Genomic DNA, 144,179 nt, shown 5'->3' on the forward strand with positions numbered 1-144,179 from the left:
ATTCTGCTCTCAGTGTAGCCTTAGCCAATAAAACCTTTCAACGCTTAGTGTAAACGTGCTCGAAGTACTATAAATTAAACTCTGTATTACCGTGCTATTACCAAAGAAAACCCACTGCTGCCGTACAGTATACTGTCAGGCCACATTTGATTGCAAAAATGACAATAAAGCTAACTGGTAAATACAGACGAGTGGAAGGAAGTGCAGTTGCCCAATGCACACAGCGTATCAAGAACTACGGGTGCGTCTTAACTGTAAGGCATGGCCACTTTGAGCTAGCACTGTCGCGTTTTCCAACCAATAGTGTGAATGTAAACGGGAAGAAAAAACTTGTTTTTGGATCTGCTGGAGACCAGCGTGCAATCACGGTGAACTAAAATCGCATCCAGGAGTGGGGCTGGGGTGGGGATTAGAGGACGTGGATAGCAATACGTCACACTTCAGTCACTCGACCATATTCAAGTTGGGTGCATTTTCTGTTTGTATGGATTAATTGCTTTGTGAGCTATAATTTTTTTTGCCCAATTATGATTTGCAGAAAGCTTGGGTTGGGCAAAAATTAGATCGAGAAATCCTTGCATATTTCAGGGGAAATTCTCAATAGGCTCCAGATAAAGCTTGATATATAAACAGGTTTCCGGCGAAAAATCGCGATTCTATCTTCGATCAGTTTGTTAAACAAATTATTTAACCATCCACGGTCATTGTCTGGCTAAATGTGAGTTGGTTTCTACACAATTCTATATACTTAGTTTCCGTAACTAATTAAACTAGCTTGAGTTCCGTATATAGTAAATGACAACTTCTGCAGACTGCAGACAATAAATGTCGTCAATCAAATTCCTGCACCATGCCAAGGGAATAAAATAACACCAATTTTCCGATGACAAACAAAATCCTACAGCTCTGTATAGAGGCTAGTCTTACGTAACTAATAAACTGTGTGAGGCTAGAGTATTAAAGTGGCTCACAATGGTCAGTTTAAGCAATTTTGAGCAATTCTTCTATAATGAATCAATGATACCAGTTTTTTTTTAGTTGATGACGTAATAACGGTAACAACAAGTACTTAATCATTGGAGAATACGTGTATGGTCTTTTTCATGACGCAAAGGGTTACTATAGCAACAGCAAAATTCATTCAAAACACCCTTAAACTTTCCGTTTCATTTGGTGGTCCGATAAATTGGGATTTAGTCCATCAGCTGAGGTGGTTGTATGGCTCACTTAAGGGTAACAAATGAAACTTGTATATTCTTAATCTTTGACTATTAAGTATCATTAAAATGCATGATAGCAAGGATAGAACAGTGGCTTTCACTTTGTAAATCGAATTTTTAATTTACCCCTAATACCCTCCTTTTGGTTGCCATCTTGAAATTCTAAAAAATAGCATTAACAAGTGTTATTTTCCTATGTTTCTTTTCTTAGAGGCACACAATATTTTGCCTGGACGTATATTTGGAGTAATTAGTATCTTAGATATTATTTCAGTATTGTCTGTGGTTGTTCAAGCTATGACGACGTCATAAATTACGTTACAGTGGCTGCCATTTTGTTTTCTAGTTTGTGTATACAACCTCTATTTCAACCACCTGAAGTTACTAAATTACCAATAAGGTGTTCCACATCATAGTACTAGGAACACACCTTTTTTACGTGAAGTTAATTAAGCACACTACGCCATGAACCAATATACCGTAACTCAACGTATACACATGTAACTAGGTTCACACTTCAATTTTGAGCTCGTTTGAGTGCAGAAACGCCCCGATCGTATCATGTCACTGCTGTCACTTGCATTTGGATCTATAGCTTCTCAAACTCACAAACAATTCATCAAGCCTAAACGCGGTAAATCATGACCGCTACATGACCGTGGATATCTGACTAGCAGATATTTTTACGAGTTTATTTTTCTGTTTCTCCTTAGTTGTAGTTCCGATCGAGAAGTTTTACAAAACACTCAAGACTCTGTTTGAGCACCTTTCCAAACATCTCAAAAATTGTCAAATATACTCCGCTACTAGCGTCGTATTTTAAATGTCTTCTCTGTGGTGACGGCTCCCCTCCAGATTACTGCTTGATAATTTGCTCTTATAACGCGACGTCATAGAGATGGCATAGCCGCATAGCCTCTGGTGAAGTGGATCCATACTCTGACACTCCTTCTCGTTCAGCTGTCACCCGAGTGCCTCCTCCAGTATCTCTTTGGATGCTGTTCACTCCTTCCCAACTCTCGCCTGACCTTTCATTGTATTGGAGAATTAAAAGCTGAACTGCTTACCAGAGAGCGTCAACCTGTGATTGTGTGTACGCCAATTAGGACTTTCATGAAGTAGTGCTTGTCAATGCAGCTGTTAATGACTAAAGAAATTTTATCATTCTGGTCTTTCCACCTCTTCGATTCTTCATGTAGCACATTCGAAGGTTTTTGCTTTGAGCAGGTAGTAAGACAAAGATATCAGTGTCAGAGTGGATGACGCACGTGCCTTCCACGTACCAAGCATGGAGAACCATACTCATATTAGCCTCTTTATGATTACACCCTATCTCAGGAACTGGTTCGCATGTGGCTGCGTCTTAGTCTCTAGCACTGATCTTCGGTTGTCACGTACATGATCCGGTCACTGAGCCTGCCTCAGAATGCTTCTTTCTTCCACTGTGGCACTAAGGAATTGGCAATGTCAGGCTTGTTTGTGGTGATACTGAAAAGCCTGTTCCCTGACTTCGCAGCTTTAGGCTACAAGTAGTCCCTCTTTTGCTTAGTCCGTCGAGCGAGGCCATAGATCGAGGACCGTAAATAAACTGCGAGGAAAAAATGACCGCGTGAAATCCTGGGACGTCCCCAGGAGTTCGCGCGGCCATTTTTGCTCACTGTTTTCTCTTGCGTCACGCGCCACGGACTAAGCGAAAGAGGGACTACTCGTAGTCTATCACAGTATAGGCAGGAAGTATGTTCTTGTACTGTTCACGGTCAGAGATAGACACTCTTTAAAATCTTTCAACATTCTTGATCGACACCTCGCGATACATGTCGAACACTACGTCCACGTGCCTGTTGCCGGTGCTCATTACCAACTCAAACACTCTCTTAGCGACCATACGAGACATACCTCCAAAGGGGGCGATATTCAACTTCTGCAAGACCACTATTCCAGGTATACTGAAAATACTGGTTGCGTTCTCGGGGTATTTCTCGGTAACTGTGATGTGTCATTCTAGCTGTCGGGAGAGTTTGGCTTTGCGCAGTTGTTTTTCGCAGGAGTCCACAAGGATGGGCAAGAGACCAAGGAAGTGGACGAAACTATCCGACAAGTGCCATCAGAGCAAATACATCACGATTCATAGGAGGAAGTACTACATCCTAGTTGCGAACATTACGCCCAGCCTACAGATCCAAGACTTCAGCTTGCCTTCAATGGATCTAAGTAATCTGAAGTGGGACTAGATGAGCAACGGTCGTTACAAAGTTATTCACTGTCTTCTTTACCTTGCTCGCTTGGCCTGCAATAAGTCATCACTTACTTCTGTTGTCGCTTTGATACCCCGCCGTGGACAAGCTCGTTAATGCTGAATCTTGTTTCCACGGCTAGTTGATAACATCCTTGAACTGATCCACCAGCTTTCCCTCAGCTTTGATTTCTTCTTTGATGTTACTGAAGCCAATGGATGTAGGTCTGTGATGAAGTAGTAGCCAAATACTCGTGAAGAAGCTTCCTGGGCTAACCTACAGCATGTAGGACCCTAACAACCGCGTACAATGCATTCATCCATCATCAGGTCATGGTGCAGAGGAAACACTTTCGCACTTTTGTTTGTGAGACAGCATGTTTGGGAACTGGGGCTGGATATAGGAAACAGGCAAATGAATTTGAGGGCTTTGATTCAACAAACTTGCAATTTAATATTTTATCTACTTGCCCTCTTTTCATGAAATAATTTTGAGAACTGTACCCCGCAATGTTTTTGCAATGACTACAAGTGCAAAATGATCATATTGTGACCAATAATCAGGCGTTGTGACGTCATTTATGACGTCATGTACTTATAATTCAAGCACTAGAACAAATGGACATCATGTTTGTAGTTCTGGTACGTTTAAAATTTGGTATTCGAAACACGATTCGTTCTCATTAAAGGAATACAAACCACTTTGGAGCCTTCCCCAAAAATCCAATATGGCGGCAAAAGAAAGGTATGTGGGGCAAAATTTAAAATTCGATTTGCAAAGTGAAAGCTACTGTTCTATCCTTGCTATCATACATTTTTATCATGCCTAATAGTCAAAGTTCAAGATAAGACATGTTTCGCTGTTCCCCTCAAGTGAGCCATAACTAACCCGAATTTTCGACTCTCAGCTGATGGACTAATTCCATTGCCTGCTATTAAGCAAACTTTTGAAAGTTTGTACGGTAATCTGACGTCAAAAAATCAATTTTATTTCTGCAAGCATTACGGTATCAAGAACTTTGGGCCCAGCTCAGACGCCGAACTTTTCATCAGCGGTACTCGAATTTGGACCGACCCGGATTATCAAAAGTATGCCTGTTGATTCAGACGTCGAACTTTTTATAATTCGCCGAACTTAATTTAGTTTGAACCAAAACACATCAGAATGAAGAAACCTGCTTGTAAAATACGTTATAATAATTTATCCATTAGGTTCGGCACATGAAAAGTTCGACGTCTGAATCAAAGCCGTTCCAAAGCCGAAATTCCCGGCTGAGCTAGGCGAGAAGAACGGCTGGGCCGCTCCAAATTCAAATGGCCGAATTCTTAACTGATTCAGACGCGAACTTTTCATGCATGTATGTACTTAATTCAACGTATTAAAGCTATTAAGTTCGGCTCTTGAAAAGTTCGGCGTCTGAACTGGACCTTACTGTTCAAAACCTGTTGGAAAGCGAAGTCCAGATTTAGCTAGTAAAATTTCTAAGTCTTTTCAGACAATTTTATAAACGGTATTTAAAATCGATTCTCCTCACAGATGAAATATTTATTTGTACCATGCATGCTGGTAACCTTTTTAATTACTAAATTTCAGAAAAAAATGTTCGCCGACAGCAGCTTCTTACATTAGTTTACCTTCAGTAAAACAAACTTTGAAGTGGAATTCCATTAAGCTACTGGTCATTCTACACGAAATGAATTGAATTGAATGAATCTATCAATTTTCGCATTTTCTTAGGAAAAGTCTTAGCTGCAGAAAGAGCACGTAAAACTGGTAGGACAAAAAACGCATCAGGATGCAGCCACTTTATATAAAGAGCTGAGACACTCAGTAGTTGATATAGTTCTCTCCGCCCATGTGAATAAATTGATACTGGCAAACCTTTAACGCTGGGAATAGGCCTTGACTAGCATCCCATTCTCAGTGGGGAAAGTAGAAATATTACTGGTCGCCTCATACAACAGACAGCAGAGATGAGCTCTGTTCTTATGGGTCTCTAAGTTCGAGCGCATACTTTTAAGGATAGCTAAAGCTGTTTTAACATTCTAACGATATTCAAGGCGGTGCTGTTACAGCTTAACCTGCAGGACTGACTTACAAGTTTAACGATTATTGTAAAGCATATTCCAGGCATCCGGATAGTTGACGAGCAACGCGGAAACGTCGACAGAAAGTGCCGAAACGTTGATTGCAGCTCGACAAAGGGAGGGGGTAGTATCGAGTTTTACCGCGTCGCACTCCTCCCTTCGAATTATTTTCTTCCCGTTTTCATAAGTTTTCGAGGGGTGTCTCTGCGAGGCTTTATATTGACTCAAAACGTTTTTTTGAAAGATGAGGGTTGCTACGAATGTCATGGCAAGACAATTGCAATTAAGCGTTACCACAGATGATGCTTTTGATAACTCAACATTAGTCACGTGCTAGTTATCATTTCTTATAGTAAACAGAGAAATCTGTTGATTCTAATAACACGGTTATTCCATACTGAATCAAATTAGGTATTAACTACTGCCGCGTCCTGTGTAGAGCTCAGGGTGAAAGCATTAATCAGTTGCCGAGAGTCAAAAGAGAGTTAATTTAATGTCCAAGACCTGACAATTTCATTCTCTGTTATTCATTGAGCCACGTTGAATAAAAGCCATATCACGACCTGTACGACCCCAAGCGACCTTTAAATTTCTCTCCACAGTTAATTACTAAAGAAACCAGACGATTACCTGCACGTGGGCGGTAAAAGGCCATATAGCCCTAGCAACACTTGTAGAATGTATCGCCATTGTTTCGTTTCTCGTTGAATGACTCTACCAACAGTTTAGCGATAACGATTGTATCCAATCCAGAGCAAGTGTCAATAACTTGTAGAGCTAAGGAGCCATCGAACACAACTACACACTTCTGGGCCGTGATTGGCTGTGACCACAGGCGAACGACCATGGAGGAACCAGTGCTTGCGGGTACCAGAAACGCTCGTTTGTTTTCTGAAAGAGGCTGGTATTTGCATTGTAAAAAGACAAATAAACTCCGCCCGGAAGATATTACGGTTGTCGATCCGAAATTGTTGATTTTTCCTGGTGGATCAACGGTCACAAATCATGATCGGGAAAGATGAGCGAGCAAGAAAATAACTGACGCAAAAATAAAAGATCCTCAAATATTGTGAGAGAAATCTTGAAAATTCGGAACGTTTGGAACGTTCGGGATTGAAATAAACGCTCTTAAACGTTTCGATCGAGGGTAAACTGCATTAAACCTTATTTTCATTTCTTTGCCAATTCCGAGAAGGTAAAATTTCTCCGTTTTGTCATTTGCCATGCTAGACCTTAAAATAGAGCAATGTGTTAACTACCTTGATCAATTAAATCAAAACAAAAACACGAACATTTTTCTTTTCTAGTTGAAAACACAATAAGCTTTCAGCAAAACAAAATCACAGAAAAATCCACTCAGATTTGTCCTTGCAAATAAAAAAAAAAAAAAAAATGAACGAGATCGGTGAATTTCCTGTTGCGAAGTGACGCTGACCAGGGCAGGAGCTTCACCTTTGTTTATCAATTTCCTCGGGTACATGTCATGAGTTTTAATTTATGATGATTTATTAATAACCTTGGCTCCAAGTCTTTGTTCCCTAGCTTCTTGTTTGGGATCACGAGGGATTTAGAAGAGATTGAGAACCAAGGAATTCTTCAAGCCGATTTATGTAACTTGTCAGTGATGTGGAGGAAGTGTGTGTTAATAGTGGTTCTTATTGCTTGTTTAGAACTTCAAGGTAAGCTGGGAAGTGACATTCACTACGAATATTGATCACTCATCGCAATACAACAATTTCTTAGAATTGCTTCCCCGAAGGAAGAAACGTCCCATGTTTCCTCGTCGATTGCTGCCTTTGGTAAAGAAAATATCGAGCTAAAAGTGCATCTAAACCACATAAAATTCTACAAAAAAGTCAAGTTTGACTCGCATCTCGAGGCAAAAAAAGAGAGAAAGTTCTTACAAAATCTGCCACACAAATGCAACCTGTTGTTATCTCTGGAATATAGTAAAATCTATTTGTAATTCACTCCAGGTTTTAATAGTCGTTTAACGTTTTTATGTCATGTAACTATCAAAGCTGAAAGAGGAAACTCAAATAAGTAAGTATCAACTGAGTAAGACTTAAGAAGAAGCAAATCCACGACAGTGATCTACGCCAGATTTCGTCGGTGATTGAAGCCATTAATATTATATAACCAATGGCGACTGCAAGGGTATTCATTTTTATTCCTTATCTGTAGTAAACGGAAAATTTCATATTAAGCCAAAGAGTCATAAACATAGAGGACAATGGCCAGTTGACAAGGAATGTAAGTATAAGTATATTAGTGTGATTAACACATCAACCTTCTGAACGTATCTAGTGTTATTGTTAAACTGTCAGTGTAGATGTGTTTTATAGAATGACATCAAGGCGGTGATAAAAGTGACAAGTTTAATTCTATACAAACGAAAGAGCTTCTGAAAACGCAAGGAAACTCATTACTTTGCATCCTAGTTCTCTTGTGTTTTAACCATCATTTTTGCCATCAGTTTTGTTTTATGAATGGGTACAATTCTTAAGTAAAGCGAATGGCAGACTTTTCGTATTTTTTGATATCGGTGTTCTGATTCTTTCTTCGCAAGAAATATGTTGGTAATCGAGTTCCATATTGGAAATAATTTAATGAGAGTGTACACTCTTCATCAACTTGAGAAACATGATTTGCTATCTCAAGAATTTGAGCATTTTCTGTCGTTTTACAATTTGAAATGCTGTTCGTACTCTAAGAACTAGAATTAGCAAATTAACTAAAATAAAACTTAGTTATCGCACTAATTTTAAAAACTTTTGTCACTACAAAATAAGTAATTTCCGTGATTTTGAACATATTTTGTCATTAATTTCCGTTCACAGCTAGACAAGTAAAGCGGGACACAGTTCCAGCGGCAAATGGTAAGGGAACCATGAGGTCATTTTACATCAGCTAGTGTTGATAAAACATGGCGGACGCCTGTGGTGTGAACAGTTAATTATGTCTAAACATTTTCAAAATTTATTGTTCCTTTACTTTACCTGCCATAAAATCATTGAGTCCACCCACAGAGCAAAAATAAAATAAAACATATTTACCGCAAGCTCAGTTTTTTTTTCGCTAGAGAAGAAGCCATATTCCCGTTAACCACCGAAACTTAGCAAGATTCTGTGTCGCTTTAAGGTCCGAGTGTGCCAAAGCTATATTGTCTGGGGCCAAACCTCTATTGTCTGGAGCCCTCGATTCTTTTGGTTAACAATTAATGCAGGGAACTTATCCATTTAGTGACCACTGGTCACGAGAAACGAAAATAACTGTATAGGAAATGCATAAAAAATATCACTCAAGGAAATGGGCATTCAAACTTACGTCTCGTACGACGTGTCATACTTAGAATTTAGAACTAAAGAGAATTGTCAGGTGAGCAAATGGACGTTTAAATGAAAGAAAAGCGCTTCACTGTCCGTGCTCGCTGCCCGCCTTTTTTGACGCTTTGCCTTGTGAGAATAACTGAAATGGTTCAGTAACCCAATGGGTCGTAAATTCATCTGAGGCGGATTTCACAGAGAAATCAAATTGTCATAGTTCTAATCGTCTGAAACATGATCTTTTCATGGATAATGTTCCATATGTTAACTACATTTTTTTTCACTAGGTTACCCTTCCTATGGCTCGCAATACGCCACACAGTCTGGCACCGCTTATAACAGTGCAGGTAATTAAGGACATTAAATTTTACCCAAAATCTTAAACTGAAGAAGGCTGGTTCACCATGATATGACAACACTCTGCCCCAAAGATTAAACGATGGTAATTGATGCTTGTTAGTATCAAAACAAGTATAAGGGCATTTCAAATTTAGAAATATATATATATTTCCATGCTGATCGCATTTTTGTTGTGCGAGTTCACTAGTGCGAGTTACTCTAGATGTGATGCACTCAAGAAGCAGATTTTCCGAAAGCTTGTTAGCCATTAAGACTTTAACAAGCTCATCGAAGAAAAGATGTTTAATTCGAGCTTCTCCTTACAGACATTTCAATGATGTGCATACCTGATTCTGCAACATTACACTTGTGAATGTTTCTATTAAGTTCTAAAGGAAATCTAACATAAAAGAGTAAGGGGATTTCATAATATGTCGTCATCTGTATCAGCGTACAACTCAGGAAGCTCTGGACAGAGCAGATCCGCGATGCCATACCCAGCTTCATCTCCATCATCAGCCCCTGCCACTGCCGCCGCTTCCTCATCCTCATCTTCTCCAGCGTCAGCAACAGCTGCAGCAGCAGCATCACCCCAAGGAGGTGTTGCAGCAACAGCCCAAGCGGCAACAGCTCCCGCTGCATCTCCTGCAGCTGCAGCCCCAGCACCAGCTCCAGCCGCTGCTTCCCCGGCACCAGCACCAGCCCCAGCTGCTCCAGCTTCGGCCCCTGCTGCAGCTTCACCCGCCTCAGCTCCAGCTTCTTCCACACCTGTGGAGGCATCCGCTCCAGCTAGGGCATCTGTACCTTATACTGCACAAGCATCCACAGCTTATCAACCATCATCCCAAAGCTACAGTTACAATTACAATCCAGCGCCGGCGCCATACTATGCGTCGTATCCAGCGCCGGCAGCTTACGCCTACCCGGCACCCGCCCCTGCTCGATCTGCAACCACATTGATCGCTGCTGCAGGTAAGGGATTTAAATGTTACCATGGCAACGGGGCACATTCAATTCAAATTTCAAATCTAAAATTCCTTAATAAAAATTGCCTCAGTTTTAAGACCTCACTCCTCACATAAACCATTGTAAGCTGAATAAAGATCTACTATGTATTGCAGCCAAAAAGGAGTCTTGCGGTTATGACTGAAAAAAAAAAAAAAAACGTGGTAACTGCAACTGAGATGTCAATGTCATAACATTGAGACTCAAAACCAGGTTGTGAACGTGGAAATGTCTTCATCCCTTTGTCAGTAGGACAATAACTTTGATGTTAAACTTTCTGTAGCCATTGTATGGTCATCGAGTTCATTTCCAACATCCGATCTTGTAGCATCACTGTTATAAATGCATACGCCACCACTTGACTGCAATGGTCAGTGTGTCTGCCACAATCAAGATTCACACCAAAATAATACATAAAACTGAGAGAAAAATGCGAAAATGTTTTCTTTTCAGTGGCTCAAGTGGCCAAGTCAACTTCCACTCAAGGTATGTCTCGGCAGAATGGACTAACGATGACCAAAACGAAAACAAAACGACGAAACACATTTCAGTCCCACCAACAAACAATACCGTGAACGACACTGGCTTTCGAAATAATCAAACCAACCAAAACATGGTAGCAAACAGTTTCGTTCTTTTTGAACCATGATATTCAACAAGAAAGTTCTGTCTTTTTACATACTTCGTGCGTCAGTGTGGTTCCCTCAGTACAGGCTAAGAGCATTCTTTCTGGAAAAGTGCTAATTTGCGTCAGCTAGAGAAAAAGAGGGAGCCTCAATTTCAGTCGAAGCCAGAATCTTATAGTGAGTGGGCTTCTGAAGCCTTATATTCACAGAAACGGCTGCTTTTGTTTACAGAGCTGAGAACTTGTTCAAGAGTGTTTTTTAAATGCTAAATAACGTTATTGAAAATATTTCATTTCAAGGGTTTTTATTGCCGAAAGCACTGACGATTGCACGTTGCGTAACTGCCTGTTCTATCAAGAAATGGCTTCCTTGTGGGTGCCCGTAGGGTGGCGCTCAAATCTCAGCGTTTGTACTCCTAAATCTTGGCGTATGCAGTAATAAAATTTCAATAACAAATAATTTGTAGTAATGACAAGGACAAGACAGGACAGGTGAACTTGTTGTGTACTGAGCCAAACAGCAGACCACACTGACACTGGAACAACCATGTTATTGTAGTAGAGCGATTTTCACTCGTCCCTGAAAAACGAATTCCGTCATACCATCAAGGGTGTAATCATCACTAAAACAAACGAGGATTCAAAGCAAAATCAAAGAAACAAAAACCGATACGATCTGGAGCCAGAGTAATCTGACAGTTTTGTTGAAATAGTAATAAAAAAAGATCAACAAACAACTGAGTTCTTCAAGACAGTTTTTCTTGTTATTCGACTGTCTATCACACGCAAAACATTTCAGGGACAATGTGAAAACGTACTTTATTACGTCTTTTTCTTTATTTTTAATTTTTTTTTTTGATATTACGTCTATTTAAGAATCATTGAAAATACAGTAAACATATGGTATGGGTATCTCTGTACACTCGATACTTTGACCCAAGCCCAAGATTGCTCCTTTCCTTGACAGGCTCTTCTGAGCATTCCTGGTGACAGCTACTGTATTGTAGAACACTAGAAACGAGACCTTGAACATTTGAAGTTCTCTTTGTTCGCATTTATTGGCAACTTTATACTATACCACAAACTTTAAACTGAGAGCATAGTCATCCTTGTTTTTGCGTTTTCTGATGGCTTCTTTTCCTTTCCAGGTTCAGCCAAGGCTCACGGTACGTAAAGTTTATGTTTTTCTTATCACTTGCGTGATTGCTGTTACCACTTGTATTGATAAAATTCTTATTCCATCTTTTTTCTTTTCTTTCAACAGCTCGAAGTAACACCGCAGGTATGTTTAAAATTGATTTCTTTCAGTTGGATTTAACATAGGCTTACAATATAACGAACAATGAAATGAAAAAAAATATTTCTATTAGAAGACCTGGTGGAGAGGATGTCTCAAGTAGATTCAAGTGTTCTTTGCCATGACTTAGAAGCACTTCCTCTGACTTGTATTCACTTTGTTCGGGAAGAACTCTGTGCGCAGGTTGGGGCAAGTTTTTCAGTTTTTCAGTCAAGTACAAGTTGTTGCACATCATTCGTAGCCTTAAAATAACTTTTTTGGCGACGTCTATGCACTTGCGAGTAAATTTGGGCGTTTGTGTTGCCACTCGATGCAAAGCTGCTTGTACACCAGTTCAATCTAGAAACATATTAATTTCTAATGAATGGTATTATTTTCATTTCCCGTACAGGCGTTTGTATTGACGATGAAAGGGCCAGCAATTTCTGCTTGAAGGCGAGGAATCCATGTTTCTGCGAAGAAAACCACCACTTCATGTACAACTACTGTAAAGATTCCTGCAATTGGTGTGATTCATCCGAGAACGTTGGTGAGTTCATGAACACTTGATCATTACGTGTTAAGATGAATAAATATCCTACGATGAAAATCATTCAATGCGGCGTACAGACACAAACTTGGGCCGGGTGGGATCCTTTGGGTTGATCTTGACAAGGATTTATCGTGCCTCAAAGGAACCGATTAATCTTTCTTCAGAGTGATTTCATCGGTTCCTTTGATGCACCATGATCAGAGTGATCTTGGATCATGGATGCTGATCTGGATCATATCCCAAAGGAACGCATCCTCAATGACTTTTAAAAACAAGTTTGTTGAATGAGTACCACGAAGCAGGTATTGTCATCAGATTTGGGCCGGGTGGGATCCTTTGGGTTGATCTTGACAAGGATTTATCGTGCCTCAAAGGAACCGATTAATCTTTCTTCAGAGTGATTTCATCGGTTCCTTTGATGCACCATGATCAGAGTGATCTTGGATCATGGATGCTGATCTGGATCATATCCCAAAGGAACGCATCCTCAATGACTTTTAAAAACAAGTTTGTTGAATGAGTACCACGAAGCAGGTATTGTCATCAGATTTTGCTTGTTAATCTTGCTGACATGGGTAAGATCAGCCCTTTCCAGTGCCAACAAAATACTATAATACAGGCCAATTATTTCAAAATAAGAATTGAATATCCACTATTTTATTTTTTCGCGAGCTCTACTATCACGATATCATTGACGCGTCACGTTCTCACCAGAAAATATCTTCGTTGCCTCTTTGGTACAAGTTCTAGTTTCATACTCAAGATATTATCGTAATATGACCTTAAGACTGCGTTTTCCTTACAACAGGACACAAATTCTGGAGAGTCGTAAACGAAGCACACCTCCCAAGATCATGGGTAATAGAAAATATCAAATTCTACAGTGACAAACACGCTAGGGTACCTCTTGAAACTAAACCCGCCAAAGCTTTCGCCAGCTCAAGTTACCTTGGTTACGAACCCGGGAGCGCATTTGACAACAAAAGCAGTACCTACTGGCTCCCTAACGGATGGTACGATCGCGGAGCAGGCGAAGATTTCATTGGCTATGAGTTTGATCAACCCGTGGCCATAAACTCTGTCCGTATCATCCATCAGAAAGGACAAGGAAATGTCGTTTCGACAAAAATGTACGTTGAAGCTTCTGATGCATATGGTGGACCTTATGCCACGAAGTGGATCATTGAAAATCCCAAAGGATTCAGCAATAAAAGATTCAATAACAAAAGTAAGAGACTGTTTTACAGTTAATACATTATACACGTTTACTTTCTATTAGCGGTCTTTGCAAGGGAATGCAAGGCGGTAGAGCATCTGGGTACCCCAACATCTCTGTTTCAGTCGGTAAAGTCACTTTAATGTACTAAGTTTATCATTGAGCAATATTTTTTCATGATACTTGGTAAATACATTTACCTAATAAAGATTGGCCGAGACAGAAATTAAATCCTTAGGGAATTAATCCCATATTTATACCATGCCTTAAAGAAAAAAAGCCAATCAGAATACAGGAAAGACGTCGTGTATCCGACGATGTTACACCGGCAACCATCCCTTCGAATGCTGCGCGTATGTCTCAATGATTGTGTTAAAGAAACAGTCAAAATACTTGAAATATAAACTTGGTATCCTTAATTCATTCCACAGTGTGTCCTCTGTTTTGGAGACGGTTTTCAACTGACCAAGGAGTGTACTGTTTCAAGTTGATGACGGACTTCAACACCTGGCATGCGGCCAGAGACAAGTGCGCTGAATATGGAGCCGATCTCGCCTCCATTAGGGGCGAAGAGGAGGCTGACTTTGTCAAGAACCAAGTTCAGCTATGCGGGTATAATTATGTTTCCCTTTACTTAGATCTTTCCGGTCGGGTTTGTAAGTAAAAAAGTATACTTCCGCTGCCATTATGATTGGAATATCTTTCCCAAAGAAAAAATTAAATAAGCCTGCAGTTTTGAGGGATACCTTGCTAGGTACCATGAGGCAGTTCATTGACATTAAGGCATGCAACCGCTTCTGTTGCCCAAAGAACCTGGAAATTCCTAGAAAGAGATTTGTAGTCTTAACGCTTTTTCCGATTTAATAAAAAAGTCGAAAACTCTTTGAGTATATTTTCGAGGATTTGTCTAAAAGGTACCGTACGCCAAATGAAGGATCATCATAGGATCATCATAGGCCATCTTAAGACCTACAAAACTTGATTACCGTTCTGCGCATAATATCTGCAATTTCTTCCAGTACCTCTCCTGTCTCTTATCATTAGAGGGTTTGGCCAGAACGATATGGGGTCATATCTTAATACTTGATACTGAATTAATAATCCGCTATACAAGCTTAGTTATCATAGCTTACTCTTAAAGATAAAAGACGGGGGGGAGATGGGTAGAGATGGTGATAGGGGGAATATCGGGAGCACTTTCTTGACCATCTCTTTCCTGAGTTCCGGTCTATAAGTCATTCTAAATGGAGTAACACAGGTTTACAACATCATACTTTCTGGGTATTATTCCAGTTTCACTTGGATTGGTCTAAACGACTTGAAGAATGAGAGCGACTTCCGGTGGAGTGACGGAGGCAACCTGACATACAAGTCCATGAGTCCACAGATGGATTATATCAAGGATGAGAGGGCTGACCAAGAAATGGATTGTATAGCTTCCGATCAGAATGGGCAATGGACAACATTCCACTGCGACGATAAGTTCTACTCCCTCTGCAAGAAGAAGCTAAGTACGTTAATGAACACGTTTAGGAAATCTGCTTTACCTAGGCTGTTATCGACAAATTTAAATTTTCCGAATGAAAGGGACTGAAAAGAGTTAATTAACCAAGATGTGTAAACTGGCCGAAAGATTTATTTAAAGCTTAGAGATGCCGTGTTCTCTTTGACTGAGAGCTGCACGAGAAATTAAAATCAAAATAGCTTTAAGATGAATAAAAGAATTGTGCCCAAGTACTTCATAAACAGGCGCCACTCGTAACTGCTTTAGGCACCGCCCAGGCGCAATATGGCTATCTGTTACAAAACGAGAACCATCTGCGTACTAAAAACCGGCGTCACTGGTGCCAGGAAACTTCCGTTGAAAACGGAGACTTCCAAAATCTAAGTCTTTCTGAGATTGTCGAAAATAACCCTCAGCCGAGGATTTTCGAGAACTATGCGCGGGTTAAAACAGAATTTTTTAGTCACGAATGACCGCTTTCAACCGAAATCTGCAATGATATATTTTTTTGCTTAAGATATGCTCTTACATGTAAATCGGGAAATACTTAATTTTCATAGTTAAACCTGGAACTTATAAGCATTAGTAAGAATACAACTTAAGCTGGAACTTGTAGAGATTGTAGAATAGCAAAACTGTTGGTAAACTAGTTAGGGTAACATTTGATCAGATTTTCTTATCAATGAATTAGCATGTTGGGATTGCCAAGATTTTCGCTAGCAAATCAGTAGTGACCATTGTTACCTTCAATGTTTTGTTCTTATTTTTAAAGCAACCGAAGACGAAGACGATGAAGAAGAAAGCGACGAAGATGAAGAAAGCGTAGTAAGCCACCACAAGAAACACCATAAGGCTCATCTGAAATATCACACGCTGAAGAAAAACAAAGTACGAAAACACAGCAAGAAAGTTAGCCTGGGTGAGTAAAATGATAAGACCTCTAACTCTGCCTCACTCCTCTTCCAACAGGAAATGAGAGAGGGGGACTGGGAGATAGTATTATATGTTACTGTGGGACGCTCAGCCGAGACTTTGGTGAACGGCTTATAAGGTTCTTAATGGGGAGGGTTCCTTTGACGGGTGGACGGTTAAAACTAAGCCGTTTTGACGGTTGACGGTTAAATTTTAGGTCATTTGACGGTTAATTTTTCGGAATGACGTTTATAACACGAAATCAAAGCGCAAATCTGGCTGTAATTTTTCATGAAAGGATACAGTTTTGCCCATATTTAAATAATCCAGTTAGTCCTATGCATAAAAACTGGGTTTTGGTATCCAAATATGTGTCTAATTAGCGTAATTACTCCCCCTTTGTTACTAATGGATGTATTAATTACCTGTTCCCTAGTTTAGAAGTTAAACGACATGTACATAATTTTATTCTTGTGATGTATTAAAATGATCATTTATAAACAGCATAACTTGACCCATGCTAAGTTAATGATTTAATTCCTAATTAAGGATATCTGAGACATTTGACGGCTAATATTGGCTTGCTCATTTGACAACTGACGGTAAAAATACTGCGTTTTTGATGGTTGACTGTTAATTTTCTGGCCATTTGACGATTGACGGTTAATCCCGTTGAGACCCCCTGACTATGATAACCTTCACGTATATATGAGAAAATTCTCATCAAAAACACACTATTCAAGGTTCTACCAATATATCCCTAGCAGTTCGAAACGCAAACTTCCTTTCAAGAAAGCGCTACCATATTTGAACCCAATTAACAATGCAAGTCTTTTGTTTTGGATTTTTGGATTTTTGGCTTTTTGGATCTTGTGATTTTGGAGTTTTGGGATTTTGCTGTTAAAATATCAGTAATTCAATGAATATTTTGGAACGTGTCCGTGATGTATATTTATGCTTATCTTTCCCATAGCTGAAGAACTTAAGGAAGCTAAATCTAACAGCACTGAAGACGAAGAAGAAGAGCAGGAAAATGACGAAGACGCCATCCGCGAGGCTGTCAAGGCTCAAAAGAACTCCAAAAAACAAGGCGATGAAGACGAAGATGAAGAAGAAGAGGAAGAAGAAGATTCTGGCTCCGGATCAGGCCGTTCTGCTAGCACCATTCCAGACAAGCCCGACCGAAAGTCGCCGCATAAAGTCTGGGAATTTTAGAGCTCTGTTTTAAATTTCATGGACCAGTTATAGCACAACAAGGACCAATGACAGTGGCAGTTTTGCTTGCTTCGAAGACAAAAACATTTCAAAAGAATGTTCGCGAAAACTAAATCTTTTCTTTGCGTTTTCGAGAATATCCTTTGAACCAAATAAATAAGCAAACAGAAAGCAACATGGATTGAATCTGGGAAGACTGGTAATGAAAATTGCATGCAAATGAGACCGGGTGTCCGAAAAAGAAGTCTCAGTGGTGCCTACTTGGTAGATAAGTATAAGTTAAAATAAGTATCATTGCCAGATAAAATCATATTTGTGAAATAACGTTATATTATCGCATGGTAAAGATCAATGACCCTTACCTTGACACCTTTTAGGAAAGCTGTCAGATTGACAACTTGCACTTTTCAATCAATTTCTCTTTACACGCTCCTTTATCTTGTCTTGCTAAATTTAGCATTTAGTTTCCTTTTTGCAACAACTTGTTTGAAACGAAAAATAAAATTGCACTTTGCAGTGGATGAAATCAAATTATATTGACCTCAATAATGAAAAAAAATACTCAGTAATACAATACTACACAATGTTGTGATTTTGTTCACCTCTTCTTGGGACGCCACATTTAATTCCTTAGCTTTGTTAAGTTTGTTCATCGAGGGCTCAAAGAGCGGAAAATAAAGCACCTGTGTTACTTTAACCAATGAGAGACACCGCGGTCAATGTGGCGCTCGGTGAAGAGAGTATATCCGCTGAGGTCGTGATATTTTTGGATATCTCCTACTGATTTGTTATTAAACCCGAGGCAAATGATATTTTTCTCCTTTTGGTAAAGCTTCCAACTTCTTGTCATTTGAGGTGGTGTATATTTTCTTTGAGTTTTGCTCCGCGGAGAGCTTTAAGAATATTTTGGAAAATTCGCAAAATAAGTCGATAGACTGACGATAGTAAATTAAATAACAAGAGCAGTTTAGTCTATCAAGGTACTTATAAATCAAGTTTTAGACGCTAGCAAAGGTTGATTGTAAATGAGATTATTATTACTCCTCTTCAAACGTCAAATAAAGAGTTTCATTACAAAATAATGTTTAGTGTGGCTGTGGATAAATTTAATAATAAGTGAACCTTACCATCTGATTTTGTTTTACAAAATTAACCTATTCCAAACTGTGTAACGTTCTGGGAACCAATTATTAAAGCGTAGGGCATGGAAACAATTGGTTGGTCAAATTGCATCCATCATCTAACAGCACCAAAGATCAGGCATTTCCGAGTTGCATTTTGCCTCTGTGTCAAAACGACTCAAGCATTTTAAAGCCAGGGTCACAAATGGAAATGGGAATTACGGTTGGGCAGCTATATCTCTGGTTAAATTTGTTTTACTGAGTATGACTTGTTTTGATAATTCCCGATGCAGGTTCCCACATTAAACGGAACGAATAATACAACTCTCGCTTGCAGTATTCACTGATTGAAACTGGTGGAACAGTTAGTAGACTAACTGTCGACCAGTTGGTCTTTCTGTAGTTATGAAATAAAGAACACGTGCCGTGTTTCTATCGAGTTTTGCGATGAAAAAAGGAAAGACAACAACTTGTTTACTTTGATCATCAAAATGTAAATTCTCTTAATTTCGCTCGCGCCATCATTACATTTAGAGAGATCTGTTTAATCAGTGTAAGTCTACTAGCGTTCTATTACGAATGTGGCTACGCTACTCACTGTCTATTCTGTTGTAGACTATGAGTAAGCCAAGTGATGTGCGCTGGAGAGCACTTGTTTGCGTTTTCGAAGTGTTTGTGAAGAGAATTTAGATAAAGTTTTGAACGACTAGTAGATTAATTCTGATAGTTGACTCGGGCTGTGCCCTAGTCAACTGTCACGTGATAGAAATCGAGAGCGAATTATCTAACTGTTAAATATAAACACAGTTTTTATCCAATCAGCTCGCGCATTTTCTTCGGGAGTTTTTGTAAATGCTGATACTAAGTGAGTTGTAGAAGAGGGTTATTAGTTTTAAGTGATTTGAAGATGTCGCGCTGGCTGCCTACAATAATACAATTATATTTACATCAATCATTCAGAAGTCTTTGATGTTAAACTTCACGGTTACACGGCATTGTTCTGAGAAAAAGGGAAAAACCCCGAAACTTCTGAAGCGAATCATCTTCCCCTCATGCCGCGCGGTTCGTGTTCATTCGCACTGTAAACTCTTTATTGAGGTCTGTTGTGTATAACTGTTCTGTTCACTCCAAAGCAAGTCGTTTTGTATTCAAGCAAAGCTATGATTCAAGTGTCATTCTCTTGGTCACCGTGGTAAATAGAAGACCAGGTAAGCTATGGTTTCATTGCGGTGTATGCCCCTGCGATTGCACAATATTTAGTTAGAAGGCTGCCTTGAAAGTCTTGACGGCCTCAATTACAAACTACTTTAAAAGAAAGAACGAAACTGGCTCGCTCTGATCTTTAGATCGATTTACAGCTTGTACGATAATGTTGTTAGTGGAAATCAACGACACTCCTCAAAGTTTGAACAAGAAAAAGGAAGCCATACATTGAATATCATCGACGTTTGAGCGACTTGGAGCGACGGCTGATTCATTCGACCTCATTCGGGGAAACCAGAAGTAAACAATTCGCGACGTGGAAGTCTACAACGAGAATACAAGTATACGTATTCTGACCAAATCAGATCGACAAGCTTTCTTTTCAGATAGCTTTTAGACAGCCGTGAAAAAGTGAAAGCAATCTTTTTGTCCTTTCATACCGGGTACTGCTCTTGGGACCTCATATGACGTCATGAAAAATAGAAAACAAATCCTACGTGCGGACTCGAGCCTCTCTTCAATCTATGTTATCACCAATTGATTTCAGCGACATTTACTCTACCCTTTGAAGTTGTCTTTTGTATAGCGAGCTGTAAAGTAATGTTAATAGGCCATATTAGTAGGAAAACACCTTTTTGGAGGGGGGAGGGTCAACCTCATCTCCCATCACTTTCTACCATGGAGGGGGTATAGGTTTACTTACGTGAGGAACCGTGGAACATACTTTTATTTAATGGATCTGTATAATTTTGGTGCAGTACTTGTTCTCCGGTAAGGATTTCAGAAGCATCCCTTTACAGTTTTGTTATAATTTTTGACCAGTTCATACCTAAAAGTTTCGTGTGATTTAAAGCAGCATTTTCACGAAGATTTGGCTGAATTTTTGTTCAAAAAGGTCTTGCAATCATCCCTAAGCATTTCCGCTCATAAACCACATGCGCCTTTCAGTTGAAGTTGATGATACTATGGGAGTTAAGGGAGTAATTTCTGGTGATTTTTTCACAATGTAAAGACACAATATCAAGTTACGTGGCTGGTTGGCTGCGTTAATATATTTATTTTTACCTTAATTACGTGCAAGAGAGCATGCGGCATTGTTCCGAGAAAAATGGCAAAACCCCAAATTCCTGACACGATTCCTAAACGCACCTGGTTGAATCTTTTCAAATTGTTTTGTTCACTCCAAAGCACGTTGATTTGTGTTGAACATAGTTATGATACAAGTGTCAATAATGAGTTTAATGATGACAAGAGATTACCATTATCTTTCTCTCTTGGTCACCGTGGTAAATAGAAGAGGCAAATTATTGTTCTGTTGCAGTGTTGTTGGTTGCGATTCGTTTTATGCCGTTGTTATTGTTATTTGTAAGTTCTTCACCTCTACGAAAGAAACTGGTCCGCACTGATCTTTACAGCTGGTACGATAAATTTGTTAGTCGACAAACTTTGAGCCGGAACGAGCGACTCCAAACGGAAGAAAGTGTGAATTGACCGGCAAGATTCAGTTAACTGCAGCAACAAGACTAATAACAATAAATAGATTAACGATAGAGAAATTGTCACTTGGATATACTTCATAGTTGCCTTCTCCAAACGTATATAACATAACACGCGCTGGTCCTACACTATTACTACTGAGCCATCAAGGTGGAAATCTCTATGTGCTCATGGCCGTGCCTAAATAACATGACGTCTGCAGTCCCATTTTAGCTGCTGCAAAGTTTCAGTCCGCTGAGAGTTCGTTTTGTTAAAGTTTTGGCAAAATACAATCCAAACCCTACATCGGACATTTGACCTTACCAAGCTAAGATGTCTACTAAAACTGGAGTATTTTGCCCACATTTTCATTGATTATTTTGATTTTGTTTACCTACATTTTTATTGAGTATTTTTGACTTTGCTTGCCTACATTAGTAATTGAGTATTTTGTCTACATCCTTTAGAAAATGCCAAAGTTGCACAACTGTACCAGCATGCATTGCATGTTTTGTCATACGTTTGTACGACGCGCCGTGTATGGCGCTGTCTTTACACAGGTATCCCAAGCCCCTTGGGTAGTTTGGAGCAGTGAACATTATTATATGACATGGCCTAACGGCGTAATATACAAGAATTTGTATGGGAATGTAACGATCGTATGGGAAATATGGGAAAGAAATTGAATAGAAACGACTTGCGTCGACTCTTCTGTGTGTTATTTTAATTTCTGTGCCGTTTTGGGGTCGTTTCAAAGCGATTCCAGCGAGTTTCAAGTTCATCGTTTTCCTCTCTATATACGGAATGTATGTAGAGAGGAAAACGATAAAACTGAAACTCGCTGAAATCGCTTTAACACGGCCCCAAAACGGCACGGAAACAAAAGTAACAAACAGAATAAGAGTCGAAGTTAGTCGCTGTTATTCGATTTCTTTTTCAGATTTCGAAATGCTGCATACGATCGTTACACATTCCCATACAAACTCTTACATTTACGCTGTTAGGCCATGTCATATAATAATGTTCACTGCTTCAAACTACCCAAGGAGCCTGCGATACCTGTGGTCTTAATGGGTTTTTTTTTTCTTTTTGTTGGGTCAAACTACCCACAGACACAGGCGTCGTTTGCGGTCGATCTAAAAATATACCTTATCTATCACTGAGCGATTTTGGAATTGGCCGGTCAGTCGAGGAACTTGAAAAGAAAACATTCAGGTGAACAAAACTACGCATGCACAGACGCTGTTTCCGAATTCTGAATTCTGAATTCAGAGTGAGCCCATTGTGAAATCTAGCTATAGTTTCATTGGTCGTATTTTCAACTGATTACCTTATTTTTTAGTATTCAATTCGGTTTTCAGTCATGTTAATAAACTTATCGTCAAGTCAAGCAGTGAATTCAGTGACCGTGACTGCACAGTTCAATGCTGAATTGCTTGCGGTCGTCTGTACTTGACTTCACCAGGACGCAAGCTTTAATTATGATTTGTTTTGATGGCAATGTTTGTTCGTAGATTTGTTTATATACGTTCGTCAGTAATGGACTTGCGGGCGACTGTACAGAGCTCGATGTTCAAACATTACTACAGCGAGGGTCGACTTGGCGCCCTTTCAATTTACAAGCGCAACCTTGGTTATTATTTTGTGTTGGTTTCCCTGAAGTGTATTTGAAGCATTCCACAAGCAAGTCAGATACTCGAGCTCGTCAAGCTTCTTGTTTGATCTTAACGGAAACCGCTCTGACAATACAAGCATTCTGTACAAATCACATCGACACACTGTTACACTGAGCGTTATGCCGTAAAGCACTTTTTAAGGAAAAGGAAATTGTAGTTAGGAATATTTTCTTGTAATAAATTCAAATTGCTGTGTTAATAACAATGAAGTCACGAAGCAAAAAGCGGGAATACTAATGAAAAAAGGTTAATATCTCAGTTCGTCGTTGAGAAAGGCGCAGGCGTTTGATGTATTATGCCTCTCTGAACAACGGACTGAAATCCAGCTTGTCTTTTCTCGTGAAATTTTCCAAAATTCGGTTATAGCATGTCAAATCAGGCATAGCAAATGTACGTAATGTATTCCCCTGCAGCCTTGTTTAGGCTCAGACCAGACAGCTTTTCTGACTAATCAGTTTCTCTCTACCGTGCTGAGGTTCCAGTTAGCCCTCTTTTCTCACTTTAGTTTATTGCATTTTGTTAGTGTTAAAGTTTTCGTTCTGCATTTGAATTTTGACGTCGAAAAAAGTGAAAACCACTGACTGGCTGCGTCAATGTTATATGTTATTGTCCGGCTTAGGGTCGGTCCGTATAGGGAAAAACTGTGACCGAGGTCTTGAAAATGCTGCCCGAGGTCACAGTTTTTCACTATACGGACCGACCCTCAGCCGGACAATAACATGTTTATCTTTTTTTCTTCCGGTAAATTGGCTTACAATTGGGTTTGTTTACTCAACTTTCTCATTGAATTGGCTTACGCGTCGCCTACAGACTCTACAAGCCATTGGTAAAAAATCTAACGAGCGAACGAGCGAGCAACTCAAATACTGGACAAAGAAAGATGTATTAAAGAACAGATTTATACCGAACTACTTTATGTTAGTTGCATTTAGTTCACCATTTAAGTTCTCTTAAAGTGTTTTTCCGCTGTGAAATTTCGTTCTATGGAGTACTCCAGTCAAGGATCTGCAACATTAAGGTTTTCCTGTTTTGATCCATATCAGAAAATCTCCACTGGAAGTTGTTGATGCACAAAGACCCATTCTGAATCATATCCCTTGCAGCCATGATCACACCAATCCCACAGCTTCCAACGCCGATCATTTTTGAGTTAACCGGTGCCTGAGATGCCATACCAAAGCGCCGAAACCTTGGATAGTTTTTCCAAAACCTTGTTTGAAAAAATTCAGAGAGTAACTGTAATGACAACTTGACTGATGGAAGGGACATCGTAGGTAAAGCTGACTGCAAGCCATCATCAAAGTACATCTCTTTCTCGGCTAAATCAACAAAGATTAAGCCCCAATGGTTAGGCATGTAAACTGGCACTAGAATTTGCTGCAAATCATCGATGTTTGAGAGGTGCTTTGTTGTTTCATTTAATTGCAGCTGCTGGAAATTCTGGTCGTTGCAGCTCATCCAATCATAAAACTCTGTAGGAAAGTACACAGTGTCATTCTTACCATTTTCTCTGGTGTCATCCAAAAACTTACTGCTGCATATATCAATGACAAAGCTATCGATATATCGTTCCTCAACAAGATCAGAAAATGACGTGGAATCCAATCCCTTCTTACCGTACTTTAGTATTGGGTAGTTTGTTGGATGATGCCAAAGCCCATCTTGTAATTGTACAAGATCTTCAGGTGAGCATTTCATTTTTGAAAGCCAGTTAGCTTCTGCAGACACTTTGCGAGTAGCGTCAGCTAGTGTGCAGAAGCGTTTTAGGATACAGAGGGCACTCTCAGAAAACGGACCCTTGCCTAGAATGTCAATACCAGTAGGATTCATGCCTGCTTTTTTAGCATCATGCAGAACTTTCTGAGCCCTTCTGGATGTCACTTTTACAGGGACGTTCTGTTAACGAGAAGGGATCTGCGTTCGAGGTTTTGCCATAAACTGGCCTGAGTGCCAAGGGAATCTTGATGCCAGTGGTGGAAGTAAACTGTGTAGAGCAGCTTCTCCACCTCCTGTGTTAGCTTTGGCCATAGCAACTTGCAAGGCAGTTTGCTGTGGCAGCATGGTCTCACCTTGATCCTCAATGACAACTGCAGCCTTTAGTTGAGGAGATGAATGAGAAGTGACAGACTCCAAGTTACATTTAGCTGGTTCAGACTCTGGAATGAGTATTGGGGGTGGCTCATTCAGCATGGCAGAATCTAAATCCAAGTTGGTAGCTATTGGGTGACACTTACCAGAAAGATCTTGTGGTGGGGTTGGCTCAGTCAGCATGTCAGTATCTGAAACCAAGGTGGTAGCTACTGGGTGACACTTACCAGAAAGATCTTGTGGTGGCTGTGGACTGGTGTGGACACCATACTGACTTTCCCAGTGATCATGGCAGTATTCTAAAATACTGGATGTAACCTTGTCCTCGACCCTAGTGCCATGGTCTTTATCATAGCAGTATGTAAGGAAGTCACTTCCAAACATTTGCTCAAATAAATTATTGATTACTTGAACCCAAGTTTTCATAGTTCCTGTCCAAGATCTCATTTCATGACCACTTTTGCTAATGTTATACAATTATGTCGTAAACTTTGCATTAAGACATACGTGTAATTAAATTCAGTGTTTATTTACTTGGTTTCCTTTTACCTCCATGTGTAAAATGCAGACAAGGAGTTAATCTATTTATTTAGTATTACAAAATATCCAGGACACATAATTCGGTTTTTAATACTTACGGGCCATAATGCAATTTTCAGCTTGTTGGAATGAATGCCTCAACGACAGCAACATGGTTGCATACCAATGCGTGAGAATTTGATTCACTATAGGAAGAGAAAATGTTTTCAAACCCAATTTATTTTATATTACAGCTTATTTTCCTTTCATTTAAACTTAATTCTATATCATTATGGCCTCAACAGACACACTCTAAGGAGTATTCAGAAACAAAAGTGACTGAAACTAGTGTGACTGGACTATAATAAGTAAAATAACTATAATTGATACTGATAACAGTAATGATAATGATGACAAGGATGATGATAATAATACAGTATCTTGTAACTCACATGACTGGCCAGGTCCAGATGAATCATGATTTGTTGCCTTAGAATACAATTGTCTGTGTAGCTTGTGTGAAGCCTCACATCCTTAGCCAGAATATTTATAGAAGGACCTAAAGTGCCGTAGGAGCATAGCACTGTGATTTATGACAAGGTGCCCATAATCACCAGTGCCAAAGTGTAGTCCAAATAGCTTTTTCAACAAAAAGCCCCACTCTTTGCACTAGAGAGTATAGCAAAAGAAAACAAGAATGTAATAAGAAATTACATTATCAATGATGGGTAACCCTCTGTACCTGTAACATTTTTAACTGTATACACAACAATTTTGACACTACAGACAAGCATGTAGTTTTTGACAGTAACATACAGCTTTAGCATTTCATTGTAGAAAAGCTACGGTTGAAATTATTTTCTATCAGCCTATTAACCTTGTCACGGTACGTCCAGCGTGACACATCATATACGGGCATGCGCGCCCCATGCATCATGTAATCTCTTGTCGGACCAAGCACATGGCGATTAAAATAAGACTTTAAGCAAATCTATATTCGTGTCCACGTTCCATTTTACTGCATGGTGTCAGAAGTGGTGGCCTGAGAAGATACTGGATCCTCCAGGTGAAGCATTTCAAGCATTCGAACACAAATTCATTCAAGCGCAAGCTGTAGAGCACATCAATTACTTCGAGCATTCAAAACAACATGGCCGATCGATTCAAACCACCAGCTATGGACTGGACCACTCCAGGAGACATTCACAAGCGTTTCAAACTCTTCCAACAGAAATGCGAACTTATCTTCGCGGGGCCGCTCGATAAAGTCGAAGAGGCGAAAAAGGTGAGACTACTGCTTTTATGGATTGGCGACAAAGGCATCGAAATCTACAACACGACCACATGGGCCAGCGAAGGCGACAACCTCAAGATCAGTCCAGTTATGGCGGCACTAGAGGCTTATACAAAGCCCCCAAAGTAATGAAATCCTCGCTAGATACCAACTTCGATGCCTAAAGCAGGGAGATAGACCACTTGAGGAATTCGTAACCGAAGCGCGACTATTAATAGAAGATGGTGGATACGATCCCGCCGCTAAAGAAAATACCCTCAGAGATACGCTGGTATTTGGCGTGGCGTCCGATAAAGTACGCATAGACGCGATAGCACTTGGTAACGGGCTAAGCTTCAAGCAAGTCTACGACCTGGCGAAAGTCGAGGAAAGCACTAAAGCACAAATGAAGATAATTTCCAAAGGTGACGAGAAATCTGATCTTCACACAGTTCAAAGAGAATCTGCACATTCGACTAAAAAACACCCACCGGGACAAAGCTTCACACACCAAACTTCCTACGGCGACCAAAACCAAAGAGATCATACCGAAAGAAAACCTCGCCGACTTCAATTCAAGTCGAAAGGCTGCTTCAGATGTGGAAACACCCATGATAAATCAGCGAATTGCCCCGCCAAGAATGCAAAATGCAAGCACTGTGGCAAGTCTGCCCATTACGCGAGAGTGTGCATGCAAAAACGCCTTCAAAAGGTTCACCAGATCGTGAGTAGCCCAGAGTACCAGGGCCAGGACATCCACCTAGAGGATGAGTACCCCTTTGAGGATGATTACGAGTACACTCTCGAAGAAGAATCAGAAGAAGAAACAAGCGGCACAGAACCCATTACTGTATTTGTTGGAACTCTCACTTCAACAAAGCACCAGCAAACCCAAGAAATTTCACTAAACGCCCTCGACAGCCACCCAGACAAAATCTTTGCCAAGGTCAAGGTTAATGAAGCCCATGACATGAGCCTGAAAGTAGATACGGGAGCAGACGCCTGCGTCATCACCTCTGCAGACCTACAGTACTTCCCATTCCCGATTACTATCCTTCCATGCAGCAATGTCCTTAGAGGATATGGAGGCTCTGAAATAAAAAACCTTGGTGTTGCCACCTTAAAGGTCTCCTTTAAGGACAAGTCAGCCAATATCAAATTCAACATCGTGGAAGCCACAGGAAGCCCATCTATGCTGGGGTGCCGACAATGCCAGGATCTGGGAATAATATCAACAAATTTAGATGAAGTTAACACCATTCCCCCAACCAAGACAGAAGCTGAGGCACAACGTGGTCAGCTATCCAAGCCCACTGTTATGGAAGAATACCAAGATTGCTTCGACAAGCTAGGCTGTTTTCCGGGAGAGAAGTATCGCATTCAGCTAATTGACCATCCTATCCCAGTCATCCACCCGCCACGCACCGTTCCAGTACACATACTTCCCTTGTACAAGGAGGAACTTGATAAAATGATCGCGGACGATGTCATCACAGCCGTGACCGAGCCAACCGACTGGGTAAACTCAATCGTATGTAACATCAGAGAAACTCCTGAAGGCAAAAAGAAAATCAGACTCTGCCTCGATCCTAAGGACCTTAACAAGAGCATACGTCGAGAGCACTATTACACCCGTACCATCGATGAGCTACTACCGCAACTGCATGGAAAGAAATTCTTCTCTGTTGTTGACACTAAGAAAGGTTATTGGCACGTAGCCTTGGACCACGAGTCAAGCCTGCTGTGCACCTTTAATACTCCCTTCGGACGGTACCGTTTTAAACGATTACCCTTCGGGGTCAAACTCTCCCAAGACATCTTTCAACGCAAACTCGATGAGGTTTACAGGGGCATCCCCAATGTAATGGGGATTGCTGATCAGAGCACGACCAAGCCTTCTGTGAAATGCTTAAGGCCACTCGCAAGTACAATGTCAGCCTAAACTCCGAAAAGCTGCAGTTCAAGCAGGCAGAAGTCGACTTCTACGGGCACCTTCTGACAGAGAATGGAATCCAACCAGCGAAGGAGAAACTTGAAGCAATTCACAACATGAAGAGCCCATCAAACATGGGGGAGCTTCAGACTATCCTGGGCATGGTAACTTACCTTAATCGCTTCTCGACAAAGCTAGCGGACCTAGCATCGCCACTAAGAGAGCTAACCAAGAAGAACGTCCATTTTAGCTGGGAGCCCCACCACCAGCAGGCACTCGACAGGATTAAGCAAGAACTCTGCACGTCCAAACTCATTTCCTATTACGACCCAGATCCGAGTACACTCACGATCCTTCAGTGTGACGCAAGCAAAACAGGCATTGGGGCCTCGCTAAGGCAGTCAGACTCTCAAGGAAATGAACACATTGTCGCCATGGCGTCCCGGTCACTCACCGACGCAGAGTCCAGATATTCTAATATTGAGCGCGAGTGTCTGGCAGTCACATATGGCCTGGAGAAGTTCGAGTACTACCTGCTCGGTCGAAACGTGACAGTTGAAACCGATCACTCTCCCTTGGAACAAATTTTCAAGAAGAACATCGATGAGGCTCCAGGCCGGCTGCAGAGACTACTTCTTAGATGCCTGCGATTTGATATCAATGTCCAGTACAAGCCGGGGAGATCCATCCCAGTTGCCGACGCCCTGTCACGAGTGTGTCACATGAGAGCAACACATGGCACTGAGACTACGACTAAGGACACCGCATCACAGCGTAACATCCACTTCATATCCACCCCCATTGACCTAACAGCAGTAAAGTCCTCTACAGTACAAGATCCTACCATGAATCTACTGAAGAATACCATCTACAATGGCTGGCCTCCCTACAGAAAACAATGCCCGCAAGAACTATGGGAGTTTTGGAACTTCCGATGCGACCTCACTTTAGAGGACGGTCTAGTACTAAAAGGTAGCAGGATCGTCGTACCAGCCTCCATGAGAAACCAAGTTCTCCAAGCGATCCACCTGGGACATCAAGGAGAGAACAAATGCATCCTCCGAGCTAGAGAATCAGTGTTCTGGCCCGGTATCTCCGCTGAGATCAGGCAGATGGTAAAGGACTGCAACCTGTGTAACAAACACAAGCCAGCTCAGCCCAGACTACCCATTTTGCAGCCAGACCTTCCAACCAGACCATGGGAGAAGCTCGGCACAGACATCTTTGAATTTAACAAGGAGAAGTACCTTATGGTCGTCGATTACTACTCAAGATTCCCTGTGATAAGACTCCTCAATGACATGACCAGCCACACCGTGTGCAACCACTTCACAAGCATCCTTGCAGAATATGGCCTACCAGCCACTATCATTGCCGACTTCGGATCTCAGTTCATCAGCGAAAGATTCAAAACCAAATGCGAACAAAGTGGCATCACACTACACTGTAGTTCCCCATACCACCACCAAGCCAACAGCCTGGCAGAGAGGGCAATTGGAACCTGCAAGTCACTGTTAAGAAAAGCACTAGAGGAGAAGGAATGCCCTTACACAGCCTTATGGATGTATCGCACGACTCCCCTTAGTGACCAGATGCCATCCCCCCACGAGTTGCTGTTTGGACGTAAACCCCAAACGACACTCCCAAGCAGCAGAAGCGCACTGAAGTCCAAACACCCGAATGACGACCTCCACCATGAAGCTAACCAGAAATGCCAAAAGAGGCAAGCAGTATTCTATGATAGAAAGGCTGGTAGCGACAAGAAGGCCCTTAACAACCGAGAACCAGTGTTCGTCTGGAACACCTTGAAGAATACCTGGCAGCCAGGAACTGTGCTAAATAGGCCACAGCCAATGGAGCGCCCCCGAACCTACACAGTGGACATTCAAGGGAAGATCTACCAGAGAACAAGGGAGCACCTGAGACCAAGGAGCCAGAGTGAAATACCCCCCTCAGCTGGCAGTAACACTCCACCTATCGGTACAGTGACCCCAGTAGACGACTCCAAAGACGCACACATACCCAATGACAAGGTGACCAGACCACCTCCGTTGTCAGAAGCCAGTCCTCAAGACAGTACACCGACACCAGATCAGTCACCGTCTCTCCAACTACCGTGCAGCAAGAGGCAAATTGATCTCGAGCCAGCAGGTGTTGTTGTAACCAGTGAAGGAACCTGTTATCACCCAAAGAGCCAAGTTACAAGGACTGGACGCATCACCCGCGTCCCAACCAAGTTCAAAGATTAAATAGGGACAAACAAAAACTCTTTTATTGACATTGGGTTCCTATTTACACCCATGAAACTGTTCTTAGTTCCTGTTGTCGTTTGATAGATGTTTGATTAATTTGATTAGCATTGATTATCATGTCCCCTTTTATCGATTTATCTGCATGTAACTAGGACCTCTTTTCAAAAAGAGGGGGATGTCACGGTACGTCCAGCGTGACACATCATATACGGGCATGCGCGCCCCATGCATCATGTAATCTCTTGTCGGACCAAGCACATGGCGATTAAAATAAGACTTTAAGCAAATCTATATTCGTGTCCACGTTCCATTTTACTGCAAACCTTGTTGGATTTAGTAAGAGTAACTGATCATTCCTGAATATTTCTGCACAAACCAGTTTCATACCTGTCAAGTCAATATGCAATGCTTAAAACAAAAATGGACTTAAACCCCTGTATGTATTGAATAACCTAGTTCATAAAGGTGATATCTTACCATTTTCAGTTAATTCAAACAAACTCAAGAAAAGTTTAAGCAAGTGTGTATATGGACCAAGGGCTATGGCCACAATAGCTTCGTAAGAGAATAATAAGAGTTTTCAACATAAAAAAATAATACCTTCACATCATGGACATCAATCAATTGCTCTTCATGGTCTTCGAACACTCTGTCACGCATTGTGTGGGCAATTTCCCTCCAATCACAGCAAACCTGACAACAGTTAAGTATTACATGGTAATAGATGTCCAACAGTGGCAATTAAATAATGAAAGAATGAAGGATGCGAATGCAGCCATAACATTACTTGAAAAATGACCTGAAAAAATTTCAGCCGAGTATTACGTCCACTGAACATATAGGGCCCAACCTACACGCGACCGCTCTGATGTGGCTTTGACAGCTCAGTTGGTAGAGCATTGCACCAGTAACGCAAAGGTCGTGGTTTCGAATCCCGTTTAGAGCCTGAAATTTTTTCAGCTAATTTTTCCAGTAGTGTTATGGCTGTATTCGTATCCTTCATTCTTTCATCAGTTAAGTATTAGTCAAATAAAGTTACAGCAGTTAAACTTTTCGTTTCTTCACAAATAAAACTGCTAATCTTTCAGTTGACAATGTTGGTTATTGAACAACACTGATTTTCCAGTCAGGCATTTTTATAAGTGAATGACTCAATCGAGTGCATGCAACCTACTTGCATGTTAAAGTTAGCTACCAGTTTACCTTGACAAAAAATTCAATTTGAAGTTGGGCTGCGTAATCTGGAAAGGGATCAGTGTGGTCTTCCAGTTTTTTCTTCTTCCCTCTTTTCCTTTTCTTGGGTAAGGGTTCCTGATTGCCACACTGTTCTTCCAGCTCCAGGAATCTTTCTTCAACTTCTTTTTGTCTTTTAATCCAGTTCTCCTTTAGTTCTCCAAGAACACTTTAAGTTCTTACAGCCAAAAACAGAAAGAATCCAACAGATTGTCAGTGAAAGCATTTAATGGGAATATAATGGACCAATTTGTTGTAGTCTGGAGCACGCCAAGGTTTCCCTGATTATGTTTGTTTCCAGCCATTCATAGCCTGGGGTTGAGAGACAGATGACTTTATGTGGGTAAAGTTTCTTGCGTAAAGGAGCTACATCAAGATTACAATGTATGAAATTTACTTTAAATAATTATAATAACAATAACTTTATTTAAGTGTCAAATGTATTTAGCACTATTAAATGTGCTAATTGGTGCCACTGTAAATAACTAAACAAATGTTTCAAATGTAACATAAACTATAGCCTGCGTAGCAAGCGTTTCCGTGGGGTTTGGAAGCAAAGAAAGACCGAGGAACGGGATTTACGGTGTTTTGTCTGCGCGGAAAATGGGGCGAGAACAAAAAAAAAAAAGAAGGAGGGGGGTGGGAGAGGGGAAGGAAGGACACGCTTGCAGACAAATCCCTGGATTTTGAAAACCTCCGTTCGCCAGCGAACGGAGCTCGTGATCGGCTGGGCTAGTCCAATATTATTGACATGTGTCGATCAAAGGTATTTTAATACTTCTGAGTGCCAGACAAAAGAGGAAGACGCGTTCGAAGCTTGGTTACAAAACGCTTTAACTTTTCTTGCTGAACGAGGATTTAGTCGTCAGCTTCGACAGTACGGTAGAAATCCTGTAATGCAATGCCGACGCTTTGGTTTTCCAAAGCCTGCACATTATTGCAGAAGCAAGCGCGACACAGTTTGCAGCTGTTCCTTTAATTTTAACATCACTTTCTTGAATGCCACATGCGCCAAGGACAAGATAATAAACCACGGGACAAAAAATTTGCACTACTCCGTAGGAAAACCTAGTGATTTCGTCTGGCTTGTTACATGGCAACATGCTGTCGTAGGTACTCTGACATTTCATTAGAAGCATTTTTGTTGACAGCATTTAGAACCTCTGGGTACAATTCTGAATGATTTGTTATAGTGTTAGCTGCGGCATGCCAGTTTTTGTCACATATTTGCCTTACCAAAAATTTAGTCGTCTCGTAGCGGGGAATTCTTACGAGGACATTTTATAAACAACTTTGACTTGGAGGCCGCCTAGGGGAAGATTATCTTTATTCAGATACTGGTCAAGATTATCGTTATTTCCCCTCTCAGATGTTTGAAGCCTCTCCGGCCCAAATTCCAAAGTTTGCCGAGAAGACTTCCCGTTGTTTGTTTTTGCTGCAGGCGATAACACTCGAACCGATTTGCGTATCTGGCGTTTCCGGCAAACGCTTCTTTACTGGAATTGCCTTTGTGGGAGTTGACTTGCTAATTTTACCTTGTATCGATTCCTAGACAAATGAACACAGTGATCCAAGATTTCGAATCATGTGAGCAGCAAGGATTACTAACGCGACTGAAATACTTCTCACATTTTAACTTTCTGGCAGATTTGTGCTAAAACTTCACCGTTGCATTCCTTCCATTTAGACGGATTGAGTAGAAATATAGCTTGATTATAAATTACCAAATTTAATTCATCGAGATTTCTCCGTTCCCACCGTGCGCTCGTTGTTTCAGACATATTTTCACAAGTAAAGTTCATTTTGGTTCAAAGTTTACTTCCGCTACGGAAGGCCGAAGAATTTATTGGTTAATTTTATGACAGCCGATGACAGCACGAAATCTCGGTGTGCGCACTCAGGCATGAAAGGCCAAGTGGGCGGTTTTCAAAATCCAGCGGTTTGTCTGCAAGCGTTTCCTTCCTTCCTTCCCCTCCCCTTCCCCCCTCTTTTACTCGCTCCATTTTTCGCGCTGTAATTCTTTGCTCCCGAACCCCACAGAAACGCTTGCTACGCAGACTACATAAACTACAGTCCAACCTCTGGTTGCGACCACCTCTCGTGAGCGATCACCTCTCCTCAGCGACCAGTTTTCCAAAATACCAAAAGTTTCCAATTCAAATCACTATATTTGGAACCTCTTGTAAGTGACCGCGACTACTTTTAGAGCTAAGAGTTTGAAATTTTCCTTTGTTTTTAACCTCCCGTAAGCAACCATTTGACAGATGGTAGAGCATAAATTGGATAAGGTGTTGTAGCATTATCATATTACTGGCTAGCATAGAAAACAAAAATTTCTCAATGGGAAGAACCAGATTTTTTCCTCGAAATTGACTTTCACATGAATAGAACATTGCATCGGCATTCATTCATGGGTTAAGTCTCGGCAGTTATCATATACTTATGAGGAAAAATTTTGACCCATTATAGTCTAAGCTCTCATAGGCGACCACCTCCCATAAGCGACCACCTAGGCTTCATATTTTGGGTGGTGGCTTACAGGAGGTTCGACTATATTAAGAATCCCAACTGGTAAGGAAACCTTAAAATAATAGTTTCCCAGGGTAAACAAACATCAAACAGGTAGGAGTAATCCAAGACATAGGTGGTTGAGCGAGAGGGAAATTCAATTTGATTACAAGTGAAATGAGAAACTTGAAAATTTAGGCAAAGAAGCCTTGACTGAACTGTAGCTCCATTAAGAGCAATTTCAGATCCTGAGAAAGTTATGAATATTGAATAGGCTGATGAGTAAATAAAAAATTATTAAGTGGACAATATATAAATATAGTGAGCTAATGAGCTTCTTTGAGATGCCCCTTCACCTTTTGTGTCATCGAGGTCAATTGTTTCTTGCCGTGCACCATAGTCGCTGACAAAGGTTCCCCAGTCGAGTATCTCATCTATAAACTACAAATAAGGACATTGTTAATTACATTGTAAGTTTCTCTTGTAAAGCATAATTATTTATTCCCTTACAAGTCATCTCAACCCAAACTGAATTTATGTGTATTAAAATGATATAAAGCATTAAATTCTGCTCAGTAACATAAGATATTTAAAATTTTGCTATGAGTTAACCCACCGAGATCCTCTGTTCAAAAAAGGTGACATAGCTCAGTAGAACGTCTCTTGCAGCTCCAGGACATTCCTCATAGTAATGGGCAACTTTCTCAAGGGGGAGTGACCTTGGTACAATTTCTTCAAAGTTTTTAAGAACTTCTCTCTCCATCGAACCTGATAAAGAATTTACCTTGACTTTAAATACCGACCACCAAACTTGTATCAGTGTCATAAAATGGCACAAGTATGTATACTACTCCATGACCTTCACATAGCAATCGGAGTGAAAATTAAAAAAGTTGTTTCCTAAGACTGTATGCAATTATGTTCACAAAGTTATAAATTATGTTCACTCTGTAAATGGGCTCATTCTTTTGGCATATTCCTGATAGCATTACATTGGTGATTAACAATAGATTAAAGGACTGATCACAGTATCTGAAAAAGATGTAACATGTATATTTTGTCTCTCTATTGCTGTTTGTTGTCCTTTCCGTTCTTTAACTGTTACTCTAAGAAAACCTCTGCAGTTTTCAGGCCCATAATCAGACAAGGCACCATTCAACTTGTCCAGGGTTCCAACTCGATAGGCAAACAAACCCAATGAACCTAGAAGCTGCTCACAATTTCGCATCTCAAAATGTAGAGAGCAAAGATTTATGCTGCTTAAGTCTTCCTCCAGAAGAAAATTGAGATCATCTTGAAGGCCTGAACCCCTGAAAAAGAACAAAAATACAGACTTAGTGGCTTATGTTGAACTTGGAAATTTCGATTATTTTATATTTACCAGTCAGTTGTGCTCACAACACCCTCATTTTCCGATGTTAGCGTTTGATCTTAAACAATCCGGGCATGTCTCATCCACAGCAACTCCATGGCAAGTGCAAGCTTAAAATAAAGTTATGGACAATAGAAATATTGACCTCATTTAGAACGCTGGAAAAAACAAATTTTTCCACAAAGAGCTAAAGAGTTACTAGATAATGATATCTATTTTCTTCGTCTTAACATTCAGTGTTTATTAGGATTAAAAAAATACAAGTATTTTACTGATGATAATAGTACTAATTTATAATTGACATGATTGGTAGGATAGTCACTGAACCCTATACTAAAATGCAGTTTTCAATTCAAGTAAGTGTTAATTAATGCAGTTACCATCAAACTAAATATATAAAACCTTACCCTTATTGCATCACAAAATGCACAACACTGCACTCCATAGCCCTTGCCACCAAGGAGGAAATCCTCATCTTCTTTTTTGTTTAGGAGAAGCAGCAAAGCCTTGTAGTCCAGAGTCACTTAAGGTCATATAAGGGGAAACAATTCATACCACATGCTAATGAGGCAAAACAATATCCAAGGACCATTTCACATACAGTACTGTATAAGTTTGTCCAATTTCCTAATGAACCAATGGTATTAATGTTGATTTAACCCTATTTAATGGCAGGATTATTATGATATTTAGAACAACAGCCAAATGTTACTGAAGGTACTGAACAGTGCCATAAATATTAAGGTAATTATCAAACAATATTTGCCATCACTTTTTTTGCACAGTTAATTGTTCCCTGTAAAAATTATAAGATAGCTTTAACTTAGTTTTTCTCCCAAATAAACACAAATAATATCCCATTAAATAAATAACAGCATTTCAAAATTCATTCCCTTTCTTATCAGTCTGGTTTAAATCACTATTTACATGTACCTGTGAAAGAGATGTTGTACTTTTTGCCATCCACAACAATGCCATGTTTTTTTTATGACATTCTTCTGGCAATTAAGATTTCTAATCAATTGCTTTAGATTTGCCCTGATATAAGAATAGGGACAAAAATAAAAAATGTTAAACCTTATCTTAATTGAAAGAATGAAATAAACAGAAAAAAATGTATTCATCACAAAATTCAACTAAAGCTGCTCATGAAAGAAAGGGAACTCTTTTTATCTAGAGTCTCTACTACATCTTAAATAACTGACTGAGAAATACATGTATAAATGTTTCTTTTCTTTACAGCAACATTTCAATGCCCACTTTCTTATCCAAAGACAAAAAATGCCTTGTGTGTTTTAAAAAAACTTTAAAATTGTTCATGATTGCATAATCAGTAGTCACTGACCTATTCTCTTTACAGTTCCCTATAGCAATAGGGTAGACTGACAAGGCGCTCTCGGAACTTTTATTGGCAAAGTCAATGGGGGCCGGACCTACAGCCACTTGATTTTTCCCTTGAAAACAAAATATCAAAAATAAATAGTTTTATTACAAACTATTCATAATATATTATTATTAACCCATAGAATGACACAATCTTATCAAAAATACTGCAGTAGATACTGTTAGGCAGACAAATGAAACACCCAGTTAAAATATGTTACTGATACACTCACCACCAAGAGGACGGCCATCAAGTTTAACATTGAATTCCAGGTCCTCAGTATCACAACAATGAAGGCGCTGTTCTTGTATGGCCCAGACAAGAACAGATTGTAGGTCCACATCACACGCTTCAAAGTCAGCATCATTGGCTCTACCAATCTTCGACGTTTTTTGCACAACAGAAAATACTAACTTCTTTACAGCCTTGATTTCATTTTTTGAAAGAAGTAAAGGTGTATCACTGGATCGCTAAGGATAAATAGAAGGAAACTATTAATGGAGGCACAAATTTAACTCCTATATACAGTCATCTCTTATCAAGTCAAGTTGGTGGTGATTCCCTCTCAGCCAATCAGGTGCAAAAATAAAACCAATTGCGATTTGGCATATGTGATTTGGTCACTTGTGTTTCCTTGCTTCTAGCTAGTTCCTTATGCTATTACGATATTTGATTTGTTGTGTTTGGCGATCACCCTGAGTAAAATTGAAATGCTCAATACATTGTGAAACTGATAAATTATACTAGACACACGTTTTTTATTTGGAAGTAGCCTTGATAAAAGTAATGATGGTAATTTTTTGGGGGGGGGGGAATACATAACCATTATATTGAGCAAATCACAATGAATGAAAAGCAGCAGCATGTAAACAAAACTAAGAACAATAAATAGAAAAAGGGAACGAAAGTTTTTCATGTCACTCATCATTACCCAGAAGTGCACTTACCCCCTTTCCAAGTTGGGTCAAATTGAGCAGCGTCTGCCACGCTGAATCAGGCAGCTTTGGATGCAGCTTGAAATACAACAGCACCCAATCCGGAACTCTCATGCTCTGGAAAACACGAACGTGTGTTTCTGAGGACAGAAGCTCAGAAAAGCCTTTCTTCGACCCCTTTGAGTCCATTACAATACTTATGACCTCCGAGATGTGGTTTCTCACGTTTTCTCTCTGAGCATCATCGCCATAAATAAAACTGTTTCCTAGAACGCAAGCAATTGATTCTTTAGATTTTCCAGAGACGTCACTGACTGAATCTAGCACTTCCTTGCACTTGGCTACAACTTGTCGTTTTCTGGTCGTCGATCCGAGGTCTGGGCTGCATTTTATCTCCTCGATCGAACTGCAGCACGATGATGGTGAACGAGAGTTGACAGGAGTCGAACAGCATGTTGGCCCTGAAGAAGAAAAATCACTTAAACTCGTTTCAAGATCAACAACCTGACCCTGAAGGTTTTTTAGTTTGAGTTCAAGGAATTCAATTGACCGTGGTTTTTCCGCCAGTTCTGCATGGAGTTCCTCAGAGGCTTGAATAACCGGGCACGCTTTCCCGCCAAAAGCGAAGTCCATGGCATCGCGGTGCTCCATGTCCAACGCGATGGAGTTTAGGAGATTTACAATCGGCGTGAATACAGCTGAATTCAGAAAGCCACTAGCTGAACGACCGCTTTGACGTAATAGTCCGGCAATTAAACCACAGGTCGAAGCGACATGAATAAAAGACTTTATTTAACCTGAATTTGGCGTTCTTTGGAAGCCGCTGGAATACGCCGATTTGGCGGGCTCAACTTCCCGCGGAGCCACACTTCGAAGCTCGTTTCGAAATGACTTAAAAATTTCATTCCTGGCGAAATCCTTCGGGTAACCTCAACAAACTTCTTTGGTAAGGACGTACCAATGCTTTCGAGGGCCAAGCGACGAACTCGTAACCCTCGAAAGACTGGAAACGTTAAACGCGGAGGAGGACGACGGTTCGTCTCCCACCATATCGATGCTTCAAGTGAGTTACAAATCAAAAACATGATGCTTTTGAAACTTGAAAGTCCCGCCAAAGTAGAATACTACCCAGTTAGTAAGAAATTACCTTTGACACACAATAGCGATCACAAGCGAGTACACAAATCCTCTGCAGTCTGCGAAAACTATAGCCAGGACACGAGCGAGGTACTGGAAACTAACTGTTTGCGTTACACGCAAGTTATGTGACCAACGTCACCGAGTTTACTTATGCTTCACGCACGCTTTAATAAATTTTAGCTGATTAAAGAAAACGAACAAAGAAATGAAGCCTATCTCCATGTCGTTCAAACTTAGTTTCATAACGTCACTTCTTCTTTTACTTTCAGTATTTTTAGTTTCCTCTGCCGTTGACTAAATTCGGCGAATCCAAAAACAGCAAGCGTTCAATAAAAAATGCTCAGCAATCAGAGAACCGCAAGTAAGAAGTCGGTTCGATTTCATGTCTTTACTTGTTGCATATTTGCGAAAGAAAATTGCCGTAGTCTTCTCGTGTTTCAATTAAGACTCGCGCGTGGATTGTGGCGTCTGGTTTATTTTGTTGCATGCCAGGATCAAAAAACGATAATTAATTTCGGCCGTGTGATAACTGAGATCTCTCGCCTCACTGTGACAAGTCGCGGTTTCATTTTACGCATCCTGCTGAGAATTTTTTTCTTGGGCGAAGCTGATTGTACGTAATCTATTGCCCTCCACAGCCTTGTTTACACTTATCAGACAGTATTTTCTGACCGAAGTCCGAGTTAGCACTATTTTCTTACTTCAGTTTGATGCATTTCTCTCAGTGTTTAAATTTTCGTTCTGCATTTGAATTTTAAGGTCGAAAAAGTAAAAAACTACTGACTTGCTGCGTCACAACATTTGTTTACACATTAATCACGTGAAAACCTTTTAAGGTCAGGGGGCAATGTTCCGAGAAAAGGGGAAAAACCCCCAAATTCCTAACGCGACAAAATTTCCGCCTGCGCGTGTGTTCATTCGCACTGCAAGCACTTTACCCGCACCAGTTGTGTAAAACTGCTCTGTTCACTCCAAGGCGAGTTACATTTTTTTGGTTCAAGCGTAGGTATGATGTAAGTGTCAATGTTCGATATTTTTTCCCCTTTGGTCACCTTGGTGAATTGATGAGCAGGTACATGAAAGTTAATGTTTTGTTGCAGTGTTATTGATTGAGATTGGTTTTATGTCGTCGCTCGGAAACAATATTTTGAAAGGCTGGTTTTCACCGGCGACGGAGTCGGAGTCGCAGTCGTAGTCGGAGACGTAAGAGCACTTATGACCTAGTGAAAATCGAAAATCGGAGTCATAAGCAGAGTCATATGCTCAACGAAATCGGAGTCGGAAGAATCAGAACGTTTCCATTTCTTCCGATTCCGTTTACGACTCCGTCGCTTATGATCCAGTGAAAACTAGATTGTCCCAATCACAAGGCCCAGAATGGAGCATTAATTGTAATTGGATTATTCTTCTGCTTCTGCTTCTGACTCCTGCAATCTAGTTTTTACTAGATCGTGAGCGACGGAGTCATAATCGAAATGGGTGTTCTGCTTCCGACTCAGTCGGTTTGAATTTCATCAGATCGTATCACTCTACGCTTCTGATTACGACTCCGACTACTACTCCGTCGCTAGTGAAAGCCAGCCTGACGACCTCTGAATTCTTTACGGCCCCGATTACAAGCCACATTTTTGTCTCTCTAAGAATATGAAAAGTAATTCATGTCATGTATTGTCAGCGGTTGGCCATGTTGAATTACAGTTGTTGTTGTGTGTGATTTTATCCAGCCAAATCGAACCCTTCTTGAAACGATCGGAGGGTTTCTTAGTATTTAACAATTCACAGTGCGGTTTTGTTTTAATTTATTCGGGGAGACGTTTGATTTCAGACATTCTTTCGACTGGAAGGCTGTGTCATGAACCCGAAGGACGAAATAATCGCCTTTAAGGTATTATTACCCTCCTTGTCATCGTTCGAGCATCTTAAACCAGCTTTTTGTGTTTCCGTAAAAAAAACCCGGAAATTTACAGTCTTAAAAAACCCTCGACTATACGACGCCATGTTTGTTTTGTGATGTTCGACTGGAAATTATTGCTTTGTACGTACTACCCCCTAGAATCTGCGGACACACGAGGACAATAGAGACAAAAAAAATCTTCTGGGTAGGATGAAGACGGCAAAAATAACATCGACTTACGAGCGACGGTTGATCGATTACTTGACCTTACTTGGTCGCTTGTTGGATGCGTTTCGAGCTTTGTCCTGTTTCTTCGGCTCCGTCAGAAAATGCAAAAGTTGTACAATCGTTCCAGCATGCAATATCAGGCTTTGTTGATGTAGACGTTGCCTTTATGATTTTTCGTTAGAGGGCGCAAAGTACTCGTGGCGCAGACGCTGTTGACGATAGACCTAGATTAAAATTTATTTTATTATTTAGTACTCAGTTTACAGTCATGTCATTAATCTTATCGTCAAGTCAAGCAGTGAAGTCAGTGACCGTGACTGCACAGTTCAATGCTGAATTGCCTACGGGCGTCTGTACTTGACTTCACCAGGACAAAAGCTTTAAATGTGATTTGTTTTGATGCCAATGTTTGTTATTCGTGGATCTGTTTAGACGTTTGCCAGTGGTAGACTCTCGAGCGACGGTCAAAACTCGACGTTCAGAAATTAATTCTTTGAGGGTCGACTTGACGCCTTTTTAATTTACACGGCGCAACCTTAATTATTTTTTACTAATTTCCCTGAAGTATTTTTATTTCGCGTTCCAAAAATACCCCAGCAATGCTTCGTAAAGATTCATGTTCAATCTAAATTCGCGATAACAAGCGGTAAACAATTGCCTAAGTCTGCTTGAAAATAGAAGGATTCTGTTCAAATCAGATCGACAAGCAGTCACAGAAAGTTCTACCGTATGAACAACGTTTGGGGAAACAAACTTCTTTTTACAAATAATTTCTCTTAGTAAATTCAAATTCTGTGTTAGCCATGGATAATGCCGTTCTATTCGCCTCTGGAAATTTCCAAAAAGTCAAACCGGAAGTTTTGGTCGTCGAAGGAAGGCCAAACCTTATAGTACGCTTCAGTCACCTGTGTTTTAACACTGTCGACAAATGTTTAGAGAACGACCCTCTTAGGATGTGCTTCTAAAAGAATTTGGGTCCAGAAAGTTCTATGGAAATTTCGGCTTGAAAAGCACAAAAGCGCAAAAACCAAAATTTAAATAATGAAAAAAATTTTTTTTTTTCTTTTATGTGGTTCCTTTTTTTCAGTAATGGCCGAAGGTGAAGTCACATCACCTTCTGGTGCTCAGCTGGATTTTGATGATGACACTTTAAAAGGTAAATCCCAACCTCAAAACATGTCAAGTTAATAATATAACATTATAAAATGGTCATTGAAAAAGGCTACATATATGGCCCATAAAAAATGTTGTAGAACTTGAGACGGAACACGTCGCCTACAAATAAATCAATTTGTTCAATAAACGATGAAGTAGAAGTGTTTACGTCTGTATGAGAAAAAAGAAGATGATTCCGTGTTCGAAAGACACGGGCAATAATTTTTGCAATATGTACAAAATGTACAAAGTTGCCTTTCAAAGTTATCAAATTTATTTACATTTTTCGATTGCTTGGTCAGCACCAAGTATCAGGAGCTCTAGTTGAAATCGGAAGCTGAGCCGCCATTAGCCACAGCAGTTTCACTTCCTAAGCATGTTCAGAAACTATTATGAACTTGGGCGGATACACACAATCAAACAGTAAGATTTCTTGATTCCGGGTAAAGCGTCACCGCTGACTTTAAAGACTCTTGGGATGAGAATGTTTTGACTGAACACGCAAAGGCTCTGGGAATGGGAACTTGAGTTTTAAGAAAATATATCTTAATGGTACTTGCTAGGAAATCGGAACATTTTAACCTTCCAGCCATGGCATACTTTCCAGTATAAAGGGAAACGAATCAGCTAATTTGTCGGTAAGCATCCGCGGGTATATTTTGCAGGTTGCAGGGTGCAGGTCGTAGGTTGAAATTTAATTATAACTGGAAAACCGCTGGCACTAAAAATAATTAATAACCTCCATACTCGTCAGGGTTTCTTACATAAAGTAGTTCGCCTCTTTCACATGGTGAAAACACGATCGATCCGCGATAAGTGTCGCGATAAGTACTTATCGATCGACACGCTAAGACTAGTGAAATCTCTTGAAAGCTATCTGGATGGCCGCTCCACAGATGTTTTCATCGATTCCAGACTTGGCTCGGGTCTTCCCTCAACAACAGAAGATTGCCATCACAAATGAAGCAAACAAATAAAGAAATGAAATAACAAGATTTTAACCGACGGAATATACTTGCGCAAGCTCAGTGTGCTTTCATTTTGGTACTCACAGGGAAGAAACCAAATTCAGCAGATATTTCAGGTGATATTTCAGATGTTTCTTCAAAAACAATAATTCATTGCAGGCTTAAAATTATAGGAATATACTCTCCTCCCATCTCTTCGGCCGGTTTGGCACTTAAGTGGAAGCCACCTTTCTGAGCGATTGTAGACAGAGTCATGTAACAGTCACGGTAGGTCTACCACCTGTACGTTTCTTCTAAGAGCCAGCGGTTTTCCAGTTATAATTAAATTTCGACCTGCACCCTGCACCCTGCACCCCGCAAAATATACCTGCCGTGTAAGCATAGGCGTCCTGGGAAAATTTCAGTTATGTACTAAATCACCGTCTCGTTTTTCAGCGATAGCCACAGTCTACTTAGAAGAAGGTAACAAAGAATACAGAAGAAAAGAAGCTAGTAACGCCATATACTTCTACACACGAGGAATCCAAGTGAACTGCAAAGATGACGTACTGAATGCCAAACTGTACAGTAACAGAGCTACTGCTTATTTCCGTTTCGGTAAGATCTGATTTTATATTTCACACTGTGTTTATTAGTTCTTTATTTAGCCTGTAAAATCCAGAGCTTCTGTTTACTGATTATAGGATATAAAACAGCGCCGCTATATTCGTGGCTCCTTCTCAGAAGAGGCTGGAAAAGAATATACCCAAATATGAAAAACAAAGGTTGTTGGATGTCCAGTCTGTCTTTCTATATCATACTTGATTTCAAAGATGATCAAGTTATAATATTGTCGTGTTATACGATTGAAAAGGGTAAAATAAGACATCGACTGGACAACGTACGAATAGAGAATAATGATGTTTGCAGAGCTGTTTCTGGAGATCCTTGATCCAAACAAAGCAAAGGATTAATAACCTAGGTAGCCATATTACGACCAGTCTCTCGTATTAAGTGGCTGAAGTACATCTCTTACAACTGAACTTGCGCAATGTAAGATACTGTAGTTCTCGTTTCATTGGGAAAATGTTTTAAAAGCACTATTGGGTGTTGGGCTCACATTTTCTCTTGTGTAACTATCTATAACATTAAAATGGTTCCCTTTTATCGGTTTCTTATCATTTTTGCCGCGCTTTGAGCGTGAGTAGTTACCAAGTCAGTCAAAACTAATTTACGGGTCGTGTACTTGATTACTTGAGATCTTTGGTCGTAAACTAAAATATGCCGTTGTTGTCTACTTAAGATAATTTATATCTTTCGAACAGCTTTTTCCTTTAATTGTGTCCTTCAAGTTTCAGACGTTGTTCAAGGTTAAAAGTTTATAGAAAAGATTACGTTTGGTTCTCGCCATGGGCTGGACAACTTTCGAAATTCAATTTATCAGTTTAATTTCATTTAAAACACTGGGAGGTAGTTGTAATATTGTTACTTCATTTTACTCTATCGTTGCCTTCATCATTTCTACAGCATGAAGAGTAATTTTATTTATATTTGCTAGGAAATTACCAGGAAACACTGAATGATGCAACAACCGCTGTTACTTTGGAACCAACTTTCATTAAACCCATTGAAAAAGGTAATTAAAAAGTTCTTGACTACCATTTATAGCTGACTTGTGTATGATAAGTCTATATGAATTAGCAGAAAACTGCTGAGTGTAAGTTCATAGGCCTTTCACTAAAGCAGTTAGCTGTAAGTAACAGGAAGACTTATTTTACTGTTAGTTAAGCCGCCTTTCCTCAAATTGTCTTCTTACAGTGATATCCTCGATTTATCTGTTCGATAGCCTGTTCCTGTACAATGTAGTCTTTTTTATTGTCACTATTCTGGTAACCTGTCAGAAGTAACAATAGTGCTTTAAGGCAAATACTACTGTTCATTTTTCAGGAGCTGGTGCTTGTGTAAAGCTAAAGCGTTATGAAGAAGCCACGTCCTGGTGTGATAAGGGATTGGCAGTATCCTTTGAATCTTAAACATGGTGTCATATTCATTTCCTTTGTTAAAAGATACAATTCCTATTACAAGGACAACTTACTCACTGAGTAAGTTATTAGACAGCATGAGTGAGTTTAAGTTTTAACCCGAGCAAGAAATCGGGCCTAACAGCTCTTAGTTAAACTTCAGAATACCCTTCCAATGAAATATTACTCATCACATCCTGCTACCGTGGTCCGCAGTCACTTACACTAAATACGGCGGCAATCGTGGTCTGCAGTCCGTGGTCGGCCACATAACCCTTTATATCAGTCGCGTAAACTGTCCGTTCCTCGTTCTCGGAATAGAGAACAGATACATAGACGCTCCTCTTTCTTAACACAAACTTGTATACTGGAAATTATTTATACTGAGTACAGCTACTGTGATACTCGTCCTTTAACGAGAAAGAACTGGCAAAATTTAATACCTATTCTTCGTTCTAAACGCGAAGACATATTTGCTTTCCTCGATCTAGTTGCTAACTTCTAAACTACGAGCAGCGAAACATGCATTCCTCGTTAAACAGGAAATACTCGGAAATCTTTTTCTGAAGGAAATTTGGTCAGAATGCTACTAAAGAAATATTATTTGCTTTCTAGACGATAGTTCCATGAGGTGATAGTTGATTTGGCCCTCGGCCTCATCATCTGCCACTCCGTAGAATTCTCGAGCTCCAAACCTAGTTGTTATTTAGCACCAGATCGGTTGGTTTATAACCTAGGGTTATGATAAGCTTTATTACACTGTATATATGACGAGGTTCATGAAAACACTGCTAAGAAAAAATGCCCTCTTTTGCACTATGTGAGCTACACACTTGGATTTGACGACCTCTTGGAACCTACAAATCACGCCAAACCGATCATAAAAGATAAATAAATAGAAAAGGACCAAGAAAATAGAGTAGAGCGTGCAGCAAAAAAGGCTGATATTGCTTGGAGTTATTATATTTTCTACTTTGCAGTTTACACTGGGGTGAAGTTTCTTTGATACCGTTTTAATTTTTGATGCTTCTGGTGTCAAAATTGAGTATTTACTGATCGTTAATTACGGTGCTAATGCTGTACCTGTAAAAAAGTGCTGAAAGAAAAGTGCCTTTTCCACTAAGCTATCCACGCGTGGATTTCATGATCCCTGAAGGCCAACAAATCACTCCAAGCAAGCAAAAACTAAAATAGGGAAGAACACCAGAAAAAAGACCAGAAACAAAAGTCCCAGTTGAGGTTTCAGTTCATATTTGCTACATAAGGTTATTCTTACCGCGGACTATAGATTACGCAGACGCATTTCCTTTCGCCATGGGAGGGTACGGTTTTCAAGGTGTTTACCTGGTGCCAACCTCGGAATTCAGGCTCAATAACTTCGAATCGTTTAGGAGTTCAGACGTTGCTCAGAGGATTAAGTTTTGTAATTAACGATGTGTTAATCTGAATAAATATGAGTTATTGGCTCGGCCCAGAGTAATTGGCACTACAGCAACATTACTTTCAATTTTTTTTACTGCGCGCGCCGTCGTCGAGTGACGTTCCCGTTCTCTTGCTAAATCAGCCTATTAGTTGTTTGTTTGCTTTTTTGTTTATTTTGTAATTTTAAGTTTTCCTTTCCTTTTATTGTTTTTCTTTCTCTCTTTTTTTTATATCTTGCTTTTTATCCTGTTTGATTTAATTGTAGCTAATGTGTGTTGTCAGAATTAATTAATTACTTTATGTTATTCGTTTTCCTAATGTAAGTAAGTAACACCTGATGTAAATAAGTAATGTACATTGTAGTATTGGAGTAGCCATACCAGAGTACTTTGTTATTGTAATTTGTAATTTGTGATACGTGTAATTTGTTAAGACGTGTTACTCAAAAAAAAATCATTACTTTCAATACTTGCACATGTTGCATGTACAATGTCTACTTTAGAGAGCTAAAAGACAACTACGCTCGAGTGTAATTTCTTTAACACCCTTTTCGTAAATCCAGACATTCTTATAAAACTGCATATTACAGGCACTTATTGAAACTCGATTAATTTAGGAAACTTCTATGAAATAAAAATGGGCTAACATTCCCTTTTAGTGTGATAATTGAATAAAGATGGTGAAATTTAAGCTCGGCAATGAAATATGAAAAATGAACTGATCAACATGACACGAGCATGGGAAAAAGTTTCATTACCGAGCTTGAAAAAATTCACCGTCTTCATTCAATTATCGCACTCACGATGACTTTGTCAGTGCCGATCCTAGCAGTATGCTGGACGCCTGTCACATATAAACTCAGTTAAACGACCTTACTTTCCATGTGTCCTCGTAGCTCAGTGGATAGAGCGCCCGCCCGATGTTCGGAAAGTTATGGGTTCGATTCCTGACGGGCACTCAGATTTTTTCCTTTGTTCCACGCACTGTCATGTTGATCAGTTCACTTTTCACATGCCCTTTTATTTAGCAAGAATTTAGGTAAATATCAAGAAATCTATTTTATTTGTCGTTTCGATCATTTTCATGACCACAAAAAGATTGACAAGAACAACAAGACATTAGTTGATTTACAGATCAAGTGTCTCAGTGAACCTGATACATCACAAGAAACAAAGCGACAGAACATGAAGAGCATGATTGTCACTCACACTGCAATAGGCCAGGTAAACATTGTTGTAATAAAAAGAGGATTGGTACAAGAAAATATTCTTGAGGCTTTAATGGAAAAGCAGAACGTTATCTTAATAATGTTGTTGCCTTAATTCTCGTATATCATCTCACAAAAAATTCTAGCCTTATATAAAAAAAACACTTACCAGCGCATGTTGACTGGGATATTTTAGCGGAAAGCTACATTATAGAAGTCGAGCGCTCTGGGTAAAAAGTTCTCTAGTAACTAACGTGATATTTATGAAACTGAGGAAGCATAACCATTTGATCACACTTTAAAGCCTGAAGACCAAATATTTTTTCAACATTTGATACCCAATTAGATCATGTTTTGTCATCACGTGTTGGTATTTTAATGTAACTGACTGTATTTTGTTAAACAGCATCTATCGATGTTTGCAGTTTTGTCACTAATCAAGATTTTTTTGCCAATAGAAAAAGGCAGATTCTTTACTAAAAATTTCGAAAAACGAAGTGGGGGACAAATGTGGAAAAGGAAACGCCAACGGAAATCTTAGAAACGCCCATCACAGACAGGGGGATTACAAAACAACTATTGATTACGACAAACGTGTTCTAAAAATTGCCCAAGAACAGGAAGACAAAGCTGCAGAAGGAATGGCCTGTGGTAATCTTGGCATTGCTTATCGAAGTCTGGAAGATTTCAAAACACTCATTGACCACTATGGACGCCACCTGAAAATTTCCCAGGAACTGGAAGATAAAGCCGGAGAAGGAAATTTCTATGGTAATCTTGGCAAAGCTTATCAACGTTTGGGTGATTTCAAAACAGCCATTAACTACCATGAACGTCAACTAAAAATTGCCCAAGAAGTGGGAGACAAAGCCGGGGAAGGTAATGCCTATTGTAATCTTGGCAACGCTTACCAAAGTCTGGGGGATTTCAAAACAGCCATTGACTACCATGAACGTCATCTAAAAATTGCCCAAGAAGTGCGAGACAGAGCCGGGGAAGGAATGGGCCATGGCAATCTTGGTAACGATTATATTTGTCTGGGGGATTTCAAAACAGCCACTGACTACCATGAACGCCATCTAAAAATTGCTCAAGAAGCGGGAGATAAAGCCGGGGAAGGAATGGCCTGTGGTAATCTTGGCAACACTTATCACAGTCTTGGGGATTTCAAAACAGCCATTGACTATCATGAACGCCATCTAAAAATTGCCCAAAAAGTGGAAGATAAAGCTGGAGTAGGACAGGCCTATGGTAATCTAGGCAACACTTATCAAAGGCTGGGGGACTTCAAAACAGCCATTGACTACTATGGACGTCATCTAAAAATTGCCCAAGAAGTGGGAGATAAAGCCGGAGTGGGAAAGACCTATGGTAATCTAGGCAACGTTTATGAAAGTCTGGGGCATTTCGAAACAGCCATTGACCACCATGAACGTCGTCTTAAAATTGCCCAAGAAGTGGGAGATAAAGCTGGGGAAGGAAATGCCTATGGTAATCTTGGCAACGCTTATCAAAGTCTGGGGGATTTCAAAACAGCCATTGACCACCATGAACGCCATCTGAAAATTGCCCAAGAAGTGGGAGATAAAGCCAGAGTAGGAAATGCCTATGGTAATCTTGGCATCGCTTATCAAAGTCTGGGGGATTTCAAAACAGGCATTGACCACCATGAACGTCGTCTTAAAATTGCCCAAGAAGTGGGAGATAAAGCTGGGGAAGGAAATGCCTATGGTAATCTTGGCAACGCTTATCAAAGTCTGGGGGATGTCAAAACAGCCATTGACCACCACGAACGTCATCTAAAAATAACCCTAGAAGTGGGAGATAAAGCTGGGGAAGGAAATGCCTATGGTAGTCTTGGCAACGCCTATCAAAGTCTGGGAGATTTCAAAACAGCCATTGACTACCATGAACGTCATCTAAGAATTGCCAACCAAATTGGAGACAAAGCTGGAGAAGGAATCGCCTTTAGTAATCTTGGCAACGCTTATGAAAGTCTGGGGCATTTCAAAACAGCCATTGACTACCATGAAGGTTCTTTAAAGATTGCCCAAGAAGTGGGAGACAAAGTTGGAGAAGGAGTCGCCCTTGGTAATCTTGGCATTGTTTCTCAAATTCTGGGGGATTTCAAAACAGCCATTGAATACCATGAAGGTTCTTTAAAGATTGTCCAAGAAGTGGGAGACAAAGCTGGAGCTGCAAAATTGTCTTATAATCTTGGCAGGAGCTTTGAATTATCAGAGTTTCATCCCAAAGCCCTTGACTGTTATTATTCAAGTGTGAGAATGTTTAATATTGTCAGACATGATCTTAAAGGTAAAGATGAGTGGAAAATTAGCTACCGCAATATGCATGAATTTGCATACACTTCTCTGTGGCGCCTATTATTAAAACAAGGCAAGGTGGTTGAGGCTCTAATCGCTGCTGAGGAAGGACGTGCACAAGCTCTGAATGATCTCATGGAATTAAACTATGGCTTCGAAACAACTTACGATCAGTTACACACTCGGGAAGAAACTACATACGATTCATTCCGTTTCCTTCCATCGTCTGTCGTTTTTATAGCAATTGATGAACGAGACATTGTTTTCTGGGTTGTCCACGACGGAAAAGATGTGGAATTGAGGAGAAAGGAACTTAGTGATCACAGTTCAGTAAATTTGAAAGACTTTCTGGAGACTTTAATTCTGACTGCTTCTCAAGAAATTGGTGTAAGAGCTAGTATAAAATGCGAGGATCGCTCGTTGGATAAGCAGGGAGATGGGCAGGTGGCAACCGGAAGGTCTCCACAGACACCAGCTAAGCCTGTTCCGTTCCAGATGAATGCTCTGAGAATGTTGTATGACGTCATCATTGAACCTGTTGCAGACTTGGTCCATGTTGATGAACTTATATTGGTTCCTGAAGGTCCTTTGTGTCTGGCTCCTTATGCTGCATTCGTGGACTCTAATTCTAAGTATTTATGTGATGTTTGTAGGATCCGAGTGATTCCGTCCCTTACAAGTTTGAAACTGATCACAGATTCTCCGGCTGGTTACCACTGCAAGACGGGGGTGCTTCTAGTGGGTGACCCGTGGGTACAAGAGGTTCTTATCCAAGGAAAAGTACTGGAGCAGCTGCCATGTGCCAGAAAAGAGGTACAGACGATCGGGAGAATATTTAACACCAAACCCCTCATTGGAGGAGAGGCAACAAAGGATGAAGTGTTAAGACGACTTCCCTCGGCTGCTCTAATACACATTGCGGCGCATGGTCGAATGGAAACAGGAGAAATTGCCTTAGCACCCAACACTACACGAGCATCCCAGATTCCTTCGAATGAAGACTTCCTTTTAACTATGAAAGACGTAACGAGCGCTCAAATTCGTGCAAGACTGGTGGTGTTAAGTTGCTGTCATAGTGGTCGTGGAGAGATTAAGGCTGAAGGAGTTGTTGGCATTGCACGAGCGTTTCTGGGTGCTGGTGCTCGTGCTGTCCTGGTGTCCCTGTGGGCGATTGACGATGAGGCCACTCTGGAGTTCATGAAAAGGTTTTACTCACACTTGGTAAAAGGGATCAGTGCCAGTGAATCATTGAACAAAGCCATGAAATGTATGAGAGAATCTGACGAGTTTAATGAAGTGAATCACTGGGCTCCGTTTGTGTTGATTGGAGATGACGTCACAATAAACCTTGGTGGAAACTAAAAATCGTTTTCAAATGTAAGTTGGACTACGTGTAGTAGTGACATGGAAATATCTGTGCTTTAGTAACTGCTCTCAGCGTTGAAATGAAAGAGCGTTGAGGTATTATAACATATGAGACGGATTTTACACTGGTCATTGAATCTCACTCGGGAACCTGGGAGAAAATCTCAGAAACATAATTTCAGTTTTTGATTTGACTTCTTATAAAAGGCAGAGTGTCAACATGTATAATACATTTTTAACAGCAATTTGAGGTCATCAAATATAGTTATGACAGTTTTATATACGACAAAATTGTTACAATGTTTAGTTAAGGCATAAGTAACTTTAAATCCTGAGTGGCGTAACGTGCGAGTCCTTTTTGTACGAAATGATTCCTCTATGTGAAAGATCTGCTAGCATTGAATGTTGCTTTACTGTGTTTTACCATTGTGATTTCAGTACGATTTACTTTATAAAGAAGTTTGATAAACGATTTATATATCTACCCCTTAGGTACGGAACGCAGAAATTGTATATGGCGAGGAAGTGACCGATGGGCAGAATCTTGACCAAGATGTGTATCCTTGACGTACATTTGTTGGCTTGATATGAAGCTCTCTTCCTCACAAGAGAGAGGACTCAATACGCTGATGAAAGACTTTTAACGTACAAAAGTGTGAAAAGGAGTGGAAGATTTCGTAGTTATTACGGGGAAAATGATTGATATAAACCTCCCCAAGAATATATATATATATAGCTTTCTTGAATGTTCACGGGTGTTAGCGGTACGATGAGGCCGATCTATTTGAATTATTATCAAGATAAATATTGATTTTAGCGTTAATAAGAACCCACTCAGGGATAGAAAGCAAATAACTCAGACAGACATCGCTGCAGTGTATGTTATTTTATCTATCATTACAACCCTGAGAACCATTTAAACGTCTAGCTGAAGCAAAGTGTTTTAATTTTATTATTACAGCGATGAAGTCTTTTTTGAGCGGTTTTCCAGTAGCTTTATCTAAGTAGCGAGTCTCACGGCGCAGGTATAATATAAATAGCAACATTTCAGTATTTTCAGAAATGTTCAAAATCAATTAGGTGTTGGGTTCCTTAGTCATTGTATAACCCGCTTGGAGGAGTCAGGTTTTTTTAAAATTTAAAATTTATTTTTTAAGTCATTTTTGTGTCACTTTTCTTTAAGAGAGTGATATCCAGTGATATCCGTTTTATTATTTTTTTTGTTTGGAATAACTGACGGACTTCGGTTGTAACCTGATAAGTCGTTAATGGGTCCATAATAAAAACTGTTTTGTTACCAAACAGTAGTAAATTGAGTAATAGTTCCAACTTCATAGTCCGCTTTGGGAATATATGAGCTTGGCGTAATAGAATTTGTCCGTTCATATTGTAATACTTCACAGAATTGAGACTCGGAGTTTCACGCTGCGCTTACTATTTTACTAATCCCCCACCGTCACTCGCTTGTTTTTCCCGTCTGAAGGTTTAAAACCTTCTCTGACAACAACCGTTCCAGGCGTAATAAGATATTTTAGCGGTGTTGTGCACCAAGCTTTGGTAAGGAGGGGAACAGGCAAGCAGGAAGGGAGTGGCGGGGGGGGGGGCTGTAAGGAAGAGGGGTGTTAAGGTAAGAGATTGTTAATAATCGTTAATTGTCGTTCCCTGAACAACGTAAATGTCGCACCCTGAATATTAAAAAAATAAGCCAATGTCCATATATTAAAATTCTAACTTGAGTCTGAGGCTGAGGGGAATAAAACAAACAAAATAACATCGAGGTTGAGGAATTAAAATGTAATTTATTTTCTTTTATTTCCCTGAGCCTCGGAGCCGAGTTGGAATTTTAGTAAAGTATTACCAAGTACCAACTTTGCATAATTATGGAAAAAAAATTAAAAACAAAAAAACAAAAAACAAAAAACATGGCGGCTTTCGAGAATGAGGGTCTATTGCGGGGTATTGTCAATTTTTCATTAGTTTCAAACATGGCTTTCAAACTGCACGAGATAACATTTTCATACGAGTTTGAAAGCCGATGGTACCAACATACTGTTATAATATTTTCAGGTAGATTAGAACTAGGTTTCGAAGCTCCTTTAGTTATTAAGAGGTGCTCAAAGTCATTTTTTGAGGAAATACACAGCATAATAGGAAGGTAAATTAGCTTGAAAGTTTCCCTTGTAAAAACAGGAGTAAATTCTTATTCAATGTGGCGTTAAAAGACTGACTTCTGGCTGAATTGGTGTTGACGTCCATTTCCAAAAGTCATTAATATCGAATCTTGCACATTGTCAAATCGACAGAACTTTGAGACTAAAAATTGTCCTAGACTCAGAGATATATGTACCTTCTTGATGTAACACGATGTTCTCAGAAGTAACATGAAAGGAAATGTATGACAATCGGTTTGGAGAATTGAAATTTTGAAACTGAAAAGGTCGCAACTAACCAGGTCCAGCTGGCGAAACTGAAAGGATGTTTCACTGTACTTATCCTTAGGGTTTCCTTAGGGTTTCCCTAGGGATAATCTGCCACTCAAACACGTCCTTGGTATCGAGATTACTGTTGTTTCTTTTAACTGCATGATCAATTGACTTTAAAAGCTTCCCTGTGATCGGTAGTCTTCTTTTTGCTTCAAAACCGCATTTCTTTTTTTTGGTCTCATCTCGTAACCGCAAAACATTTCGAAATGAGACGCGACTGGCATTAAAATGACAGCTTCTAGGCCTTCGCCTCCACTCATGACCGTTGCTTAACCTCTCGCCTAAGACTCTGGCGTCGAGGATACAGAGAGAGCGGAGCCTGGGAGCTGGTTTCTAACAAAAGCTGTCATGTGTAGAGGTCCTGTTATTTCAGCGATCGTCGCTCCAGTGATGTTGGCGCCTCGAAGATTTGCATCTTGCAGGTCACAACCTGTTAAGTTACAATTCTACAGGAAAATGCAGAGAAGGACATTGTTAAAAGTCGTATAACTGCGTTCAATCCTACATGGACATCAGTGGAAAGATCTTATTTTAAATTTTCCTCCGTTTGACTGGAATAGTTTGGTCTTATTACTGTACCGCCTCAGGTGACTTGTCAGTTGTAATCTAAAATTTGGTCTCCGTAGCATAAATTCAACAACACTGCCATTTTCATTCATCAAAGGTTAACAAATTTCTTATTAACCAAGATTGCCGGGGACCGTGTTTGGGAGATAGCACCTCGATCCTGAGGCCCCATTGAAAGGGGGAGAGGGGGGGGGGGGGGGGTGTCTGAGTATCCCAGATCCCGTTAATTTTTGGCCTACATATCCCATATCCCTTTGATTCCAAGTGCAAATATTACCAATTTTCCTACTCTATCAGTTCCGTCTTATCTGATCTAAATATCCCATATTCCATTGATTTTTTTCCACAAAACATTTTCCCCAAAACATTTTTCCCAGTATAGGTTCCAGGGGCCCGTTTCTCGAAAGCCCCGGAAACTTTTCGGGGTGCAAAGCCATTTTTAGTCAATCGGTATTTAAAGACAGAGAGGTGTATACGCCTGAAACTTCTTATATGAAGGGAACCTCTGCTCATATTAAGAATATGTGCTTAAAACAGCTCTGAAGTCATAAGGTTTGAGATTTTGCTACGGCTTTTCGGGTGCAAAAACTTTTCGGGACCTTCGCGAAACGGGCACCAGACCTCTAATATTTACGATATAAATCGTTTTCAAAAATTTGTAATGGTCACTCTTGAAAATATATGTTGACTAGCATACGAAACTTCAAGCTCTGTATTGCAATTGATGCGATGGAATACACTGTTTATTACCGCTGTTTGTGTTATATTTTTAATCACGCTACGATGATCTATGACACTCCTGCCTATGAACAAGAGTTTCTACGTTCCCGTATCCCGTTAATTTTTTACCTAAATATCCCGTGTCCCGAAAAACCCCTATAAGGTCTCAGATCTTAAACAGTATCCGTGTATCCAGTACCGATGCTTTTCCAGATCGGCCCTCCCACTTAGTCAATAAGATGTATATCTGACCTCTAAATCAGCGCCTGCTAGCACCGCTCCCCGTAAAATGCAGTTTTGAAGATTGGCGCCTTTTAGAGTAGCGACACGAAGGTTTACATTTCCCAGCTGACTTCCTTCTAGGTCAGAATTCTTCAAGTTCACACCTGGAAGAAAAGACATCTTTTACTAAGCAAGTTTGATACTGATAATAAGTTATAAGCTCTATTTTCCCGCAGTCAGTATTTATCGATTAAGTCTACTCACGAGGCCGGCTGGTACCAAATAAAAGGAAATGCTATCTACAGGTCTTTTTTTATGGAAGCCTTTCGGATTTAAAGACGGGAGACTGCTCATGCGAGGCGCACCAACACCGAGCGAATTCCTACCCTCCCGGGACAACCGATCTCCAGCCGACAGTAATATAGTGACCCAAGGGTTTCCGAAGACTTTTCGGTTCCAGACCTCACTCAAGCTGTGATGACCCATACAAAACCAAAGACGCGTCAGTAGAAGGTAAAATTATTCGATCTCTAATTTGACGTGATGGCTCGTTGTGAGTCTATAGCATTTTTGTAAGCATTAGACCGGAGTAGACGCCGAAGAATGTCTACAAACTCATCAAAAGAACGCATTCTGTAAAGCTTTTACGCCAAGCTTTCCTTCATGAAGCGGCATTTAGGTCACCCCGACAGTGAAATTTTGTTGTCTAGTCGCAGAGCGTGTTAACGTACATTTTGATCTATTATAGGGATGCGCGTTTTGTAAGCGTTGGTTGTTGTCTCACAATTTCCTTTGGGCATTCCGAACTGGAATGTCAAGAGGTCTTTCAAAGGCCGAGTTCAAACTGTACTTAGAAGGGCTTCCCGTCTGTGAAGAATTTTCCGTCCTAGTACTGGCATGCCACGGGTTCATGACGGGGAGCCTGCTCAAATTTACCGGTCTACTTATCAGTCTGATTCGACGAGTTTGGTTTTGTGCTACACTGAATCCATCACACTAACTTTTACAACGATTTTGCGCTTTAGTTTCGGAAGAAAATTGACCTGAAAAGTCTGGAACTAGGACGAAAGCAAAGCACGCTGGGATTACAAAATGGCGCCTAAATGGCCTCTAAATGTCTTCAATGAGCATTTTCGAATCAAAAGGTACGGTTAGACGAGTTTTGAGTCACGAATACAAGCTAGGTTGGAAAACTTGTCAAACAGGTTACCATCTTACCCTCTAAATTAGCCCTGGTTCCAGCAGGGTCTTCAAAATTACAACCTCGAAGGGAGGCTCCTTCCATTTGGGCCCTCTGAAGACGCGTACAGCTGAGAATGGCTCCCTTGAAAGGGTACAACGAAAAGGAAACAGGAAGATTTCATTAATATTCAGGAAAGGAAAATGATTCAATAATTATTTTAATCCTTTAGGTTTTCTAGTTTTGACTCTAAGAAGCGGTGCGTACAATGGATTCACGAAAACCAGTTGACTTAGTTTCCGAAAACAATGCAGAATAAATACAATAAATACAGTGAGAGGAAAATTATTGTATAAAGGCATTCGCGAAAATTTCGAGTACTAAGTTAACTAATGAAACTACAGTGGAACCTCGTTAAAACGGTCATCAACGGGCCATGAAAATTTGGCCGTATCCACGGGGTGGCCGTATTACCAGCTAGAATCAAATTTCATGACTGGGTCAAATTGAGTGACGTCTTAACAGATATACCACTTCTATACAACTATTCTTTAATAAGCATCCGAAATACAGATATAATTAAAAAAAAAAAAAAAAAACACCAGTCACTTGACTTATCAGTGACTGATAAAACTATCAGTTTGTAAAAAAAAAATTCTTCAATCAGTTCATACAATATTAACAATGAAAAAAATGAACATAACTGGTTTAAATGGCCGTACAAACGGGGTAAAATTGTATTAAAAGGATTGTACAGATGGGGATTTCAGAATGTGGTGTTACACTGTATCGATTCTCCATGCAGTTCTTCTTGCTGTATAAGTCGCATTGCAATAAAAAAGCTAGATCATAATCACTTTTCAAGCTACTTACATCCATATGAGCTCCAGAGAGATTGGCTCGTTCCAGACAGCAGTTCGAGAGATTGGCGTGTGCAAGGTCCGTTTTTCTAAGATTCGCCATTTTGAAATTAATGAAACGCAGATCTAGCTTGGAAAGATCCGCCGAGTCTAAATTGATTCCCTGCAACATTTAAATTAAAAGAAAAAAAGAGATGATTCGAAGTAACTTTTAAATAGTTTTAACTAGATTTGCACAATACAAGAGAGACGTGTAAAACTATCTACACCACGCCATATGAAGCAACACTGAATCATGTTTTACAGTCGTCGAATGGAAAATACAAGTCTCTGAGCAAATTCTAGCGACTTGAAAAAGTGCAAAAAGGCTCTACAGTAGCAGGTTTATGATAGATGTACACGTAACTGAAAGAAAACATGGTACTCTTTCTTTCTGAGCGGGCCCTTAAAGGAGCTCAGTCGCGGTTTTTTGAGTGATTTCAGCCACGTACAAAATTACCCTTAAATTGAAGGACCCGTTTACTAAAAGAGGAAAACACCAAAGAGATAATAACAAAACATGCAGGAACAAGGATGTTTAAGGATGGAGAAGATTAACACGGATTACATTTACAAACAACGAACTTGAAAAATTCAAGCTAAACTTTTCAAGATGCGAAAACTGTGACGTAGCTCCACTGGCTATATCTGGAAGCTAGAGGCTTATAAACCTCGTTCCCAGTGTTTCTTATCTTCCGCCCTCCAAGAGCGGGGAGATGAGAGAGGTTGGAGGCTTATCGGAAAGATTTGTGCCCGAGAGTTAGGGACCAGAGAGGGGGCGGGGGGGAAGGAAGCCATTTTCGGAGAAGGGAGGCTACCAACATCATTTTACGGCACTGGGTTTTGCATTGCACGAGATATAAATGAAATACTGAGAGCTTACATGTGTTTTTTGGAGTTACATGTACCTGACATCGGAGTTCACAGTTTGACGGCGTTGATAATAAAATTTTCACAAATTCACTCCTTGAAAGAGGAGCATCATCCGACCTCTCCATACTCTGCAATAAACAAAAGCAATACACACTAGTAAGGTTACAGGAGAATCTTTGCTTCCAATATCTACCTCATCAGCATAAGCGATTCAATTACTGATGAAGCTACAAACATTTTACATGGAAGTTCTCAATATTGAAAGGGTAAAGAAGGATAAACTCTCTCAAAGAAGTTGTGCAGCGACATGAGTTATAAAAAATCAAAATTTTACAAAAATGTATCAGCTCATTAGCCATTTAACCACCCACAAATATGGAATTTTGGGAAAATTTCTTCTTGAGTATTATACCCGAAGAGCCAAAAGTTTGAGGTCAGTAAAGATCACTCTCTTTTCACGAATGATAAGCACAGCAGGATGGCGATGGAAATGGGGTAAAAGTGTCACTCATTGTAAAACACAGGTCCATGTACAGCAAAGAGGTCTGAAAACGGAGAGAAATCACAATATTGCGACCGAAGGCAGCAGCCTCGTCGATAAGAACTCGAATTTTGTGAGCTTTTAATCACAGCACGTTTTAAATAGAATTTCAACCTGGATTTTATCTCAATGAGTTTTAGCAATCAAATGCTGTCGGGAGAAGAGCGATTAAGGAGCATTTACTTCTCTTATCATCCCTTTTTCGATTTTTTTCTCGGCACAACCTCAATCTATGGCCGCTTTTCATTCAACCAAAAATCGTAGACATTCGAAACGAACCATTCAGCCGAAAATTCCAGAAGGGACAGACATTCCTGGTAAAAAGTTTTCGCAAGGTTGTCATTTTTAACGAAAATTCCGGAAAATATTGTTGCATTCGAGTGATTCGACACAGGAAATTACCAGAAATAACCAGAGTTTTAGGTTGAATGGAAAGCGCCCACTGTATTTCTTTCCTTGGGCACTTTTGCAAGGAAGGGCTCATTTTCCTGCCAAGGAAACAAGCCACAATGACAAACGTAAAACTTCCCAACGAGTACCTTCACCATTTCTTCTAACTGCTCCAAGACACTTGAGATCCCAAAAAACTTGGCTTCTTCCAGAACTCCTGTTATAAATGACCAAAACAGAACCCAACGTGACTTTAAAACACTTTTTTTTATTTTTAGTAAAAGCCTATTTTAGACTTAACAGAAAATTTTATGTCGTAGACAGCATACACTGTAGTTCTCTATTGTACAAGAAAATGAGAATACGGCCCCGTCCACACTACGGGAGAAATTTGAAGACGCAACAATCACCGGTCATTTTGGAGTTTGTTTGAGGAAAACTCGGTCAGGGAGATCACATGGTTGTCGTGACGTCATCGTATTAGAAAAGTTCCGTTTTCAAAATGTTTTCCGCCTACACTAGAAGGCAAAGCCGCCGTTTTCACCCGGTTTGAAGAGCATTTTTGAAAGGCTCCGTTTTCGTGACGGATTGGTGTGGACGGTAGGTCTGACCGTAGAAAAAGGATTAGTAATACGTTTTCAAATTTCTCCGGTATAGTTTGGACAGGGCCTTGGGAAAACAATAATTGTGAAAAAACAACAACAACAACAACAACAACAACAACAACAACAACAATAGCAACAACAAAAACAAAAGCAAAACAAACCTAAGATTACCTCAAGAAAAAAAAAAAAAGGAAACATGTTTCGAATGTTTCGTTGAACAATGCCTTCTTGTGACAGCCATGTATTAGAGCGCTCTCATACGCTGAAAATTTAAACTTTACTTTCGTGTGTCAAAAAATGAACCTTTGTACCTCTGAAAGGAATAGTGAGACACCGAGACACGCAAAGGGAGCCAAGAACCCTGTTTAAGAACACGGGAGTTAGGCTTGAACGATTTTAGACTCTAATATAAAATGAAACTTGGGAAGATGAGCCGTTTGCATTTGCACACCTTTACCTTGTGGGTTGACGCCCTTGTCCAATATAAGCTGTCCATGGCGTAAGTAATTGAGGATTGGTTCAAAATAGACTGGGCTTCTGTCGATGAGAACAGCTCCTTGAGGATCTGTTATATTGCTCCATGAGTCTACCCAGTGAATAAAAAACATCCTCATATTATCACAATTGTCTTCCAACTACCAAAAACACAGGGGCCCCCTGCATCAAATTAGAATTGAGACAAATCAATAATAACATTACCTTTTTTGCCGTGCCGGCCATTTTGAGTTGTCAGACATAGGCGGCCATCTAGAGTGAAGTCTCACGAACTGAGAAATGTCTAGAAACTACTCGGAACTCTCGGTGCATGGTTGAATATCCTGAAAATTTCCCAATTCCCTTGGCTGTCCCTAGCCTCAAATGCAGATGTGCTTTGGGTGAGGAAGATTGCATGATGAGCCCAAAGAGCTTCTGTGTAGGAGGCTAGGCTGTCCAAGACCTCACATCAGATGGCTGCCACATATTGAAAATGCAAAATGGCTGCCACAAAACAAAACATGCATTGTATCCCTTATTTGTCTCCTAATTTGCTGTGAGGAGCCCATGTGCCAAAACTAGGCAAAACTGAGGCAAGCACTATTTTTGTACATTTACATAATTGATTGGTTAAGAAAAATTGCCATCGGACTGACCTGCTGGAGAAAACATTCTAGATAACATACTGTTTGGCTCATTCATCAGTGTTGATCTAAAACAAACAGAACACTCAGATTATAAAAGACAAGTAAAGTAAAAAATAACATTACACAGAGAAAACTAGACTTAAATTGCTGAGCACTGAGCACATGCTGGTAGAAAGCACACATTCAATTTGTGCTTGGATGACAGAGAATTAGTATTGGCTGTGAACAAACATTGTCAAATCACTGACAGAGTCAAGCTCAAGTGGCTCAGTATACCATAATATTATGTATCACAACTCATCCATGTTTCTGAGACATTAAGGAACTACTAACAGTAACTAGGAGTATTTCTACTTCCCCCTGGATGGGATGCTAATCCATCCCAGAGTTACCCCCCAGAATTTGCCACTACCCATTCACACACCTGGGTGAAGGGGGCCACTTTAAGAATAAAGCTTTTTGTCCAATTCCAAGAACACAAGGCATTGGCCTTGGCCAGGGCTCAAATCCGGACAGCTCAATCCAGAATCTAGCACAGTTACCCTGTCCCAAACCAAGTCCATAACCCAGACTGTTCATGATGTTGCAGTCAAACCAAGTGAAGTTTACCCAACATTACACTTTGCTGAATGGATTATTTGAATATTTGAACCTGATAGTCATAATTTTCAAGATTGCAATAATGAATTGATTATTCGAATATTCAAGTCAGAACCCGTTAGCCATATTCTTGGAATGACCAGCAGGTTCAAATCATATTCAAAGAATCAATTTGTAATATTGCATTCTTGAAATGACTAGCAGGTTCAATATTCAAACATTAATCAATATTATAAATAAATGTATTCTTGAGGGCTATGCTTCACTTGGTTTGACTGTAATAGTCAAGAGAATCCATACCTTGTTGTTGTGAACATTGTGCCACCTACGTTTAGTGTCACCCAGTCAGTAAATGCTAAAAAGAGTGAGGATAATAAAAATGAAATGAAACTATTACATGTAATATTAACAACTATACATGTAATTATAAAACAGCACTTTAATGAAAGAAGGCTACAGAGAATTCTTTAAGAATAAGTTCCCCTAGGCTAATGATTGTACAGTTTAGAAAATTCCATAGTACAGTGGAAATCCACATCATCACCACATTGGCTGAAGACAAGTCTAAATTTCAGGTTTCATGAAAATGTAAATTTATACATGTCAGTGGTAATTTACATTCAGAATTAATAAAATATTGTCATCATGTGCATGTATCAATTTGTGACAGCTTAATAAGATTTTGCTAAATGTATCGTCTGATGTTTTCTAAGTTACTTGTCTGAGCTGTTTTTAACACCATGCTGTAAATTCATTCAATCATTCACTCGTATTACATTTCTGCATAAATTGTTGACACTTCCAACATACTACTTACATTTCATTTCGCTAATATTGTCGCTCACACCATTGGCTGGACTGTTTTCAAAAGGAAATGGCACTGGTGAATTGAAATAACAATTATACAAAGGATTAAGTATTTTTTTGTAAAGTCCACCTGTAGATCTAATATTAAAGCACAGTTAGGAAACAGTAGCTCAATAGCTCGGTGATCCATTAGAATCTGTCAAAACACATTATTGTATGCACTTTGAAAATGGTGTGGCTTAGGAAAAGATGACAACTCACATTTGAGGGGAACTATTAATATCCCTAGAGACAACACTACCACTGACAGTAGTCAGTGGCGGATCCAGAGCTTGAGCTAAGGGGGGGGGGGGGAGGGGAGGGGGGAGGAAGTTGTTTTGCTTGCCCTGCTGGCTTTCCTTCCCTCTGTCATTTCTTTTTTTTTTTTTTTTTTCTACCCAAAATAGGGGGGGGGGGGGGGCCTCCCCGAGATCTGCCACTGGAAATATAGATTTACTATCTACAAGGTGTTACTACATGTTCACATACTGTCTACATGCATGTTGCCCTGTCCAAATGTTTTGTAGTAGCAGGCACTCTGGATGACAAAAATAGTGGGCACAAAAGGCCAGAGATGGATTTGTTATTGGTCAGGCAGCATACAGGAACTCCATTGTGAGATAGACAGAAAAGTATTTACAGTAGTTGGCAAAACTGATGGCTACCAGCACATTGAAATGTTCATTTCCATGCACAGGTCTCAATTGAAAGTACATGTAAGGAGGACTTCATTTTGTACAATATCATGCCGGGGGATAACAAGTACATTATTTTATTTAATAAATCTTGTCATACATATATTTACTGTAAAAGGATATTGCATTACTAACTTTTTATCTAATGCTAGAATGTGGCAGGATTTTAAGCACTGTTACCATGTACAGCTCAGTCAAGCAGTTTTAAAATCTTAAGTTGTGTTGACTTAAAGCTGCCAGTTTCTTCTAAAGACACAACAACATCAAGTCAAAATAGAAATCAGGAAAATTTTTCCTACCCACTGCAGGATTTTCTGAAGAAACAAAAAGGACTTCATCATCTCTGAAAAATAAATAAACTGATTACTACTTACATGTATAAGAAAACGTGACTTCTGTCAACTACTCTCAGTGATACAATGAGGAAAAACTGTGGTAACCTAATGGTTAAAGATCACCTTCAGTATAGACTTGGATCACTTACATTGTTCTGACTTAGGATAACATACAGTGTAAACTATTAGGACCTCATAGAGGGTGGACTAAAACAAATCTACACGAAAAATATTATTTGTGAAATACTTCTGTCCAAAAATTTTGGATTTGGTTATTAATAAATCCATGATTTTCTGAACCTTGACAAAATCTCGAAAATAGCCGCCATTTCGATTCACAGTCAAATGTTCGGCCAAACTATCAAGGGTTACCTGTGGTAATTTAACATCTTATCTGGGGGGGAAGCAATACTCCAAGTCACTTTATGTCGCAAAAACTAGTCAGGAGTTGAGTGCTTTGAACTATCAGGCCTTTTTGACCCTAGCAGTAGTGCCCAGCAAACTCCCCTTTTGGCCACAGTAACCTACTAACACCATTATTATTTTTATACTTTTTTAATGTTTCATGGATATTACTTTAATGTTTTAGGGGGCAGGATGTATGGCCTGGTCAGTTTAGGGTGCTGGTTTGACTTGTAATTTTAGAGATCACAGGTTCAATACACAATACACGATTTACGTATAGAATGAGCTATACCTGATCAAATCAACATCATCAATTAAGCCTCCATTTTTAGTGTAAACTGCAACTGCTCTATGAAGACCAAGCTTGCACTGAGCTGCAAGAAGCAGGTCCTTAAGTGTACCAGGGACAGCAATCACCTTCAGTGGGAAAATTAATGAGAATTTTATGAATTGAGGGTAACAAATGCTTACTGTTTTTGCTGAAAACAAAAAAAAATCAACAAAAACAGTTATGCAACGATGCTTTTCATGTCAAAACAAGTCAGTCTGCCAAAAATTAGCTCAATCCTGCAAAAACTAAAAATCAGCCCAAAATGCTACATACGCCCTTTTTGTATGAAAGCCTTCAATTCATGTGCATTCACAGTACATTCACATACACCTAAAATTATAAGGCACAGGTCAGGAAAATGAATCGTGCTGAATTTATGAGATATACATCGGAAAAGAAGACCTATAACAAAACTATGAGTAGTCGGTTTTTGTTTCGTGAAATCCTCCGAACGCGGGATAGATTTAAGATTATGCAAATAAGGGAAAGAAATTAATGAGGAGGGAAAAAGAAAGAGACTGTTCGGCTATAATTAAAACAACGAAGCCCTCAGAACTCAAAAGCGACGCTTCATTTTCGAGTTTTGGGAATGCTTTGCTTTGGAGTTCTGGACACTTTGTCTCTAAGTCTAGGCTCATCGTTTTCGAGATTTAGAACTTCGTGCCGAGGTCCACGTTTTCAACGCGCTTTCGAACTCTCGTTCGCCGCCAACTGTGTATTAAATAACTAAAAAAAAAAAAATCAAAATCGTACCTTCCCTGCCACAGGTGCACGTCCCTTGGCAAACACCATCACCCTCTTTTGAACATACTGGGGCATATTTCATTGGTTGTACGAAGTCGTTAAGAGATTCCATCACGAACTAAGAACATAATGTCGGTAGAATGTTTGCGAAGCAAGAAAATAGACAGGCGCATGTTTGTAGCTGACGAGTATTCCTGGGGTCCAGTCTCCAGTCCCTCTCAGATTGCTACACATTTTTGGCCTGCGCTTTTTTAGCGAAAGATGCGGAAAACCTTTGAAATGAAACCAAAATAGCCTTAAACCAGGACCACCTCGTAAATCTTTGCTGGTAAGTCCTAATATCCCAAAATTTTATTGTAAGCTGACGTGTATAGAGCAGGCAGGTGATATGCTAACGATCGCCCGCAAATTTATCTCTGTGATCAAATTTGCGTCGAATGTCTTAGAGGCTAACTTTATTTTAAACATTAACGATTCGTCTTGGTGAAAGAGTTAAATTTGCTTTTGTTCAAAAACACTGGTCTATAAAATGTACTCGCGTTGATTACTTCCAAACACACGTTAGCTGCTCTAGCTCCGCCTTGGCTTCAGACAGAGTCTTTCTGGAAGAATTGAATTAACAAAATATGAATGTGAATTCAAGCCTATAAAGTTTATTTGTCTTTAAGAAAACAGGTCATACATGTACAACCCCATGTGGTAGGCGAGTATAGCTCTAGCCACTACATTCTGGCATTGACGGTGCATATGTAGGAAAAAAATCATTCATATCAGATTAATTTATTTAATACTTCAACCTCATGTATTACATTGTGTACTTCCTGTTTTGTTACACTTAATTTTTGTGTAGATCATTTTGCTGGAATTATGGCAAAACCTACAGGACATCTGTTGCGTCAACTCAGGTCATTAATGAGAAGTAAACATCAACTGGCTGAAGCAATTCAAGCTTACATTATCCCTTCTGGAGATGCACATCAGGTTAACTAATCACACTTGATTAATTATGCAATGTGTTTTTGCAATAAATTAACCTTGAAAAAATTTGGTTTGAAAATCTCAAATGAAACTAGCGCTGATTTCTTCACCATTGTGCGGTTCCAGAAAACATCTATACCTCCCCCATGGAAAGGATTTTTTCCAAGACCCCCCCGCCACCCCTCTGGAAATTCCAATTAAACTTGATACATTTCTTTAAATTTTTTGGTCTTAGAGACCCCCCCCCCCCCCCCTCCACTCCCCAGGAAATTCCAATCCCTTCTGTTGGGTGGGGGAAGGGGTATGGATATTTTCTGGTACTGCTCATTTTGGAAAATGTGCAGTTCAAGAAAATATCCATACCCCCCCTCCCCCTCCCCAGAAGGGATTTGGAAGGAGGAAGCTGGCAGGGCAAGCAAGACAAACTGCCCCCCGTCCCGTAGCTCAAGGTCTGGATCCGCCACTGTATTCATTCCCACAAAACTAAATATTATGTAGTATCATAGGTAGACAATGCATTGGGTGTTACTGTAGAGGATTATTTAGCTGTAATTAATATTTCCTTGCATTAGCTCCTTGTGTTTGATGTCTAGGTTGCTAACAATCATATTGAAATATTTTTCTCAGTCATATACTATTAGGTAATAACCTTCCGGTGTGATGCTATTGTTGAAGTTTGAATTCACAAAATATGGAGTGTACCACAGCTATCTTATAGTTTATTATTATAATCACTAATAATACATGTAAGTATTGTTTTGCAGAATGAATATCTTGCCTCATGTGACCTAAGAAGAGAATTTATTTCTGGCTTCAATGGCTCAGCAGGTATATGATTTGCAAAAAAAATGAAACTAAAAACAACTATTTAAACAAAAATAAGAGCAACCTTACAAAAATAACTTACAACAACCACAGGAAACAACTGCAACTAGATATCAACAGATTTCCATGTCCCGTTCTCTTTCACTCTACACTCCCAACCCTTTGGATCTGCCGTTAGAGAGGCTCTACAAGAACTGAGTTTCTTTCTGAACACCACAGCAGAAGGCTCACCTGTCTTGAAGTCTGGGATCCAAGATCACTCAATGGGTAGTCCATTTCATCAATCATTATGTCCCATTCTGATTGTCATAGCAGTGTGCTCTTCACACACTAATTTTGGAATTACTTAATATACACATAGGTACTGCAATTGTCACAGAAACCAAGGCAGCGCTATGGACAGATGGACGGTATCATCTGCAGGCTGAGAAACAACTGGATTCGAATTGGACTTTGATGAGGGATGGTAAGTTTTGTCCCAATTTGACAAACAGTATGGACCATTTTAACATATACACTGACATAGTGTATACTATTAATATCAGTTTGTGGCTGGCTGTACATGACTGTATGTCATGACTATGTCTTTTTTAATGTGATAGTCATACATGTGCCATTGCAGGGTTACCTGACACACTCTCTCAGGAAGACTGGCTTATTCAGGTACTAATAAATTCACTACAGTAACTACTTAATCTCAAATATACTCTTAATTATCTGGAGTTATATTTTTTTATGGTCAACTTAAGCAGAAAATACAAGGAAAAGAACAAAAATATAATTTATAACTTTTGTGGAGGTGCAGTGGCCTCATGATTAGACTTAATTAGTGCACTTGACAAGCCAAAAGACATTCAGAGAGAAGAGAATTCCACTACAGTAGATTTATAAGTTTTATTATAATTAAATTATTGAAAATGCAATTTTTAGTCTTGCTTTTCATTCATGATGTTTACAAGTACTTCTTTCACCTTTAGTTAATTTTATTATTGATTAACTTTTGAAAGAGTTACATGTATGAATGAATAATGATTGAAAAGGAATGAATAAATGAATAATGAAAGGATAAAATAATATTGTTGTTCTACAGATTAGGCTAATATATTTTTTGTTTTCTAACTCGTCATTAAGATTTAAATGATTTTGTTTTTGTAAATGTGCTTTTGCTCAATTTTTTTTAAATGGAATTAGCAGTTATTAGCAGTTTGTCTTGTGTGATTGTCTACATGTAGGTGAGGGTAGTTCTGAAAAGAACTGTGGTTGGCTAGTGACGTTTCGACAACCTGAGCGGAAGTCATCTTCAGAGTCAAATGAATAATTTGTAGTCAATCGATGATCAATCAATCAATCAATAAACTTTATTTAAGTGTCTAAAACTTCCAGTCAGCCGGGAGGCCAACTAATTGTGGACACTCCCAATGAATTACTAAAGAAATAAATTAAGTTAAGTTATGATGTTATGAGTCTGGTCTGTTGAAAGTGATTCTTCAGTTTAGCTGTGATGGTATTGGCTGAGAGACTCGTGCAAAGTACATGTAGCAGTTATAATTATATAATTGTAAGTTATTATTTCAGTGCTTAAGGGCTAAGCGCTATATTTTTGAGCATGGTGTTGGTGTACAGTAAAACATAGTATATTGAATATCAAGTCTTTTTAAATTGTCACAGGAGTTACCGACTGGATCAAAGGTTGGGATTGACCCGTGGCTCATTACTCGCGGTAAGATCTTGGCTACATGTACACCTGTCATACAATAACTCGGTAAAGTTACCACACTCAATGCCTATGTGGTTTATGCTTAAAATCTCTGTTGGAGTTGGTGACAGTCAACCTTTCGTGTACCTTTAGTTAGCTGTATGTGCAATATTTTACTATAATTTCAAGAATTTGAAAGCTTAATTCGTCCAGTCTTGAATGTCTGATCTTTTTACTTCACTAACTGTCTAGGAGAGTAGTAACTGGTTTTCCAAATTTAAATTTCAGAGCATGAAAGCTCCAAGATAACCTGCTAACTATGCAACTAACTTACATGACTATGTAAACAGCAACATTGCATGACACTGTATGACTCTTTTGCCCACGTCAGTGGCATTTTATAAGCTAGATACTAGAATCATGCATTGCCCTTAAGTTACATGTAGTCTACTGGTGATTTATTTATTCTTTTTTTTTTTTTTTTTCTTTTTTTTTTTTCCAGGGAAGTGGTCCAAAATGTCTCAGGTAAGCTTTAATTATTTTCACTGTTTCGTCCAAAATTCAGTAATAATCATTGCTGAGCAATAATTGCTCAACAATGATTATTACTCTTGCCAATGATTATTGTTGGCAAGAGAGTTACTGTGACATATGGAGAATGAAGGTACCTAGCTACATTCATGGACAAAAGTGTTGACACATTTGAGCAAAACAAACACTTTCTATTGGCGTCCTTCCGTAATTTCCAAAAAGCATCTTTTTTGTAGATAGTTAACCCCCCCTCCCCCTTTTCAATGTTGAAATACAACCCGTGGACACTGTCACGTGGTTACAACATTGAACAACATACAACATTTTGGGGAGTGTCTCAACTGCTTTTGTCCATCTGGACCTGGAGTACATTAACGGTAAAATCTATGCTAATCTTGCATTGATTTCCACATTACATGTTAGTAGTATACATGTAAGTAAATGTTAGGAAAATATATTTTAATTAATTATTAATAATTATTTTTGATTAGCACTATTCTGTTTGAATAATTTATTTCAGGATTGTTGTATCATCAAATGATACTACAACAATCCTGAAATAAATTATTCTGACCAACAGAATAAATTTTATGAATAATGATAATAATTTGCATTCTATATGACATATAGGTGCTGTTATCAGCAGGGTTATCTCTAGTGTTCACAGAGAAGAATTTGGTTGATCTTGTTTGGGAAGATCACAGTCGACCTGACCCACCCACGGCAGGGCTCATGGTGATGGACATTTCTTTTACTGGTTAGTGCTGCTGTCAAAAACAAAGTACAGTAAGGTGTACTTCTACTAACGACCACTTCTCTATAACAGTCACCTCTGTGCAACGGTCACCTCTCTATTGTGGCCTCCTCTTAACAACAGCCATCTTTCTACAATGGTCACCTCTCTACAAGGGCAAATATGTCCAGGATTGAACGTTAATGAGATTCAAATTCCTTATGATAAGCATCGCAAAGTGTCCTCATTGGTAAAAAGTCACCAAAACACACACACATAATTCTGTCAAATATGAAGTAATTTGATAATGTCAAATAACCCTGCCAAATATGAAGTAATAATTAAACAATACTTGCCTTCAATCCTGGACATAAGTGAACAAGGGCCACTTCTGTACAACGGCCACCTCTCTACAAAAGCCACATTAGTTTGTCCCAGCACACAGTCTATACAATCCTGTATATTTACTCTTGTTTTAACTTCTCTACAACGACCACCTCTCCACAATGGCAACGGCCAATAAAGCACATCCCAACTGCCAAAATAACTTCTTGACAATGGCCAGTTAAAAAGACAGGTATCATATTATATCCCTACGTGTACCTTCCCATAGCGGCCACCTCTCTGCAATGGCTACTTTCCTCTATCCCCAAGGTGGCTGTTGTAGAGAGGTCCGACACTACCTTGGTACACAAATTCCTCCTTACTGTAGATTACATGTACCTCTATCCTTGGGCTTATGATCAGTACATAGTGAAGGCACTTTAGATTAAGAAGTCCAGATTTGAGCCAGTGTGTCCAAGACAAGGCACTTGCCTCTTACATGTTACCCTTGTTCCAACTCGGCAGTGTGTAAATCAAATGGGTGTAGAAATTGCTTGGGACAACGTGCAAAGAAAATACTGTGATGTGGAACCTGGGACTGTTAGGATGATATTGAAAAGGCTGAGTATGACTATGTGTAAACCAGAGTTTGCATTGGCCAGTTTGCATTAAACTACCAGCAACATGCAAAGAAAGTTGAGTCTGATAGCCTTAATCTAGTGTATGAAGTCTTTTGGGCAATGTGTTGATTGTAGTAGAGGCAACGAGAATGTCACTAAACAAAAGGTTTAATGAGCAAAACAATAGCTGCATGTGCACGTGCGTTATAGATCTTTGTACATTTCTTTGCCGTCCTCTGCAAAACAACAACGTGAAATGACCAAGTTCTGCGTCGTCTACGAAATGTAAATGGCGACGGCTAATTTTTCGTCTTTCCATTTGGAATTGAACGCCATTGTTGCATATTCAGCTTAAGCACGTTTTTAGAGCCATTGGCGTACCGAACAGACCTAGAAAATCTCGAATTTCGCTTGTAAAATATAAATTCATTTTTTACAAGGCGTCATCCTCATTGCTTAGGCTCCCCAGTGAAAACATATTATCCTGTAATTCCAGCTGTTGACCAGTGTTCTCTCTGCCATTTGCATTGCACTCTGTTAGGAGGTTCTCAGTACTGATCACTATCATTAATGCTTCCTTATTAGTTGCTGAATTTTTTTATGCTCATCATTTCTTTTTAAAATAGGTAAAAGCTGGCATGAAAAAGTTAAAGAAGTACGTGGAACACTGACCAAAAAGAAAGCTGATGCCTTGGTGGTTACAGCTCTTGATGAAGTTGCATGTAAGGAATCTAATAATATATATGTCTTAAGTGTCTATATCTCCTACAAGGGTTTTGTCTTTGCACGAGTCCTGACGAAAAATATTGAATCCATGGGGTTTTCCTGCCCCCCCCCCCCCACCACCTCCAGTGAAAGCAAACAATTTAATACATTTCCTTCTTCAGCACACCCAGTAAGGTTGATCCACTGTTTAAGCGGAGAAGAGCCTAGGTTCAAGTGTGGTCCTGAACTCCATTCAAGATTCAAGATTCTGTTTATTTGCCTTTTTACACAATATAAAATTATTAATTATTTATAATTATAAATATTTCAATGTATGGCGAGGTGACCTCTAGAAACCACCAGGCTTATAGTTGAGGTCAAGTCGTACATAACAATGAGGTCATTTTGAGGTCATTTTGCCACGGATCTTATTGTGAAAATTTTATCTCATGAAGCCATTTTCATTCTGAAAAGAAACTTGGGATCTTAGTAGGCAGACCATCACGAGAGAGACAGCAAGAGCGTTGAGCAGAACATTGACTTTGCATTTCATCATTGATAATTTTTCAGCTGTCCTTTTCGAACTAAGAACAACATAAAATGACCAGTTTTCTTAGAATTTTGGAGAAACTGATCTACAACAGCTAATGTTTTGTATTTCTGTTATTGTCAATTAGAATTGAACTCTTTCCAAGAGACTCTTTGTTCATATACTTTTGCCAATTGGACATCATTAGACACCAATCTCCACGTGCTTGATCAACTCTACTGGGCATGGTTCAAGCGACCAATTTAAATCTTGTTTTCAAGGTCAAAAAAGGTCGCAATCCAAGATTTTGCTTTGGTACTAACATCTATGCTTTATTGAGACCCCAAAACCGTAAAAACTCTGTTTGGCCTGTAAGTTAGTATTAAATATTACGTATAATCGACCTATCCCTAAGCGAAATATTTTCTTCAAGAATGAGTGTCTGGGAGGAGCTGAATAGTGAACATCTTAAACCTGAAGCTTTCCTTCTCTTATTTTTGTTGTTAGGGCTTTTTAACTTGAGAGGGTCTGATGTGGTTTACAATCCTGTGTTTTTTGCTTATGCTTTGATCACACTAGATGAAGTAACGTAAGTTCTGTGCTATGTTTTGTTGTTAAGCATTTTTGGATCACTACTGGAACTGACGATAAACGCCAGTAGGTCTGAATAACACCGGAACCAAAGTGATTGCCCAATTACTTTCGCCACTCTATTAAAAACTGGTCAAAAACGTCATGATAAAACATGATCTTTTTGCAGTGGTTTCAAAGATTACATTGGACGATTCATGATTCATTCATGATTTGTCGTCAGTCCCTTGAAGTTTGGCAGACCATAAGGTGAACTTTCACACTCAATATATCGTATAGCTGGTATCTTTTTATAGAGCCAGGAAAATGTTTTCAGTAAGTGTGAACGAAAATCCACGAAGGGCTTTCCTAGAGAAAGTAACTTCTAGTTTGAAAGTTCTCCTATACATATTTATTGTAGCATTCTGACATCTCCATGAGACGATGTCAAATGTGTTCTACTTTAGGCTCAAAAAATTAGGTAACTCTTCTGCGCAACGACGAATCGCGCAACGTTTGACACCCCAGCGTTAGATCATGGTTTTCCATGAAGTGCCCCTGATTAAATGCAATATCTTCAGGTACCAAAACCTTTCGGACGATGTTAATTTCGGAAAAACTGTCCGAAATTTTTAAGCTTCCAAAATATTTACAGTACAGTTTAAAACTTTCAAGGACGTAATTTCTTGGGCAGCACCATTACACGGTATTCAAGGCCAATATACATGATAGAGCCAGAACTCTGATTAGGCTTTGCTCGATCTTTTTAATCCCTTTGTGGTTCGAGCTCTAGTTGAGACGCTGCTTTAGATACGGAGCGGCTTGATAGAATTTTGTGTTATTTTCTCGTTGGTGTATCTGTAAAACCTTGAAGGTGCAGTAAAACTATTATTTCACAGACTTTTCAGTCCAGTTCATACTCTGTAGGCGTAAACTTACTCTAGCTATGTTTCAGCAAGTTGTCCGAAATGTTTGTTTGAAATTTGCCCAAAACGAGATGAAAAGTGTCCAAAAATTAAATGTCCAAAGTAAAAGGTCCAAAACTTTTTTGTAAGTAAGGTATGCCCGATTCCACTCTAACTTTGCAATACCATCTTTACCCCCCCTTCCTGCTTTCAGCTTGTTTATTGATGTAGCTAAACTTGACAAAGCAGTGTCCAGTCACCTTGGCTTGGACAGTACTAATGACAACAGTGAGACTAAAGTGACTGTGTGTCCGTATGAGGGAATATGGGACGCTGTCAAGGAAGCTGCTAACAATGGAACAAGGATTTGGGTATGACTGTTCATCTGCATTGTGATAGGGTGATGGAAAAGTCTTTGCCCCGTCCACGCTACGCCGAAGGAATTTGAAAAAGGAAGTTTCACTGTCCACACTGCGCCGGAGGAATTTAAAAACGGAAGTTTCACTCTGAAAACGCATCAAATGTTTTCCGTCCAATATACATCGGAGGAATTTGAAAACGAAAGTTTCTCTCTGAAAATGCATCAAATGTTTTCTGTCCACATTACGCCGGGGGAATTTAATTTAGTCACCGGTCATTTTTTTGTTTCCCAAATGTTTTCCGTCCACACGAAAACGAAAAGCCGTCGTTTTCAAATTCTTCCGGTTTGAAGTTAACAAATTGACATCAGTTTCTTATGCGTCTGTCCTCTTATTGATGATAAATTGTTTCATAACATTGTCAAAGTGGCTGTGGAACCACGAGCCGCAGGCGAGTGGTTCTGCAGAAAACTTTGACAACGTTATGACGAAGTTTATCATCAATAAGAAGACAGACGCATAAAAAACTGATGTCAATTTGTTTTTTACAATAACGACCCCAAAATGGTCAAATGCCGGGAATAAATGAGGGGAAAAGACGCTGTAAACTTGCTGTAAACAAAGATAAGTGAATTTTATTCAAAATGACGCGAACAATGCCAATAGCTTTTCTCGCTTTTTGATTGGCTTCTTAAAAAAGTCCATAAAATCTCATTGTTAAAAAGTTGACAGTTTGACAGCTGAAAGTTGAACTTGAAAGCTTGCATAAATTATAATTTTATCCGTCTGTACTCTTATTGGTGATAAAAATGAGCCAATCAGCGCGCGAGAAATTAGACAGTTATTGTAAAAAGCGTTTTCGAAAAGCTCCGTTTTCGTGACGGATTAGTGAGGACGGTAGACCTAACCATAAAAAATAAAGCTGTGTTTTCAAATACATCTGACGTAGTGTGGAGGGGGCCTTTAGGAAATCTTGCACTTGGTTGGTTATTCTGCTGGAAGGCTGAAGAAAAACTCCTGATTACCAGTGTCATTTTAATGCTTCCCACCGAAAACATTTTAAAAGTATAATGTATGTTGTTGTAATCGTTCGCTGCGGCTATTAATTTCAAGTATCCTTCCACTGTGCCATTAAGTAGTCGCTCTTTTACTCATTGTTGTTGTTGTTGTTTTTTCTTTAGATTAGTTCATCTTCCAGTGTAGCACTAGTAAGACTTGTTCCTAAGGTAAGGTTGTGGATTTGTTATCTAATGAAATCTGGAATGGTCTGTTATCTAACCTTCCTTTTTCTGACTATGTTTCCGAGTTGTCCTTGTAACATAGTCTTTGTACCTTGAATTGACTTCATTAAGTGTTGCTATGTATTTGCAATGTGTTCAAAGATTTTCCGGTACTGATTTGTTCTTGGGTGGATAGAGATCATGCTATGGCTGATAGCCTATGTTGTAATGACCAGTATGGCTGGGAACTTGCTATAAACAGAAAGAAGGAAGATTCCAAAAGTGCTGAAAATAAAGAAATGTCAGCGAAGGAGTAAAATATAATCAGTGCCGAAAGATTCAGATTTGCACAAGAATGGCAATCTTTATTTCTTAACCTCTTGTTTCGAAATCAAATTTAACTGTTCCAGTACTAGTCCAAAATACATGTTCTGTGTTGGTCTGAAGAATCTTCCTTTCCAGGCAGTTTATTTCTATACATGGTGGCATTCGTAGTTTGGTACTCAAATTTACGAAAGAGAACTTTGGATAATCAGCCAGGACACTGTGTCCCTTTTAAAACGTGTCCTTGCCCAAGAAACTGAGACTTGGCTTAACCGTAGATCTCGAGTTTAGAGTGACCTCTTGCAATTTCTTGAGATGTGAATCTTTTACAGTGTTCATGTGTGTGCCTTAAAAATCAACACCAACCATTATTGTTGGTTTTTCTTACTCTTGGTAAACGTTTATTGCGCCTAGGTGTTCAACGAATTCATTTGACCCTCACAGTCCTGGTACGATTTATTTCCCTAAAATGATATTTATATATCTTGCTTTTTATTTTTTTTCTGCTTTTTTTGCTACAGACTCATCTCATCTCTGATCCATCACCACTGGCTCGCAGCAAAGCAGTCAAGAACTCAGTGGAAATTGAGGGCATGAAACAAGCTCATGTGAGTACATAAATGCTGATACTAAGTTAGTAAGGTGCACATTAGTACAATATGATGTTTAATATAATTTTTCTTGCACACTGATTCAAATGCTGCAATCTGATTAGCCGAGTTATCGTACACGATATAACCATTAAAGTGCAGTGGCTGGAGGTTTTCTATAAAATAGCGATGTTTTCTCGCTATCCCGAAGTATCTTTGGAAGATTTAGAAATATAACTGAGAAGACCAATAGAATGACTTACTGTTGCTCGACTTTAAGGACGTTCGCCGTAATTCATGCCAGTCGCAGTGTCTCGCCACGTCATGCATCGAGTGCGCGCGTTGAGGAAGAAATACAAACAAGTAAACTGCTCAGTTCTGGTTACGTGAAATTTACCCGCAGTTTACTCTCTCAAATGATCGGTGGCCCCGTGTTCAGTCCGCGCAATTTGGAAATCGTTGTTAATAAAAGTAGTTACAATTGTTGAGACTTATTTAGAATTCTACTCAAACAATTGCCTTCGGCCTCATCAACTATAACCCCGCAGAAATGTTGAGCTCATAGCTAATTTCTAAATGTAAAATAGTGAGCTGCTTAAGAAGGCACTACAAGAACTTGTAGCAACCAAGTCGCTAGATACTGTGATAAATTCCAAAACCGTCATTAGATTATATTTATTTATTTATTTGTTTGTTTGTTTAATTATTTATTTATTTATTTATTTAATTTATGTATTTATTTATGTATTTATTTATTTATTCAGGCATTTATTTATGTATTTATTTATTTATGTATTTATTTATTTGTTTGTTTGATTGTTTGTTTGTTTTGTTTGTTTGTTACACGGGTAAAACATCAGGACTTAAATTAAATACTAAAATATCAAGGAGTCAGGGCCTAGTGATGCCATTGCAATAACTGTTAGACTGGGAAATTTTTTCCTTTAGGCTAGTTTAGCTGTAACATTATAGTATAAGGGCGTGTTGGCTTGGAGTACTTCATACTCTGGTTTCATCCATTTTCTCTCTCTGTAGATAAGAGACGCAGTTGCCTTGTGTGAATATTTCTCCTGGCTGGAGCAAGAGGTAAGCAAACAACACTGAACAACAACAACAACAACAACACTGAACAACAACTTTGAACAACAACACCGAACAACAATAACAACAACAACACTGAACAACAACAACAACACCGAACAACAATAACAACAACAAGGAAATTTCCCAAATTATCGAACGCTGTTTAGTAAACAGATCCTTGATTCTGATTTTGCTATTGCGTAGGTTCCAAAGGATGAGCTTACTGAAGTTACGGGTGCAGCAAAGCTTGAAGAATTAAGAAGGTAAGACAGGTAAAGGACTTGCTATGTTACACAGTGTAATAAAAGAGTTATAATTTTTTACGACTATTTTCTGAACACCGATAAAAACGAGATACATACGGCCTCTTTGATTGGTTCGGAGACACCCGCCAAAACAAAACAGGACACTCAAAGTGAGTCAGTCCGTATAAAGATCTAGAGTGGTTACCAGTGGGACTGTATCTCCACTACCATCTGGCAATAATGACTTTTAAATGTACGACTGGGTGTGCGCTGGACGCCTCATTTTCTAGATATGCCCATTACCAAACGCACAATAAACTCGCAGAGTTTACAGATTCTTCTTTACAACCGGACGAAGAACATTATTCTGCGCTCAAATTGAAACCTTCACTAAAGGACTTCTAACGTTGTTTGAGAAAACACTAAATCTCCAAATTTCTAAGGTTTTCATCACACTGATGTATTTCTTTTATAGACCTTTTTAGTCATTTTTATTTGTTTATATATATTTTTTGTACCTTTATCCTGAAAAGCCTAACTGGGGCGGATATAGTATGTATGTATACGTCGCCTAGACTTGTTTGCAAAGCCGTCAAAATGTAGATGATAGTTGAAAACCTCATCTCTGTAGCTTAAACAGATTTCAAATCGTAAGCGACTCAGTCATCTACGAGTTCAGGAGCAATACATGTTCAAACAGTTGAATGGAGATATTACTTCAGTCCATAGGTACGCACGTAGCGGAGAAGTTATCTTCTAGGGTTTGTCTCAGCTTGGGGTTCAAATCAAGGCTCGATTTATTATCTGGTTCGTAGAACTAACGTAACTAAAACAAATGAATGGCGGTCAATCAGAAGAATGTTGATGCTTTGACTTACATTCGTGTTATTGTATAGGCCTTTTGTCCAAACTATTTGACAACATGTTTCAATATACTAGTAACATTCATTGTTACAACTCAAGTGATATAGCGCTAAACAAAATCTTTGTAAGTCTAGAGTTTGAACTAATGTAGGTAACCAATCGATTCTTTGCTTGGCAATCGATATTTGGAAAGCTATAAGATCCTCCAGCTGTGTTTGCATTTTCGAAACAAATAAAACGTTATCTACAGTCAGAACAAGAAACGAAGTAATTTTCCTTTACGCTAAACATGATTTTATATTACATGCTGTAATTTATTTCTCCTTCCTTGTTGTCCTTTTATTCTTCTGCTGCCAATATAGAGCTTTCTTTTTTTGTAAGAGGAGTTAACAAGAAAAGCAACAGGTCAATTTAGCCCTCCAGCTCGAGCTTACTTTTAATATAAATGAAATAAAATCTTTTTTTTTTTTTTTTGTGCCATTTCTAGATGTAAAATTACTTAATAATTATATGCATGAGCTGAATAAAAAATCACTAATTTGATGTTCAGGTGAAACTTTGAAAACGGTCCAAGCACCAGCAATTGTACTGTCTTATACTACAAGTGGACGTTTTATGATGTCATTGTAAGTTGTGCTTCTCCTCAAGTTTTACCAAGCGTGTTCTTATAATTATAAAGATCATTTTTTTTTAATTGCCTGTCTTTATTTTAGGGAACAAGAGAACTTCATAAGCCTGAGTTTTGAGACTATCTCGGGTGTGGGCCCTAATGGGGCAGTCATTCATTACAGGTACGTAACTCGACCTGAACTGCTAAAGAGCAGCAGCTATGTTTCAAAGCAGATCTGCATTTTAACTTCAAGGGTCACTGTGCGAAGAAATAAAACTCAGTTTAAGCATGCATACTGCCAAGAAAGTGTATCCCGTTCAAGAGCAGGAGTTCTAATGTGATCAACTCGCGATTGCATTTACTGACTGATGGACTAACCGGCTGACCGACATGTAAATGATATATTTAAGAAATAGATTCCATGTTGCCGTACGTCTGTTCAGTTATAGATCACAGATGACGTCAATACGTGGTAAGTATAAAACAGTGGCACGCGAGGCGATAGCCGAGTGTGTCCTTGATGTTCTTACCACATTTTGACGTCCTCTGTGATCTATTACTGAACAGAAGTACGACAACATGGAATCTACTTGTTATATATAATGAATTAGAATAAAGGACTTCTATGCGTTGTTCCACAGACCAGCCGAGGAAACCGATCGTGTGATTTCCAATGAAGAGCTGTACTTGTGCGACTCTGGAGCACAGTTTAAGTAAATATGCTTTTGTTTGTGCCGTTCTTACGTGAAAATACACTAATATGTAAACGAGGGTTTAAATTAATTACAAAAATAAGCGAAAAGCTACTTCGTCGTTCGTTCGATCTCGGCCCCATTGTCAGAAAAGGTTTTATCCATTTTATTGCGTGGAATAAAGTTTTCATGCCTGGCAAGATCTGATACTGATTCCGGAGAAAGACTCCGGCAATCACAATAGTGACTTGTTTTTCGAGAAAATTGAGCTTGATATTGGCTTCATATTGACGGCGACTTTTGATGTCTACAGAAAGAGCGTATTATTATTCAATTTGTAATGCTAAGGGTAAGCACGTGCCTCGCTTCCATACTGGAGCCTCAATTCCATGCTAAGAACTTTCCACCCTTAGCCAGTTAGAGTTCAATTATCGGGATTCTCCGGACTTTGTGATTTACATGGCATTTTTACACAGTATACCTTTTGTTATCTAGGGATGGTACAACTGATGTGACTCGCACGTGGCATTTTGGTGCTCCTTCAAAATGGGAACGGGTGAGTTTTTAGTAAATGGACTGGTGACTAATTTGGAACTGAATTACTCCTTAACATGTATTGCTTAATTACATGTATGGACGTGCGAAAAAACGCCTGTGGTTAACTGCGTTTTGTCGCTCTCGTATAGTGACAAAATTGATTGTAGAGCATACTACAATGATACCGTAGACTGGAATATTTTTCTACCTTTTCGGCTCCAGTGGCACTGAAAACGTAATAGGAAGGTCGAATCGAAAGCATCGTCCATTTTGGCAACAGTTTCTTTAAATAACATCTGATACATTTTCACAAAGGAACCGACATTGATGCCTATGACATAATAATCTCTGGGAAACGTCTTCTCTTTCTGTTATAGGAATGCTTTACTCGCGTGTTAAAGGGGCATATTGCGCTTGCGAGAGCCGTCTTCCCCAACAAGACTACAGGTAACAACGCAAATATGATGTCATGAATGTTTACCTTTCGATCAGAGAAACACCTACAGGGCGGAGGGGGTAGGTGGAAGGGGGAAGGGGAAGGGGGAGGGGAAAGGGGAGGACTGAGTTTAGGTAACAGAGTAGGGGCTTAATTGAGCTTGGAAGCGTGGGAGGGGAATTATTTGATCTTGCGAAACACCAGGTTCATTGTTACCTGATACTGATTCACAGATTCTGAAAACTGTACTCCTTTTTAGTCTGTGACAATTTACTATTTAGTATTTCTTTCAACCAGTTGCAGCTTTACTACCTCAATACTTCACGTTACTAACTTGTTCATTTCATCGCTAAGGATATTGATGAAACTCTGATTTCCTACAAGAAATCGCTTAACTTCTTTGACTAGTTAGGGTTTTATTCCAGATACTGGGGGAAGACCTTCATGCCAGCAGACGTGAAGTTGATATGTCTACAAGACAATCTTGTTTGCCCTGTTTTAAACCTCTTCGGACTCGTTGGATAAATAGTGTCGTGCTTTACTTATTGCAGGTCACAGATTGGACACTCTAGCTCGCATGGCGTTATGGGATGTTGGACTGGACTACTTGCATGGGACAGGACATGGGATTGGTTCGTTTTTACATGTACATGAAGGTACGTTGCGTGCGGGCGTGCGTGCGGGCGTGCGTGCGTGGGTGGTGTGAAAGCGTGAGAGCGTACAAGAAAGCATAACGGAATGTTGATTTTTGAATTGGCTTTTTAAATTGCGATTTCTAACTTTCTTCTGCTCCCATGAGAGCCCATCAAAGGACAACTAACCTGCCAAAAGACACGTGACGACGAGTGACGAAGAAGTTTCTTTCTCGGAACGGTTTCGACTTTTGGAGTGCAAAAGTTGTATGCATTCGCTTTGGAACGTTTTGCATTTACAAGCTTAGTGATTGGTTTAAAAACTCGCGCCACTTTTCAGCCAATCAGAAGTAAAGCTAAAACCTGCCGTGACTCGCTCAGAGACGTTTTCCCGCGCTTTGCGCCCTCGTATGTTTGCAAGTGGTGATTGGTTCACTGGATTGTTGGTGTCCTTTGTGACTGGTTAGGGCGACAGCCTTGGTTTTGGTTATTGCATTTTTTTTTTTAAGGTCCTCAGAGGATTGGCCCCCGGGGAGTAGAGAACGAGGCTCCTTTAGAAGCTGGCATGATGGTTACTGACGGTGAGTGTTATATTTCCGAGGTCAAACTGTCAAATCTCCAAACTTATTGGCACATAATTATTTTAACCTTTGTTTTGAGAGTTTGCTTGGTGGTACATGATGACGATGTCTCTTAGTCGATGGATTTCTTGATTCTCATCACATGTTTGCTTGATTAAGTATTGATACGGTAGGGAGAAACTCGACGTATGAGCTAACATTAGTGCAGTGAAGTTCAGTGTGACTTCTGTCAGTGACGGCAGTGAACCAATCTGTCGTATGCCATGTCAAATAGCGGCCGTTAGCAATGTGAGGCGATAACTGCATGCTAAATTAAGAAAAAAATTGAAAATAACAACAGTTACCATGCAATAGAACAACATCACATAGGTCTAATGTAAACTAACCGCTATTTCGGTTGTGATATTTGTCCGAGCGTAAGGCGGGTGCAACCGGAAGTGTTTCTTGAGGTCCTCTTTTGCTTGATTACGTATGGGATTACGTATTTCAAAGTCGAGACAAGTCAGTGAAGATAAAGCGCGGAACAAATTTGTATATTAGTTCTTAGGAAACTTTTAACACAGATGAGAAGAGAATGATAGACGTAATGTAACTAAGAATTAGAAATAAAAAACTGCTGACTCGCGAGCAAGGGGCAAAAATTTTGATATGGACTAATTGTAAGAGATTTTGATTTCACCCCATGCAGGATAGACGCAGCCGAAATTTTGGTGCATTTTTGACTTCTTATAATTAGCTTTTAAACTATCAGTTTGAAGACAAGTAGCGTTGATTTTGTGGAGTAAGTGTTGTTCCCGATTTTTTCTTTTTTTTTATAATTTTGGCTTCAGTAACTGCAGCATGAGAACTAACCGTTAACACATTAAGGAAGATAATCAATGTTAGGGGTTGTTATTAAGACATTTTAACAATTCGTTTGTTCATTTGTTTGTTTTAGAGCCTGGTTACTATGAAGACGGCGCATTCGGAATCCGTATCGAAAATGTGTTACTTGTAAAACCTGTCGAACTTGAGGTGAAAAATTGACCTTCATATTTTTTAATGTAATATTTAGTCATCTTTGTCAGGTAATAAACGGAGTAGATTTTCAGTTAAAGCTGATCATAAAGAAGGACTTTCGCATGTTAAAACGTTTCTTATGTTGATTTAAGTTTGATTGTTTCATATTCTTACGCCTTGTTCAATTCACAGAACAACTTTAAGGACAGAGGCTACTTGGGTTTTGAACCGATTACTCTGGTAAGCGTTTTTCAACAAAATTGTTTCCACGGTTAAGCAATGTAGTTTATACCAGAGATCTTATTTTCAGGGTCAAGGAATGGTTAAAGAATTGAATACTTTGCTCAGAAAAAGATACAGCTTTTGATAATGAGCGTTCTTGACCGTTGCTGACTATGGCTATTTACAATCGGCAAGGATATGTTTTCGGATCTTTCAGTAAACGTTTCTCGTTTGTCCCAATTTTCCAGAATATAGACGACTTAAGAAGCTTTAGACCAGGCTTCAGATGAGGTTTCGGAAGAAAGCTGCCCCTCGCTCGCTTTCCTGACATGGTTTATTCAACCCTAAAAGACAACAACTGCGTCAAATGGTCCCGCCTTTTTTGTCATCACTTCGTCTAGATGAAACTGAAATGTCCACATCAACCAGTCGATTGAAGAATGTAACAAAACAAGAGTAGTATCTTTAACAAAACAGTTACTCGATTCGCTTTTGTTGAATACAAGATGATTATAACAAACTTGCCTTGTTTTTCATTTATTACCCCGTGTCCACCAACGCGGGCTCTAGTCATGAAATAATTGTTGATTAGCCTACCAATAGTAGTCAATCTGTGTCTTAGTCCGTGGATTGGAAAGAGGAAAAAAAGTGAGAGGAAGAGAATTTGTCTCGCTTGTTCTCGCTTCTCGCTTTGCCAGCATTCTGTGTTACTCATTTATTACCTTCTTTGGAATCAGTGTTTGCTGGCTCCGCTGACTTCAGATCAAGAGAAGTTCGTTTTGTTTTGTTTCCTATGACGAATGTTACAATTCTAATTTTACTCTTGAAGTAAGTTTAAGTCATGGGTATTAAACATAATGCCTTCCTTATGTTTTGTAGTTTCCAATCCAAACGAAGCTTCTTCTACCTTCCATGTTAACGTCTGAAGAGGTGTGTTGAGCTGTTAATTTTGGTCGTCTTATCGTTAGTACAGTGACACTTGCTGCACTAAATATGTATTTCGTTTAGATGTTTAAAAATTAAGTTGATTTGAATTACGTATATTTCCCATTGTGATAATCAGACCACTCCTTGTGAATATCTCACCAGTTGTCGCCGACCAGTTTGCTCGAGGTTACTTTTCCTTATTCTGATAATTGTTATGATTTTTATGGGGAGGCAGCGTGGCCGAGTGGTCAGCGCATTGGACTCGCAATTTCGCGGTCCCGGGTTCGAGTTCCGTGCTGACCACTACCTGGATATGTTTTACTGTAGCTCCAATTTGAACTGCTCGGTCACGCTTGTAAATAGCCAACTGTTCATATTATTTGCCTCCTTTACTTCCAATAGAAATGTTTTCTATTCGGAAGCAAAGAGAAGCAGAGAACAGAACAGAACAGATCAGGTTTCTGTTTGGTTTAACGACAACCACAATAAGAACGAAACTCTTACAAAGTTTCACTTTTTTTGTAGGTCGAGTGGCTTAACTGGTACCACGGGTTATGTGCGGAGAAAGTTGGATCGGCTTTAAGAGAACAGGGTCGCACAAGCGCTCTCAACTGGCTTCTGAAGGAGACGATTCCTCTTGGTTGAAATGATGAGCTGCTAAAGTGACCTTCGCTACCCAGGAGAATTTTTGTTATCGAAAAGAAATAGGAACGTGTTTTACGAATGCTTTGTATGTCTTGCGACTGATTAAATTCCTTTGAAATAATGAAAAATCAAAAAAATGAAACAGTTTACGTCATTAACGTTTGTTAACCCTGAGTAATTTGTGGAGAGAAGGCCTTTTTTGCGCGCAAGAACACTCTCCTTTTCGTAAGCACTTTTCTGTACGCACGCTAAGGCTGTGAAAGATCAATCGGCGTCTTTGCATCGAAAACGCGTCGAACGTTTTCCATCCACCCACTCGTTTCAAATCGTTTTAGTTGTTCACTCCAAAACGCATTCTCGTCTCCAGAGTCTCCGTTTCGTTTGGTCACGTGGTCAACAAAATGACATAAAACGAGTAGCACTGGGAACGAAAATGACAAACGCTGAAGACAATACCAAAACATTCAGTGTTCGGATAGAGCATACGCAGAGTACTTGAGCCAGCGAAATAGTGAAGGTGGGGTTAACTCTTACCTATTTCATGAAAAGAAGAGTAATTTTCTCACCCTATTTCAGACGTGAATGGCAGCAAGAAGTTGCATCTGTTAAAAGAATAAGTACCTTAAAATAAATTTAAAACATTAAACCTTTGGATACATCATATTAAATTTATATTATTTGGCATCACACATATCTACGATGCCCATATATGGGTGTACCCCGGAGATTTTCTCTGTCGAGGGACGAGACATTTAGCAGTCAGTTTTGATCTGTTGTCACTTTTCTCTCAATAGAGAAACAAAAACAAACAAACAAACAAACAAACAAACAAAAAAGAGAGAGAAAGAAAGAAAAGGTGTTAGTTGTTGACAGTTTGGCATTAGTTCTTTAAGTTAATACTTTAAACAATGCAACTCAAGTCGAACATTCTGTTCATCTTCGTGTAGGGGTGGGGAGGGGGAGGGGCAGCAGGAGGGTGTGTCTTACAAAACTAGGTGGGGTTGTGCTGCATGCGTCTTGTAAACCTTTCCTTATTTCAAACCAAGTTGTGTGATTTTTATCTTCTCCTCTTCAGACCGGAACTGAATACCATGAAAAAGTTACATCTGCTAAAAAACAAACTCAACTCCACCGCTGTTCCAGGGAATGTTCAAAACCTTCCTCATTTCCAGATCCGAAATGGATAAAATATTTGCGGCTGCTAATACCTTTATTTGCTTTGTCAGTGTACAAGATATGTAGCAGTTGCCGCTGATCGCTTCTCACTTGATTTTCCTTCAATGGCGAAATCAAAAAGGCAAAGCTTTACTTGACGAGCGTTTGTCATAATTACGTCGAAGAAATTTTGATATACCACTAGTACTGACATACAGCCTTCATTCTAGTCGAAATTTTTAATTGTGAGCAGCTAGACGTGTTGTTATGCAGTGAAATGGCAATAAAACTGAATAAATTTCCTAATCTTTTCGTGCTCCGAATGTAAACAGAAACAGTAGGCTTTAATTAAATAGACGCCCTGGTTAATAGCAGTTGTAAACGTACATTGTTTTGCAGCTTATTAATAAAATAGAGTTGATATAGATGTGAAATACTGTGGCTCAATACAGAACAGAAATATCCAAGCATGTATCTGTGAACTGCACCGATAACGCGTAATCGATTGAGATATAATAGTGTCTGACTGACAAAGGCATATTTAAAATTTTAGTTCCACAAAGTCCTTTGTTCGATGGTAAAGAAGTCGAATTTTTTGGGAGATAATTGAGAACGCTTTGCTGTAAGAACCGACTAAAGGTATGCAAGATACAAAAAAAAATAATCGATTTTCTCAGAATTTGTCAGAATAAAGGTCTTGGTAAACTGGTGAATTTTTCTTTATTCGTTTTTCGCTTTGCAGGGGCTCGCGAAATTTACACCAAAATCGGCACTTTTCCAGATGTTTGTGTCTATATATTGAAAGCTTTTCGGAAAAGATTTCACAAAGAGTAAACCACTCTTATTTCTTGAAGTTGTTAGAGATGTCAAATTTACTTAAAACAAACTCCAATTTTTGATGAATCTTTATATTTCTTGCTAGGTACAAAGATCGGAAAAGCATCCTGATGCATTAAAATTTAACCAACGAAACTACATTCAGAATAAAACAAACATCCCAACTAAACATCAGGCGAAAAGAATTTGGGGTTAGATGAAACGGCGAACTCTAGGAGTGATTTGAAACAGGTCTCTTGAGTAAAATGAGAGAACTTTTGACTTTTCGTGTCGATGAAAAAGTAAGAAGACAGCTCGTAAAACCTGGCATTTCTTTGCCTAAAGATGTATAATTTTACTCCAAAGCATCTTTTAAATAAAAATAACCAGTTTCTTTTAAATTCGGAGTTGTGTAGTTGCCCTTTCACTTGAATTTCTAGGTCCATTCCGGCAACAATAAGAAAGTGTTCATGACACTTTGTAAACCAGGCTGTTTTGTATTCTTGACTATGATTAGCTCTGTCTGAAATTTAAACACCACAAACAGCAGTTGTCCCTGGCCTCCTCTCCCCACCCCTCCCCCAAGCAGCACCCTCACTTTTTGCACCTTGTTGCCCCAAAATGGATATAAGTACTCTTGTAATAGGCCCTTTGGAGTACCGACATGGTTGTTAAGAAAAAAAAGATTGATATGCATAGTAATACGTTGTTTAGCGATCGTTGTTAGACAAATAAAGGGTCGGGTAATCGTAGGTTCATTCTTGTCACAAACAAAAACAAACGGACTTCCTTGGAACATCACAAATGTAAACCGCTAATAAAATTCTGGCAAAACAAATTCATTAAAACAGGAAATGTTTAATCTCTCATACTACAGTAGCAAAAACAATGCAAATTGAAATAAAGAAAGCAACTTTCCATGTATACTGCTGGCCGTATTTAAAAGAATACACGCATATAACACACTAAGAAAACAATGAATTTCTAAATGCAGCTACGGTTAAGTTATAAGCCGGCTCATTCGTGTAACTCCTCAACTGGCTCCATCAAATCCTTAAAACAATTGTGTTGATGCAAGTAAAGCCAGAGAGAATGGGACAGCAGGTCGATTAAACACACGAAAGCTCTCCAACACAATATCTGAAAACTTGAGGTAACAATCAATGTAACAAACGATGCATGTGGGGGGGGGGGGGGGGAGGGAGGGGGAGGAGCTCCCATATGAAACAAACAGGGATGCTCGTCGAAAATTTTGAGATTGACCCCTAAAGGAGACCAATCTGGGTGTGGCTCACGCATTTTTTGACCCCTAAAAGAGATCAATCTGGGTCAAAAATAGACTTTAATTCTTTGCGTGCAACCCCTAAACGAGACCTTGAAAGCTACAAGTATTTGCGCTTTTTCCTTAACACCCTAGGCGAGAGCAAAAACTGAAATTTACACCCCTGAGCGAGACGAGCATCCCTGTCTGTTTTATATAAGAATCACCCCCCCCCCCCCCCACCTCCCCACCGGCTTCTAAAGCTACGTCAAGTGAAAAAGAAGACGTGTAAAACAAGTTCGTTTTTGAGAATGTGGTGGATTAGGTCTGAATTCCATTTGGTAGCCATCTCGGAATGAGGTACGGATAGGTCAAGAAGGCATCTTCCTTCCTCTTTCGGTTCTTTTCTTGCATTTCAGGCTGAACAACATTCATGAGGTAAGTGTAATAACGATTGACGAGCTGGACGGCCTTGTGATCACGAAGCTCGTTGCCATAGTCAAACAAGGAGTCAAAACGGTACAGCGCAAGTGCGTTACTAAAGCTGGCTTCGATCTGTGGAGTGAAAACAGAAAAACTGAATTTGACTGTCTGATTTTGAATATTAATCAATGTTTTACTCACCGTCTTTCTATCAAGTGTATCATGGCTTTTAAATCACTAGAATACGAATCCATTAATTCAATTACTGACTGCCGGAATTCCTGCTTGACTTTAACTGACGCCTGACTTGAAAAGGTCAATTGCTTTTACTGACTTTGTGAGTTAGCTGTCAGTTGTTGACTCCCTATACATGATTGACGGGCATGTAGGTTAAAAGAATGAATATCTGTCTCCTTGGGTGCATTTCTAAATCAGCGATGGACTAAAGGCAACATATGCCACAGACTCACATCACTGCGTATTAAGAAAATGTCTAAGGAAAACGAAAACGCCAAAGAATACCCCTTAAGAAAAATTGTCTTTCGAAACAAATTCAAATACAGTTATTTCAGTGAAAATCTACTCTACATTACGAGATCTACAATCTTTGTCCGACCTTCAAAAGGACACTTCTGTTCTTGCTAGCGTAGGGAGCTCACAAACGGTAACCGACACGTTGTCTCCTTTCACCTTATTAATTTTGTCTGTTTGGAAATATAGTGTCTAGAATGCATTTCCAATGTACTCCCAAGTACACTGCGTTGGGGGAGAAAGGAAGGAGCTCAATAATAATTAAGGCCAGATTCACGAAATTTAAACGTATATGCCTTAGCTTTACATACGATACTAAACTGTACCGCGCTAACGGCACAAGCTAAGTCCACATGATTGAACCCGTGACCATGCCATTTCCAGCGTAGGTATTCAATGAGGTCACACAACTTACAGAGGAGGTGTTTCTGTTTGGCAGACGTAGCACGGAGAATTCGCCTTCCTTCACCCTGGTATCGTTGTACAGTTTGGTTGGTAGGTTAGGAGTATACTCAGCGTAGTCTGACAGGGAATAGTTTACAGCAGCGTGTTGGACGCTCAGTTGTGAGATAATGCGGGTCACAATATCACAGAGTTCGTCTTTAGTGTCAATCTTTGAGGGTAATCCTTGAATCTGTTAAAACACAAAATGAACCACTTTTAGATAGCACGGCGAACTTAGAGCAGATTTCAGCGTTTAACTGGTTGAAGTCCAAATCTTCGTGTAAATGCAGAACAAGCCGTTTTACGTGTCCAGGGGAATGATACGGATGAAAAGAGCGATTACTCATGCACCACCCCAAATATCGTGAAGTGTCTTACAAAGAAACAAAGAAGACAAATCGAAAAACAAAACACAAATAAACCAAAACCAAAAACAAAAAGAGGAATGACCCTCGGACGTACAAAAGGGGAGAGGCCAGATGCTACCTCCTGAAGAGTTTTTAGCGATTTTTCCAAATGATTATTTGTCCCTTGGTCATTTGTTGGTGAGGTTAAGTGAGGATAGGTTGTTATAGTACCGAGATACGAAGTCATCAGTAGCACAAGCACAAGCCATCTCTCAAAAAACTTCTAAGGTTTTTATTTGTGTTGTTTTGTTTTGTTTTTTGTTTTTTAAGTAAGTTGGAAAATGCGTCAAAAAGAAACAGATTGTTAAACAAGGTCGCGTTAGGCTACATTCTTTTGCTTTGATAGAATCTATATCTTTTTATAAAATTCCACCATGGCGATAATCTTCGGTAACTCCATATCCCAACAACGCCATAACCCAGAATGTGTACAGTTGTACCTCATCACAGGCTGTTTATTTCAGGTTAAATGATTTCAAAATGTTAAATGTAATACAATGTTGTATATAATGAAAATCCTTAGGAGGAGATTGTATACGTCCGTGAGCCCAGACGGTAACGTTGTTACCGTATATCCGGCGATGATCCAGACGCCAAAAACCAAGCTGCAGTTAAAACAGCGTACGTTATATATCCCTTCATAGCCGGTCGAAGATATTTTAGCAGAAAAGTTGTACATAGGTAAAACCAAAGACAGCACTTAGATTTTTTACACTTACTTTCCCATAGCGACCGTGGAAAATCGGTAGTGAGTCAATGGACAATTCATGGAGGTATCTCTGAAACTCATGGTCGTTTTGAACATCTTCATTGTCATAATAATACCTGAGAAAACAGTACAATGCAAAACGTTTACTGACCCTGCCTACAAGGTGTTTTTCAAGGATAATTAAAGTCAAAATGTTTTCTATAAGTCATCATCCCTCGTCTACTTTTTGCAATTGCATACATTGCCTTCCAAAGGAAGGTCCGAAGCTAGTGTCTCAAGCCCGTACCTAGTGTGCAAAGGCACATCCCGCCACGAGTTATCTGCGGCTATTTGGTTGAGCATTCGACTAGAAATCGGAAGGTCTAAAGTTTGATCATTTATTGGAGACATTAGACATTACACAGGGTATCACTCTAATGCAAGTGCCATACTCGGTATAAACATTTGTTAGGAAGTGATATTTTTATGAAACTCTTGTGCTGCGTCAAAAGACAATTGAAACACTTAGTCTTAAAATCATCGACCTGAACCGCCAGAGTGAGCTTAGGAATGCTGGCGTTTCGAGGGTTAGCCCTTTGTTAGAATTTAGTGTTTTTGCTGTTATCCCAATACCCAAGGTAGATAGGCTTACTATCAAAACGCCAGATTTTCTTAGTCAGACTTAACTTTGATAATGAACTAACCACAAACATTTATCAGATTTATGATCAAGCGATCAAAACTATTTTTAGGAAGTTGGTCTTTGATACAGAGTTGCAAGTTTGCCTTTTTTCCCGCCGGGCAGTAATACTTACAAGTCGACGTATTCCTTCACCATATTTTCTATAATTTTCAAGATTTGCTCCCCATCATCTCTGTAAGGATAATACGGAAGAAGTTCCTTGTCATCGACTCCGCGTTTCTATTCATTCAAGAGAAATAAAGAAGTCCACACTTAATTGTGACTGGTCTACAGCAAAACACACAATTTCCAAGCTATGTGTTTCCACAAGTGCTCCTTTTAAAACTACTGCTTAACTTTGAAAAAGCGTGCGCTGGGATCGTAGGACTTCTTGAAGACAGTTCTATACATTTAAAAACTGCTGTGCTCCAGTTATGGTTTAAAAAACAACAACAGAAAAAAAAACGCAATTTATTTTTGTTCTACTTTTGTCGTTGCGGTTTTTTCCTTCCTTTTAAGCAATAATTTGAGGTCAGTATGTCTAAGACGCCATTAAAAATAATGCAGACCGGAATACTGTACATGGACATATCGCCGTTTCAACTTGCATTTTTGTTTGAGAAGTATACTAGCTACATCATCTGTGAACGTTTCTCGAGTGAAATATCCTATCGGGGATGTCGTAATCATTTGAAAGAATTTAGAGTTCCAAGCTATGTCCCCGAACGTGAACAAAAATGGGCAGCGGTCAAAGGCTTGATAAAAGTAAAAATAGAAAAGAAATATTAGGTATAAGTTCATTGAAAGACTGCATAAAAAAAGAGTTCACTTTTTTTTCTACTTCCTAGGCTCTTTTGGTGCAGAAAAGGTTGCCTGTTTACATATATTGCGGATATTTAGTCCCCAGGGAATGTTGTGGTCAGTGTAAACTCATTTCCATGTCTTTAAGGCTTGAAAAAGTGTTTAGCTTAACCAGAATGTTTTGAATATTTTTAGCCTCAAAGATTGAAAGAGAAACCGACGCATCACATACCTTTATTTCGTTTCTAAAATCTGTGACATCCCACGTGGTTAATGGATGTGCGTCTGTGAGAAGGCGAGTGGTTCCATTACTTCCAAATGCAAACAGCTGATCCATAAACTGTCCTTCGTTAACAAGTTTTGGAGCGCCAATGGTATTTGGGACTGCCACGTCTCTACAGTGATACTTGAGCATTTGATGAAGCGGATGAGCAGAAGACAGGGTGCGTTTTAATATCACGCAAAATGGCTCCATTAAAAAATGAACCTTGTAAAAGAAAATATTTCTTAATCGTCGTGTGGCATATCTGCCTCTAAAACATAAATACGAAACGTTAGCTAACCATCATTTCACCCACGCACCTTCTTTAGTTTTAGACTTTTTTGTGAAACCACTCGAAAGTGTCTTCGGCGAACTTTATACTCTCAATTTCAACCAAACGCGACGCTAGTAAGAACGCTTCAAATTATTCGATTTGCCAACAACACAAAGCTGTCTATCACAAACTGAATTTGACCAAAATTCTTGAGCTAAACTTTCGGTTTCGAATGCAGACTGACGCTTCAAAGTTCTCTTTTCCAAACTAACGTTCTAAAAGGTATTTGCCCAATAAAAGTCAGCGGAAGTGGCACTTCTCCAACACACGGCAATAATGAAACAAATTAATGGAAGCGTGCTGCTTATACTTCGTAAATTGATGAGCCGAGTTTGAAATGAAGAGCAGTTCAGTTAATCGCATCAAGATGATTCAACGAGCCGCCGACTATTAAAGATGGAAAGACTGAACTGTTCATTCAGAGTACAAGATAGAACGAAGATGTTTCTCCAGCAAACTTTTAATTAATCACTCGTGTGGTGAAAACTCTAACTGATTAGGTTAGCTTTGTCGAGATGACCGGAGATGGCCACTAAGGCGAACGAGCATACTCCCCACATCACTTTGCAATACTGCCATTTGGCTCTTTCTACAAATTTAACTTTCCTCCAAAACCACAAGCTCATTTGGTGTTTCCTTTCGCTGTTTGACATGAAGAGTGTAATGTATGCCAATCAGCGGTGATAAAATATACCTCTCGATAAATCTTTGTTAATTGCACTACTTTATTTATTGTATTTTCCTCACAGTTTCTCAGAATCTTATAGCACTCAGTCTGGTTGTAATTTGAGTCCAAAACTATGAGCCAGACTTCCAAATCATGCTGAAACATTCACTTTAAAGAATTTTAGAAATTACATTTATTCAGAAAAAGGGATCTAAGTAATTGATGTAAGCAGTGGGTGCAAATGTCATAAGTGTTATGGGAACTTGACTACTTTCTTCATTCTTAGTTAACCTTATTTGTAATTTTATTCACCTCTGTATTTTTATTACGATAGATAGGCTTTTTATCTTGTGAATAGTTATGATTTTTAATATCTTAATTTGTGCGTAAACATATAGTCCTGATAACTGTGACTCGTTTTAGGTGTCCCCAGTTAGCAGCAATGCTAAACATTGTTCACACGTAAATGAAGTTATTATTACTATAATTTACGCACAGTTTACCCCCACGGCAAATGGCCCAGTAGCTTGTATTCCCCTTGCTGTCTGCCATGGAGGATGTTTAAGTTAGGGCAATTTTTTCTTCTAAATACCGAAGCAAAAATTAGCAGCTGGTCCGCCGTTTTTTGCTATGCTTTGTAGGCTGATAAAACAATCAAAGCACATGTTATATCGAGACTTTACCTAGAGAACAGTAGTAGAGGTTTACTAAAACAATTAGAAGGGTCTCTCTCGATCGTTGCCGTGTTTGATAGTTGATTCGAGGTTTCGCTCTTGATTACTGAACTATTTGCTAATAGAAATCTCGAAGTTGTACTTAAGAACTCTTTTTAATTTGGTATGGCCTGGGATCTGTGCACTGCTTAAACTTCTCTCTTATAATATTGTGTGAAGCTAGGGAAAGTTTTAAAAATTCATAGTAGTGACGTACCTTAGCAAGATGCTCCACAATTTGTGCATATCCGAGATCTGTAACCTGGACATTCAATTTGGCCAACATCCAGTTGCCATCATCTTCAGGAGTATACACAGCTGAATCTGATGAGAAAGAATGATTTTAGCTCAGAGAGCTACCCTCATTTGTTATTTGTAAAAAGGAACTGGTTTGTTTTATCACTGTTTACTTGCTTTATATTGTCTATATGATTCTTCCAAACTTAACAGACAATTAAAAAAAACCGGCTGTTTTAAATTGTAAATCTATTTGTCTTTTTTTTTCGTTGACATCATTCATTTTGTTTTTTGCTTGATTTTTTTAACCTACTTTGTTCCTTCAAAGTGATTTTTTTCTGACTCAGAAATAATCCGATAACTATGTAGCCAACAGCTTATTTCAAAAAGAAGGAGATCAAATCATAATATTGCCCAAACTATTTGATTTCTCAAGTACAGTACAGCGAAACGAGGTTATAATAATAAAGATTGTTGCGGAAATGTAATGGTTTATTAGATACTAACTTCATAAAATCTTTTATATACTGAACCTGGAGTGTAATCCATTTGAATGGCCACAGGGACGAGATTATTGGTTTTTGTTAGGAAATTTTCCGCAGACGCAAACAGAACAATGGGAGAGAGTGTGTCCCACATTGTCCTACGGGGATCTCTGTCAGTAAGGTCCACCGTTTCTCTGGGTAGGTCGTCACACAACTCGTAACGAAGAACGTAGACTCGACCCTGATTAATGGCCTTAAAACAAAAAATAGATAGATAAATAAATAAATAAATAAATAAATAAATAAATAAATAACACAAAAACTGAAATGAAAAGGGCAGCTGAGTCACTCTTAGAAGAATTGCTTCCAAGCAGCCATTTGCCTCGTGGGCAGATATTTGCGCTACACATGTGAAGGATGTGCCAAACATGCTGGGAAATAATAACAGTGCGACTACTCGAACCGCCCCTGTTTGAGCAAAAAGTAACTAATGTTAACTCTTAAGAGGACATTCACGGAGCCCATTCTAGTGTGCTTTTGGTAATTTTTTTTTTTGCAAAAAAAGAAAAGTAATGAATCAGGAAAAAAAATTGAGGCCTAGTGAGGCTTGTGATCTAGTTTACTTAATGTAGGTTCACTGTTGTCAAAATTGAACTTTAGACTGGAGCTTTCTCTAAACCCTCGAGCTAAGCGAGAGGTGTGGACTTAGTTTGTGTCCCTCCACGCAATTAGTCGGTTTACAACGAAAAACATCATAAATCCTTTGTTCTAACGTTAAGCGCTTCGATAAGTAACTTTCCTTCGAACTGGTGCGGCTTCAAAATTTCTACCGTAAAGCCTTTGGTATTTATGTTCTGGACGGTAATAATACCTCTTCTAACGTGTCATCGGTTCCTAAAGCTTTCCGTACAGTGCCTTCCCAGTCAAATTCTGGATTCAGTGTTTTATAAAGTGTGTCCCAATCCAACCCCACTGGACCTAAACGAGGACAAAGGAAGGATTAAAAGAAAGCAACGCAGGACATGTGCACACCTATTTTTATTTTTATTTTTTCCTGTCTTGTTATTATTGATATCATCAGCATCACCATCATCATTTTCATTATTATTATTATTATTATTATTATTATTATTATTATCATCAATATGATTATTATCATCGGTACCATTATCATCATCATTATCATCATCATCATCATTATCATCATCATTACTGCCTATATCATCATTATTAGCATTATCAATATCACTTTCCATGCCATGATCAATAGAAGTTGAATAACAGTTATCTACATTGTTATTTCCACAATCATTGCCTGCATTTGAAAAAACCATCGAGTACGATCCAAAATTGAAAAGTAGCTCAAAAAACGTTTTCAATGTTTTTTTCTGTAACTTGAAAGGTAGTAATTGTTGTTCTAGCGACACCATTCTTAGAGGAAGTTTTACCAGCTTGGAGAGTAACTCGTCTCAGTGACATAGGGTTGACTCCTGCCAGGCGCTGCTGAGTAAAGAACCTGTCACTTATCCACTCAGTCTTGTCGTCAATAAAGGCTTCATATTTCGATGGCCTCTTGCTATATACCTTTAAGAATAAAGACACAGAGGTTTGTTCTACGAATGAAGAATTCTTAGTCGCCATTCGAGTGATCCAGTAGATACGCTTTATCACACGCTGTATGTGTATAGCTTGCCTAGGGTTACATTTATAACCGCTGTTGTATATATTTTGTTCATTAGGTTACACGAAGAGAGCGTAGTAGTAGTTTGACACAACCGTAAACACACACACACCAACAAACAAACATACAAACAAACAAACAAACAAAAATTTAGTCTTACCCCTCCTAGCTTCGCAGACATTTCAAAGAACTTTGACAAAATCCGATAGTTGTAGTTGTGGCTTATTTCTTTATCGGTGATGTTATTAACCAAACCTTTGTAAACGATAAGGCTTAAGTCGGTGGTTAGGACAGTTTGAAGGTATCCCTCTAAATAAAACCTTGTGAAGGGATTTACGAAATCACGACCAACTAATGTCCAGGGACTTGGCACATCTAACAGAGCGAATCCATATGGGCTAACTTTCAACTTCCATTTGTCTTTCATCGTGAGAACTTCCATAAACCTTTTGGCTTGGCAAACCAAGTTAGTCTTTTGCGGAAGAGAGACATCGCATTCCGCAAGCACTCCGAGCCTTAAAAAGCAAAGATTATCGCCTAATTACAAAGACAAGGTCAGTGCCATGTGCGACTTATAAACAAAACGGGCATGCCTTTGTAACGAAAATGACATTCTTACGGTAAAATTAGAATGATTTTACTAATTCTCTCTTTAAATTAATGTGTTTATTTAAAAGTAATGTATGGAATACTGTTATACCTTATGAGTCTAACGCTAAAAATTTGTGTTTGCTTATTTTGTTCTTGTTTATTTTTCTTTCGCTATGTTTGGTTTTCCGCCCTCTCTTGTTTGTGATGATTAAAATATATTTATATTTTCTTCTCTATTATACGCTGGTTGTTTTTGTTTATACGTGCTGTGCCGATTTGTAATTGAAAATTACATATGTTTCAAAACTTGTTTTTAATTATACTAAATTCACGTCGTCCCTCGCCAGGTTTAAAGAGGTACTTACAATTTAGCCACTCGTAGAATCGCTTGCAAGGTTTTATTTGACATGTTCTTCATCGGTACCATCTTGACCGCGCGACGCTCATCGTCTTGGCCAGACGATAAACTAGGAAAAAATCAATAAAAAAGATCATGTATTATAAGAGAGGTGGGAAAAAAAAAAAAAAGGAAAAAAAAATAGACTACCAAAACCATTGTAAGATGAATTTTGAGCAATGGTGTACGAGGCGGCGTTTGGCAAAACGATACAAAAATGTTAGCATTTTTCCATCAAATGTTATGAATTTGGATAGCAAGGTAGGGGAAAATTAAATAGGGAGAAATAAAATAAATATAATAAATTAAATAAAATAAACGAAAAACCTCAACAATGCATAATACTGAAAAGGTAGCGAGCTTTGTGACTGAGAATTGTTAACTTGTCATTTTACTATTTGTCGTTTTGTTGTGCAAATCACTGCAAAGGTTTCGAAAAATGCTTATATTTTCCTTGTAAATTTTACGTGGCAGTTGCGATCGGACATGTGGGAAATCGACGTAGACATGCAGAATTTTTTCACATACCCAAGCTCGAACGTTTGTCATAGGTTAATTCTGTAATTCCAATGCAAGTTCTACCACGAAACAAAGCTGTTACAACACAAACAAATAAACGTGGGTTTGATGTCCTCGAGCAATGCATCCTTGAAACCCGACGGGGGGGGGGGGGGGTTGGGCGTCCTCCCATATCTGGGCTATATAGGTATGTGCGGCCCCAAATGGTAGTGTTTTTTAGCCGTTTTGGTCATATATAGGGTATCAATTTTGGCCGTTTTGGTTATAAATAGGGTATGGTTTTTGCACTCTGGTCTTGAATTGGGTATGTTTCTTAGAAAAAGCTACTTTTTCATCATTATCGATAAAACCGTCAACAAAAGCCCTTCATGACTTATGTTTAGGACAACTGTGTCAGCTGCAACGGTCATAAATCAGATATCGAATTTTTGGTCTGGTCACAAATAGGGTAGCAAAGAAAAAGGAGATTTTGGTCATAAATAGGGTAAGGGTTTTGGGAAGTGGGCCGCACACCCCCGCCCAACTTTTCTGGAAGTACCCTCCTCCTCCAGGACCTCAAAATAAGGGTTTTAAGTTTCCCCTTAATTATGGCTTGTACAAATGCTCGCTATTGTCCGCGTCGTTATTCTCAAGATCTTAATTTAATAAGGTCTTAGCCTCCGATGTTCGAATTCCGTGCGCCTATGGTATCAAGCAAGCGGTTATTCTAATTTGTATATTTATTTACAAATGGCTATTTCAGAATTAATTTTAATAGAATAACAAAAATAGTAACAGCGGCGGATCCAGACCTTGAGCAAAGGGAGTGGGAAGGGGGGGGGGGGTTTGCTTCGATCGCTCTGCCGGCCTTTCTTCCTTCTGTGATTTCTTCTTTTTTTACCCAAAGTAAGAGGGGGCCCGGCCTTCCCCCCCCCCCCGGGCCCCTCCCCTAGATCCGCCACTGAGTAATATAATTAATAAGATTAAAAGCTAATACTGATTTTATAAATCGAGGAGTTAATTGTCGGAACGAAGTGATGGAAACTCCCTACTAAAACAAGGAATATTTTAATTACATGAAACAAAATTTACCTTGAAACTGCACCATAGCAGGCGGCTATGAATACCACACAAACCAAAATATTCACGTTCATAACTGGTAATGAAATTGCTCACAGTCTCTATGTGGCCTATGTTATCTCAGGACTAGAAGCCTGCTGTTTCTTGGCAGTTCGTGAACCTATATTTTAGGCAAAGAAGTTTCATAGGTCAAACACAAACTGTATGTCTATAAATGTAGTGCACTATCGGTCCACTTTATATATCACAGCTTTATATATCGGCTACACTAAGCCAGTTTCGGTTTAGCTTCGGGTGGTATATATCTATATCGAACTGGTGGCGACATCAAGCTAAATTGGCAGAGGGTTTCATGGTTATTCGTGTGTAGCGAAGTTGAAAATAGCAGAGCAAACAGCGCCTCAATGTTAGCATCGTTTGCAAATTATGCATTGCATCGTTTGCAAAATGTCTACGACCAAGGGTGGTGTTGTCTCAAACAGTCTTAGTGACAGCAAAAGATTAGATGATTGTGAAAACAAGGCTAAGTTCTCTTATGTCTGTCTAAATGAAAAGAAATAATGATGATTGAAAAAGGAAAAGAAATACAAAAGAAACAACTGTTCTGCGAACCCTTTAAATGACTCAAATTTCGTTAAGCGTCGTTTTTGCAATACGAAATTGTTAGCTGCCAACTTCGATCGACTCAAACTAATCGACGAATAGGGGAAAATTTACGCGAAAAATTTATGGGAACGAGACAAGACAAAAAATGTACATATTTTTGCTTAAGACTTTGATTGCAATACGCGCAACATAGCCCGAAGTAAATTTTTCAGAGCGTGCTGTCATATGCTAGATTTTGTGTTTGGAAGAAGGTTAAAGCTGAATACCTTTTTAGGGCCTGCGAAATATTATAAATGCGTCTCACTAACTGTTCTTAAGGTATACATTATCAAGAATTTTTAGACTTAAGCTGCCAAAAAGTACAGTGGAATTGTAGCGTCTTTTTTTTCCGAGACCACACCCAGTCATATCTACAACCGGATTGCATGAACCAACCTATTTACGTTGAAATAAACTCAGGTAGATTCAGTTATAAGTGGAAGTATAATCAAAAGTTACAATTTACAAAACACACACATTAACAAAAATACTCTATGTATATCTGTAGGTATAAACGCTACAGAAATCGATGCTACAGTTTGAATGCACTTGTTTAAATTATGGTGCGCATAAGCGCGAGAGCGAATGAGCGTAATTATCGGTGTGATTCAACTGAAAAATAAACGAAACAAAATACCTAAGTACAGAAATATAACGACAAAAACTGATAACGGAGTAAAATAAACTTACAAACTGTGGCGACTGTCCAACAGGATAAACTCTTAGAATAATACTTCAAAGCTCAGAACAGTGAAATGCAGCCAAGAACACGCGGTGGAAACCAGTAAAACTTACCTGCCAGCAGCTAACGAACACTGACGAAAATGAATACAAAACTATACATAGCGATGATCGCTTAAGTAGTTAACGAGTAGGTTACATAATCCCCAGGGGTCACGGAGAAATGTGAAAACCAAATGCAAAGAAAATTCTAGTTGCTACAATGTCAATTCTCATATGTCAATAAACGGGCCCACTCACCTTCGATCGGAGCTATGAACTGACTAGGAGTTGTTTACACCCGGGGAGGTGGAATATCAACTGTGGTAAGTAAATGGTAGCGTTGGTTTTTCTATGAATATTACTGATTTAAAACAGGCATTAACTGTGTTATTTGCCTAAGGTGACTCTTCTATAAACCATTATCAGCAGATATTAATTGTCATCAAGATCCGACATGTCATGAAATAAATGAAAAAGTATAATATAGCCTTGTTATGATAAGTTACGGATGGGATATTATACAACGACGCGACGCACACAGCTTATACTTAAAAAAGCGATTTGAAATTCTTGGATCGACCTAAGCAACAATTTTGTTTAAGACATAAGAACTGTATTCAACCTCGTGACTACCCTTGGTTTAACTCCAGTAAGTATATCATGAAGGAAGGCGGATACCATTTTTTTTAATACCATTTTCTTTTAATGTATCACTTCACATTTTTCATTGCGTGCTACCAGACTTGCTGTGCAGCGAAGTGAAAATATAAACGAAGAGTTTGTTTTGTTTTCTTTCATTTGCCTTTTCTTCTCTTTATGTAACGTGGAACAATAGGAGTTTTGATTGCTTGAAAAATAGGTGGTGGTGTGCAGCATTTTTTTTTTTTTTAACCCTTACCCTATTTCATGACGGAGAAAATGTTAATACCTAATGCAATGCAACTCCAGTGTATCATTCTTTATTTTTATTTTTTTATTTTTGACAAGCTGGTAAGTCCTACTACAACACAATTTTATTTTAAGCTTTTTAATCTTTATTGTAAGCCTGGCTGGCTAGGGCTACTTCATGACTATAGCTTATTGTAAATTCATGTGCGTTCACAGTACATTTACATACCCTATAATTATAAAGTACTTGTCAGGAAAATGGATCGAGCTGAATTTATAAGATAGACATCGGAAAAGAAGACCTATAACAATAGACTACGCTACGAGTAGTCGGTTTTTGTTCCTGAAATCCTCCACAAGAGGGAGAAATTAAGATTATGAAAATAAGGGAAAGAAACGGGGTGGGAAAAAGAAAACAAAGAAAGAGACTGTTCGCAGCCCACCATAACAAAAAAGCCCTTAAAACGTTCGAGTCTTGGGGGTGCTTTGCTTTGGAGTTCTGGATACTTTTTCTAGGCTCATTGCTTTCGAGCTTTAGAACTCCGTGCCGAGGTCCACGTTTTCAACGCGCTATCGAACTCTCCTTCGCCGCCAACTGTGTATTAAATAATTAAAAAAATCAAAATCAAAATCAAAATCGTACCTTCCCTGCCATAGGCGCACGTCCCTTGGCAAACACCATCACCCTCTTTTGAACATATTGGGGCATATTTCATTAGTTGAACGAAATCGTCAAGAGATTCCATCACAAATTAAGAGCATAATTCCCGCAGAATGTTTGCTAAGCAAGAAAACAAACAGGCGTATGTTTGTAGATAACGAGCATTCCTGGGTTCCAGGCTCCAGTCTCTCTCCGATTGCTACCTAGCATTGCCTGCGTGTTTTACTCGGGCTTCCGTAGGAAGTCCGCGGGTGGCCCGAGTCATAAAATGCAAGCGTTTTGCTTCGTTTACGAAACTCGAGTAAACGCTCTCAGAGCATCTACTTTGCGAAAAATAAAAAGCTTTCGCTTTCCGCATTTTTGGCAAACTAGACGCTCTAAGAGCGTTTACTCGGACCTCGTACCGCAGTATCAAATCGTATTTTACGTTAACGCGTATTGGACACAATAAAAACAAATTAAAGAATCAGAATATTTTAGCACAAGAGTTCCGCTTAGATATTCACCATTCAAGTTGCTTCGTTGAGTATCCCCCTAGTTCAATCGCATGTTGTGAGTTTAAACCATTTTGGTTCAAGAATCAAGCACAGCTGTCTACGCATTTATGGAGAACTTGTTTGCAAAGAATTTTCCCGGTCTTTTTACGACTTATGGCGATTACATTGAACATGCTAACGGAAATTGTACGAAGTTCGTTTACTGGTTGTGGCGATCCGAGTGAGTTGTGCAGCTGAACATCTTTGCCGTTTTGCAGTCTTAAACCCTTTTCAAGAGTCTTATCTCCTTTAAAGAGCGAATAGATAAACTCTTTTGCGAAAGCAACAGTCCTTTTGGGACAAGGCGCAAATTGCAGTGCACTTAATTTGCATAAACTTTCAAGTTGTGTTTTTTACGGATAACTTCCGAGAATTTGCGACCCTTAACGCAGTTTATGAAGAAATATTCAAGCTATATATTTTTATTCAATGAAGGCAGGAGTATAAGGGAAGATGCGGCATTCTGTTTTGCTATTTATTTTGGTTTCATACTCGTCTAGTTCATGTCACGCAACATGATTTTCTTTAGCAGTTAGACACAGTTTTCTAAAACAATTGGCGATTGCGAAGACTGCTAAATATATTTGAACTACTAGTGAAATAAATTTGGCTAAACTATCGTCAATGCAGACTTCCCTTAGAACATGGCAAGAGCATTGGTTCGTTAGTAATCCCGCACAAATTCCCCGCACAATCGAAGTTTTAATTTTCCCTCACAATCTGCATGCAAAATTACACGTATTTTTTCCCTGCACCCTACTAGAAAGCCAACTAACCTGGAGGTAAGATATTTAAAATTCAAGTTACCGAAAGTCTTATCTTTATAAATTTGGAGATCGACATATTTTGCGCGGTGCAAGAAACAAGTCGCATGTTTTTAATGAGCTGCGAGTCCAAAAACGTTTTCATACTTAGCTCGGTTTATTGCAATATGTTTTACTGCAATGTTTTAAATAATAACAGCAGTAGCCACACGCAGTCATTGACTGCCTATTTTCTGTCCGTGTTTTGGTAGTTTGAATTCATACCGCGATCGGCTCAGTTGTTATCTCACGAGAACGTTTCGAGCTTGACCTATGCTTACCTGGCTGGCTTTCAAGCAATATAATTCGTGGACCGACCCTTTCCAAAAACAATCGACATCTTTGTATGTGAGATGAATGTATAAGGCGCGATTCTTCCCAAGAAGTTCTTCACAAAACACTGCATTCTGTCACGAAGAGCGAGCGTTGTCGCATTTCTCGTCCCCAGTTTCCATGGTCTACGCATGGAACGCCTGGGAACATGATCCCCCTTTTGGCGACCAAAACGCTTGCATTTTATGACTCGGGCTTTCCTACGGAAGCCCGAGTGAAAACGCGCAGGCCATGTAGTAATCGGAGAGAGACTAAAGCCTGGAGCCCAGGAACCCAGGAATGCCCGTTATCTGCAAACATACGCCGTAGCTACCATTGCGGACCTGTATATGACGTATCGTCTTTGTGTTATGTGTTATGAAGCACGTGGGTTGTTCTTGATTTTTCGACCCGCCATGTTGTTGTTTTCGAAGAACTTTGGACACTTGTACTTGAAAGAAACAGTCGGTAAGGGTCACATTTGTACAATTTCACTCTTTTGGTTTCCGTATTTGCTTAGTTCACTTTAATGTCTGTAGAAAACCTGGATTAGCTGAACCTGAATTGCTTAAATTGGGCTGATCGAAGTGAACCAAGCTTGTCGCGATACTCGTGGATGTTTGGATTTATATCTGGATGTATCAAAGTTAAAGTTCTGAGTTTTCGACGTTTATCTACATTTAACATAATGCGTAGCACCTGGGCTTCGTAACATACGCCTGTCTGTTTTCTTGCTTTGCAAACATTTTATGCTCTTAGTTTGTGTTTGTGATGGAATCTGCTAACGATTTCGTTCAACTAATGAAATATGCCCCAATATGTTCAAAAGAGGTCAAAATAGGGTGATGGTGTTTGCCAAGGGACGTGCGCCCGTGGCAGGGAAGGTACGATCTTGATTTCTTTCTCTTTTTTTTTAATTGTTAATGCACAGTTGGCGGCCGGTCACCCCAAAACGCAGACCATGCAGACCGTGCAGACCGTGCAGACTGTGCAGACTGAGTACTTTTTTCTAACACTTGACTGACTTTTTTCGCTTCTAGTGACAAAATAGTGTTCAATATGTCCTGATGATTGTTATTTATCCACAGGCAGCACAAACTCAACATCTGTTGGTTCACGCGTTTAATAGACTTTTTATGGGAAATCCCCTTTACTGGTCCTAAATATGCTAAAACCAAGCATAAAAATAAACTTACATACATTCTGGGCGCAAATATTGTGTCAATTTTTGACGGGTTTGTGGTTTTATTTATTTTGTCTAATTTGTTGTTGTTGTTGTTGTGGTTTTTTTTTTTTTTTTTCCGATTTTCTTAGTCTTCGTTCTCCTCTTAACTGATTCATAAAACAAAGCAAGGACGGTGAATCTAAGCGACCTTGTCCTACAAATCGCTTTTGCTCCACAAAGTACAGAATCGCCATTAGACTAGGGGTATTCGCTCTCTCGCACCGTAAGTAAACCTGGAGGAAAAAATGCTCGCACGAAATTTTTTCCTAGAGGTTTTCCGTATGCGTCACGAACGATGGACTAAGCGAAAGAGTGACTACTCAACTCGTAGTCTTAATCGCCACAAAAACACAACTGCCATAAGGACAGATAAATTAATCATCGCATCAACTCATCACGGCAACCGTACTGCGCTGAGAATTTCAAATGATATTCGGTTTTCTGTGATCTTTCCATGCGCTAGGCTTTTTTGGCGTGATCGCAGTCACACTCCAACAGTTATTTGGAATTACATTTTGCACACCAAGAGTACAAAATACACATGTTACGTGTGACATTATACATACAAGATACAAGTGAAGGTTATTTCCACATTTTAAAATAGCTTTACTTAAGCATATTTAGGACTAAAGGGAGTTCCCTTCCAAAATCTTTTACACATCAACAGTCACATACCACAGAGTTTGCCTGGCCTGTGGATAACAAACACTCTGATATATAATTGAACAGAGCCAAAAAATATGCGAGTCAAAAGGAAATGCAGAAACAAGAATAACAAAAAAAAAAGTACTCAGTCTGCACTGTCTGCATGGTCTGCACGGTCTGTGGTCTGCAGTCTGCAGTCTGCATGGTCTGCGTTTCGGGGTGACCGGTTGGCGGCGAAGGAGAGTTCAATAGCGCGTTGAAAACGTGGACCTCGGCACGGAGTTCTAAAGCTCGAAAGCAATGAGCCTAGACAAAGTATCCAGAACTCCAAAGCAAAGCACCCCCAAGACTCGAAATTTTAAGGGCTTTTTTGTTATAGTAGGCGGCGAACAGTCTCTTTCTTTGCTTTCTTTTTTCCACCCCGTTTATTTCCCTTATTTGCATAATCTTAATTTCTCCCTCTTGTGGAGGATTTCAGGAACAAAAACCGGCTACTCGTAGCGTAGTCTATTGTTATAGGTCTTCTTTTCCGATGTATATCTTATAAACATCAGCACGATCCATTTTCCTGACCTGTACTTTATAACTATAGGTGTATGTAAATGTACTGTGAACGCACATGAATTATGGAACCTTTACAATAAGCTATAGTCATGCTGCACACCACCACCTATTTTTCAAGCGATCAAAACTCCACCACCACCCCTATCCCCTGCCCCCCGAAAGTGCATTGCGTTAGGTATTAACATTTTTCTTATTACGTTTTAATTTCGACCAGATAAAAGAATTGAGATTAAGGTGATTCCTCACATTTGCATTGCGCATCCTTACTGTGCATAATTTATGCGTCATTAGCGCGCGTTCGTGCACGCGCACATTGAAAACATGGCGGATTTGCCTTGATATTGAGTTCTGTCAGTTGAAAAACGACTATAGCTCACTAACGAGCTTGGGCACCCCAAATTCTTTTCCAGTCATTTTAATCAACTAATCATTAGCTTTGCGTGAGAAAAGACTTATCTGATTTCTATTGTTGAAAATTGAATAAATAAGGAAAATAGCAGCTGCACTGTGGTCTTTTCTATTTTGCAGTTTGATAGCCGTGTCAAGCAATCTGGTTCCAATATTTTAACAAGGATTCAGCTGTCTGTCAAAATCAAACTTAAAAAGTTTATTTGCGTCCGACACAAGTATTGACTGTAGTTTGAGGCGTGTTTTCATGAATCTGGGCTCACAAAGAGTTTACAAAAACTTGGAATGCGTTCTTGTAATAAGCATTAAATAATGCTAAAATGGGACATTTTTAATGCCTCACTGCTCGTTAATGAGCATGGGCACCCCCTTTTTATTTTATAATTAAAGTTCTCATATGATAAATATTCAGTGGACAAAGTTTGAACAAAAATCTATTGGCAGTTTTATTTCAGGGGAATTACCTTAAGGGGGTAGAATACCTTAAAATATGGCGATGTTCATGAAAAATTCAATTTCTGGGAAATACCAGGCTTAAGACCCTTGAGGACTTGTCAAAAAAACTCTGAGACGATCTTGCCGAATTTCCTTCCAGATGAGTGTGAAATTTAAGGAAAGTACACAGTGGTATAAGTTTTTTCACGTAGCAACGGCCATAGCAACGACTGTTTACTATAAGAACGTGACCAAAAAAATAGATTATTTTTAACTTATATGAACGAGACTATTTAGAAAAAACTTTTAAGACATGCGCAACTCGATTGGTATAATTGTTTGTGAAAAGCTTTGCCTCAAATTGCCATCACAGGCTCAGTCATTTCCCTTATGAAAAGGAATATTTCCCACAACTGCGGTAACTTTTTACAAAATAGAACAACCATTGCACCTCCTCCCCCGAGATCCAATCTGCACCCCCCCCCCCCGCTATTTGTAGCTCGTTAAATGCTTAATACTTCGTGTAAGAAACTTAAAGTGCATTTTGCTCAAAAGTTTACTTTTGTACCGACTGACTTCGCGCCAACATTTCTACTTTGCAAGGTTTTTAAGTAGAATTCCCGAAACTTGAGCTCATTAAAGACCAATAGTGTCGTGATGTTATAAACCAAAAAAATCGTAACATTTTAAGGTCTGTCACGTGACATGAGATGATTTTTCCACTGGATGTGGTAAAAAATAAGGTTATTTCCAAATAAAGCCTGTGAAAAGCACTGAAGATAAGAGTTAACTGTCAAAACTTAGGTTCATTGCACAGAACAAAACAGAAACTTACACGATATGCTTATTTGACAGTCAAATCTTGTTTTGTAAAAGAGCAGGAAGTGTTGGCGTCAATACTATAAAACACTACCTCAAAAGGCTGTGGCTGGTTTCCATAGCAACCCTTTTGAGTAAAACTCTAGAAATTTAATTTCTCTTCTTGAGCACAATAGCACACAATTGATCTTTCTTCACCATATTTAAACAAACTTTTTGGTCCATTTGAGGGTATCCTAGTCCTAAAGAGTGACGTCACAAAAATATGTTTGACAAATTATGGGATTTGGCTCCATTTTCGAATAGAACGTCCTTAAAAAAGGGTCCTTGCCAAAAATTACCTCTTATTGTAATTCCCAGCCGAAATATAAAGGATGAAAATTTGGTACTGCTCCATAGAAATCTCTCTAATTTTGAGTCAGTTCTACACTGAAGGAGCTTAAACAAATTTTGAAGGGTTTGTATGGGATGCTATCAAACTTTGATCCCTTATATCTGAATCGGGAATTGCAATTCAGAGCTAGTTTTTGGGATGAGGGCATCTTTTAGGGTCCTCTATAAGAATATGATATCATATCCCATAATTTCAAAAATGTTATTTTTGTGACTTCATCACTTTAGGACTGTATTATCTTAGGTATCACACAGTGCCACATTATTGTCCCACAACGCCTTTAAGTGGTCAACTTATGATAAAGACAACATTGTTATCCCGGTATTGTAAACGACGCGGACAGTGATTCATTAATAGGTGTAAAAACAAGCGAAACTGTGATGCTGAATTTTATTAGAGTTAGTGAAGCAGTCGCTTTTTTCCGCAAAAATTCGTTATGTGAAACAAGCGGTACTCTCTGTGTGTACAGGGGTAAAATCTAGAGTAAAGGAACTTTTCAGTCTTCTCTGGTAATCACAATGTTGAAACTTTTTTAGCCTTTGCTTCAGTACGCTCCCCACGAAATTTTAATTAACTCGTAGATGAAAGAAATGACGCTAGTCAGAGGAACTATTTTTTTAGTTCTTTGTCTCGAAAATTTCCACTTTGCTACTCTCAGACAAAGAGCTGCCTTGGGTGCTTTCAAATGTCCTTGCCAGTCAAGTGTGAAGCTGACTTTTATTAGAGTTAATAAAGCATTCGCTTTTTCTCGCAAAAATGCATTATATAAAACAAGCGGTCCTCTCTATGTCTACGGGGGTAAATTCTAGAGTAAAGGAACTTATCACCGTTCTCTCATCCATATTTTAAAGGAGCACGTGGTAGTCACACTGTTTAAACTTTTTTAGCCTTTGCATCAGTACGCTTCCCAGGAAATTTTAATTAACTCTGCAGATCAAAGAAATGACGCTAGTTGCAGGAACTATATTTCTAGTTTTTTGTCTCGAAAATTTCCACTTCGCTACTTTCAGACAAAGAGCTGCCTTGCGTAGGTACTTTCAAAATGTCCTTGCCAGTCAAGTGGGATGCTGAATTTTATTAGAGTTAATAAAGCATTCTCTTTTTCCCGCAAAAATGCATTATATAAAACAAGCGGTCTTCTCTACGTCTGCGGGGGTAAAATATAGAGTAAAGGAACTTCTCACTGTTCTCTCATCCATATTTTAAAGGTGCACGTGGTAGTCACACTGTTTAAACTATTTTAGCCTTTGCATCAGTACGCTTCCCAGGAAATTTTAATTAACTCTGCAGATCAAAGAAATGACGCTAGTTGCAGGAACTATATTTTTAGTTCTTTGTCTGGAAAATTTCCACTTCGCTACTCTCAGACAAAGAGCTGCCTTGCGTAGGCGCTTTCAAAATGTCCTTGCCAGTCAAGTGTGATGCTGAATTTTATTAGAGTTAATAAAGCATTCTTTTTTTCCCGCAAAAACGCATTACATAAAACAAGCGGTCCTCTCTGTGTCTATGGGGGTAAATTCTAGAGTAAAGGAACTTATCACTGTTCTCTCATCGATATTTTAAACGAGCACGTGGTAGTCACACTGTTTAAACTATTTTAGCCTTTGCATCAGTACGCATTCCACGAAGTTTTAATTAACTCTTCAGATCAAAGAAATGACGCTAGTCGCAGGAACTATATTTTTAGTTCTTTGTCTGGAAAATTTCCACTTCGCTACTCTTAGACAAAGAGCTGCCTTGCGTACGTGCTTTCAAAATGTCCCTGCCAGTCAAGCATCACCAAAAATAAATCGAAGTTAAAAATTTTTGGTTGAAATGCAATTTCCAGAAATGAGTTTGGCGATTTTTCCTCTGTATTTGGTAATATTTGACGTGTAGGTTAAGTCTGTTATATGAATAAGGCTGGAAAAGAAATGTGCGTGACTCTTGTCAACCCAGGCGTCTATTTAATTCATACCTATTGTTCCACGCTACAAAAAGAGAAAAAAAGGCAAATGAAAGAAAACAAAACAAACTATTCGTTTATATTTTCACTTCGCTGCACAGCAAGTCTGGTAGCACGCAATGAAAAATGTGGAGTGATTAATTAATGTGGAGTCATTAAAAAAATTAGTATTAAAAAATGGTATCCACCTTCCTTCATGATATACTCACTGGAGTTAAACCAAGGGTAGTCACAAAGTTGAATACCGTTCTTATATCTTAAACAACTTGTTCCTTAGGTCGATCCAAGAATTCCAAATCGGTTTTTTTAAAGTAAGTATAAGCTGTGTGCGTCGCGTCGTTGTATAATATCCCATCCGTAACTCATCATAACAAGGCTGTATTGTACTTTTTTATTTATTTCATGACACGTCGGATCTTGATGACAATTAATGCCTGCTGACAATAGTTTATTCAAGAGTCGCCTTAGGCAAATAATACAGTTAATGCCTGTTTTAAATCAGTAATATTCATAGAAAAACCAACGCCACCATTTACTTACCACAGTTGGTATTCCACCTCCCGGGAGTAAACAACTCCTAGTCAGTTCATAGCTCCGATCGAAGGTGAGTGGGCCTGTTTATTGACATATAACAAATGATATATAGAGAGTATTCTCGTTAATGTGCGTGTTATGTAAATTGTAACTTTTAATCATACTTCTACTTATAACTGAATCTACCTGAGTTTATTTTGCCGTAATACGATCCGGTTGTAGATATGACTGGGTGCGGTCTCGAAAAAAAAAAAGATACTACAATTCCACTGTACTTTTTGGCAGCTTAAGTCTAAAAATTCTTGATAATGTATACCTTAATAACAGTTAGTGAGACGCATTTATAATATTTCGCAGGCCTTAAAAAGGCATTCAGCTTTAACCTTCTTCCAAACACAAAATCTGGCATATGACAGCATACTCTGAAAAATTGAATTCGGACTATGTTGTGCGTGTTGCAATCAAAGTTTTAAACAAAAATATGTACATTTTTTGTCATGCCTCGTTCCCATACTGATTCTTCGCGTGAATTTTCCCCTATTCGTCGATTAGTTTGAACCGATCGAAGTTGGCAGATAACGATTTCGTGTCGCAAAAACGACGCTTAACGAAATTTGAGTCATTTAAAGGGTTCGCAAAACAGTTGTTTTTATTGTACTTCTTTTCCTTTTTCAATCATCTTTATTTCTTTTCATCTAGACAGACATAAGAGAACTTAGTAGTTTATGAGGTTAAGCTCACAAAAGTAAGACAAGTTGCGTTGTTTTCGCAATCATGTAATCGTTCGCTGTCACTAAGACTGTTTGAGACAACACCACCCTTGGTCGTAGACATCATTTACAAACGGTGTAATGCATAATTTGCAAACGACGCTAACATTGAGGCGTTGTTTGCTTTGCTACTTTCCACTTCGCTACACACGAATAATTATGAAGCCCTCTGCCAATTTTTCTCGATGTCGCCACCAGTTCAGTATAGATGGTTACCACCCGAAGCTAAACCGAAAGTTCCGTGTAATCGGTATATGAAGCTGTGGTATGTAAAGTGGACCAATAGTTCACTATATATAGACATTAACATTTTGTGTTTGACCTATGAAATTTCTTTGCCTGAAAAATAGGTTCACTGACTGCCAAGAAACAGCAGGCTTCTGGTCCTGAGATAACATAGGCCACATACAGACTGTGAGCAATTTCGGTATCAGTTATGAACGCGAATATTGTGGTTGGTATAGTATTCATAGTCGCTTGCTATGGTGCAGTTTCAAGGTAAATTTTCTTTCATGAAATCAAAATATTCCTTGTTTTAGTAGGGAGTTTCTGTCACGTCGTTCTGACAACTAACTCCTTGATTTATAAAACCAGTATTAGTTTTTAATCCTCTGTAATCTTATTACTACTTTTGTAATTCTATTAAAATTAATTCTGAAAAAAGCCATTTGCAAATAAATATACAAATTAGAATAACCGCTTGCTCGATACCATAGGCGCACGGAATTTCAACATCGGGGGCTAAGACCTTATTAGATTAAGATCTTGAGAATAAAGACGCGGACAACAGCGAACATTTGTACAAGCCATTATTAAAGGGAAACTTAAAAGCTTTATTTCGAGGATGAATTGATGGAGGACATCAAACCCGCGTTTACTTGTTTGTGTTGTAATTAACAGCTTTGTTTCTTGGTTGAACTTGCATTGGAATTACAGGATTAACCTATGAAGAACGTTCGAGCTCGAGCATGTCAAAAAATTCTGCATGTCTGCGCCGATTTCCCACATGTCCGATCGCAACTGCCACGCAGAATTTACAAGGAAAATAGAAACCTTTTCCGAAACCTTTGCAGTGATTTGCACAACAAAACGTTTTCAGTATTATGCATTATTGAGATTTTTATTTTATTTTATTTTATTTATTATGTTTATTTTATTTCTTCCTATTTCGCCCTGTCTTGCTACCCAAATTCATAACATTTCGAGGGAAAAATGCTAAATTTTTTGTATTGAGGCGCGAAACGCCGCCTCGTACGCTATTGCTCAAAAATCATCTTACAATAATTTTGGTACTCTCTCTATATATTTTTTTCACCTCTCGCATAATACATGATCTTTCTCATTAATTTTTCCCTAGTTTGTCGTCCGGCAAACACGATGAGCGTCGCGCGGTCAAGATGGTACCGATGAAGAACATGTCATATAAAACCTTGCAAGACATTCTACGAGTGGCTAAATTGTAAGTACCTCTTTAAACCTGGCGAGGGACGACGTGAATTTAGTATAATATCAAACAAGTTTTCAAACACACATAATTCTTAATTACTAACAAATCGGCACAACACGTACAAACAAAAACAACCAGCGTATAATAGAGAAGAAAATATAAATATATTTTAATCATCACAAACAAGAGAGGGCGGAAAACCAAACATAGCGAAAGAAAAATAAACAAGAACAAAATAAGCAAACACAAATTTTTAGCGTTAGACTCATAAGGTATAACAGTATTCCATACATTACTTTTAAATAAACACATTAATTTAAGAGAGAATTAGTAAAATCATTCTAATTTTACTATAAGAATGTCATGATTTTCGTTACAAAGGCATGCTTGTTTTGTTTATAAGTCGCACATGGCACTGACCTTGTCTATCTAATTATACGATAATCTTTGCTTTTTAAGGCTCGGAGTGCTTGTGGAATGCGATGTCTCTCTTCCGCAAAAGGCTAACTTGGTTTGCAAAGCCAAAAGGTTTATGGAAGTTCTCACGATGAAAGACAAATGGAAGTTGAAAGTTAGCCCGTATGGATTCGCTCTGTTAGATGTGCCAAGTCCCTGGACATTAGTTGGTCGTGATTTCGTAAATCCCTTCACAAGGTTTTATTTAGAGGGATACCTTCAAACTGTCCTAACCACCGACTTAAGTCTTATCGTTTACAAAGGTTTGGTCAATAATATCACCGATAAAGAAATAAGCCACAGCTACAATTACCGGATTTTGTCAAAGTTCTTTGAAATGTCTGCGAAGCCTGGAGGGGTAAGACTAACTCTTTGTTTGTTTGTGTGTTTGTGTGTGTTTACGGTTGTGTCAAATTACTACTAAGCTCCCTCGTGTAAGCTAATGGACAAAATATATACAACAGCGTTTATAAACGAAACCTTAGGCAAGCTGTACACATATAGCATGTGATATAGCGTATGTGCTGGATCTCTCGAATGGCGACTAAGAAGTCTTCATTCGTAGAACAAACCTCAGTGTTTTTATTCCTAAAGGTATATAGCAGGCGGCCATCGAAATATGAAGCCTTCATTGACGACAAGACTGACTGGATAAGTGACAGGTTCTTCACTCAGCAGCGCCTGGCAGGAGTCAACCCTATGTCACTGAGACGAGTTACTCTCCGAGCTGGTAAAACTTCTTCTAAGAATGGTGTCGCTAGAAGAACAATAACTACCTTTCAAGTTAAAGAAAAACATTAAAAACTTTTTTTGAGCTGCTTTTCAATTTTGGATCGTTCTTGATGGTTTTTTTCAAATGCAGGCTCTTTGCCGACTCTTGTACTATTTTTTTTAGCGACAATGATAGTGAAAATAACAATGTAAATAACTGTTATTCAACTTCTATTGATCATGGCTAGGAATGATATTGATAACGATAATAATGATGATAGTGGCAGTAATAATGATGATGATAATATTAATGGTACTGATGATAATAATCATATTGATAATAATGGTAATAATGATGATGAGAATGATAATGATGATGATGATGATGATGATAATAATCGTATTGATAATTATGATAATAATGGTGCCGGATAATGATGGTGATGATGATGGTGATGATGGTAATGATATCAATGATAACAAGACAGGAACAAATAAAAATAAAAATAAGAGTGCACATGTCCTACGTTGCTTTCTTTTAATCCTTCCTTTATTCTCGTTTAGGTCCAGTAGGGTTGGATTGGGAAACACTTTATAAAACACTGAATACAGAATTTGACTGGGGAGGCGCTGTACGAAAAGCTTTGGGAACCGATGACACGTTAAAAGAGGTATTATTACCGTCCAGAAGATAAATACCAAAGGCTTTACAGGACAAATTCTTAAGCCGCACCAATTCGAAGAAAAGTTACTTATCAAAGCGCTTAACTTTAAAACAAAGGGTTTGAGTTTTGTTGTTGCTGTTGTTGTTGTTGTAAACCGACTAATTGCGTGGAGGGACACAAACTAAGTGCGAACCTCTCACTTAACTCGAGGGTTTAGAGAAAGCTCCAATCTAAAGTTCAATTTTGACAACAGTGAAACCTGCATTCAGTGCACCAGATCACAAGCCTCACTAGGCCTCAATTTTTTCCTTAATTTGTTGTTTAAAAAAAAAAAAACAGAACAAAAAAAAAAAACAAAAAAAAAAACAAAAAAAAAAACAAAAGGACACTAAAATGGGCTCCGTGAATGCCCTTTTAAGATTTGACTGTGGTTACTTTTTGCTCAAACAGGACCGGTTCCAGTAGTCGCACTATTAGTATTTCCCAGCATGTTTAGCACATCGCTTGGCAGCAGTTCTTCTAAGATTGACTCAGCTGCCATTTTCATTTCAGTTTTTATTTTATTTATTTGTTTATTTATTTATTTATTTATTTATTTATTTTTTGTTTTCAGGCCATTAATCAAGGTCGAGTCTACGTTCTTCGTTACGAGTTGTGTGACGACCTACCCAGAGAAACGGTGGACCTTACTGACAGAGATCCCAATAGGACAATGTGGGACACACTCTCTCCCATTGCTCTGTTTGCTTCTGCGGAAAATTTCCTAACAAAAACCAATAATCTTGTCCCGGTGGCCATTCAAATGGATTACACTCCAGGTTCAGTATTTAAAAGATTTTATGAAGTTAATATCTACTAAACCATTACCTTTCCGCAACAATCTTTGTTAACCTTGTTTCGCTGTACTGTACTTGAGAAATCAAATAGTGTGGGCAATATTATGATTTGATCTCCTTCTTTTTGAAATTAGCTATTGGCTACATAGTTATCGGACTATTTCTGAGTCAGAAAAAAATGACTTTGAAGGAAGAAAGTAGGTTAAAAAATCAAGCAAAAAGCAAATTATAGATGTCAACGAAAAAAAAGACAAAAATAGATTTACATTTTAAAACAGCCGGGCTTTTTCTTAATTGTCTCTTAAGTTGAGAAATATCATATAGACAAAATAAAGCAAGTAAATAGTAATGAAACACACCAGTGCCTTTTTTTACAAATAACAAATAAGAGTAGTTTTCTGAGCTAAAATCATTCTTTCTCATCAGATTCAGCTGTGTATACTCCTGAAGATGATGACAACTGGATGTTGGCCAAATTGAATGTCCAGGTTACAGATCTCGGATATTCACAAATTGTGGAGCATCTTGCCAAGGTATGTCACTACTATGAATTTTTAAAACTTTCACTAGCTTCACACAATATTATAAGGGAGAAGTTTAAGCGGTGCACAGATCGAGGCCATACCAAATTGAAAAGAGTTCTTAAGTACAAATTCGAGATTTCTATTGGCAAATAGTTCAGTAATCAAGAGCAAAACCTCGAATCAAAGAAAAAATTGGCGTAACTTAAACATTCTCTGTTGCAGACAGCAAAGGGAATACAAGCTACTGGGCCATTTACCGAGGGGGTAAACTGTACGTAAATTATAATAATGATAACTTTATTTACGTGTCAACAAGGTTTAGCATTGCAGCTAATTGGGAACAACTAAAACGAGTTACAATTATCAGGACTATGCACAAATAAAGTTTCAAAAAATCCTAACTATTCACAAGAAAAAAAGCCTATCTATCGTAATCATGAAATACAGAAGCGAATAAAATTACAAATAAAGTTAACCAAGAATGAAGAAAGTAGTGAAGTTGCCGGAGCACTTAGGACATTTGCACCCACTGCTTACATCAATTAAATTGTTTAAATCCCTTTTTCTGAATAAATGTAATTTCTAAAATTCTTTAAACTGAATAATTTAACATGATTGGGAAGTCTGGCCCATAGATTTGGACCCAAATTACAACCAGACTGAATGCTATAAGTTTCTGAGAAACTGTGAGAAAAATACAATAATAAAGTAATGAAATTAACAAAGATTTATCGAGAGGTATATTTTATCACCGCTGATTGGCATAGATTACACTGTTCATGTCAAACAGCGAAGGTAAACACCAAATGAGCTTGTGGTACAGTTCACAGAAGCAAGCTTGGATACTTCTGTTCTGTATTGAGCCACAGTATTTCAGTATCCTATCTTGTACTCTGAATGTAGGAATGAAAAAAAAAAAAAAAAAAAAAAAAAACCAGTTCAGTCTTTCCATCTTATTCGGCGGCTCGTTGAATCATCTTGATGCGATCAATTCAGCTGCTCTTTATTTCCAACTCAGCTCATCAATTTGCAAAGTATAGGCAGCAAGCTTCCAGAAATTTGTTTCATTATTGCCGCGTGTTGGAGATTTGCCACTTCGGCTGGCTTTTATTTGGCAAATAACTTTTAGATCGTTATTTTGGAGTGAAAAGAGAACTTTGAAAAGACAATCTGAGTTCGAAACCGAAAGTTTAGCTCAAGAAATTTGGTCAAATTCAGTTTGTGATAGACAGCTTTGTGTCGTTGGCAAATCGAATAATTTGAAGCGTTCTTATTAACGTCAAGTTTGGTTGAAATTGAGAGTATAAAGTTCGCCGAAAGCACTTTCGAGTAGTTTCACAAAACTCGTCTAAAACAAAAGCAGGTTCGTGGGCGAAATAATGGTGAAGAGATAAAAATATTAACACAACATAGCTAACGTTTCGTATTTATGTTTTAAAGGCAGATATGCCACACGAAGATTAACGATTATTGTTTTTTACAAGGTTCATTTTTTAATGGAGCCATTTTGCGTGATATTGAAACGCACCCTGTCTTCTGCTCATCCACTTCATCAAATGCTCAAGTACCATTGCAGAGACGTGACAGTCCCAAATACCATTGGCGCTCCAAAACTTGTTAACGAAGGACAGTTTATGGATCAGCTATTTGCATTTGGAAATAATGGAACCGCCCGACTTCTCACAGACGCACATCCATTAACCACGTGGGATGTCACAGATTTTAGAAACGAAATAAAGGTATGTGATTCGTCGGTTTCCCTCTAATCTTTGAGGCTAAAAATATTCAAAATATTCTGGTTAAGCTAAACAATTTTTTAAGCCTTAAAGACATGGAAATGAGTTCACACAGACCACAATATTCAATGGGGACTAAATATCCGCAATAAATGTAAACAGGCAACCTTCTCTGCACCAAAAGAGCCTAAGAAGTAGAAAAAAAAGTGAACTCTTTTTTTATGCAGTCTTTCAATGAACTTATACCTAATATTTCTTTTCTTTTTTTACTTTTATCAAACCTTTGACTGCTGCCCCTTTTTGTTCACGTTCGGGGACATAGCTTGGAACTCTAAATTTTTCCAAACGATTACGACATTCCCGATCGAATATTTCACTCGAGAAATGTTCACAGATGATGTAGCTAGTATACTTCTCAAACAAAAATGCAAGTTGAAAGAGCGATATGTCCATGTACAGTATTCCAGTCTGCATTATTTTTAATGGCGTCTTAGACATACTGACCTCAAATTATTGTTTAACGGGAAGGAAAAAACCGCAACGACATAAGTAGAACAAAGATAAATTACGTTTTTGTTTTAAACCATAAATGGATAGAACTGTCTGCAAGAATAGTCCTACGATCCCGGCGCACGCTTTTTCAAAGTTAAGCTGCAGTTTTAATAGGAGCATTTGTGAAGCACATAGCTTGGAAATTGTGTGTTTTGCTGTAGACCAGTTACAATGTAGTGCGGACTTCTTTATTTCTCTTGAATGAATAGAAACGCGGAGTCGATGACAAGGAGCTTCTTCCGTATTATCCTTACAGAGATGATGGGGAGCAAATCTTGAAAATTATAGAAAATATGGTGAAGGAATACGTCGACTTGTAAGTATTACTGCCCGGCGGGAAAAAAAGGCAAACTTGCAACTCTGTATCAAAGACCAACTTCCTAAAAATAGTTTTGATCGCTTGATCATAAATCTGATAAATGTTTGTGGTTAGTTCATTATCAAAGTTAAGTCTGGCTAAGAAAATCTGGCGTTTTGATCGTAAGCCCATCTACCTTGGGTATTGGGATAACAGCAAAAACACTAAATTCTAACAAAGGGCTAACCCTCGAAACGCCAGCATTCCTAAGCTCACTCTGGCAGTTCAGGTCGATGATTTTAAGACTAATTGTTTCAATTGTCTTTTGACGCAGCACAAGAGTTTCATAAAAATATCACTTCCTAACAAATGTTTATACCGAGTATGGTACTTGCATTAGAGCGATACCCTGTACAATGTCCAATGTCTCCAATAAGTGATCAAACCTTAGACCTTCCAATTTCTAGTCGAATCCTCAACCAAATAGCCGCAGATAACTCGTGGCGGGATATGCCTTTGCATACTAGGTACGGGCTTAAGACACTAACTTCGGACCTTCCTTTAGAGTGCAATGTATGCAAATGCAAAAAGTAGATGGGGGATGATGACTTATAGAATACATTTTAACTTTTATTATCCTTGAAAAACTCCTTGTAGGGAGTGTCAGTAAACGTTTTGCATTGTATTGTTTTCTCAGGTATTATTACGACAATGAAGATGTTCAAAACGACTATGAGTTTCAGAGATACCTCGATGAATTGTCCAACGATGTAAGATACTTCACGATATTTGGGGTAGTGCATGGGTAATCGCTCTTTCCACTCAACTCATTCCCCTGGACACGTAAAGCGGCTTGTTCTGGATTTACATGAAGAACTGGACTTCAATCAGTTAAACGCTGAAATCTGCTCTAAGTTCGCCGTGCTATCTAAAAATGGTTTATTTTGTGTTTTAACAGACTCAAGGATTACCCTCAAAGATTGATACTAAAGACGAACTCTGCGATATTGTGACCCGCATTATCTCACAACTGAGCGTCCAACACGCTGCTGTAAACTATCCCCTGTCAGACTACGCTGAATACACTCCTAACCTACCAACCAAACTGTACAACGATACCAGGGTGAAGGAAGGCGAATTCTCCGTGCTACGTCTGCCAAACAGAAACACCTCCTCTGTAAGTTGTGTGACCTTATTGAATACCTACGCTGGAAATGGCATGGTCACGGGTTCAATCATGCGCACCTAGCTTGTACCGTTAGAGCGGTACAGTTTGGTATCGTATGAAAAGCTAAGGCATATACGTTTAAATTTCGTGAATCTGGCCTTAATTATTATTGAGCTCCTTCCTTTCTCCCCCAACGCAGTGTACTTGGGAGTACATTGGAAATGCATTTTACACACTGTATTTCCAAACAGACAAAATTAATAAGGTGAAAGGAGAGAACGTGTCTGTTACCGTTTGTGAGCTCCCTACGGTAGAATAAACAGAAGTGTCCTTTTGAAGGTCGGACAAAGATTGTAGATCTCGTTATGTAGAGTAGATTCTCACTGAAATAACTGTATTTGAATTTGCTTCGAAAGGCAATTTTTCTTAAGGGGTATTCTTTGGCGTTTTCGTTTTTCTTAGACATTTTGTTAATATACGCAGTGATTTGAGTCTGTGGCAGATGGTGCCTTCAGTCAGTCGTTGATCTAGAAACTTACCCAAGGAGACAGATATTCATTCTTTTAACCTACATGCCCGTCAATCACGTATAGGGAGTCAACAACTGACAGCTAACTGACAAAGTCAGTAAAGGCAATTGACCTTTTTTCAAGTAAGGCGTCAGTTAGTCAAGCAGGCACTCCGGCAGTCAGTAATTGAATTTGTGCGTTCGTATTCTAGTGATCTAAAAGCCATGATATACTTGATAGAGAGACGGTGAGTAAAACATTGATTAAAATTGAAAATCAGACAGTCAAAATTCAGTTTTTCTGTTTTCACTCCTCAGATCGAAGCCAGCTTTAGTAACGCACTTGGGCTGTACCGTTTTGACTCCTTGTTTGACTATGGCAACGAGCTTCTTGATCGCCAGGCCGTCGAGCTCGTCAATCGTTATTACACTTACCTCATGAATGCTGTTCAGCCTGAAATGCAGGAAAAGAACCAAAAGAGGAAGGAAGATGCGTTCTTGACCTATCCGTACCTCATTCCGAGATGGCTGCCAAATGGAATTCAAACCTAATCCATCACATTCTCAAAAACGAACTTGTTTTACACGTCTTCTTTTTCACTTGACGTAGCTTTAGAAGCTGGGGGGTGGGGGGCGGGGGGGGGGAATTCTCATATAAAACAGACAGGGATGCTCGTCTCGCTTAGGGGTGTAAAGTTTAGTTTTTAGTCTCGTTTAGGGTGTTAAGGAGACAGCGCAAATATTTGTAGCTTCAAGGTCTCGTTTAGGGTTGCACGCAAAGAAATATAACAAAATAAAGTCTATTTTTGACCCAGATTGATCTCTTTTAGGTCAAAAAAATGCGTGAGTCACGCCCAGATTAGTCTCCTTTAGGGGTCAATCTCAAAATTTTCGACGAGCATCCCTGTCTGTTTCATATGGAATTCCCCTCCCGCCTCCCCCAGGTTTAGAAGGCATTACAAATGCATTGTTTGTTACATTGATTATTAGCTCAAGTTTTCAGATATTGTAACAGAGAGCTTTCCTGTGTTTAACCCACCCGCTGCCACACTCTCTGTGGCTTTACTTGCATCAGTACAATTGTTTCAAGGATTTGATGGAGTTGCACGAATGGGCCGGCTTATAACTCAACCGTAGCTGCATTTAGATATTCATTGATTTCTTAGGGCGTTATATGCATGTATTCTTTTACATACGGCCAACGATGTGCAAGAAAAGTTACTTGCTTTATTTCAATTTGCACTGTTTGTACTACTGTACTATGAGAGATTAAACATTTTCTGTTTTAATGAATTTGTTTTAGCCAGAATTTTATTAGCAATTTACATTTGTGATGTCCCAAGAAAGTCCGTCTGTTTTTGTTACTTTGTGACAAGACTGAACCTACGATTACCCGATCCTTTATTTGTCTAACGACGATCGCTAAACAACGTATTACTATGGATATCAATCTGTTTTTTCTTAACAACCATGTCGGTACTCCAAAGGGCCTATTACAAGAGTACTTATATCCATTTTGGGGCAACAAGGTGCAAAAAGAGAGGGTGTTGCTGGGGGGTGGGGCAAGAGGAGGCCGGGGACATCTGCTGTTTGTGGTGTTTAAATTTCAGACAGAGCTCATACAATTCTTAGTCAAGAATACAAAACAGCCAGATTTGCAGAGTCATGTACACGTTCTTATTGTTTCCGGAACGGAGTTAGAAATTCAAGTGAAAGGGCAACTACACAACTCCGAATTAACAAAAAAAAAAAAAAACAGACTGGTTTTTTTTATTTAAAAGATGCTTTGAAGTAAAATTATACATCTTTAAACAAAGAAATGCCAGGTTTTAAGAGCTGTCTGCTTACCTTTTCATTGACATGAAAAGTCAAAAGGTCTCTCATTCTACCCAAGAGACCTGTTTCAAATCGCTCCTAGAGTTCGCCGTTTCATCTACCCCCAAATTCTTTTCGACTAATGTTTAGTTGGGATGTTTGTTTTTAATCTGAATATAGTTTCGTTGATTAAATAATAATTCATGCATCAGAATGCTTTCCCGATCCTTGTATCTAGCAAGAAGTATAAAAATTCATCAAAAATTGGAGTTTGTTTTAAGTAAATTTGGCACCTCTGATAACTTCAAGAAATAAAAGTGATTTATTCCTTGTGTAATCTTTTCTGAAAAGCTTTCAATATATAAGCACAAGCATTTGGAAAAGTGCCGATTTTGGTGTAAATTTCGCGAGCCCCCGAGCGGAAAACGAAAAAACATTTCATCAGTTTACCAAGACCTTTATTCTGACGAATTGTGAGAAATATATCTTGCATACCTTTAGTCGGTTCTTGCAGCAAACCGTTCTCAATTATGTCCCAGAAATTTCTACTTCGTTACCCTCAAACAAAGGACTTTGTGGAACTAAAATTTTAAATATGCCTTCGTCAGTCAGACACTATTATATCTCAATCGAGTACGCGTTATCGGTGCAGTTCACAGAAACAAGCTTAGATATTTCTCTTCTGTACTGAGCCATAGTATTTCACATCTATATCACCTCTATTTAATTAATAAGCTACAAAACAATGTACGTTTACAACTGCTATTAATCAGGGCGTCTATTTATTTAAAGCCTATTGTTCCTGTTTACATTGATGAGGAAATTTATTCGCTTTTATTTCATTTCACTGCATAACAACAACTCTAGTTGATCACAATTAAAAATTTAGCCAAGAATGAAGGCTGTATGTCAGTACTAGTGGTATGTCAAAATTTCTTAAACGTAATTATGCCAAACGCTCGTCAAGTAAAGCTTTGCCTTTTTGATTTCTCCATTAAGGGAAAATCAAGTGAGAAGCGATCGTCGGCAACTGGTACATATCTTGTACACTGACAAAGCAAATAAAGGTATTGGCAGCCGCAAATATTTTTTTTCCATTTCGGATCTGGAATTGAGGAAGGTTTTGTACATTCCCTGGAACAGCGGTGTGGAATTGGGTTTGTTTTTTAGCAGATGCAACTTTTTCATGTTGTTCAGTTCCGCTCTGAAGAGAAGAAGATAAAAATCACACAACTTGGTTTGAAATAAGGAAAGGTTTAAAAGACGCATGCAGCGCAACCCCACCTAGTTTTGTAAGACACACCCTCCTGCTGCCCATCCCTCTCCCCACCCCTACACGAAGATGAACAGAATGCTTGACTCGAGTTGCATTGTTTAAAGTATTTACTTAAAGTACTGATGCCAAGCTGTAAACAACAATACCTTTTCTTTTTCTTTCTTTTCTTTCTTTAAAATCCTTTTCTCTATTGAGAGAAAAGTGAAAACAGATCAAAACTGACTGCTAAATGTCTCGTCCCTCGTCAAAGAAAACCTCCGGGGTACACCCATATACGGGCATTGTAGGTATGTGTGATGCCAAACAATGTAACTTTAATATAATGTATCCAAAGGTTTAATGTTTTAAATTTATTTTAAGGTACTTATTCTTTTAACGGTGAAACTGGCAATTTTTTCGGTTATTAGCGGCAAAAAATGACAAATTGAGGAATGTGCATGTTTCCCAATTTACGGAATAATTCTAATAATTTTAGTGTAGTCGATCGGCTCTTAATGGTGACTTCCGGCAGAACTGGCCGCGCCGCTGCCGCCCAGTTGATATTCGAAAGATGTAAACATTAAAAACAGTAGATTTCTCTCTCAAAATGACTTCTTGATAGCCCTGGCCTTAGTTTGATTTCAACTAAATCCAACTTTCACGACTGAAGGTTCGACAGTAAAGAGGTCAACTCTGCTTACATTTTTCACGTAGACCAGGTCACATAGCATGTCAAGAGATGTCGCCACTAAAAGCGGGTGTAATGACGCCTTGACTCGACAAATTGCAGTCGTCATTTCTTTTTATCCTTATCCTCAACAAAAATATCAACTCAATGATGCAACACATCTTTTTTTCACTCAATCCACCAACTGTTCAACATTATTATTTTGCCAACGGATTCATCCTGTAACAACTTTTGACTTCCATGTGTCACACCACACGGATATTTGGATGTTTATCGATTCTAGTTCAACTTGATTCCCTCGTTAGGGATCAAATCTCTCGGCTTGCGTTCAAACGTTTCTTCTTTCGCTAAGCAAAGTAAAGGAATACAAGACTTGCAAGCGTAGGCTACAGAAAACACCCATATATAAGAACAAGTGGATTAAAAACATCAGGCTGAAAGTTGGCTAATAATGCACCATATATATAAGAACCAACTCAGCCTAATAAATAAACCATGTTTTTATGTGAAAATGAAGTCCAGTTCTCTCGGCGCGATTCTATCCGCGCGTTCAATACGAGAAAAAAGAGGGCTGTGAATTAACAATCTACTTCCATCATCCGTAAATTTTATGAGGTAATTCTGCTTACCAGTAGCTCCTGAAAATCACTGCATTAGTCAATATTCCAAGCACTTGTATCGTTTTACATTTCTGGGTTAAGGTATTACGTGACTGCGATTGTTGTACTAACAACAGAAACTTGTTTTGTTTTCTTTTGTTTGCTGTATGTTTACGTGGGCAATTGTTTCTTGCGTCAGGCTGTCCTCCCCAAACTTCGAAGGTGCTCGTACACCTATGATCGTAATGCAAGAGATTATCAAGGTAAGAGAGTGAATTCCCCATATATCCTTCTTGTACCCAAGGTAATCCCTCTAAAGTTATTTTTAGACATTGTACCCAGTTCCTCCGCGAATGTCACTCGCGCGTTGTTTGGATGTTTTCGTGGGGGATCTGTTTATGTTTCGTTTCGTTTCAAAGCAAAGGAAAACCTCCAACGCTGTGGAGATGTCTTATTTTGATATTTTGATTGCAAGCAAAGGAGCGTCGGCTCTCGGTATGTTTTAATACATTTCGAAACTTTAATGGGAGTCTCCTACTCAAGCAATAACAACTGAATGAAAAGCAGAGAAACGTTTAGACAAACGAGTACAAAGCAAACAAACGCCCAAACTCAAGCTAGGCTACCGCCGAACAAACAGGTTTTTCGAAAGTGCAGGCAGACGCTCGCTGCCCAAGTAGCAAAAAGCAGGTTAAGCAGAAACGGCAACAATGCCAAAGTCAGCTTCAAAATTCGAATAAGAAATTTTAAAAATTGGCCTTCGTATAGCTTACGTTCTCTCGAATATGCATAATGTGGCTATTTAACGTTGTTGTTTTGTGAGCGTTTGTAAACAACGGCAAAGAAATGAGCGAAAATTTATAACGCACGCTTACACAGCCATTGTACTCGTTGCCGTTGCCGTTACCGTTGAAGGATGACACCATTTATGTTGGTCATGACGTCATTCAATCCGCCATCTTGAATCCGCCTCTCTTGATTTCACCACTTTCTTTAAAAAAAGCCAAAAGTAACGGAAATTAATACAAAATCAAGTTAAAATACTTCTGAAATGTAAAAAGAGTTTCTGCAATTTGAGGAAGTGAAGTGGAAAGAAACGTAGAATTATGTCAAGAAAAGTCGACTTTTGGCCAAACCTGCCTGACATTTGCAATTGCCATGGCAAAGTCAGAAATCAAGGACACACAAGTGACATATTAAAATTTTTGCCAAGGACGAATAAACAGCTACTGAAAGTTTCATCCTCTTAGAGTAAATCGTGTTTTCAATACTTTCACAAAGCCTCAGCCAACACCTGCCCCTTTTCACGTGCAAGGGTTAATGGCTTCTATAAAAAGTATATTTCTCTACTAAAGCTATTTTTTCTTGGACAAATAAATATTTGTTTTCAGTTTCGTATGTATTACCAAAATCTTTTAAAATTAGCTCGAGGAAGGTACGGTTTCTTTACATCGGCGAATCCGCACCCGGGGACCAGGTAAGCTTCGAAAGCGGCAGTGGCTTATCTAATCACAATTCTGATTCCTCAGCGTCTTCAATGCCACGTGGACAAGATAGCTTTCCACTAGTTTAGTGTCCAGTCCAACGTCTGACATGCACCAGATGAGATTAACCATACACCCTGTTTCTTGGTTATGAACGCAATCTATTACCGAGTCTTCCTACCTATCACTGGAATCGACCACCCATTCCTCCTCTCCCTCGCTGGAATTTTCCATAATGGGGCGGGCAATACTGCTCTTTTGCTCTGAAATGCAAGAAAAAAAAGTGCAGGCACGGTTGTTTGACTGCTGAGAAACTTGGGAGGCCACGGCAGCACAACTGAGAACTAAAAAAAGACTTCTCCGGGTACGAGTCCGCTCAAAGTGTTTTGACACTTTTTCTTTCTGGGCGAAAGGTGATCTTGGGTTGTATCATTCAATGGAGCTGTCCGATTTGTGACCCTTGACTGTCTTGATGTGCCTCGCCAAATAATCACGATTTTGTTCACAATGATGAGGCAAATGTCACCCTTCTTGCGAAATACTCTGGTCAGCGACACTACCTTCATTACTAGTTTACGACCCATGGACTGTCTGAAGGTTGACGGACTGACTGATCGAGCCAGTGATTTATTTAGCTAGAATAAGTTACAGCAGTTAAACTGCTATAACTCATTCTAGTTACGCTAGGCACTTGTTAAAAAGAACAAAAAGATGAATGAAATTTAATGAATTAGCTTTTGAGCTACAATCCCCGACAAAAGCCTTGGCACGCTTGCCCACTTTTGCAGTATCTGTCAGGGAAATTTATCAGTTCGTCCCCTTCCCCCAAATTCAATGTTGTTTATCGTGATGAAGTCGTCATTGTTCGATCACAACATTGTCGGGAGGGGAAGGAGCCGCTCTCCATTCTAGTCATGTCATTAGGTCTAGCCTGTCAACATATTTTCGTGCTATCTGATCCAGAGGTGCCAAGGACTTGTGTTGTGGATTGTAAGTTCTGAACAGTGTGAACTTGCTTTGGGTCTGGGTTTTTCTTTTGGTTCCGGAAATCCTGGGAAAGTCTAACATCGGGACAGCCCAGGGAATCCTACACGCAGTTACATCCACGCAACATGCCTGGTTACAAAAGTCGCCCAAAACCTGATCACCAAACAAAGGCAACTTCTACTGCATCTCATTATTGGATCTGGGCCATGGTAAACGATTCCTCGTCTCTCACCTGCTGCCCATACTCTTTTCAAACAAAGTAAACGCCACCAACACTAGGGCCTAAACACAATTAAGTGTCATTGTCAGAGAAAACCGGGCAGAACCAAAAGATCGAGGTCAGACGTTTGCCTTGATCTTTTCACAGTATAAAAGCTATCCAAAAAGATTAACAACAATGACATTTGTCGAGGTAGGCGTTCGTTTTTCTTCGAGATGTCACCACATCATGTTTTGGCTACTCAAGCGGCCTAAAATGGCGGAAATTTCGCCGCCGAATCGTTAATGAGCGTGGCCCAAAATTTAGCCATTTTCAGCGAGTCGTGTTTTCAAAAGAGGGCAGTTATTTCTGCAGAAAAACATTTTTGTGATATTCTTTTACACTGTTATCAATATCCAGTTTAGTTAAAATTGGTATCTACAAGCAAATCGGAGTAATTGGTCTCGCAAAGTTCCCCCTCCCGGCCCCCCCCCCCCCAAAAAAAATTCAGAAATATTCCCCGCTAAATTTTTAGCGAAGAATATCACCTTATTCCGACTTTCTGCGATTGTTATCCTTGATTTACTTAAAGGTCTACAAAAAAAAATTAGTTAGTTGGACTGCTGAGCGCGTGCTATATCATAAAATTAACAATGATAGGGCCGAGATGGCCATTGCTAAAGCTTTGCGTGGATTTGACGATCTTGGATGTTTGGTGACCCTTATTTTTTGTTTTTTTTTTGTTTTTGTTTTTGATGGATCAATTTCCCCACCGATTTAGCGAAAAAATGACTCACTTCTACAAAATATGACTAAGATCGTTTGCCTCCGTTGACTCACCTTCAATATTTCTTACTATAAACCCCTGTAGACCATGCTGAATTACGTGCGCCAATTATTCAAAATCAGGGTAGTTTTCCTCATGCTATGTCTCTGAAACGAAGTCGGTCCCCCCCCCCCCCATTTTTTTGCATTTTTTTGCATTAAGTAAATCTATCGACTGAAAACGTTTCGCGCGAACGTCCTTAATAAGTTACTCAGTGAGTATTAGCCAATGGAATTTTCCGTTCGCCGTCGACTGTTGTCAAGAGCTGACGAGTTCTTTCGCTTTGGCAGGTAGGGTAACCCTGGCAGGCGAGACAACTTTTCTTCATATAAACATTTTGGGTCACCCAACCGGGACAACTCTCAGTGTGGCGAGTGTCACGTAATGCCTAGATTTAGGATTTAAAGCAGAAATTTCTATCAAAGAACCGAAAATTAACTTGGCTAAACCCACTATCATGATCGAATGACCGAGGGAAACTCAAACGAAGAGGTATCTACACATTTCATTATTCAAATAATCTTGCAGGGTAACCTAAGCTTTGATTCGACCTACGGGGACAACATTTTCTCACATAAACGGGGCCTAAATAATGCAATGCTGTCACCAACTTACCTGCGAGAAGCTGATAATAACTACAATCTAAACACAAAGCAAACAAACGATTAAAATTTCGATTACGATCTCAAGATTTCCATCACAAATTACCAAATTGACTTCAGATAAAGATTTCTAACTATTTCAATACATATTTAGTAGTATTCAAATTAATGCTGAAAATCTTACCACAACTGCCCATTGCAATCCAATATGTTGATCAAATTAAGATCTCACCCAGGGTCGGGCCAATAGTCGCACTGCAATGTAAATATTAATGCACTTAACAAATCGTCTGCAAGTTAAGCAAATCTTCATACCGAATTCGACTCTCAACTTAGAATAACTGAATAGTGAGTAAGAAGTAACTCAGAAATCTTTAAAGATCACCACAAGTATTTTCATTGCTCGATGTGCTTCATTCAATAGACTTTATAGTGTCCTCCCCATGGGAAAAGCAAATACATATCACGTATTCCTCTACTGGTACACAATGCTTATAATCACTCATGGTCAGGGAGAGATGTACCACCTGATTTATAATTCGAATTTAGTAGAATTCTACTAGTATACTAATGCAAATGCTGTAATCTGATTGACTGAGCCATTGCACACTATCAGCCATTATAGTTCACCAGTAAAAAGTTGAAAACGATTCAATATGATTTTTGAACTGGCGCGCGGAAGAAAATTTAGTGATGAACAATAAAGACAATAGAGTGTGAATGTCTCGGAACTATCGGTCTGATAGTTACGTTGCCCCATGGAATTTGATGTTCTTAAGACCAGCATATTTGCTCTCGAAGCTTCGCTCCTCGGGCAAATATTTGTTTTAAGAACATCAAATTTCCGCGGGGAAACTATCAGCCGATAATAGTTCCTCAACAGAAACACTCTATTGTTTAATTAGTGTGCAATGGCTTGGTGTGGTCCACAAAATTGCAACGTGTCCTCGTTTCTCCAAAATATTTGAAAGGACATTTAGTAACAAATGGATAATCAAATTCCTGAGAATAATAAAAGGAGGGCATTTACGGTTTCTTAATTAGAAGCGCTCGAAATATTTTGAAAGAAACTGATAAGTTCGCGTACCCAATTGCAAACGTCAGATTCCCAATTTAGTCCGCGCGGATTCTCAAAAGTGTGAAGTTTAATACGAAGACTAGAAATGATTGGAATCGTTATTTGAAGCAAATTTCAGTTAGAATTCTACTAAAACAATTAGTTTATCCGCTCTCGATTCCTATGAGGTGATAGTTGATTCGGCCTTCGGCCTCATCATCTATCACCTCATAGAAATCTGGAGCTCATAATCTAATTGTTAAATAGGAGATCATTACTGAACAATTCACCCCAAGTTTAGCATGCCGCTGAAAATACTTGACTGACTGACTCGCTGAATGATCGGCTAACTGACTGGTTGACGGACTGACTGACGAACTGACTGAAAGGCTGACTGACTGACTGATGGACTGAAGGGTTGACTAAGAGACTGTCTGGCTGGTTGGCTGGCTGACTGACTGACTGACTGACGGACTGACTGACGACCGAAGGATTGAATAACAGACTGACTGACTAACTGACTGAAAGATTGACTAACAGACTGACTGACTGAAAGGTTGACTAACAGACTGACTGAATGACTGGCTGGCTGGCTGACTGACTGACTGAAGGGTTGAATAACAGACAGACTGACTTACTGACTGCCTGTCTGACTGACTGAAGGGTTGAGTAACAGACTGACTGACTAACTGACTGACTGACTGGCTAGCTGACTGACTGACTGAAGTGTTGGGTAACAGACTGACTGGCTGGCTGACTGGCTGACTGAAGTGTTGGGTAACAAACTGGCTGACTGGCTGACTGACTGACTGACTGAAGGACTGAGTAACAGACTGACTGACTGGCTGACTGACTGACTGACTGACTGACTCGGTGGCTGACTGACTGACTGACTGAAGTGTTGAGTAACAGACTGACTAAAGGGTTGAGTAACAGACTGGCTGACTGGCTGACTGACTGACTGACTGACTGACTGACTGAAGGGTTAAGTAACAGACTGACTGGCTCGCTGACTGACTGACTGAAGGGTTGAGTAACAGACTGGCTGACTGTCTGACTGACTGACTGACTGACTGACTGAGGGGTTGAGTAATAGACTGACTCACTGGCTGACTGACTGACTGACTGACTCGGTGGCTGACTGACTGACTGACTGAAGTGTTGGGTAACATACAGAATAAAGGGTTGAGTAACAGACTGGCTGACTGGCTGGCTGACTGACAGACTGACTGACTGACTGAAGGGTTGAGTAACAGACTGACTGGCTGACTGACCGACTGACTGGCTGACTGACTGACTGAAAGGTTGAGTAACAGACCGACTGACTGACTGAAGAGTTGAGTAACAGACTGACTGGCTGACTTACTGACTGACTGAAGGGTTGAGTAACAGACTGACTGACTGACTGACTGACTGATTAGCTATCTTAGTGACTAACTTTACGATCTAGTGTGACTGACATACCGTTTTGTCTCCCATCCAGCCTGCGAGTGGCGATACAATGGTAAAAATCATAGCAGAATTGAGGTTCATCGTCTATGAAAAGGAATGGAAAAAAAATGTTTCAATGTTACGAGTGATATCATCAATTCGAGAAAATCACATGCAATTGCCGCTATTGATCCACATCAGTCGAAAAGTATTCAATGATATTATTTTTTTTCATTTTTTTCTTGGTTCTCTCGTCGCAAAACATTGCGGCTGATTTGCCTGCCTCTAGCCGAGTCTGATCTTAGGTCAGTACGTTTAATACGAACAGCGAAGTTACGGGAACCAATAAAGGGCCACAGAACATTACAATGAAAAGGCTTCCTAGAATTTAAAACATCGTAACTACTTTGAAGATATTCAGAATCCGCATGTGCCCACATTATCATGGCGTTAAATGGAAAGTCATTTGACATAGCAGCGTCTTCACAGTAGACCCTGCCATATATAAATTGTCACAAAAGGGATTTGATCACTTGTTGTGAAAAGAAATCTCGTTTCCTGAATGTATTCAAGTGGTTGTATGTTCACAGGCCAAGCAGTTTAATTCTCCGATTCTCCGTTTTCCTCCATCCACAAAAACCAAGAGTCTCCAAATTCCTGTTCGATCTGGAAACAGTGGACGAATAGCCAGTACGTGGAGGTTCCAGTGATAACTTTTATTGATTGATTGTCGGAGTGATTATTTATTGACTAACAACAGTTGTTGTACGACAAGTTTTAAAGTTTTTCTCCTGGTTCACAACTTCACACAACAAAGCTCTAGGGAGATGGATGTGAAACCTTTTACAGATCTTTCATTATAAGGAGATTTAATTATCCCATTCATAATATGTCTTATGTCTTATGTCTTATGTCTTATGTCCTATGTCCTATGTCTATGTCTTCAATTCGGAGGTAATTACTTGAATTATCATTTACTTGGTATTTTTAAGTAACCCTGAATTATTTTAATGTCCTCTTCGGAAAAGATTTTCGGCGAAATCGTGACCTTCAAATAACCAACACTTGGCAAAATGCCGCAAATAGAAATGATACTTACTTTTTCCAAGTGCGGCCCGGGAATGGGGTCGAAGTAAACGTAAACTAGCCCAGTTGTAGCAAGACAAACAGCTATGAGAGGAGAGATTATACAGGTAATATAATATAATTAACAATTATCCTATTAGCGTGCGTTGGTTATGAGATGGTAAATAGCCAACGAGGCCCGTAGGGCTAAGTTAGCTATAACCAATCTTATATCCAACAAGCGCTTATGGAATGATTATTTCATTAAATTTTATTATTAAATTCTGTACGCTTGTGTACTTGAAAATCTTAGCTTAATTTTACCGTTTTGTAATTTTGCAAAACGATTGGAAATTGGTGTATCAAAAATAACAACATTTCGGAAATCACATGATATGCGCCCCGCTTGTGAACTTAGGGTGCGTTTCTTTATGAAAATCCAAGATTGGCTTCTCAAAGCCCAAAATTAAACGGATTTTGCGTTTCATTACTAAAAAGATTCATCGAGGATCACTCGCATCTTTGTGCATCAAATGAACCAAAGAATCCTTGCCCAGAGTAGGTTCTTCGGTTCCTTTGATGCACCATGATCCGAGTGCTCTTGGATTTATCTGTTTAGTAATGAAACGCAAAATCCGTTTTCGGATTTAAGATTCCAATCTTGGATTTTCTTAAAGAAACGCACCCTTAGTTGAATGAGAAACGTGAAAGCGAAGCAAGCGAGTCTGCTGAAAGAAAATTACAATCATGTAGAATTCAAGGAACATCTACCACCAAACAAGTAGCAATTCTACACTTGCACATTGCAGTTGTAAAAATACTGCGCAAAACCTTGATCGCCATGTGACTAAGACGTTGTGCTAAAATTATTCTCCACAAGAACTCTTTCAGTGTTCCCTCGCTGTGACTGCCTTGGCATTTCGAACTGGATGTGTGGAGCTGATATTAGCCCAGTTTCAGAGTCAGTGACATAAACTATCTTAGCGTTGGATTCATCTTCAGGATCTCCGAGGCCACCCTGATGGTTATTCATGGCTGGTAAAGAACCGAGCTTACTTCTTTTTAGCTCAAAATACTCATCTCCTTAAGGTGTTTTTCGCAAGGACAGCATTGGCGTCCTCGTCGGCCTAAAAGGATATTGAGATAAAACTAGATCGTCCTCTGGAACTGTGTGGGATTTATGATCTCGTCCGGTCCGAGCTCGCTGCTGTCGAACAGTCAGTTTCTTCATCTGCTCGGTGATAATTGGTTTCTCATGAACCACGCTGGCAATTTTGCCTGTCTTCCTGAGGTCTTTTACAAATGCTCTAATACTTTATTTGCTTCAGTAAGGGCAGGGTCTGCGATTATTGAAAAGGTCGTATTGTGCGGTGGCAACCGGAGAAAACGGTCAATCGCAGCTCTTATCGACTTGTTTAAAGTGCTTTCGTAAAAAACTTCCGTCCTTTTTCCTCGCGTACGTGTGAAAATTCTTGAGGCTCACATTAAGCTCGTCTTAGCTATTGCTTCAATTTGCTTCGCCTAAAACGTACTCCCACAAGGACTTGCAAGCCATTCTGAAAATTTTAAAAGTCAACTTTGTTGTTGTTGCTAAACCTTGTTTTGTTTTAATAGGTAACGTTTATCAGTGCCTCAAATTTCTATGAAAGGTAGAGTTTAATTTTTTTTCGTCAATTTGTCAGCAAAATTGAGATACGTACCAATAAAGAACCTTTCTCCGTCATTGCCTGTATAGTTCCTGTATTTCTTTGGTACAAAGTTCGCAAAATATAATTTACTTCCGTCCGACATTTTGTCCACGGAAAAAAATTGCTTCCCGCACAAATTGTTGAGCTTGGTTGGCGCAGTCAGTTTCCTTAAAAGGTCAAACGCCGTTATAATGGCTGATAACCGAGATTGAGTGAGCCAATCAGCATGCTTGAAACGCAATATCCGAGGTTGAAAATTTATTAAATTAGGATATTCGGTAGGAGTATCAGATTCCCTGACGTAGATTCTTTGCTAAGAGTTGCTGTGGACAGCATTATGTGCTGAGCGATAAAGTTAAATGGTTCCTTCCTAAGAGAAATGGAGGTGCTGTTCTCATTAACTCGTGATTGCGATAACAAGCTACGAAATTATGCAAATAATATGCAAGTGAGCGGTCAGTCACTCAACTGTCAAATTCAGGGATAAATCTGCTGACCAGTGAAAACAATAGCTGTAGATCCCTCACAGCTTGCTTTATTGGTAGTCACTCGACGGGATAGATGAGAAGAAGACCCTTCTTTCTGCTATGAAATTTCGTGACCGATTATCACCATCGTCAAATTCAGTTATCAGCAGAAACAAAGAAGAAGAAGAAGAAGAAGAAGAAGAAGAATTTATTTCTGGCGCATTACATTAAAAAATCTCAATGCTCTTACAGAATAAAAATGAGAAAAACGATAACGAAACCAATATAAGGAAAATATATTAAATTACAATGGATGATAAAATACTAAAATTCATTAAATACTAAAATTCATCATAAGATACTAAAATTCATTATAGAAATACTAAAGATCAAGATCAAGATCAAGATCAAGAAGAAGAAGAAGAAGAAGAAGAAGAAGAAGAAGAAGAAGAAGAAGAAGAAGAAGAAGAAAAGAACTTAACATGCGGGCACCGGGAGTCGAACCCCGGACTCGTGATTCACGATGCATTGACTAAACCACTACACAAATTATAACTACTGCAAACCTACGAATGCCTTAAATCCTCGAATTAGCGCCGGGGGCGCTTATTTCAAATTTAAGAGATGACGAGGCGTGTTTAGTCCGGCGGACGAGCTATGCCATTTGAATCTAATATCTCAGCTACGTACAATTGACATGATTGCCCTTGGAGCCAAATATCACCTGAGTTGCGTAGCAGCGCCGGTCAACCGCGCGCGACAACATATTAAACATTAGAAAAGTCATCAGAAAAAAGGAAAAACGTAACTATATTGCTGAGTTGATTTCCCACAAACAAAATTCTAGAACTTGACAGCCGCCCATTACCCTTTTCAAGCTCTCGGACTCCAAAAAGGAGTTTGCAAAAGGCATGGCGGTAGAGAAGAAATAAATACACTCTACACGTGTTATTGACTGCTGACACCCAAGTTAAAGAGGAATTGCTAGTGTTTGACGAAGGCATAAGATGACCGTGTTCTAACGCTTCCTGTGCGAGAAAACGATGGCAATGTAATGAGTTTAGAACGCACAACTAGCATAGTACATATGGAAATGCTCAATAGATCATTCATAGTCACCGGACCTTTTTCGCAAAACTATTCAATCAGCTTCGTCCTTATAAAGTACGCTTGATATTGCGGTAAGAAGCCCGAGTAAACGCTCCTAGAGCGTCTAGTTTGCACATCGAGAGACGACGGATTCGGATGCGTATATATGACAGTTGTTTTCTCCTAGAAATCACTCTATTTACTTTCTAAATGATTTGTTTCACTGGCCATGTTATCTATTCGTGAATGTTTTTAGATGCTGGACAGGTTTTCTTTGTCACTCTCCACTAAGGTCAGTTGAAGCGACAAACGATTTCGAAACTTACAATTTGTGTTCCTGAGTCGTTAGATCCCTTTGATTCGCTATCTTGTCTACGCTTGCTACGGTTGATAACTTGACTTCGAATATCGTTACATGATAAATTGTACCTTTTAAAACTTAAGTCACCTGACCTATTTTTCCCGCGTCGCGTAGTCAGGGCGATTTCGTAATACGGGCGATAATGAATTCTAATCAACATACTGATGCAAATGTTGTAATCTGATTGGCTGATGCATTGCACACTGTCAGTCATTACTGTGCAGTAGCTTGTTGTGGTCGACAAAAAATGCAACGTTCCCTCATTTCTTCGAAGTTTTGAAAGAACATTTAGAAAGAAGTGAATAAGCAAAATTTTCGACAAGACTAAAAGGAGAGCATTTACAGTTTCATGAATTAAAAACGCTCGAAAGTTTTGAAAGAAACTGATAAGCGAGTACAGAACTGTAGACGTCAAATTGACAGATAAATTCGAGTCCGCGCGAATTCTCTTAAGCGTGAAGTTTAATACTAAGACCAGAAATAATTGGAATCGCTATTTGAAGGAAATTTCAGTCAGCATTCTATTAAAACAGTTAGATTATTCGCTCTCGATTTCAACTATCACCTCATAGAAATCTCGAGCCCATAATCTAATTGAGTTATCACCTCAAATCAACTCAGTCGATCAATCAATCAGTTTGTCAGTCCAACAACCAACCTACCTTTCAGACAGTCAGCAAGCAATGGAAGACATTTTTTGGCACCTAAAACTTTTCCATTTTATTAAGGGGAACTTTCTTCTAATACTGACTGGACACACACGGGTCAAAGTTAAAACTATCAAATTTACAATAAAACCGCAACAATGTGATCTGTCGTTCGTTGATTAGTTCTTACTTTCGGGTCAGGAGTGATAGTCTCCAATAGACGAGCGGTATTTAATTAATACCCTGGTCCAAGTTCACAGCAGTACTCTCTCTACTAGATTTCAACAACAACAACAACAACAACAACAACAACAACAACAACAACAACAACAACAGCAAAAACAAAAATAAAAAACCGCTGTCAGCGTGAAAAGGGATCTCAACCAAATAGGAAAAAAAAGTCGAAATTGAAACAAGGTTTATCAAAGGTTTTGAAAAGAATATTTATTGCAAGGGGCTGAAACTTTCAGTAGCTGTTCATTCATCCTCTGCGGAAATTTTATATGTCAATTGTTTGTTCATCATTTCTGACGTCTCCATGGCGACCGCAAATTCATGTAGGTCTTACCAAAAATCAACCTTTTTGACATAATTCTGTATTTTTCCAATGTTTTTTAAATCAAATTACAGCAATTCGTGAATTTTTATATTTCATAAGCATTCTGGCTTGATTTTTTTATTGATTTCTCGTATTTCTTGACTTTTTAAGAATATAGCGAGATCCAAAATGACGGGTCAAAGGACGTCATTTGACGTCATACGACGACATTACCACCAAAAATGGTATCTATGTAATCAATGTAAGTTTATTTCGCTCTGCCTTAACAGAACGAACAGCCAGAAGAGGGACTCCACATCCACACTCCCTGCCCCCCCCCCCTCCCTTCCTCCTTGTACCACAGTGGGGGTATGAGCTAGCTTGCACGTCCGAGGGTTAACATTTAGGTGTATAAACGGTAAATATAAATTAGGCAAGGAATTGTTCTTCAATCAACTACGACTCAACTCACTTCTTGTGGATAGAATGGTGCAATCATGGAAAGCGCCATCATAGAGAGAACGGTGATGAAGCACTACGAAGCCAGTTTTAACGCTTTCCGAAAGAGGCGTGAAAAACGTTTTGGGGTGGCTTCCTCTGCCGATGATAAACCAGCCTCCTGATCTCCGACATTATTCCCAGCCTTTTTCACGTGCTGCCCGGCAATACTACCGCAGTCAATAGAGCCACTGCATGGTATCTTGTCCATATTCATCCTTTGTTACTTCAAATCTATGTTGCATTCAATACTACAAATGAAAGATATTTCACGTAGACTCGGCTATTCTAATTACATATGTGTTTGTTTCGTATATACCGTTTTACGGTTTTGTTTTTTTGTTTGTGCATGTTTTTCCCAAGTATCAATGTGTTTGTTTTATTTCTTCACAAGGGGCTTTAGCAATTACGACGACGCCGCCTTATAAAAATATGTAGTTATAGTTTACCTTCGAATGTCGGAACTCTGTAAATCTGTTCAGTGCCGGCCTATCAGTCTAAAAATGTGCTCAGGCTAAATGTGGAACGACAGCGTTCAGTTCCAAAGGAAGAATCGGAATCAGTTGTCTTTTCACGCTGTTGCTTTGCAGATGATGGGTGAGAAGTGTACTAAGATTCATATCGCACATGCAGAGCCATTTTTTCTGCTCCTTAAATCTTTTGTCTGGTGAGGTTTCACGAACAAATCAATGGTTGTGCACGTGCGTTATTGATCTTTGTAAATCTCTTTGCCATCCCCTGCAAACCAACAAGATGAAATGACTATTGATGTCTATGTATTTTGGAGAACGCAAACGACAGCGGCTAATTTTTGGTATTTTTCTTTGGATTTGAACGCTGGTTCTAGATATTTAGCTTGAGCAAGTTCTGAGACCAACAGACGCGCTGAATAGATCTAGAAAATTGCGAAATCTGAAGGTAAACAATATAGGTTGCTTACCATTTAGCAAAAAAATCTGGAAATTTCGGTACACTGAAGTCAAATAGAACAGTAATTTTCCTTAAAATCCGTTCGGAAATTGTAGGCTACCTCCAGAGTTAGTCCTCCTTTTGCGTTCGGGACGGAACGGCGGAAATTTCCTCACCATTTGCTAAATTTTCCAGTTTCCAGTCTCTCATTAGCAGAAAACAGTTACGAGGAAATCCAGTTGCAAATGGTAAACGCCATCTCGTTCGCTTGGTTGCTAATTTTGGAAAAACCCTTACCATCATTCTATGGTCCTCCCAACCGGTTGATTCTGACAAATGCTAAGCACCCTTAAATTTATGCTATTCTAGGCATTATTGCTTAAACTACTCTCTATTTTTTTTTTTCGGATGGAGCCACGACCAAATTTTGAATTTGAAAAATAGCATACAGGCTGCGTGCAAATTTGCGCTTCCTTTCTGGCTAGTAACAAAAATTACATTAAGCGACCTAACTACCATAAGAATATATATGTATATGATATTTGTCTCTAGCATGTGTTTCGTTCTGATCACGCTACACAAATATCAACTCGAAATACTTAAGGAAAAGGCACGATTATCTCCGACCAACAACTTCGAGAGTGATGTATTAGCCTGCTGTGGATTTTCCCCAAAGAATTCGTATGGGCTGTTAAGAATTAATCCTCCTTCAATATTGCACCTTAAAAGCTAAATATCTTAACTGTTTCCAAGGTTTCCAGGGTCTGTGTTTGGATTCAAATCGAAAAACATGCAAAGATTATACCGTCGCAGCGATTCTCCAACAGCTCAAGAAAAAAAAAAAAATAAGAAGAAGAAGAAAGAAAAACAAATTAACTGTGCGAAAATACTCCAGTTCAGCGATTGAATTTAGTTCAAAGGCAACATTTAGCAGGTTGCGCGTATTAATGAGCTTAAGCAATGACAAACGTGACTCCGAGGAGAACGCTTAGTAAAGAATGAATTTATATTTTACCTTCGAATTTCACAATTTCCTAAATCGTTTTAGTGCGCCTATCGGTCTCAGAACTTACTCAAGCTAAATATGTGACGACAGCGTTCAATTCCAAATGAAAATTTCTCTCCCCTCCCAAAAGAAAAAATTAGCTGGCGTCGTTCGCGTTCTTCAAAATACGGAGAACTTTGTCAATTGACGTTGCTGTTTTGCAGAGGACAGCCATGACATGTGCCAAAAAAAAAAAAAAAAAACAGAAACAAAAAAAATGACACAAGTGCACAATCATTGCTCTGCTGATTGAACCTTTTGTTCGGTTGCGTTAATTCCCTTTGGCTTTGTTGTCGTGGTTTGCTTACGACCGTAATTATTTATTTCTCGGAGACCTATGTCGTATTCGAAGTAACAGCATGGTTAGCAGAACGGGATTCCACCGCTAACAATAATAACGGTAACGGCGATTAAGATGTAAGAGACAGTAGAACGGTCGACGAAACTCTTATAAAAATATATTTTCACATTTTGAGATCGCATACGGTCTGTAACTCCTCCGTAGAAGTGGCAGCTCGCGCATTACGAACGTGCTCGTATATCCAAGTCTGAACTGTAGTATATACCGACACGAGCTAAACTACCCCAAAGGAAAAGTCAACAACATTTTGTAACGTTTTCATAGGCAGCACTTTTCTATATGAATGATGGTATTCGTCAAGTGCCTTATTCACAGTTTCCACTCCAGCGAACCACAAATATTCTAGCTCAATCGATCTTAGTTGAGGTTGATGATCTTAGCATTAATCAAACAATTAATCATCAACAAATAATAAAATAATAATCAAACAAATAATCTTTCATAATAATATTTTACTTACCATCCGCATCTAGAAATGATCTCAGCCAGAAATTATTCCAGTTTGCCGCCAGACGACAAAGCAGACATAATTTATTATGCCGCTAGAAATGGCAACCGACTCGCAACATGACTACAAGTGTAGAGCGTTTTTATTATTATCATCAATATTTTATCATTATTATTATTATTATTATTATTACTATTATTTTACCTGAGCGCTACTTCTGACATACATTAGACTATTAAAAACTAATCACTGCAACGTTTTGAAACGTTCTCAAAGCCAAAGATTTCTTAGCGTATAGAAGTTGCCAGGCGTGAAATCGATACAGTTCGCTGTGTTCAGATACGTGGGAAACTAATAGTTTCTTTCTATCGGTCTTAGGTAGGGAAGACGATCTTGTAATGAGCCTGAAAAGTCCCACTAGCATGTTTTAAAGCCTCCCATTTTATAAAATAATTTAAATGTTTTTCTTCTTTACTTCGCTTGGAGCAGCTAGTGAGAATCGACACAATCGCTAGCCAGGAATCATCTCATTTTACCTTGCCATGAGACGGATAAATTATTTCGCTTTTAAAAATAGAAAGTTATTCCAATAATGATGACAAAAAGACGGGGGTTGAATTACCACTTTTTATTGCTGGTTTTCAGTGTCACGCAATTCAAAATAGATCAAAATAAAAATCAAAACCGGTCAATAGATAAAGTCCAGAATCTGGAAAATGAAAGAAGGTAAATATGCAAAGACTCTCGCCAAAATTCTAGTCACAGCAATTTTTCTTATGCGAGTTATGCGGAGAAATTTTTTACCCAAATTTATAGAGATTTGTACGGAGACGCCATGCTGATGCCCATCCGTATGGGCAACAACATGGCGGCTGGCAACCAACAGAAACATCTGTCACTGAGTTTTGCTACAAAAGCGTGAATTTTTCCCTCGAGGAACTCTAAAACATTAAAATAATACTTTTTCTAAGACATGAAATGTTCAGATAGCCAAGTTTTCTGAAATAAGTCACTTTTTGAATCATCATGACAGCTCTCTAGGTCATCATGTAAATGCCGCGTCACGTAAAAGCTTAGAAATTCAAGCGTAGTGTATCACAAAACCAAGAACCCATTCGGAGCGAAAATTTGTATGAATATTAGTTTCCAGCTGCTCTTAAAGATCATTTAAGTAAAATCTTGGGAAGATCAATAGTTTTGTAGTTCGAATTGTGGTGACATCATGTGAAAACCAGCTATTATATGGCTGTGTCTCACAAGGACTGGAACCTACCAAATTCACGAATTTGATTCGCCGAGATCGATATTGACCGCGGTCTAGATTTTCCCATCTAGACCGGCATCTCGATCGATTACATTTTGCCGTGAAAAAGTTGCAAACTAAATACAAAAGTATTGACTATTTTTTTCCCAACATATTAGTTCCAGAACTGGAGCCATAATCCTGTTCCAGAAAGTTTCCATATTATGGAAGTGCGAAACCTGATGAGGAAAAAAGTAAAGATGACGAGTTTGGCAGAATTAAGTTCAGCTTATCGCCGTTCGCAAGCAAAATGAACGAATGAAACGAATGAATTTGTTTTTGTTTGCCATGTAATGAACAGCTTATTAACCGAGCTTAGTCGATCTGTATGTGAGAATCTTGACCTCGGTCGTGTGTACAGACCTCGGTCATGATTCTCCCATACAGACCTTCTGCTCGGTTAATAAGAGCTAAGTAACACTTTCGCAATTGTCTAGATGTGTTCAGTACGCCAATGGCTCTAAAACTTGCCCAGTGTAAATATGCAACGACAGCGATCAATCTCAGATGGGAAAAAAAAAAAAAAAAAAAAAAAAAAAAAAAATAGCCGTCGTCGGTCGCGTTCCTCAGACTACGCAGAATTTGGTCATTTCAGGTTCTTGTTTTGCAGAGGACGGCAAAGAAATGTACAAGGATTTATAACGCACGTGCACAGCTATTGTTTTACTCAGTAAACCTTTTGTTTGGTGACGTTCTTGTTGCTGTCATAGTCGAGGTATGCTCCCTATTCTGCCCAATCGGCGAACAGTAGCTCCCGATGTGCTTTGATGTGTTCTTATACGGCTGCTGTTGCATCACTATGCTTGTTTGGTTCGTACTAAATTGCAAGGTTCTGCATGCGAGAGATGCTTTCATTTTAATTTTCTTAGATATCTAAGTGATAGCTTTAGGGATATTTTCGGATGTAAGCGGCACGGCTATTCTAAGACCAAACTTTCGTGCGCTTGCAGCTTTCTGTAAGAACTTAATTAAAGACTTAAACTGTGCGAATGCAGTGGCAGCTCGGCATCCTTGAGTGGACCATGCACCAAAAAAATGCGCACAGTGTGACAAATGTTCAACGGTTTCCAGCACTTAGCCTTTGATGGGTCGTTATAACCACTCTTTATCACTTCATGCTATAATCATGGTATCAAAAACCTGCCCAATCATTGGTAAACACATTGGTATCATTTTCGTTATATGACCTGCTAAAAAGACCCTTAAGTACGGCTTTAGGGGCTTATTAATTAAAAAAACGAGGTGGTGAAATTTATTTCATAAAATCAAATTTTGACAAGCATGATGAGATGCAACTTTTGGAAAAATTTTAAAAAATTTTGTGCATAGCCTCAGAGCCACCTTAAATTTTGAAAACTTTGATTGTAAATTTTTAATTGCTATATTTGATTTGAACTTAACATACAGAGTTGTAGTTTCGGTATGACATCGAGTTTCGACTTGGAAGTATTGCGGTATTTGGCGATATTCTTTGCGATACTGTGGCATTTACCGAATTTTTTGCGGTATTGCGACGCTCAGAACCCCCCAATGCCCCCCTCAGTATGAAAAGTCCTTCGTAGGACGGGTAATGAATAATATTTAATCAAGACGAAGGACTTTTCTGAAAGAATATAGGACTGCATGCTGTCCCATGATTTGGAAATCTTGGATGAAAGCATTTTTTAAAGAAAATTTGTGCGCAGATTAAAAGTTTCCGTAAATTCGAAAAGAAGAAATCGAAAGAAACCAAGAAAATCATTTGCATCAGATTCCCATAAAACTACTATAATTTCTGATGCGTGATGTCTGACGGGTCACAATGGCTTCCTAAGCCGTGATGAGATGGTTTACATGTATATAAGCAATATCTTCCATTTGGCGCGGAAATATGCTCGGATATTTGTCCGCGGATAATATCCGTTCCGAGAAGCGACCAGTTCTCTGAGAGCGAAGTAATTTTCTAATGAACAATGAAGTAACATCAATATTGGTGAGCGCTGTAAAATTTGCAGAAACCTTGAACCTTCGGGGCAGGTTCAGTTTTGGACAAATTTGTGTCCAAAATCAGTTCAAAATTAAGTGCGGCCGAATCTTTGAGACAGTCGACTCCCGATAACTCGAACCTTGCACTAACTCGAACCGAAATTGCTTGCCCCCTGGATTTCCGTCATACATTTCCTGTAACTTTACCTTTACCTTTTAGAGCTGTATTGCTTTATTTTCACTCGACGTCTCTATTCTGTAATTTAATAATATACATGAAAAAATTACTCGATTCTGATTGGCTAAGAGCAGTGCAGTTCAAGTGTAACACCAGTGCAAAAAGTGTAACACCAGTGCAAATTAC

The 144,179-nt window shown here is 39.1% G+C and overlaps 6 protein-coding genes and 1 pseudogene across 10 annotated transcripts; 4 read left to right on the top strand and 3 right to left on the bottom strand.

Moving 5' to 3' along the window:
- The first annotated feature begins 7,066 nt into the window (after window positions 1-7,066).
- On the top strand, window positions 7,067-18,604 carry LOC145477882 (uncharacterized). 2 transcript variants are annotated; one of them, XM_081455745.1, is made up of 14 exons: window positions 7,067-7,220; window positions 7,726-7,794; window positions 8,382-8,420; window positions 9,155-9,214; window positions 9,657-10,178; window positions 10,665-10,697; window positions 11,985-12,002; window positions 12,101-12,118; window positions 12,525-12,662; window positions 13,474-13,893; window positions 14,313-14,493; window positions 15,175-15,392; window positions 16,158-16,304; window positions 17,271-18,604. In XM_081455745.1, exons 1-14 carry the CDS (start codon window positions 7,166-7,168, stop codon window positions 17,510-17,512), a joined length of 2,160 nt encoding a protein of 719 aa, XP_081311871.1. In that variant the 5' UTR covers window positions 7,067-7,165; the 3' UTR covers window positions 17,513-18,604. The 2 variants fall into 2 exon arrangements, with proteins under 2 accessions (XP_081311871.1, XP_081311872.1); XM_081455746.1 differs by lacking the exon at window positions 10,665-10,697.
- A 706-nt stretch (window positions 18,605-19,310) lies between these two features.
- LOC145479879 (uncharacterized) lies at window positions 19,311-53,623 on the top strand. Its single transcript, XM_081458353.1, has 8 exons — window positions 19,311-19,841; window positions 42,835-42,903; window positions 44,306-44,467; window positions 45,408-45,485; window positions 45,797-45,864; window positions 48,390-48,432; window positions 49,244-52,200; window positions 52,681-53,623. The coding sequence occupies exons 2-7, from the start codon at window positions 42,837-42,839 to the stop codon at window positions 52,183-52,185; spliced, it is 3,360 nt and encodes a 1,119-aa protein (XP_081314479.1). The 5' UTR covers window positions 19,311-19,841; window positions 42,835-42,836; the 3' UTR covers window positions 52,186-52,200; window positions 52,681-53,623.
- On the bottom strand, window positions 23,697-39,669 carry LOC145477868 (uncharacterized; annotated as a pseudogene). Its single transcript, XR_014048161.1, has 15 exons — window positions 38,498-39,669; window positions 37,783-38,020; window positions 37,512-37,620; window positions 37,100-37,204; window positions 36,574-36,689; window position 36,494; window positions 36,198-36,276; window positions 35,843-36,104; window positions 35,411-35,578; window positions 35,151-35,235; window positions 32,257-32,464; window positions 31,654-31,746; window positions 26,048-26,264; window positions 25,690-25,801; window positions 23,697-25,539 (listed from the first exon to the last, which is right to left on the bottom strand). The product of XR_014048161.1 is annotated as an uncharacterized LOC145477868 (transcript).
- A 190-nt stretch (window positions 53,624-53,813) lies between the features above and the next one.
- LOC145477898 (BTB/POZ domain-containing protein KCTD9-like) lies at window positions 53,814-65,912 on the bottom strand. Its single transcript, XM_081455768.1, has 13 exons — window positions 65,755-65,912; window positions 64,963-65,087; window positions 64,230-64,273; window positions 63,207-63,269; window positions 62,690-62,744; window positions 61,799-61,854; window positions 61,126-61,254; window positions 60,213-60,280; window positions 59,168-59,260; window positions 58,234-58,383; window positions 57,399-57,504; window positions 56,211-56,344; window positions 53,814-55,117 (listed from the first exon to the last, which is right to left on the bottom strand). The coding sequence occupies exons 1-13, from the start codon at window positions 65,818-65,820 to the stop codon at window positions 54,953-54,955; spliced, it is 1,254 nt and encodes a 417-aa protein (XP_081311894.1). The 5' UTR covers window positions 65,821-65,912; the 3' UTR covers window positions 53,814-54,952.
- Window positions 65,913-65,974: 62 nt separating this feature from the next.
- LOC145477889 (xaa-Pro aminopeptidase 1-like) lies at window positions 65,975-86,671 on the top strand. Of its 2 annotated transcripts, XM_081455755.1 has the most exons (25): window positions 65,975-66,073; window positions 66,596-66,726; window positions 67,488-67,551; window positions 67,910-68,014; window positions 68,171-68,211; window positions 69,217-69,268; window positions 69,747-69,769; window positions 70,406-70,532; window positions 72,079-72,174; window positions 73,194-73,275; window positions 74,376-74,532; window positions 75,702-75,746; window positions 76,586-76,672; window positions 77,690-77,740; window positions 77,942-78,000; window positions 79,560-79,637; window positions 80,098-80,169; window positions 80,644-80,704; window positions 81,063-81,132; window positions 81,673-81,777; window positions 82,263-82,334; window positions 83,272-83,348; window positions 83,526-83,573; window positions 84,435-84,485; window positions 85,008-86,671. In XM_081455755.1, exons 2-25 carry the CDS (start codon window positions 66,613-66,615, stop codon window positions 85,125-85,127), a joined length of 1,857 nt encoding a protein of 618 aa, XP_081311881.1. In that variant the 5' UTR covers window positions 65,975-66,073; window positions 66,596-66,612; the 3' UTR covers window positions 85,128-86,671. The 2 variants fall into 2 exon arrangements, with proteins under 2 accessions (XP_081311881.1, XP_081311882.1); XM_081455756.1 differs by lacking the exons at window positions 65,975-66,073; window positions 66,596-66,726; window positions 67,488-67,551; window positions 68,171-68,211 and having other exon boundaries at window positions 67,925-68,014.
- A 1,265-nt stretch (window positions 86,672-87,936) lies between these two features.
- LOC145477926 (allene oxide synthase-lipoxygenase protein-like) lies at window positions 87,937-97,169 on the bottom strand. 2 transcript variants are annotated; one of them, XM_081455804.1, is made up of 10 exons: window positions 96,875-97,169; window positions 96,482-96,617; window positions 95,905-96,011; window positions 95,082-95,286; window positions 94,529-94,635; window positions 92,568-92,822; window positions 91,668-91,774; window positions 90,884-90,989; window positions 89,729-89,947; window positions 87,937-88,914 (listed from the first exon to the last, which is right to left on the bottom strand). In XM_081455804.1, exons 1-10 carry the CDS (start codon window positions 97,154-97,156, stop codon window positions 88,681-88,683), a joined length of 1,758 nt encoding a protein of 585 aa, XP_081311930.1. In that variant the 5' UTR covers window positions 97,157-97,169; the 3' UTR covers window positions 87,937-88,680. The 2 variants fall into 2 exon arrangements, with proteins under 2 accessions (XP_081311930.1, XP_081311928.1); XM_081455802.1 differs by having other exon boundaries at window positions 90,884-90,998.
- A 13,684-nt stretch (window positions 97,170-110,853) lies between these two features.
- Window positions 110,854-121,108, top strand: LOC145477927 (allene oxide synthase-lipoxygenase protein-like). Its single transcript, XM_081455805.1, has 13 exons — window positions 110,854-110,887; window positions 111,938-112,085; window positions 112,945-113,046; window positions 113,494-113,848; window positions 114,085-114,220; window positions 114,766-114,872; window positions 115,480-115,684; window positions 116,129-116,235; window positions 117,711-117,965; window positions 118,724-118,830; window positions 119,510-119,606; window positions 119,771-119,989; window positions 120,807-121,108. Exons 2-13 carry the CDS (start codon window positions 112,024-112,026, stop codon window positions 121,038-121,040), a joined length of 1,986 nt encoding a protein of 661 aa, XP_081311931.1. The 5' UTR covers window positions 110,854-110,887; window positions 111,938-112,023; the 3' UTR covers window positions 121,041-121,108.
- The last annotated feature ends 23,071 nt before the right edge of the window (window positions 121,109-144,179 follow it).

Source organism: Orbicella franksi, chromosome 2 (genome assembly GCF_964199315.1).
Source record: "Orbicella franksi chromosome 2, jaOrbFran1.1, whole genome shotgun sequence".
Taxonomy (NCBI): Eukaryota; Metazoa; Cnidaria; class Anthozoa; order Scleractinia; family Merulinidae; genus Orbicella; species Orbicella franksi.

Bases quoted from the DNA above. Each gene is read 5' to 3' on its own strand.
- LOC145477882 (XM_081455745.1), top strand. From the start codon at position 7,166: ATGTGGAGGAAGTGTGTGTTAATAGTGGTTCTTATTGCTTGTTTAGAA. The intron at 9,215-9,656 runs GTAATTAAGGAC...CATCTGTATCAG, and splicing joins CACCGCTTATAACAGTGCAG to CGTACAACTCAGGAAGCTCT. The intron at 14,494-15,174 runs GTATAATTATGT...GTATTATTCCAG, and splicing joins AACCAAGTTCAGCTATGCGG to TTTCACTTGGATTGGTCTAA.
- LOC145479879 (XM_081458353.1), top strand. From the start codon at position 42,837: ATGGCCGAAGGTGAAGTCACATCACCTTCTGGTGCTCAGCTGGATTTT. The intron at 44,468-45,407 runs GTAAGATCTGAT...TATATTTGCTAG, and splicing joins TACTGCTTATTTCCGTTTCG to GAAATTACCAGGAAACACTG. The intron at 48,433-49,243 runs GTCTCAGTGAAC...AGGAACTGGAAG, and splicing joins AGTTGATTTACAGATCAAGT to ATAAAGCCGGAGAAGGAAAT.
- LOC145477898 (XM_081455768.1), bottom strand. From the start codon at position 65,820: ATGCCCCAGTATGTTCAAAAGAGGGTGATGGTGTTTGCCAAGGGACGT. The intron at 64,274-64,962 runs GTATAGCTCATT...TTTATTTTTCAG, and splicing joins GATGATGTTGATTTGATCAG to AGATGATGAAGTCCTTTTTG. The intron at 57,505-58,233 runs GTAAGTAGCTTG...TACCCTTTCAAG, and splicing joins TCTCTGGAGCTCATATGGAT to GGAGCCATTCTCAGCTGTAC.
- LOC145477889 (XM_081455755.1), top strand. From the start codon at position 66,613: ATGGCAAAACCTACAGGACATCTGTTGCGTCAACTCAGGTCATTAATG. The intron at 72,175-73,193 runs GTAAGGAATCTA...TTTTGTTGTTAG, and splicing joins AGCTCTTGATGAAGTTGCAT to GGCTTTTTAACTTGAGAGGG. The intron at 80,705-81,062 runs GTGAGTTTTTAG...TTTCTGTTATAG, and splicing joins CTCCTTCAAAATGGGAACGG to GAATGCTTTACTCGCGTGTT.
- LOC145477926 (XM_081455802.1), bottom strand. From the start codon at position 97,156: ATGGAAGTTCTCACGATGAAAGACAAATGGAAGTTGAAAGTTAGCCCA. The intron at 90,999-91,667 runs GTAAGTATTACT...TGCATTGTACTG, and splicing joins GTGAAGGAATACGTCGACTT to TTTTCTCAGGTATTATTATG. The intron at 88,915-89,728 runs GTAAGTTGTGTG...TTCACTCCACAG, and splicing joins CAAACAGAAACACCTCCTCT to ATCGAAGCCAGCTTTAGTAA.
- LOC145477927 (XM_081455805.1), top strand. From the start codon at position 112,024: ATGAACGCGAATATTGTGGTTGGTATAGTATTCATAGTCGCTTGCTAT. The intron at 113,047-113,493 runs GTAAGTACCTCT...TTGCTTTTTAAG, and splicing joins ATTCTACGAGTGGCTAAATT to GCTCGGAGTGCTTGTGGAAT. The intron at 118,831-119,509 runs GTAAGTATTACT...TTGTTTTCTCAG, and splicing joins GTGAAGGAATACGTCGACTT to GTATTATTACGACAATGAAG.